This window comes from Delphinus delphis, chromosome 19, assembly GCF_949987515.2.
Source record: "Delphinus delphis chromosome 19, mDelDel1.2, whole genome shotgun sequence".
Lineage (NCBI taxonomy): Eukaryota > Metazoa > Chordata > Mammalia > Artiodactyla > Delphinidae > Delphinus > Delphinus delphis.
Genome location: NC_082701.1, coordinates 12,848,705 through 12,970,768, shown reverse-complemented (window position 1 = coordinate 12,970,768; position 122,064 = coordinate 12,848,705). Strand labels below are relative to the sequence as shown.

General features: G+C 52.3%; 6 protein-coding genes and 1 non-coding gene across 14 annotated transcripts; 3 read left to right on the top strand and 4 right to left on the bottom strand.

Moving 5' to 3' along the window:
* The first annotated feature begins 19,398 nt into the window (after positions 1 to 19,398).
* On the top strand, positions 19,399 to 19,470 carry TRNAM-CAU (transfer RNA methionine (anticodon CAU)). Its single transcript has one exon. It is a non-coding gene; the product is annotated as a tRNA-Met (tRNA).
* Positions 19,471 to 22,250: 2,780 nt separating this feature from the next.
* On the bottom strand, positions 22,251 to 43,129 carry NARF (nuclear prelamin A recognition factor). 2 transcript variants are annotated; one of them, XM_069540044.1, is made up of 11 exons: positions 42,998 to 43,129; positions 41,974 to 42,054; positions 38,854 to 38,997; positions 36,236 to 36,368; positions 33,127 to 33,261; positions 29,117 to 29,235; positions 28,398 to 28,527; positions 27,316 to 27,379; positions 26,268 to 26,405; positions 25,830 to 25,987; positions 22,251 to 23,906 (listed from the first exon to the last, which is right to left on the bottom strand). In XM_069540044.1, exons 1-11 carry the CDS (start codon positions 43,022 to 43,024, stop codon positions 23,665 to 23,667), a joined length of 1,371 nt encoding a protein of 456 aa, XP_069396145.1. In that variant the 5' UTR covers positions 43,025 to 43,129; the 3' UTR covers positions 22,251 to 23,664. The 2 variants fall into 2 exon arrangements, with proteins under 2 accessions (XP_069396145.1, XP_059854685.1); XM_059998702.1 differs by lacking the exon at positions 38,854 to 38,997.
* Positions 43,130 to 47,601: 4,472 nt separating this feature from the next.
* CYBC1 (cytochrome b-245 chaperone 1) lies at positions 47,602 to 53,582 on the top strand. 4 transcript variants are annotated; one of them, XM_059997344.1, is made up of 8 exons: positions 47,608 to 47,669; positions 48,040 to 48,258; positions 48,710 to 48,837; positions 49,673 to 49,714; positions 50,313 to 50,386; positions 50,963 to 51,059; positions 51,675 to 51,819; positions 52,222 to 53,582. In XM_059997344.1, exons 3-8 carry the CDS (start codon positions 48,753 to 48,755, stop codon positions 52,340 to 52,342), a joined length of 564 nt encoding a protein of 187 aa, XP_059853327.1. In that variant the 5' UTR covers positions 47,608 to 47,669; positions 48,040 to 48,258; positions 48,710 to 48,752; the 3' UTR covers positions 52,343 to 53,582. The 4 variants fall into 4 exon arrangements, with proteins under 4 accessions (XP_059853328.1, XP_069396186.1, XP_059853327.1 ...); XM_059997346.1 differs by having other exon boundaries at positions 47,643 to 47,669; positions 48,019 to 48,258; XM_059997345.1 differs by lacking the exon at positions 48,040 to 48,258 and having other exon boundaries at positions 47,602 to 47,669.
* A 55-nt stretch (positions 53,583 to 53,637) lies between these two features.
* On the bottom strand, positions 53,638 to 71,901 carry HEXD (hexosaminidase D). 3 transcript variants are annotated; one of them, XR_009516991.1, is made up of 16 exons: positions 71,518 to 71,901; positions 71,153 to 71,269; positions 70,804 to 70,853; positions 68,893 to 69,033; positions 66,025 to 66,134; positions 64,246 to 64,333; positions 59,627 to 59,791; positions 58,315 to 58,498; positions 57,405 to 57,476; positions 57,079 to 57,274; positions 56,219 to 56,301; positions 55,203 to 55,281; positions 55,026 to 55,127; positions 54,753 to 54,842; positions 54,234 to 54,377; positions 54,011 to 54,142 (listed from the first exon to the last, which is right to left on the bottom strand). XR_009516991.1 is itself a non-coding variant. In XM_059997339.1 (15 exons), the coding sequence occupies exons 3-15, from the start codon at positions 70,816 to 70,818 to the stop codon at positions 53,956 to 53,958; spliced, it is 1,512 nt and encodes a 503-aa protein (XP_059853322.1). In that variant the 5' UTR covers positions 70,819 to 70,853; positions 71,153 to 71,269; positions 71,518 to 71,901; the 3' UTR covers positions 53,638 to 53,955. The 3 variants fall into 3 exon arrangements, 2 of the variants coding, with proteins under 2 accessions (XP_059853322.1, XP_059853323.1); XM_059997339.1 differs by lacking the exon at positions 54,234 to 54,377 and having other exon boundaries at positions 53,638 to 54,142; XM_059997340.1 differs by lacking the exon at positions 54,234 to 54,377 and having other exon boundaries at positions 53,949 to 54,074.
* On the top strand, positions 71,757 to 91,245 carry OGFOD3 (2-oxoglutarate and iron dependent oxygenase domain containing 3). 2 transcript variants are annotated; one of them, XM_059997343.1, is made up of 9 exons: positions 71,757 to 71,889; positions 73,788 to 74,005; positions 76,788 to 76,863; positions 77,994 to 78,036; positions 80,188 to 80,252; positions 80,808 to 80,864; positions 81,802 to 81,955; positions 85,251 to 85,374; positions 88,781 to 91,245. In XM_059997343.1, exons 1-9 carry the CDS (start codon positions 71,816 to 71,818, stop codon positions 88,915 to 88,917), a joined length of 948 nt encoding a protein of 315 aa, XP_059853326.1. In that variant the 5' UTR covers positions 71,757 to 71,815; the 3' UTR covers positions 88,918 to 91,245. The 2 variants fall into 2 exon arrangements, with proteins under 2 accessions (XP_059853326.1, XP_059853324.1); XM_059997341.1 differs by lacking the exon at positions 88,781 to 91,245 and having other exon boundaries at positions 85,251 to 85,562.
* Positions 91,246 to 100,902: 9,657 nt separating this feature from the next.
* On the bottom strand, positions 100,903 to 102,045 carry UTS2R (urotensin 2 receptor). The gene has a single exon (XM_059998400.1). The coding sequence runs from the start codon at positions 101,995 to 101,997 to the stop codon at positions 100,903 to 100,905; it is 1,095 nt and encodes a 364-aa protein (XP_059854383.1). The 5' UTR covers positions 101,998 to 102,045.
* Positions 102,046 to 108,890: 6,845 nt separating this feature from the next.
* Positions 108,891 to 109,472, bottom strand: TEX19 (testis expressed 19). The gene has a single exon (XM_059997932.1). The coding sequence runs from the start codon at positions 109,470 to 109,472 to the stop codon at positions 108,891 to 108,893; it is 582 nt and encodes a 193-aa protein (XP_059853915.1).
* Between the last annotated feature and the right edge of the window lie 12,592 nt (positions 109,473 to 122,064).

Sequence of the window (122,064 nt, the reverse complement as noted above, 5' to 3'; positions counted from 1 at the left end):
TGGCGGCCTGGAAAACGCGGTACGGAGCAGGGCGGCCTTGGAGCCGCCGAGCCGACGCACGGAGCCGCGCAGAGAGGGGAACCAGGACGGGGCGGGGGCGGGGGCCGGGCCGGGGTCAAGGTCGGCGGGGGCAGGGGGCGGGGGCCCGCACACTCCGCACCGGCCCGGTGGTTTGCCGCTGCCGTCACGCGCGCATCCTCAAGCGTGGCCGGAGCCTGCCTCGTGTTACCAGCCGAAATCCACGCGTTTCCACGGTTGCAATGGCTGTGAGACCCCACCGCGAGTGTCTGCGGGCTGGCGAGGAGGGAGAGAAGAGTGGGGAGAGTCCGTGAGGAGGGTCCACGAGGCAGGGGGAGGGTCCTCCGGGAGGAGAGTGGGGAGGGCCCGCTGGGAGGGTCCAGGGGAGCGTGGGGAGGGGACGAGGGGAGGGGCGCAGGAGCGCGGGTCAGCGTCCCGACGCCGTGGGCCTGGAGTGAGCGGGAAGCTTCGAAGGCCGCAGGCAGGTCGGGCTCCGGTGGTGGCAGAGCCCGGCACTTGGTCTCTGTGTAAAAACCCATTCTAAAGAAATGGAAATTAACGTGCCCCTCTGAATGCGACATCTTCCTGTCTCATGTGCTGTAGATGTGTTTGTGGTTATAGTACAAACCCCCAGGGGTTAACACTGCTTTGAAACATAGGCCTGGCAGAATCTCCTAGACAGAAGAAAAGTAGTTTCGTTAAATACTTATTATATGTGGGAGAGATTTTAGGTGGTGTTGAGACGAAAATTTAAGTATTGGGTTTGGCCAATGAGTTCGTTCAGGTTTTCCATACGGGAAAACCCGAACGGACTTTTTGGCCAACCCATAATAAGTGGGGAACCTTTCATTTTCAAACAAAACACAGTCGATCAAAAGAAAGAGCATCCCATCAAGTATAACTGATGTTTTCAAACCAGTTGTCAAAGTGACCAGTGTGTTGTCCCGAGGTCCTGGTGCTCTGGTGGGGGACAACCACCACTCTGCCTTGCATTCGGAAGCTTCCGTGTGATAAAGTAACTGACTGTGTTCGGAGTATGTGTTGTGTGCTGTTGAACTTATGTAAGGCCGCTCACTAGAAACGTTCACTTGCTTTTCACATTTTTTCGTCAACACACAGTGTCCACCGCATGCAGGGAACCCAGGCCTATAGGTATGAAGAGGGTGAGTCTGTCCCATTGAACTGATGTGTCTCAACAATGTCCCTCCTATGTAGACACAAGGCCCCTTGATGAAAAGATGGACAATGCCAGGCAAGTGGAAATGGTAACAACCACACGGTTCTGAGAAGGAAACAGGTCACCGACACTGGGATAGTCAGAAAAGGCTCCAGAGCAGAGGGGGCTTGTACCAGCCCTTCCATCCATTCCGAGTGCTCAGTAAGCACCCGTTGTATACCAGTCACAGGCCAGGGTTGGACAGAGAGCAGTGAGCAGACCCGGCAGCCACGTCCCATCAGCACGTGTGAAAGAAGGGGCCAAAAGGAAGCAGCATGCACGATCCATTGAGACAGAGGAAGAGCACCAGGAGATGCTCTCGGGGTTCAGCAGCATCGCTGCTCTTTACATGGAGCAGCTGAAAGCGGAGATGTGGAGGAGACACACCCCACCCAAAGGGCTTACAAACCTTTGTTCTCTCATCCTGGGGTGTGTCCATGCTGGACACAGGTGCAGGAAGAGAGCGAGACCACGGGGCACCTGCCCGGTGGGGCACCTGCCTGGTGGTGCTTGCGGAGGACCCACAGCGCACGTGTGAACACATATGGGCACAGCCAAGGAGCAGCACATAGAGCAGAGTGAGAGGTCTGAGAGGTGGGCAGGAGGACCAGAGGAGGAGGATACCTCTGACCTGAGGCCTGAAGGACATGAGCCAGGGCCACAGTGACCTCTGGGCAAAGAGCAAGGGCAATGGCCCAGAGGCAGGAGTACTATATGCTCCGTGTGTCAGGGACCGGGGTGGGGGGCCCTGCATGAGGGGAGAGACAGCCAGGGAGCAATTCAGAGGCTGCTGCTCCATGGGGGCCCTTAGCACCTGAGATGGGAAACCACTGGGCATTTCAAGCAGTGAGCAACATGATCCAATTTAACTTTTACAAAGATCAACCTTTCTGCTGTGTGGGATAAAATTGAAAACAGGGAGGCCCATTTGTGTCTCACAATGATTCAGGCGACAGAAAAGGGTAGTTGGACTCATGATCCTCAAAGCTTTTTGCGTAAGCACCCAACAAACTATTAGTTTTGTGAAAATTTGTAAGCTTACACATTTAAGATAATAGCAAAAATTTCCACCATGTTTAAATAGTTGCAATAGATACAATTTCCCAAATATTAGAAATACTGCCTTTTAAAATAAAATCATGGGGCTTCCCTGGTGGCGCAGTGGTTAAGACTTCGCCTTCCAATGCAGGGTGTGCGGGTTTGATCTCTGGTCAGGGAGCTAAGATCCCACATGCCTCGCAGCCAAAAAACCAAAACATAAAACAGAAGCAATACTGTAACAAATTCAATAAAGACTTTAAAAAGGGTCCACATCAAAAATAAAAATTCAAGTTTTGATTAAGACTAAAGAGTTGAATTATATTGGAGATTTGTCTCCATAATGTCTAAGGCTTTTTTTCCCTGACAATTAGTCCATATATCCAGTGATGAGAATTACTAGAATGAGGCAGGGTACAGAATCGGTATTATCCCTATTTTTTTCATAAATGTATACACATAAGTAAACAGAACTGGGGGAAGTTTTATTAAAGCAACCTAACTGTTCTTTGAACCTCTTCTGTCTGCAGGTCCTACATGAGAGCTGAACAGAGATTGCAGAGGTCCTGCAGGACTGGGAGATGTGGAAGCAAAGAGAAGAGATCTTGGTGCAGCCCAAGCAAACAGCTGGGACACCAGAAAGGCCACACGCTAGAAAACTGAATACAGCTGAAGAGAGGAAGTTTAAACTCAAAGTCACATCACTAGAAATCATCTGAATCAAAACACAGGGAAAGGGACTTCCCTGGTGGCACAGTGGTTAAGAATCTGCCTGCCAATGCAGGGGACACAGGTTTGTGCCCTGGTCTGGGAAGATCCCACATGCCACAGAGCAACTAAGCCCATGTGCCACAACTATTGAGCCTACATGCCACAACTACTGAAGCCCGCGTGCCTAGAGCCCGTGCTCCGCAACAAGAGAAGCCACCACAATGAGAAGCACATGCACCGCAATGAAGAGTAGCCCCTGCTCGCCACAACTGGAGAAAGCCCACGCACAGCAACAAAGACCCAACGCAGCCAAAAATAAATAAAGTTATTTAAAAAATGAAAATAAGGAAAAAAGATAACAGAAAAGAGTATTAGAGACCCATGACAAGATCAGAAAGGTCTAATGTACATGAAATTGGACTCTTAAAAGGAAGGAAAAAGAAATGGAACAGAAGAAAATTCTTTTTTATAAATTTATTTTTGGCTGCGTTGGGTCTTCGTTGTTGCACGCAGGCTTTCTCTAGTTGCAGCAAGTGGGGGCTACTCTTCGTTGCAGTGCACAGGCTCCTCCTGCAGTGGCTTCTCTTGTTGCAAAGCATGGGCTTTCGGCATGCAGGCTCAGTAGTTGTGGCTCGTGGGCTTAGTTGCTCCATGGCATGTGGGATCTTACTGGACCAGGGCTCGAACCCATGTTCCCTGCATTGGCAGGCGGATTCTTAACCACTGTGCCACCAGGGAAGCCCCCAGAAGAAATTTTTAAAGAGAGAATGTGTACAGATTTTACAAATTGGTGAGAATATACCAACCCACAGATCCAAAAAGGTTAGCAAAAATAATATATAAAATATATATTAGGGCTTCCCTGGTGGCACAGTGGTTGAGAGTCCGCCTGCCACCTGCTGCCTGCTGATGCAGGGGACACGGGGTCGTGCCCCGGTCCAGGAGGATCCCACATGCCGTGGAGCGGCTGGGCCCCATGAGCCACGGCCGCTGAGCCTAAGTGTCTGGAGCCTGTGATCCGCAACGGGAGAGGCCACAACAGTGAGAGGCCGCGTACCGCAAAAAAAAAATATATATATATAATATATATATTAACATACATAATATATATGCCAAAAATACAATAGAGGAGATGAAACAAAATTTTTAAAGTACATGAATAATTTAGTAGAAGGCAAAAGAAGGAATAAAGGGCAGATGGAACAAATACACAACAGCAAGGTGGTGGCTTTAAACCCAACCATGTCAATCATTACATTAAATGTAAACGTACAGAAAACTACAATTAGAAGTCAGAGACTTTAGAATTCCCTGGCCGCCCAGTGGTTAGGACTCGGTGCTTTCACTGCTGTGGCCCCAGGTTCAGTCCCTGGTTGGGGAACTAAGATCCGGCAAGTCGAGCAATGCAGCCAAAAAAGAAAAAAGTCTGAGACTTTAGACTGAAGGGAAAAAAAAAAACCCACCTAATGTAAATGAGTTTACAAAATCCTGAGCAGATATAATAATATAACTGCCTAATGTTCAAAGCAAAAACTGACAGAACCAAAAGGAAAAATAACCCACTAATAATAGAGTTTGAGATTTTAACACGTTGCTATGTAATTAATGGAACAAGCAGGCATAAAAGTCAGTCAGGATATAGATTTAAATACTTATTAACTAATTCAGCCAGTTACACTCCATAAAAATGATTATGTACCCTGACCATCAAAACTCTGCAGTGGTCCAGCCACATTGTGTGCCAGCAGAGTAAGAAGGAAGAAGGCACTGGGGAGAAGTCTCAGATTTCCACCTGGGTCTTTCCACTAACTGATGAGTGGTGTGGTCTGGGCCCCACCGTCTTGTCCACATTCTCAGTTTCCTCACCTGCAAGGTGAGCCACAGCACGGGCTGCTCTCAGAAGCCTCTTCCAGCTCTAACCCTCCATTCTGAGGAAGCTCTAGGGGCTACCCCAGGATGCTACCCCACTTGAAAACCCTCTTTTTAGAATAAAACGAGATTCATACAAGGCCTGACACCTCCAGTGTTTATGTTGGGGCTGTCCTGACGGAACCTGCTATCAAAATTGTCTGTGATTCAGTTAACAAACTCTTGTGCAGCGTTCTCTGCATGCCAGGTACTGCTCTAAGGAGTCTAGATACAGGCTCAGGCCATCCTCATGATACACGTCTAGTTGATAGATGCTCTGACTGCCCACATATTACTCCTCGGAGGCACAGAGAGGTTGACTAACTTGCCCATGTCAGCACACCAATCTGTTCTTTATCACTTCATTGGAGAAGCAAAAACAAGGCTTCCTGTGTGCCACTCACAATAAAGAGGGTGCGTATTGATGATATAATAATCATGAATTTTGATACTCTTAAGAAACAAAAATTCAGATTAAACTCCAGCACTGCAACTGGTGTCATTTAACAAAATAATATGAACAACTTGTGATGAGAAGTCCTGTGATCTTGAGAATGTAACACCAGTTATCATAACTTTTCCTAGTAAAAAACCTTCAGAAGGGGCTTCCCTGGTGGCGCAGTGGTTGAGAGTCTGCCTGCCGATGCAGGGGACACGGGTTTGTGCCCCGGTCCGGGAAGATCCCACATGCCGCGGAGCGCCTGGGCCCGTGAGCCATGGCCGCTGAGCCTGTGCGTCCAGAGCCTGTGCTCCGTAATGGGAGAGGCCACAACAGTGAGAGGCCACAACAGTGAGAGGCCCGCGTACCGCAAACAAACAAACAAAAAAACCTTCAGAAGTTCATGGTTAGACACCAGATGGAAGCCAGACCCAACAGTCTGTGTTTCCTCCCTGTCCGGCTCCTGCCCATTTCTTCCCACTGCACCCAGGTGGCATAGAGGACCTGTGCCCACCAGCCCTTCAGCTCCACCTGTGCCCAACTCTACCCCGACCACCACCTGCCCGTTGATTCCTGCATTCCACCTTTGTTCATCAGCTGCCTGCACTCAGCACTCCTCCCGCCTATCCAATTCCCTCTCCCTGCACGAAGTATTCCAGTGCTGCAGCAACTCTGCTAGGCTCTCCAGGGCCCCGGACTTCCTAATTTGTGTGTTCTGTGACACTCAGTAACATACTGCCTACCTTGCATTGTTACTTACTTTCCATACTGTTACTTTTCACTAGTGTGTGGTGTATGTCTTGTCTCCCTGACACTATTACTGCAAACTTTGAGCTGCCACTCCCAGTGACAGGCATTCAGCGCACAGCTGCCTCAGGAAATCATGCAGCTCTAACCATCTGACTGGGCTGCCAGGTGCTGCTTTCAGCTCTGTCCTTGGCTGTGGGTACCCTAACCATTTTGACAAGATGGAAGCAGCACTTCGAATTGCATGGAAAAAAATGTACTCTACAGAGAGGAGACAAATATTCTTATTTTGGCCAAGCTTTCAGAGGAAATATAATGTATGTTCATTAAAACATGGCCCTGCTGGTAGTCAGTACTGGAAATTCAAAAGGTATTACCTTGGATAAAAGATTAATTTCACATTTCTGGTTCTCTTTACAGAAAACACAAATACCACGGAATAAGTCATAGTATCATAAACTTTTTGCTACCCAGGATTCTGAGACGAATGAAATGTTCCATTTGATCACACATCCTCGGCTCTGAGGCAGGAAAATGGCTGTTCCTATGTTCCTACCTCAACATCACAGAGCTGGCAGGTAGTAGGTATTTCATATATTTGTCAAACCATGGAGCTGAATTGAGGCCCACTTGATAAAGAAATCCAAATTTATCATATGATGATATCACTTATATGCGAAATCTAAAATATGACACAAATGAACTTATCTACGAAACAAACAGAGTCACAGACGTAGAGAACAGACTTGTTGCCAATGGGGAGGGAGGAGTGGGGAAGGAAGGGTTGGAAGTTTGAGGTCAGCAGATGCAAACTATTATATATATAATGGATAAACAACAAGGTCCTACTGTATAGCACGGGGAACTACATTCAATGTCCTGTGATAAACCATAATGGAAAAGAACAGGAAAAAGAATGTATATATGTATAACTGAATCACTTTGCTGTACATCAGAAATTAACACAACATTGTAAACTATACTTCAATAAAATAAATTTTAAAAAATTTATAATATGACTGTGAAGTTTCAAATAGTTGTGATACAGTCACAACAACCTGACATCAAAACCTTACTCACGTGACTTTTCTTGACAATTCAGGAGGCATTTCACGATCTCACGGTGCCCATGATCATAATTACAAATACCGTTTTTTCACTGGCATGATATATGTGGAAAAGTACCTGCCAACGTGGAGTTCATCCTGATTGGTTTAGTTAACTATATTGGTATAGATCATTAAACAAAAGTAGTGTATTCTTGAATACTGATTTGCTAAGTTGGTTATATGGCCCAATTGATCTATAGAGTCAATATCATCCCAATCAAATCCCCAGCTAGCTTGCTTGTAGGAATTTACAAGCTGATTCTAATATTCATATGGAAGTGCAAAGGATCAAAATGATCTTGAAAAAGAAGAACTAAGTTTGAAGGATTTACAGCTATATTAATATAAATTAAAATAAAGCTGTAATAACCAAGTGAATATAAGATGCCTTCTCTAATTCAGCCTTTAACAAAAAGCTAATAAAATACAGTATAGCTATAGTAATCAAATCAACATAAAACTATACTAATTAAAATTGTGTGGTACTGGTGTAAGAGTAGACAAATCAGTGGAACACAATAAAAAGTCCAGAAATAAACCTCCACATACAGAATCAATTGATTTTCAACAGAGGTGCCGAAGTTACTCAGTAGGGAAAGGGCAGTGTGACATAATAAATATACACCTGGCCTGTGCCCCTGGCTCCTGACACAGAGCTCCTAAATCCCTTGGAATTTCCTGGGTGATAGGAGCATCTTTTGTTCTAATGAGGCAACTCTGGGTGGGCTCCTGGATGGGGGCTGGTCACCAGAAAGACCGAGCCAGGGTTAGAAGCAGAAGTTTTAGCCCCACCCCCATCCTCTGGGAGAGGGGCTGGAGATTGAGTTAATAATTAATCATGACTATATGATGAAACTTCCATAAAAGTTTCTAAACTATGGGGTTCAGAGAGCTCCCAGGTTAGTGAACACATGCATGTGCCAGGAGGGTAGTACCTCAACCCCACACAGGCAGAAGCTCCATTTAAGACCCTTCTGGAACTCTCATACATCGTTTACAGTAAGAACATACAATGATGCAGCCACTTTGAAAAATGGTCTGACAGTTCCTCAAAAGGTTAAACATAGAGCTACCACATGACCCTGCAATTCTACTTCTAGACATATACCCAAGAGAAATGAAAAAGTATGCCCATACAGAAAACTGTACATGAATGTTCATAACAGAATTATTCAAAATGGCCAAAAAGTCAAAACAACTAAAATGTCCATCAACTAAAAAATGGACAAATAAAGTGTGGTATATGGGGACTTCCCTGGCGGTGCAGTGAATAAGAATCCGCCTGCCAATGCAGGTGACACAGGTTCGAGCCCTGGTCTGGGAAGATCCCACATGCTGCGGAGCACCTAAGCCGGTGTGCCACAGCTACTGAGCCTGCCCTCCAGAGCCCGAGAACCACAACCACTGAGCCTGAGCACCACAACTACTGAAGCCCGCGTGCATAGAGCACGTGCTCTGCAACAAGAGAAGCCACCGCAATGAGAAGCCTGCACACCGCAACGAAGAGTAGCCCCTGCTCACCACAACTAGAGAAAGCCCCCCCAAAATTTTTTTTTTAATTAAAAAAAATTTTTAATGTGGTGTATCTACGCAACAGGGAGGAGATATGGGGATATATGTATATGTATAGCTGATTCACTTTGTTATAAAGCAGAACTAACACACCACTGTAGAGCAATTATACTCCAATAAAGATGTTAAAAAGAAAAAAAAATGTGGTGTATCTATACAATGCAGAATTACTTGAAACCAAAAATTTAAACAGTAATACATGCTACAACATGGATAAAGTTTGAAAACATTATGCTAAGTAAAAGACACCAGTCACAAAAGACCTCATATTATATGGTTTAGGAAGTCTACTCAATAAACAATGCTGGAATAACTGGATATCTGAATAATCATAACAACCACAAATGAAAACTCTGACCCGTATCTTACACCATACAGAAAAATTAATTTGAGATGGATCATAGAGCTGTATGTAAAAGCTGAAACTATCAAGCTTCCAAAAAGAAAACATAGGAAACTATCCTTGTCTTTTGGGTCCCAGCACCCCAAACATGAAAACCATAAAAGGAAAAGAATTGTTTAAATTAGAGTTATGAAAAAATAAATAGGCAGGAGGCTTGAACAGCTACTTCACAAGAGAAGATATGTGAATGATCAATATACACATGGAGAGATGTTTGGCATCACTAGTCATCAGGGAAACGCATATTAAAACCACAAGGTACCGGAAGAATGGCTAAATTTAGAAAGACCGACCTTTCTAAGTGCAGACAGTGATGTGAAGCAACAAGAACTCTCGTATGCTGTCGGTGGGAATATAAAGTTGGCACCACCACTCTGCAAGAAAGCCTGGCAGCTTTTTACATAAAGTCTTACAAACACACACACACACACACACACACACACACACACACACACCCCTACCACGTATGTGTAGATGCAACCACTGCACTCCTAGGTACTTACCCAAGAGAAAAGAAAGCAGATGCCTGCAAAATTGCTTGTCCAAGAATGTTCATAGCAGCTTTATTCGTAATAACCAAAAGCTGAAACAACCGAGTGTCTTCAGCAGGCAAGTGAGAAACAGATGGACGGGAGGGGTGCAGCGGGGCAGGGGCGCCTCCCCGGATTCCGGGGAGCTGGTGCGGGCTCTCCCGGGCACGCCCTTCGGTGCCTCCTCATATAAGCATTTTGTGGAAAGTGTTTTGAGTTTTCACAAAAAGGTCATTCGAATAGAGCAAAGCTGGAAGTGTGGTGTCTTCAGACTTGGAGGTTCCAGGTGTAGGAATTTACAAGTTACCAGCACAGCTGTGCTAGGTTGATTCCTGCAGGGTTCAAAACAGAAATCTACACAGCACTGTAATGTACATCAGTGGCAGCCAGCTGCATATTTACTAGGACATCCACACATTAAAGAAGTGAAGAGGTGCCAAGACTTCCCTGCTGACGCAGTGGTTAAGAATCTGCCTGACAATGCAGGGGACACCCAGGAAGATCCCACATGCCTTGGGGCAACTAAGTCTGTGCTCCACAACTACTGAAGCCGTGTGCCTAGAGCCCGTGCTCCACAACCACACAAGAGAAGCCACCACAATAAGAAGACCGCGCACTGCACTGAAGAGTAGCCCCTGCTCTACGCAACTAGAGAAGAGTAGCCCCTACTCCATGCAACTAGAGAAAGCCCGTGCAGCAACGAAGACCCAACGCAGCCACAAATAAATAAATAAATAATAAATTAATTTCAAAAAAATGAAATGAGGGCTTCCCTGTTGCGCAGTGGTTAAGAATCCGCCTGCCAATGTGGGGGACACGGGTTCGAGTCCTGCTCCGGGAAGATCCCACATGTCGTGAAGCAGCTAAGCCAGTGCGCCACAACTACTGAGCCCGTGCTCTAGAGCCTGTGAGCCACAACTACTGAGCCCATGAGCTGCGACTACTGAAGGCCACGCGACTAGAGCTGGGGATCTGCAACAAGAGAAGCCACTGCAATGAGGAGCCTGTGCGCCACAACGAAGAGTAGCCCCCACTCACCGCAACTAGAGAAAGCCTGCATATAGCAACGAAGACCCAATGCGGGCAAAAATAAATAAATTAAATTAATTAAAATAAATAAATAAATTTTAAAATTAAAGAAAGAAATGAAGGGGTGCCCAAATAAATAAACAACATATATATATATATATATATATATATATATATATATTTTAAAAGGAATTCCCTCGTGGTCCGGTGGGTAAGACTCCACGCTCCCAACAGGGGGCCCAGGTTCGATCCCTGGTCCGGGAACAAGACCCCACATGCTGCAACTAAGACCTGGTGCAGCATGCATGAATGAATGAATGAATAAATAAATAAATATTTTTTAAAAAAAGGAAATGAAGGAGGTATCTGCCCAGGTGTGGTAATGGGGATGTGGTGTGTGCCCCATGGTCAGGGCTGATCTATCACCTGTTCACCAGGAAAGGCCCAGAACAACACTCTCCCAGCTGCTCATATGAGCTACTCCCACTTCTTAGGATTCTGCCCTTTTCCATAATAAGAAACAATAAAAAGCATGTCTCACTTTTGTCATTGCAATTTAAAATTACATTTTAATTAAGGTTGGAAAACATAATTAGGTCATTTAAAAGTTAAAAATTGGTAAAATGTTTTAAACCCTGTCTAATTTTTGGAAAAAGTGAGTTTTATAGGTGAATAATACACACATTCCTAGTTGAATTTCATTCTAAAAAAATGAGAGCTTCAGGGACTTCCCTGGTGATCCAGTGGTTAAGAATCTGCCTTCCAATGCAGGGGACGTGGGTTCGATCCTTGGTCAGAGAACTAAGATCCCACATGCTGCAGGACAACTAAGTCTTCACGCTGCAACAAAGATCCCACGTGCCACAACTAAGACCCAACCCAGCCAAATAAAATAAATTTTTTTTAAAAAATGAGAGCTTCAGAGATAAATCTTATAATACCAATTTTAAAAAGAAAATACTGAGAATACCCTTAAATTTGCTGATATTAACTGGACCTGAAAGTGTGTTTCTAATCCTCCTCCACCAAAACCTCTTCTCCAAAGACCTCCCTTTGGAGCTTTGGAAAGAGGGGGAGGCGTGTTCTCACTCTCTGTACACCTGGGGGCAGGAAGGGGGTCCTTGGGTGTGTCCCTACATAGTTCTTCACACGTCACAGAAGCCATTACATATGTGGCTATGTGTACAGTAAGTCCCCTAAATACGAACCTTCAAGTTGCAAACTTTCAAAGATTCCGAAGTGCATTCCACCAATGTGAGTGAAATTGCAGCTTGCTCTCCATCTCCAATTGCTGACGATCCTTCAGCTCTACCGTCTCCCACCTCCTCTCCCTCCTCCAGTCAGTAACTCTTCTTGCCTGTTCACTCGATGCCAGATGCTGTGTGCCAGCTGTTCTATTTACTGTAAGATTAAAAATGTTTTATTTTTTGTGTTTTGTTTTTATGTATTACTTGTGTGAAAAGTATTATAAACCTATTACAGTACAGTACTATATAGCCAATTGTGTTAGTTGGGTGCCTAGGCTAACCTGTTGGACTTATGAACAAACTGGACTTACGAACGTGCTCTTGGAATGGAACTCATTCGTACGTAAGGAATTTACTGTACTTACCTCCTGAGTTAAGGCAATGCTCCCAGAAAGGCAGCCCTCAGAATGTGCCCTGGGGCAGGGGGGCCCTGCTCCAGCTGTCTTGTGTGCCTCTGTGCTGTAGGCCACATTTTTTAAAAAGATTTATTATTTATTTATTTATTTTTGGCTGCGTCGGGTCTTAGTTGTGGCACTCAGGATCTTCGTTTAGGCATGCAGGCTCTTGGTTGTGGTGTGCGGGCTTTTCTCTAGTTGTGGTGTCCAGGTTTTTCTCTAGTTTAGTTGTGGCGCACAGGCTCCAGGGCACGTGGACTTTGTAGCTTGTGGCACACGGGTTCTAGTTGAGGAACGACAGCTCAGTAGTTGTGGCACGTGGGCTTAGTTGCCCTGCGGCATGTGGGATCTTAGTTCTCTGACCAAGGATCGAACCCACGTCCCCTGCATTGGAAGGCAGATTCTTTACCACTGGACCACAGACCACATTTACCTAAGTTTGAGAAGAACACCAGGAATGGCCTGGGAGCGGGGGATGAAGGTGTGAGGCGTGTGCCCCTTGTAGTGACGGTGTCCCATGGTCAGCCACATGCAGACCCATCTTCGGTTGCCCTTGGCATCGCCATCCAGCCAAGTCTCCTCCAGGTGACCTTTCTGGATCTCTGTGCTGAGGTTAGTGTCCCCCAAAGCCCACATGGAAAACATGCAAAACACAGACAGTAGGACAGACAAGGATTCAATAGCTAAAGGGTATTTCTGAATAGAGGAACTTCTATCGCCTCAACTCAGGGCCCCCAGCCCCAGCCCCACCCAACCCAGGCTGTGGCTTCTCAGAATTTGTCTGGGCATCTCTGGTCCTCCCATCTCCTGAGCTCTAAACCTCCAGCCTAACTTTGACTCATGGGCTACTCATCGCCCATTCATGCATTCACTCTTTCATTCCTTCATTCAGTAGCTTGTCCACTCATCAAACATTTCCTATTTCCAGCTTCATGCTGGGCCCAGTGCTGGATGCCCAGGCCCACGGGGAGCAAAGGGGAGCCGGGCCCTACCTTCATCGGGACAGGGAGGGGAGGCAGCCTTGATTCATCACTCCTCACCTGGACCAGCAGCCCACATTCCCTCACACATGGCCAGCCTCCTTCCCCGGGTCCCCCTCCCCTCACATGCTCACCCAGCCACCCAAATGCAAGACCCGGCTCCCATGGCACCTCCATCAGCCGCCCCGGCCACCTCCCATACAGTGAGAACTGCTCCTCCCTCGAAGCCGCTTGGTACCCACCTGGTTCCCAGCTTGCAGTCTGGGACAGTCATTGTGTACATGTTATCCCAACAGGACTCTGAGTCTGGAATTGGATTAGGCTTGGCACTGGTCTGATGCAGAGTAAGTTTGGGAAAGTGACATAATGAGTGAATGATTATTCCAATCAGTTACTGTCCATTGGCCCATGCAGAAAACTTCTCTGAGCTTATGTGAAGCACAGAGGACCAAGATGAAAACCTTGCCTCATCCTGCTGGCCCTGGGTTAGGGATGAGAAATAGAGAGGAAGCAGGCAGTCAGAACATGAGCATGGAAGCTGAGGCAACTATTTTGTAGAGAATTCTGATGGTAAACATCAAAGCTAAACATGTCAATTCAACATCGGTGCAGAGCTACATCTGTAGGAGACACTGTGCTTCATTTAGGAAATAAAAAGATGAGAAGACAGGGATCTTGCCTCTAACAAATCAAGTACCACAATTTTTAAAAGTGGGCAAAGAAGATTTCTCATGTTGGAGAGTGAGTTACAGAGAAGCAAGGAAAGGCTGGAGGAAACCACGTGGTTCTGGACTAGAGCTGGAAACGTCAGTATGAACTCATTTCAACCTTCATATGACACAGCAAAAGGGCCTGAAGAAATGTGTTTTCCTATGATAGAACTCCTTCACACAGTCACCTGTAAATCATTGTATGTGGTGTACAGTTATTTTATTTCATAGTCATGGAGCTCAGTACACGTAGGGGCAATAAAAAATGCATCTGAGTTGCACTTGTACTTGCCTTAAATTCAGATTAACTTTGTATACTTTTAAAGAATTACCGATCATATCAAAATTCAAACAGAGGGAAGTAGTTTACTGGAAGGGAGGGGAAAAAAAAAACAAAAGAAAAAGTCTGGTAGAAACTTCAAAATATCAAAACACATGTAACACAATGGAAACTAAAAACGGTAATGGTCAAAATCATGAAGGGAAAGAATCATGATAGCTAAGAAAATATGGGTAATGAAAATGACAACACAGAGATGAAAGGTTTTGTGAGAGTCAGAACACTCCTAAACAGGAAGCAAAAAACAAACAAACAAAAAAAAACCAGAAGGAATAAAAAGCAGAAGGAAGATGATGGTAACAGAAAGGGAAACCACAACCAGTCCACTCAGCAGGACACACCAGGTGGCCCCACCCACTGATTTTTTACTTCATTGATTACTTCACTAAACCTGTTAGAATGAACACTAATTCCCCCAACCCTGTTTAATGAAAAATTCATTCGTTCAAAATTATGATTCCATTTACAAAGAATCAAGGTACAACGGACAAAAAAGATGTTTCTTAAAACATTTGAAAGTTACTTTTTAACAGGAAAACTGCTACAGGATGTTGACTAGCCTATTCCAAGACTAACATTGCCTGTATTTGTTTTGCTTGTGTAGTTTTCAACAAGACAGACATCACTTACATCAGACATTCACATCAGTGGATGTCTTTAGAACTGTCAAAAATCATGAAGACTGCACAAAGCACAAGAACATGTTTACTTGGGCCACACACAAATCACATAAAAACAGAGTAGGCTCCTTCTGTAAGGAGGTCGGAAACACACAGAACGTATGGGATCCAATTAGTGAAGATGAGGAAAGCAAACATGGAAAGTGTTTTCCATTTCTTCCTGGTCTGACATGAAATACATGACACAAAGCTCCTAACAAGTCACTGTGAGGCCACCACGGATTAGAGGTGGGTCCCTGCCTCCAGACATACAGGATAGGTTTGGCCAAGTCTGATGGCAACCCTAAAAGAGTATGTAACATCATCAAAAGAACGCAACTCTGGACAATCTTTTCTAAACTATTAATAATAAAAAGCAAAATTTGATTAACCCTGCTAAAGAAAAGACTGAATTATCTATTTACCATATATAAACAGTATTACCAAATCATTCCCATATGAAGGAGTAATTAAGGTCTGCATTCAAAAATTTAGAAAAAATTGAGACTTCCCTCGTGGTCCATTGGTTAAGACTCCACGCTTCCAATGCAGGGGGCCCAGGTTCCAACCCTGGTCAAGGAACTAGATCCCACATGCTGCAAATAAAAGAAAAAAAATTAGAAAAAAATATATGAGGTGTGTTAGGCAGTTAACTAGTGAAATGTTTTATTTAAAATTTTTTTAATTAATTAATTTTATTTTGGCTGTGTTGGGGCTTCATCACTACGCGTGGGCTTTCTCTAGTTGCGGTGGGCAGAGCCTACTCTTTGTTGCGGTGCACGGGCTTCTCATTGCAGTGGCTTCTCTTGTTGTAGAGCACGGTCTCTAGGTGTTCAGGCTTCAGTAGTTGTGGTCCGCAGGCTCAGTAGTTGTGACTCACAGGCTCTAGAGCTCAGGCTCAGTAGTTGTGGTGCACAGGCTTAGTTGCTCCGCAGCATGTGGGATCTTCCCCAAGCAGGGCTCGAGCACGTGTCCCCTGCCTTGGCGGGTAGATTCTTAACCACTGCGCCACCAAGGTAGTCCTAGTGAAACGTTTTAAGTGTTTAAAGTTTGTGATATTAATCAGCTGTGTATAATTTGCAGTTTGTTGTGGTTACTTATTCCTATCAACATTCACCTTCGTATCTAATTCCGTATTCTTAAAAAGGGAGCTCCAAACTGCACAAGCTGGAGACCCCACCCATCCTGTGCCCTGCGTGGAGCAGGGCACCTGGGGCCCGACCGGGAGCGCGCAGCGTCTGCACGGCAGGGGCATCAATCAGCGCGGCCCCACGAAGGGGGCAGGCCCGGAGTTCGCCCTGTCCCCAGCGCGGCCACCAGGGTCCCCGACCCACGCCACTACATGCGAAACGTACGCAACCGCTAGGGGTAGGCAGCAGCGCCGCCGCCTGACACGGATTTACGCAGGGCACGTGACTGCCCTCCCACGTGACCGCCCCCACGTGACCGCCGACGCCGTGCAGAGGGAGGAACCCAGTTCCCCCGAGACCTGGCGAGGTCCGGGCTGGGTCTGCGGCAGTGTGGCCGCCTCCTTCGGCGACGAGTGGAGCGGGTGCCACGCTTGGCGGTGGGCCTGGGGCCCCGAGTTCGACGGGGCTTCAGGCGGAAAGCGCGGCGGCCTCCTCCCGAGCAATTAGGCACAATTGTCCGCGGGAACGGAGCGCTCCTTCGCTTTGGTCCTGCGCTTTCCCTTCTCAGCTGTGCTGAGGAAACAAATAGGCGCTGACGCGCCTTTCTAGGGCACTGCCTCTGGTGGTGAGGTACTGAAAAGAGAAATCCTTTCCCACGAGCAGAGACCTGTCATTGTAAAGCCCCGTGGTTTGCTGGGAGCGGTGTTGTGAAGGGCGCGATGACAGTGGGGTTCCCGAATGGAAAGCAAATAAGTCCAGGTCCGGAATTCGGGTCTGTTCCGACGTGACCTCACCCTCGGGTGGCTGGCTGCCCGCTCTGCCCCGCAGTCAATACTGGGATTTAGGGTTGGCCACTAAAACTTGTACGTGGGAGGCAGGCAGGGCAGGCTTAGTGGGAGAGTCTCCTTCCCTGTCCCCACGGCCAGTTCGGCCCGACGGTTAAGCAAGCATCACTAGGATGGCTGAAGAAAGAGTCTGACAGTTACCTGCAGATTACCTAGGCCACCTGGTTCAGCCTTTCCCACAGTAGAGACCTTTGGAAGAGCTTTTGTGTGGAATATGAATCTCTCAAATTCTGGACCCGTTCAGAAAAGTCCATCCCCACACCTCACTGGCAAAGCTCTTTGACCCCAACCCTCCAATGTGGTTTTGTTCAGGCCCTGCCTGAGGCATTGATGAGATGTGCTGCCCAGAGAGCTTCCCCCTGTCTTCTCCCAGTGGCCACCATTTTGCCTCACAGTGTACCTATGTGGCTAGATTTATCAGACTCAGACAACATCCTAGACCCGGGTGGTGGCGATTCAGGCTCACGGTACAGCCTTGTGGGTGCATTCCAGGGAGTCTTATCCCCCAAGGCAACTGCCGGTCTGTTTTGATATTCTGAGCCAGGGGCTGCCCCTTGTGCCCCTTGTGCTGGAAGTGTCACTACAGTTGCAGAAGTCCCTGCCTGGTAGCTTTGCCCAGGCCTTTGCTAAAGTTCCTCCCTCATCTTCACTCTCCCTTCAAAGCCCTTGGCAATGTGGTTGTACGTCTGGATTCTCGTTGTGTTCTGCAGTTCTGGGTGTCTTCTGCTTCCCCTCTAGATCCACCACTACCTTCCTCTTCCCTAAGACCAACAGGAAGCTGGAGGGCCAGAGAGCTGAGTGGCTGCAGCCAATGAGAGGCACTGGTAAGGAGATTAGAGGTTGGGGGAGGGGGGAGAAGGCCTGGGTATTCCTCAGTTCTTCCCTGCCTAGCTGAAGGTCCACAGCCTGCTAGGGAAGAAGGCCACAGCTCCTGTTCTTACTGGGTCCAGGAACTCCAGCTTCCAGGCTTTGGGATTCTGACGGCTCAGCACTGTGGCCAGTGTTGGACTGTATACCGTGTCTGTGGCTTCATTTAACCCTGCTTGTAGAAATAGTTCCATGCACCCCAATGTTCATTGCAGCAGTGTTTACCATAGCCAAGAAATGGAAGCAACCTAAATGTCCATCAACAGATGAGTGGGTAAAGAAGATGTGGTACATATATACAATGGAATATTGCTCAGCCATTAAAAAGAATGAAATAATCTCATTTGCAGCAACATGGATGGACCCTAGAGATTGTCATACTGAGTGAAGTAAGTCAGACAGATAAAGACAAATATCGCAGAAGCTAAGAAAAATGATACAAATGAACTTATTTATAAAACAGAAACAGACTTAGAGAATGAACTGATGGTTACCAGTGGGGGAAGGGTGGTGGGGAGGGATAGTTAGGGAGTTGGGGACTGACATGTACACACTGCTATGTTTAAAACAGATAACCAACAAGGACCTACTGTATAGCACAGGGAACTCTGCTCAATATTATGTAACAAAATTATAGGTACACGTATATGTATAACTGAATCACTTTGGTGTATACCTGAAACTATCACAACATTGTTAATCAACTATACTCCAATATAAAATAAAAAGTTAAAAAAAAAAGAGAAATGGTTCCATGTCCTTTGAGTGTCCTGGTGTTCATAGTCTGGCCATAGAACTCCAGCAGTTTCAGTCTCTTTGTTTCTTTTTCCTGATGATTCTGTTGGCTTGAGAGAGGAGACACCCTACTATCTGCAACGGCAAGTTCCATGGACACTTTTTACATGAAAAGGTTCAGCAGAAATTCAGCGAATTTTTTCCCCCAAAGGATTTATTTCCAGAATGTTCTTGGGGGAATAGTTTCTACCTCTTTGAAATGCAAAGTTATTTTTGATTTTTTTCTTCAAATTATAAAGCTGAACAGCAAGATTTCATAACACTGTAATTTTAAGCCGTTTTGTATGGAAAAAACAGCTTCCTTGGCCATGGGGAAGAAGTAGGTCAAGAGAAGAAGCCGAATTAAAAGGATAGTTTATTGATAATTGGGACAAATTAGGAGTCTTTTTCAAATGATGGGGAGAAACGTTGCTTTTGTTCTTTTCCGAAATCCAACCAGCATCGCTGCAATACAGAACCTGCCACCATTGTCCAAAGACACTCTGGGCTGAAGCTTGTGTTTCTTGACTTTTTTAAAACAGCAGAAAAGGACGTGAATTCAGAGATTTCTCTGGGTAAGAAGTTGAGGGAGGGAGAGCAAAAATCCACATTATTCTTAAAAGGGCACTTGCAGGAGACTCCCTCCCCCACCCTTTACTTTTGTCTTCTGGGCTGTACCCCAGGGAGGCTGTAGGGCTTGTTACAGGCAGGCTCAGAGGGAAGGACAGTACAGCAGAGTGGCGCAGCGGGAGCGTGCTGGGCCCATAACCCAGAGGTCGATGGATCGAAACCATCCTCTGCTATGAGCTTACACTTTTGCCTGCTATATCTGGCTTTTGGGTCCCCAGCTGTGGGGCAAGGTCCGCCTGTGGACCCTGGTGTCTAGGGGTGGCAGCTAGTTCTATGATGTAACGGTTAGCACTCTGGACTCTGAGTCCAGGGATCTGAGTTGAAATCTCAGTGGGACCTGTGGACCCTTTTTGTCCCTTCCCAGGGGCACTTAGACCAAGGGTGGCCAGCAAAGGGACACAGTGGCATATGGTTCTAAGGCGTAACGGTTAGCTCTCTGGACTTTGAATCCAGAGATTCAAGTTCAAATCTCGGTAGAACCTGCTTTGCCTGGGACCATTTTGTCTCCCTCTCTTGTGTCCCGAGCAGTGGGACACAGGGACATAGTCTGGCACAGGATAGGTGGTAACTCTGAGACCCTGGCAGTCCACCTGATCACCAATGTTCCCCTCCCTCCCACCCCAGAGGGAGCCACGTTAGGGATTTCCTGATCTCCTTGTTCTTTTTAATGTCCTTCCTCCCGTCCTGCCCCCCCAGTTTGGCTTTAAAAAAAGGAGACTAGGGGAATTCCCTGGCGGTCCAGTGGTTGGGACTCCAAGCTTTCACTGGCGAGAGCCCTGGTTTGATTCCTTGGTCAGGGAACTAGGATCCCACAAGCCGCAGAGCACAGACAAAAAAAATTAAAATAAAAAATAAAATTTAAAAAGGAGACCAAAGGGGCTCATACGCTAGTTCTGAGATGTCCCATCATGCACATTTAACCTCTAGAATCCCATGTCAGGACAGACAATTACTTAATCTTCTCCACCGATGAGCTTCAGTGCGGACTGTTTACTCTTCATGCAAATGCAGAAAAGGGTCCATTCAGGTACTGCCCATTGGGCCCCTGGGCGGCTACTGTCATAGGAAAGGCTCTTGAGAGTGACACTGCCCACAAGTGCACCTGCTCTTCTCATTGATACCAATACTTCATAGGTCGTGTGCCCAAGTATATGCTTGTGTGTATGTGTATATATGTATATGTGCATGTCTGTGTACACATGTATATGTGCGTGCACGTACATATGCCTGTGTATATATGTATGCGCACACATATACGTACGCACGTCAGCGTATATGTGCACACATGCACGTGTATGCGCACACACACATGCCCGTATGTGTGCACGCACGTGTCCGTGTATGTGTGTGCATGGGTTATGTGCACACGTATGTATATGTGCGCATATAGTTATGCACACACGTGCACGTACACATATACATGTGTGCACACGTGCATGTATGTGTATGTGCAATTTGATTTCAATTTAAAAATCAGACTTCTATTCTGGTACCTGCTCTCCTTGTCTTTAAAACGTACGGCTTGAAAATAATTACCTTTCACTCAAAGAACATTGTGCCTAAAAGTTTTCATGAAGCTTGTAAGAAAAGTCTATATAAATTTAATTTTTTTTTTTTTTTTTGCTGTACGTGGGCCTCTCACTGTTGTGGCCTCTCCCGTTGCAGAGCACAGCCTCCGGACAGGCAGGCTCAGCGGCCATGGCTCACGGGCCCAGCCGCTCTGTGGCATGTGGGATCTTCCTGGACCGGGGCACGAACCCGTGTCCCCTGCATCGGCAGGCGGACTCTCAACCACCGCGCCACCAGGGAAGCCCTATAAATTTAATTTAAAAGGAAGTCTTTACAAGGAGACGGTAAGAAAGACAGTTTTTCCTTCAAGAAATCTAGGCTTTTGGCAGCTTCAATGTAGCCTTAGAAATGCTAGTGCTTTATGTCTCATACAATTCACTACTTGCATGACTCACTGAGTGTAACTACCCTTCACTCTTAGAACGCTGTGCTTGAGTTCTTTCATCAAGCTTTTGGAAACATCCATGTAAAACTAACGTGGAACACTTTACAGGGACACGGAAAAGAAGACACTTTTTCTCAGTTAAAAAGCCAGGCTTGGGCTTCCCTTTAAGTCAGTGGCAGAACTTAAGAGCCTTTAACAGGCAGTGCCCTTGCCTCACACCCTAGGCCAGCATCAAACTGATGTGTGGGCGGTGCATGAACTCCAGTCCTTACTCCAGCAAAGCTGAGGAGGAAGCACCAGTATGTACACTGGCTGGAACTGGACCAAGCGGACAGGCCTGGAGGAAATGGAATTGAGAAATCTGGGCTCGGATATGGTCCAGAGCAAGGGCACTAGAGAACAGCTATTCACCAGGATGACCGACATACACACACCTACAGGACACGATCACGGTCCACTGGAGGTATCAGTGGCAACAGGACTCAGACAACAGCACTCCTGTAGGGCAGCTGCTGGGTGTGACACGAATCTGGACCTATTCTGTTCCCCTCCTCATGCCAGGATAGCACTGCTCACTAGCAGACACCCCCTGCCCGATCATGGTGCCACCCCTCACTGTGACTACTCATATCACTTGAGTTATAACGAAGTAAAACCAATCCTCATTCCACTTTCCTCTCATGTGGCTGTAACCAAAGGTCAGCTGTGGGTAGGACCTGACGCCACATGTGCGAACGCCCCGTCCCCCAGCCTGGGGGGGCGTGTTTTTGTTGTAGCTGGAAGAGGTGGCTTTCGAAGCAAGAAGAGCAGCCCCACCGGACTCCTGGCATCCCTGGCCCACAGAGGGCTTCGGGCAAAGACGCTCCCCTGCTCCAGGGTGGTGCTGGCTCCCAAAGCGCGAGGGAGTAGCCTGGGTGGGGCTGGTGAGGGAGGGCACACGCAGGCCCCTGGCTGGGGAGTCAGCATCTGGTTCATGCACTCTCCACACTCAGACACTCTTCAAGTGTTTATTCCATAATCAGTTACTGTAGAGGATAGAAACTCAATTGTATATAGGTTAAAAGGAAAAAATATACAATTTCACACATTATATCCAGTTGTCAACCCAGATAGGTATACAGGTACAATACAACATAGAGTAGATGAAGGAAATCTAACAGCTCAGGCTTACAGCACTGAGGGATCCAAGAAGAATGTCACCACCCATGATAACAAAATTTAAGTGCTTTGAACAACCAACTGGAGGCCTATCCACAGAAGTCTTTGTTTCACAGGATGAGCCCTGACATGGAGTTCCATGATTCCATAATTTCCAATTCTTTGCTAGCCCTTTCTGTTTGTGGGTAAACTGCTCTCTTCCACCTTTCTTTAAGGCGAGCTCACATGAGCACTACATGCCAGGTGGGGGAGTCCCGTCAGGAGCCACGGAGGCTTCACCGAGCCCTGTGGACGAGCCAGGCCCACGGTGTGTGGGAAGGACACCGGGGAGGAGAACGAGGAGAGGCTGGACCATCAGGAAGCTGCCTCACCCAAGTTCAGGGTCAGAAGGGCCGTCACCTGCCTGACCCCACCCAGGGAAGGATGGAGGAGGCTGACTGCCGACCACACAGCCTAGCCTGAGCAGGGCAGCTGCCTCTCCATCCTTCCATCTGTAACACCCATCACCCTTCGCAGGCCTCCCTCTGCCTCAAGGTGAGTTCACTTAAAGAATGTGAATGTGAAAGCGTGAATTTGGGACATAAGCTGCAGAGCCTGCAGGGCCACAGTTAGAGGGTCTGGTCCCAGGAGGCGGCTGTTACACAGCACTCTGGACACCACAGCAGTAAGGAATGTGGCCCACTGTTGCCAGAACTTTTCTCCAGAAAAGCTGAAAATCCAGATTCATATTTATGAGCCCCCTGATTCCTAAAGGATGCAGTTTATTCACATTCTGGCAAAAACATTTTTAAGAATAAAATAAGTGGATAAAAATAAGAGCCAACTGGGCAGACCATAGACCCCCGCACCCTGCCCACTTCCTGTCATTTCCCCATCAAATCTGTCTGAGGCATGTGTATGAGAATTTCTGGGGTCTTAGCTGTTCACAGGACACTTTCTGGATTTTCACTAAGCCCAGAAGACAGTACTCTGACTCCATTCTTGTTCTTTGGAATTTTTCAGTCTTAAAGGAAACTCAAATTGGGGCACCCTTCTCTCACGTTAAAATATTCCAACCACATACATATTATGAAGATAGCACCTCATCGAACTGAGGGAGGGGGCTGCTGACAAATGGGGGTAGCAAAGAATTCTGAAAAACCAAAGTAGTAAAAGAAAAGCTGAGCTGTTTTCTTCCAGTGTCTCTGATACCCACACATGGCAGCTCCTCCATCCTCAGGCAGCAGACAGGCCTGCCTCCCAGCCTCCTCGACCTTCACCACTTGATGTCTCGGCTGTTAGCAGGATGCCCTGGGCCCTGGTATGCGGTATGCAGGGCTTCCTGGACTCGGGGGGAGTCGGTGCCATCCAGCCACTCCTGGTACAGCTCCTGCACATGGGAACTGGTCTCCGGGAGCCGCACGGGGATGTCAGTGTAGATGCCTTTCATCTTCTGCAGCAGGGCCTTGTCCACGCAGCCATCCTCGGTCTGGGCTTGGCCTCTGCCGTTAAGGCACCCTGAAAAACAAAGGGAGCTTACTCTTTCCCTCCTTTCACCTTTTTTTTTGGCCGCACTACATGGCATGTGGGATCTTAGTTTCCTGGCCAGGGATCGAACCCTCGCCCCCAGCAGTGGAAGCATGGAGTCTTAACTGTTGGACCACCAGGGAAGTCCCCCACCTTTCATCTTAAAGGGACGATGGTTCTGGAAGAGAGGAATGACAGCAGTGTGCAGTGTCTCGTGGCCAGAGCCTGGAGCTGGACCTTGGGCCCCAAGACCCCGGTCACAGGCTCATAGTCCCTCCTATTTACATTACCCGTGAAATGTTTTTATCTAAAGCCGAAATAACTTGCCAACCTTTTAGAAGTGAGTGGCTATGTACGCAAATCTGGATTTCCAGTTTCTCTTGAAATTTATCAAAACCAGGAGAACATAGAAATTACTAATGAACAGCTAAATCACTGGTGTCTACATAATGTGTGCATCCACATCTGGGCTGCACAGGGGAGGGGGACGGTGGATGGAGACCCATGAGCCCAACACCCTAACACCTCGGCCTGAATAAGGAACATGCCTCCTATGTATTGGCGCTACTTATTTTCAAACGTGTTAGATGATGTCATGACTTGTAAGATAAAAATTCATTTAAGCGAACTTGCAGCAGGACTTCCCTGGTGGTCCAGTGGTTAAGACTCTGCGCTCCCAATGCAGGGGGCCTGGGTTTGATCCCTGGTCAGGGAATTAGATCCCACATGCCACAACTAAAGAGTTTGCATGCCGCAACTAAAGATCCCACGTGCCTGCAACTAAAGATCCAGCATGCCGCAACTAAAAGATCCACACGCAGCAACAAAGATCCCGCGTGCCGCAACTAAGACCCGGCACAGCCAAATAAATAAATAAAAACATGAAAATAAAAATAAAAGAATCTGCAGCAAATTTCCAAACCTCCCTCCGCTTATCCCTTGGCTGTACCCAACAGCTGCCCTCTGGACCTCACATCTCACTTGCCCAGGGGCTGCTTCTCTCTCCTCAGATCCCAGCTCCTGCTCCCCCAGCTGATGCTCTAACTACAGGGCACAAGTGAGTCCTGCTGAGCCTCTACCCTGATCGGCATGCAGGTATGGGGTGCCTCTCCTGGAGGGCCTGCATGGACCCCTCAAGCCCACAGCTCCCCCGCTGCCTCCTCGTCCTCATCTCCTGTCCACTCCTCCACTCAGACCATGGGATCTGCCCTCCGTGTCCTGGTCCCTGGAGCGAGGTCCCCAAGGCTGCCCATCCCCCACGGCCAGCGCTCGCCTCTCTGCCCTCAGCCACCCGCACTGGGGCCTCCTCTCCCTGAGCCCGTCTCGCACCTGGATCCGCGTCTCCCCCCCACCCAGGTATTTCCACCTGCGTATCTTGTGGGCACCCCCCACCCCAGAATGGTACAGACATCCCTGACCCCCTCTCTGAGTTGGCTCTATCACCACCAAGGGGCCTGATGGGCCATGGGGGCCGCACGCTTCCCTCCTGCCCGACTCCACCAGCAGGTCCTCTTGCGGGACCCCTACCCCCTCTCATCGGCCTCCATCCATCACACGGGTCTCTCCCATCACTCACTGACAAACCTGGCTGGAGGAGGTAGGGGCCATTCAAGCTACCAGGCAGTCTCAGTGTTCTCGACACCAGCTGCCACACGAGCCGGCTCTCAGCTGGTGTCACCCAAGCAACTCTTCTCTGGGACCATGTCCCCAAGAGGTTTTCCAAGGTGACATCTCCCAGCCTGCATTTTCCAATATGTGGGTGTGGGAGGGAGGGACCATCACGCCACAACCACCAGGGCAGCATCCACACTCCCACAAAGCCCTTGGAGCTGAGTGAGGCTGGGGGTGGCCAACAGGGCCCGTTTCCTACAGGGCTCGGAGGTGCCCAGCTCAGCCTGGGCCCCTGAGTCTTACCCCCGGCACAGGCGAGGACCTCCACAAAGTGGTACGGGAACTTGCCCTTCTTCAGCTTTAGGACCACGTTCTGGATGTTTCGAAAGCCATAAGCAGCAGCAAAGCGCAAGAGAACCTCCCCGCTCTTCTCGAGGGTGACCTCCTGGAAGTCTTTGTTCCTATAAAATCAACAGCACAGACTTTCATCTGTAGGGTCCTTCCTCTGTGGTTTGAGGATTATTTCCAGTCTAAGTTTGGAGTGTCAGCAAAATTTAAAAGTCTGTGAATAACACATAAAAGGCCTTTCGATCTTGACTGGTGTAAATTCTATAAATAGGACCTCCCTCCCGGACCTGCAGCTGGCTTTGCAGGGCGGGGGTCCTATTTATAGAATTTACACCTGACAGGCAGCACTGACCACACAAGAAGACAGACAGAGGCCACCCCAGCCCCACACACCTCAGGGTGCGGTAGGTGACCTCCCCCACGTCCTCGTTGAACAGCTCCTTGGCCGCATGTCTGAAGATGTGCGCCAGGTATCCGTCGGAGCTGGCTCCGTCATGGCGTCTAACCTCCTCTTCCTTCATGTCTCCAAACCTCACCAGGCAGGAAAAGTGACAGCAAGAATTAAATCCAACTCCCTAAGATTTATGATCCAAGGTTGCGAAAACCTTTATAAGTATTTAGACTTTGGGCAAAAACCTCATCTGTGTTGGGTTTCACTGGCTGACATGAAGCCTGCAGGTGCAGGCGCACCCACCGCTGCCCGAATGACTCCTTTCCTCTGGCTGCACGTGTGTGAAGGGTACGACCCTTAGAACCTCACAACTCGGGGCATGAGAACTAGGCATCTGAGGGCCACTTGAGAGGGCACACCATCTGTGCCCGGCCAGGACGAGGCCTCTGGGTCAGCCTGGGCCCAAGCACAGGCTCTGGCCACAGGCACACCAGTCGCTTACATCCTATGCTTACAGTCCGCCTTCCACACCAGGGCCACACGTGGGCCTGACGTCACTGCCGGAAGGATCTGCTGCGCAGCCCGTGTGTGCCCTGTGGCCCTCGTGTGCTCTTGCAGTCTGTGTACACTCTGGGGAACAGGATGCAGCAGGACTACGGTCAGTGGTTGGGGTCACCACTGATGGCAGAAACCCAGTCTGCTGCTCTTGGGCAAAGGGACCTGAGGGAGCCACTCTGTGTCTGGAGGTGGCCCCCATCCCCCAGTAGGTCCAGGTGTAACGTCAGGAACATGTGAAGTTCAGGAGTGGGGGGTGCTGGTGTCCACTCCATGGTGCTGCGCATGCTCTATGCAGAGCCAAGGGTCGTACGTAGTGGGGCAACAAAGGGAGTGGCCCCCGAGGCCAGGGGCCTCACCACACCCATGCCTCAGTGTGGCATGTGGCCTCACTGTAAAGGAGGGAGGCCTTGGGACATGCGCCTGGCAGAGGTCACAAGGTCACACAGGAGGCCCCCAAGGTGCAAGGGTGCGTCTCCCTGCAAAGCCACTTACAGAGTGTCCAGAGCAGCGTCTCTCACCGAGAGGTCACTTTGTTCCATCATCTGAGTGATTTCACCTACAGACAAAGAAGCGACATAAGATGCCGTGACAGGACACGGCCCACATTTCCTCAGGAGCTGCTCCCGGTGTCACCTCCTTCCCCCGGAGGACATTCTAGGTTACAATGACCTTGGTCATCACGCCTGTCACAGGCAACAGATGCAAAGTAACACTGATGAAATGCCAGGGAAGAGTCTAATTCCTCCTTCTGCCCCTGAAACGGGGGCTTCTACAAACGTCTCCCAGTGTTTTTGTTTCCTGAGTGGAAAGCTTTCATGTGGATAGGATGACAGTTATCTGCAACAAGACCGATCGAAAATCAGGACCACTTTTGTATCTCCCTTTGCACAAGGGATCCTGAAGAAACCCTTAACGCTAAGGGTGTATCCTGAATCAACTGCTGTGGTGTCAGGTGTGTGTGAGAAGACTGAACATCTGTGAAAAAGAGTAAAAATCTACTGTATTCAAAGAAAAGATGCCCGAGTGTGCTTCTTAGGAAAACCCATCACCTAAGGTGAGCAGAGGGCTGTGGCTGAGGCTCTCCCACCCCACTCACCCCCATCACCGCCATAGGAGCCTGTGCGGTGGGGACCTTTCCACGGGCTTCCATGTGGGGAGTTTCTGGTCAGGGGACCCACTGTCCTCGGAGGTTGCCAGAGAGCCAGCCACTCTGCCTCCATGCCGTAGGGACCTGTTTTCAAGGCCATTTAAAGTACACCCAGCTGGGCTTCAGCAAAAACTTAATCTACCTCTCAACTGATGGCAGCATTCCGAATGGGTCTTGAGGATTCCAGGGAATCACTCCCATCCCAACACTGAGAAGGTGCTGCAGGCTCTCTGCACAAGTCCAGGGGCAGGGCCTCCACGAGGAGTCCCCCAGCAATGTCCCCGGTCACACATGTGCTTTCTGCTTTGCTCTGAAGGAGGAAGCTTCAGTGTCCCCAGTGTGGTTGTGTGTCAGGCCCTCACCGCGGACACGCACTGGCCGCGGGGCTGGCCTCCCCCTGCTGCCTTTCCCGAGGCCCCACCCTCACCTGAGGTTAGCACGCAGTCAGTGCCCCGGGAACCCCTCGAAGCCGTGAGAACATCTTCCTGAAGGGCCTCCAGCTTCTTATCATAGCAAGGGGCCACGATGACATGGAAAATCTTGTCTGGGGACAGGTTCTGTGCAGGAAAAGCAAATCCATGTTGGGGGCCATGCAGAAGGGAGGGGGCAGCTTAATGCGCTGGACCCAGAACATGCCACAAGGGAGCAGGCCTGGTGCTTTCTCGGGGTCCAAGACCCGGCTCCCACAGACCAAGTTCCTGAGCCGCAGCACCCCCAAGCCCACCCACGGCGCCACCTCGCTCAAGACCTGCTGCCTGGACACTCACAGGGAGAAGCCAGAAGCTGGCCTGTTTCCCCTGAACTATGCACGTGGTGACCAAACATCGTGACAACAAGCCGCTGCTGGACTGTAAATGAACGCCCAGCCGTTTTCCCTGCAGACTTTCCAGATGCTTCCCAAGAGACCAGGCTGCCCCTCTCCGTGCCCCTGGCTGAGCAGGAATTGGTGGCAATGCCAGAAGCTGGAAGCTGAGTGACCAGGTGTCTGGATGCCCCCTCAATCAGCAGGGCCTGGGGCTGAGACCACCTTGCACGCCCGGTGGAACCTCCCCTGCCCTCCCTCGCTTGCCCTGAGTTCCCATCAGCACCTGTCCTCACATGGAAGCTCGCTGCCTGACCTGCATGCTGCCCTTCAGGCCGGCTTACCTGCCGTCTGGCAAAGTAGTCCTTCACCAGGGATCCCATAATCTGCTGGGGAGACTTGGCAGTGCAGAGGTGGGGGGTGACAGGGTGACCTAGCACCCGCTCAGCATATCGGACCCAGCCTGAGGAGGAAAGGGCCCTGTGTCAGCTCCTCGTGGCTGCCTCACCCGGAGTAGAGCAGGACACGTCTTCTTTCAGGAGTGCGTGACAGGCTCCCTCTGACCAGGCCGCCTCTCCTCAGCGGCTCGGCCACGGGAATCCCAGGTGCGTCTGCCACAAGACTGGAGGGTGCCGGGAATGCACGCCTCCCTCAGCCCCAGACCAGACAGAACAGAGCAAGAGGAAGGTAAGAGCTGGGGTTGCAGGTCTCCCCAAATTGAGAACAAGCTTGAAGGAGCAGCTATGAGGTGGCGTCCTGGGCGGCTTGGTTCCAGCTCCACCTTGCCAGCTGCAAAGTTGTTCTCATAGCCAGGATGGGTGGCCACAGTTCAGACAGGAGCCAATGGCCACCAGGCCTACCCAGCTTCACTCATCTATTGGAAATTAACAGCCCAGTAATTGCCCACTGTTAGGACAATGCAATATGAGAAACCCACACCCCCAAGCAATGCACAATAAGCAGCACAACCTGCAGCGTGCCCACGGCATGCCCAGCACGGCCCTTAGCATCTCCCCTGAGTCGCTGACTCCCACAATGCCTTGTGAGTGCACCACCGCTGCCATAGATTCCGGGGCGGACTGCAGGTCAGAAAGGTCAGCGGACCAAACAGCCAGCAGCTCAACCTGCAGGAGCAACAGCCTGCTCCCTTCTCCCGCTGGGCACGACCTGGTGAGGAGAGCGTCTGGTGACACTGCTGATCCTACAGCAGTGTCTGGTGTGCATACCACAGCACCATGAAAGGGGTGTCGGGGGGGGAGCGGGGGCGAGGAAGCCTGGAGACAAGCTGCCCACCAGAACCCTGGGGCAGCCGCCTCCCCATGCCCACTCCCGGAAGGAGGAACAGCAAGCACCAGCCAATCCCATCTGAACAAACTCAAACCACAGCCATCACCTGCTTGCAGGCCTGAGCATACTCAGGCAATGTCCATGGTCACCAGCATAAGCCCCTAAGAGAAATGCTGCTGGAGGATGGCTCCCCTCGTTCCCAGCCTCTGCACATGTACACAGAATGGTTCACATTAAAAAAGAGAAACTAGGGAATTCCCTGGTGGTCCAGTGGTTAGTACTTAGCGCTTTCACTGCCGGGGCCCCAGGTTCAATCCCTAGTTGGGGAACTAGGATCCCACAAGCTGCATGGCGTGGCCAATAAATAAATAAGTAAAAAGAAAAAAGAAAAACTATCAAAGGTCGTTGAGCATTTGCGGGCTCAAGGCCACTCCCACCACAGGTCTGGCTTTGTAAGGCCCCTGTGCACCCTGGTCTCAGCGCCAGTGCCCACACATGCAGACTCGGCTCTCAGGCAGACCCCAGCTCCATGCTGCGGGTGAATGTGCTATGTGCTGTGAAGGCCTCACACAAGATCAGGCAGAACACCAGGCGGTAGGAGCCAGGGCCCCGGAGAACCTCCTGGCCAGGGCGGGGAAGAGGACCAAACAGGCATGAGGAGGAGGAACCGGGTCACAGGGTCCACAGCACCTGGCACAGACACCAGACAGGCTAGCACTTTCTCACGGGCACCCCTGATCAGAACTTGCCACCAGCACCGGCGTGGGGCTTGGTAAGCCCCGCTGGCCCCCCAACTTGGTGGCAGCATGGGTGTGGGTAGGGCACCCAAATCCCACCCAGTCAGACTACCCACCTCTTCACAGTGACCCTCTCTAAAGGTAGAAAGGGAACCTGCTCAGAGAAGTGCCTGGCACAAGGTTCCCGCTCTCCAGACACTCTGCTGGGTTGGAGAGATTATTTCCCACACTTCAGCTCAATGAGTGCTCTTGGCAGGATATCACACAGCCCAAGGCCCGTGAGCATGTCCAGAGCTGAGCAGCTCAATACCCCCTCTCCCACCCACCCCCGCTGGGCAAAGGTGCGTCGGCAAGGTGGTGCTCCATTGGCTTGTGGGCAGCAAGGGCCTGCCCAGATGTCCCTATCCCGGCCTGGACGTGCTGCCCTCCAGTCTGAGGAAGCATGACTGGGACATAGGGAACCTGTGTGCAGAAGCCTGGCAAGTCAGTCCAGGACCACCTATAGCCTGATTCTGCGCACCAGGTCAAATCGTCCGACTTGGTGTTGTTTTAATTTCCCTAAGTTGTCACAGGGAAGCAAAACATCAGCACCAAATTCTAGAAAAGGGTTAGGTCCGAACCAGATCTCACCTCATCTCCCCAAATTTGAGAGGTGGCATAAACATGAACAACAGATACAGTTTTAACTGGCTTAGCTACGAAGAGCTCCCGAAGGAAAATGCATCATTATCTAGGAAGAAAACTCGGAGAAGCTCCAAACCCACGAGTAAACAGCCCTGAGCAGCTCAGGGAGACCACCAAATGCAGCAAACACCAAGCTGGAGGAGGGGGAGTGGCTGGTTTGCAGCAACAGCAGACAGCCCAGGTCTCCACCAGTGCTGCGCTCACTCCAAGGACAGAGGGCCCATTGCTTTCTGCAGGAATCAACCACCTGCTTACTACCCAGGTCAGCAGGGCTAGTTCCTGCCAGGAGTGGAGGCTTCTGTCCCAGGCTCCATTCCAACAGGGCCTCCCACATAAGGAATCCATCGCTATCTGAAGGTTTGGTGTCAGGACAGCACAGGAATTCCTGTGATCCTGCCAACAGGAACGTGGAATGGGAAGTCTGGAACCACCGCCCTGGGGGCACAGGCCGAGCTCGGGTCATTTTATACTGCCTCTTCCTTGGATGGGTGGGAATGAGCCACAGTGAATGGCTGTGTGGCATTGAGTGAGGGCCCCACAAGGAGCCGGTGCTGGGATCCCAGGGGCAGGGGCATCTCTGCAGTGCCCTTGGAGAGCCAGGTGGTTCCCCGAGACCTCAGCTGTGCATATCTACTCCTAAGCAGCTGCAAAAACACCTACAAGGACGTAAATGCAGAAGTGGACACCACGGTCCAGCAAAGTGTGCATTTAGAGTCAGTTTATACATAGACTCTGGATACAGAAACTGCCTGACACGCCTGGAGAGCTGGGAGCATCCACGTGGGGGGTCATCTTTCCAGGAGGACAACCTACACACGGGAAATAAGCCCCACCTGATGCTGATGACCTCTCACCGGCCCATGGGCCGCTGAACAACATCGCTCAGTTAATGAATCAACCCATGGGCCTCTTGGACAGATGGCAAATTTGCTTTCCATGGTTTTACGACTGGGTGGAAAGTATTTCCAAATTCTAAGCAACCATAATGTCAACGTTCAACTTTATTAAATCATAATCCTAATGATTGATGGGCGACATGTAAAATGCTAGAAAAATTTGGAACCATGGTGGGGGAGGAGAGGTAAACTGAAAATAGAAACGTGAACAAAAACCTAAGATTATGTAGACCATAACTGGGCTCTCACAGACCTGATTTATTTAGAAATAATTTTTTCACTAAATGTCACTTACCAGTACAGCACTTCCTCCCTTCCCTTACGCATCATCTTTAAACATTTTCTTATTCCAAAACTTTCTATTTTTCCAGAATTAAAAAACCTGTGATAAAATTTCTCTACCTCAGGCACCAAGCTCTATATAATAAAACTAATTAAAGACTGGTTTAAAAATTGCTCCAGGATGGAATCTAGTATTAATGTAAAGAAATATTTTTTATTATGTAACTTCTATTTAAGTTGGCAAAAGATCCATGGGTGTTCATATTATCTATAATTGTTTGGACATTTGAAATATGTCATACTTTTAATAAATATGTTGGTCGACGTAAAACTACTCAAGGCTGAAACTACTCCCCAAGACCCACTGACCCCTGACCTCATCCACTGCCTAGGCCTGCCCCCAAATGTAGACTGATGTGAAAAGGTGCTTCAGGCACCCAGAGGCCCAGCCGCAGGCCCTGTGCTCACCAGGACAGGCAGAGGTCAGCATGGGTAACGTGGGCTCTTCCTCATTGTGCTGGCGGAATCGACGCACAAATTCTTTTTGACTCTCCAGGATGCTGAAATCTGCAGCGATTGTTGTATCGAAGACATAATGCACCCCTGCAGGGAAGAGAGGCGCATTCGGCTCCACATCACAGAATGTGGGATCTATTCTCAGGGTCTGGAGTGTCAGGGACAAACTGAAAGGGCAGACTCCACAAGCATCGATAGCTGCCGAAGTAGGAGACTGTGCCCTTTACTCTTTCAAACAACAGCACGTATCATTTTTCACAATAAAACATATATATTCTCTCTCCTGCTTCCTCTTTTCCCCTCTACATGTACACAAACACCTTACCGTACTCCATATGTAAATTAATGGAATATTACAAGGTACCAGCAGTATTCTCTTTCAATTCACTGGCTAAATTAAATTCCAGTCTGTAATGCTCTTTGATATCTTTAAAATAAACAAAATGAGTAAACTGGCTGAGCATACCTTTATTAGTTGATTTTTAACTAGCTATTCTTTTCTTAATAAATATTTTTCTTTTTTTAAAACTGAAGTATAGTTGATATACAGAATTATATAAGTTACAGGTGTATGATATAGTGGTTCACATATTTTAAAGGTTATGCTCCACTTATAGTTATTATAAAATATTTGCTATAGGGAATTCCCTGGCGGTCCAGTGGTTAGGACTCAGCACTCTCACTGCCATGGCCCAGGTTCAAACCCTGGTCAGGGAACTAAGATCCTGCAAGCCGCGTGGTGTGGCCAAAAACCAAATTTTTTTTGCTATATTCCCTGTGTTGTACAATATATCCTTGCGGCTTATTTTATACCTAATAATTTGTACCTCTTTATCCCCCACCCTTATAGTGTCCCTCCCCCTCTTCCCTCTCCTCACTGGTAACCACTAGTTTGTTCTCTATCTGTGAGCCTGCTTCTGTTTTGTTATATTCACTAGCTTATTATATTTTTTTAGATTCCACGTATAAGAAATATCACACAGTATTTGTCTTTCTCTGTCTGACTTAATTCACTTAGCATAATACCCTCCAAGTCCATCCATGTTACTGCAAATAAGTTCTTAATATTGGAAAATAAACCTAAGACAAAAGAATGTGCTCTCAATTACAATAAAATAAAGCAAGCAAATAATTTTAATATCTGCAGCTGGTCTAAACCTTAAAAGCAGCCAGTTATTCTTAAAAAGAAATATTATGGGGCTTCCCTGGTGGCGCAGTGGTTGAGAGTCCGCCTGGCGATGCAGGGGACGCGGGTTCGTGCCCCAGTCCGGGAGGATCCCACATGCCGCGGAGCGGCTGGGCCCGTGAGCCATGGCCGCTGAGCCTGTATGTCTGGAGCCTGTGCTCCGCAATGGAAGAGGCCACGGCAGTGAGAGGCCCGCGTACTACCACCACCACCACCACCACCACCACCACAACAACAAAAAAGACATATTATGGGCATTTCCCTGGTGGAGCAGTGGTTAAGAATCTGCCTGCCAATGCAGGGGACACAGGTTCGATCCCTGGTCAAGAAGATCCCACATGCCGAGAAGCAATGAAGCCCGTGCGCCACAACTACTGAGCCTGCGCTCTAGAGCCCACGAGCCACAACTAATGAAGCCGTGTGCCTAGAGCCCGTGCTCTGCAACAAGAGAAGCCACTGCAATGAGAAGCCCGTGCACTGCAACGAAGAGTAGCCCCACTTGCCGCAACCAGAGAAGGACCACGCGCAGCAACAAAGACCCAATGCAGCCAAAAATAAAAATAAATTTATAAAAAATAATAAAGAAATATTATAAATATTGTGTCACCTTAAAGAGTTACCTTAAAAATATCAGTTTCACTGTGGATATATTTTCTTTATTAATATTAACACATAATGCCCAATTATTTATTTTTTAAAAATCCCCCCCCAAAAATAGGGCCTTTCACTATGAGAAGACAGAGCATCTAATAACTTCGATCTCTGGTAAAACTAAGCTAACCTTAGGCTTTTTTTTTTTTTTTTTTTTGTGGTACGCGGGCCTCTCACTGTTGTGGCCTCTCCCGTTGTGGAGCCCAGGCTCTGGATTCGCAGGCTCAGCGGCCATGGCTCACGGGCCCAGCCGCTCCGCGGCACGTGGGATCTTCCCGGACCGGGGCACGAACCCGCGTCCCCTGCACTGGCAGGCGGACTCTCAACCACTGCACCACCAGGGAAGCCCTAACCTTAGGCTTTTTAAGATTAAAAGCATAAAGGATGACTTAAGGAGTCCACGCTGGTAGCTGCAGCCTTAGTTTTGATTGTGGCAGGCAGCGCACCGAGAAACAGCTCCACGTGGAAAGCAACACGGAGCAGTGAGGCAGGCAGACCAGTGCGAGGACATTTAGTCTACATGTCATCTTATTTTATTAGTAATCCCAATGCGTTTACATCTTTAAAAATCCATTGAGGAACAGTAAAAACTCTTATTTGGCAAATGGCTCAAGTTCTCCTCTTCTGAGCCCACCTGTAGGACACTCTGGGTTGGAGGGGAAGTTCTAGTCTGACATGACAGACAAGACAGAAGCACTCTTATCACTGTTTGAGGCAGTATTACTCTAGTATTCATTCACATTTGAGTCCTCACGTACTGACCTTTCATTCTTCACACAAAGGACATAGCCCATTCCCTTCCTGCTCTGATCTTCAGAGCTTCCTGGGAAACCAGATGCCAATCATCGTAGATGTGATTCTCTATCGAATAAACGCCCTCTGTAACCACTATGAGCCAGGCGACTCGACATTGCTGGGCAAGCGTGGGTCCCAGGTGTCCCCAGCTACGTGCCCTAAGATGGTCATTTGCTGTTCCTGGAGGGGCCAGCCCGGCCGTAACACAACACCCATCTGCATGGCAAGAGGGTAAGTGACACCAGCCTACCATGCATGGGTCAGAGAGACGGTCCTCTTATGTTCCACAAAACTCTCATGGAAGTTCTTACCTATCCTGTGCCCTTGAAAATTGAACTCTAGAGATTAAAAGGGCAGTTAAAAACTCAAGTTATAAATTCAAATTAAATCAAATTTATTTGCTATAAATAATATCAAAAGGCACCTCACCAAGACTTTTGAGGAAGCCACAGAGTCTTCTGGATGCATCAGTCACACTGAGGCTGAATTTAGCAGCAAAATAAGGCAGAGACTGAGGACATACTGACACTGCCAGCACCTTGTGCTTTGAGGTATCACATTTCTAGGAGAAATAGAGAAGAACATTGTACATGTGGTGATTACACAAGGAGTGAAAGTAAGACACCTTCGTGAAAAGTCTAGAACAAACAGAATGTAACAGATGCCCTATGGAAAAACTAATAAAATATACAAGACACTGGCAAGCACAAAGAAAAAGGAGAAAAAAACAAGAATGAAAAGAATGAGACATTCCAAGAGATTTTATCAATTTTAAGAACAATATTAAATCAGAAATATATACATCGATATTATACATAAATGCAAACATCTGGAGAAAATGGATAAATTTAAAGGAAAAATAAAAGTTATGTACAATATTGGACTGTAAGTAACTGAAATGACCCATAACAATGAAAATACATGAAAATGGGGCCCTGAGGTCTGCCCCCAAGAGACCTCAAGCCCAGGTCACTTAGTGGCAAATTTTAGCAAATTTTTAAGTAGTAGATGATCCTCATTTTCTGTGAAGTCTTTAATAAATACCAAACAAACAAGCGTGAAACCAGGCTATCACACCCTGAATCCAAAACCAGATGCTGGCAGTTCAAGAAATCCCTAGAAAAATATGAACAATTTGAGTTTAGAAGAATGCTGACTCATCACGGACACGCAGGATGTAACCCAGGGGAGCAGCATGAGCAAGCATGTCGGGCATTAGAAAGTCAGCAGTGGGATCCCTTGACCTGGGATTAGAGGAGAGAAGATGCAGGATTATCATGACAGAGACTGTTAAGGTCAGACACTGCCTGCAAATGAGGAAAAGCAGAAACCTGGACAGAGGTGTTCAGTGGTCACCTTCCACCACAGTCTACCTGTGGACTGGTCACAGGACAGTCTGGTCCTGTCCCCATGCCCCTGCCTCGAAGCTCAGGCGAGACAATGCTGAGGCTGCCTGTCTCCTCTGGATGGGATTTCACTTTCACGTGACGCCTGGGAAACCCACACCCAACAAATCCATCAGGGCACCAAGCTGGCACACACCGACCTCCAGCTCCCTCACCAACTCCTATGATGCCCGAGCCAGCCAGGCATGGTTTCTGTGGTTTGTGACCAGCAGCATCCTAATATAAATTTGGAAGCAGGAACAAGGGGGTGCAAGTTTCAAATGCTACTGGAGGAGGAAGAGCAGAGGGCGGTCTGTCCCCAGCTTCAGGAGCCAGACTCGGCACTTCCTGCCCCTCTGTCTGACACCCTGCCCAGGGAATTGCGAGGACGCACTCCTCACTTCATTCTCACTCAAATATCACCTCCTCTGAGGGAGCCGATTTATGACCAAGAGGGGATCAGCCTGAGCCCAGAGCCGAGGGCAGCAGGGAAATAGAAACTGCTTTTTCCTGATGACAGCCCTGACTGACTGCCTCAGCCAAACCCAAAACCTCTCCCACTTCTAAGCTTTCAGTTTCATGAAATAACTAAGCATTTCCTTTTTATGCTAGTCTGACTTGGGTATCCATTTTCTATAGCCAAAATGCTGATTGGTATGAGTATCTACATCTCTTTAATAGTAAAAGATTCTGCAAACATCTATTTAATAGTAAAACTTTACCAGCATTTCCACTAAAGTCTGAAACAAGACATTAGTACTATTTTTTTAATTTAATTTTATTATTATTATTTTTTTAATTGGCCACGCCACACGTGGCATGTGGGATCTTAGTTCCCCAACCAGGGATCGAACCTGCGATCCCTGCATTGGGAGAGTGGAGCCTCAACCACTGGACTGCCAGGGAAGTCCTGACATTAGTACTATTTTTATCACTACTGCTATTTCAGGTTGATTTAAAGGTCCTAGACAATACCATAAGAAGAAGAAATAAGATACACAAAGACTGGAAAAGAAAAAATTTGTTACCTGCAGTCAGTACACCTAGAAAAAAACCTGGGCCTCACGTGGGCCAAAGTGCCCAGCACGGTGTGTAGAGCCGGTACACACACTTCCTGGGAAGCAGCTGTGAGAGCACAGAAACACCCCAGGCCAGAGTGAGGGCGAAGAGAGATGTGCTTTACAGCCTCATCTGCCTCCGCCTTTCCTGTCTTTCCCCTTCACCTGTCTTCCTGTCACTACTGGAATACAAGTGACACTGAGTAGTTCCGTCTGTACAGGGAGTCTGCAGGGATGAACTGAAAGACCACAGCCCTGCCCCAGGACGCAGAGCCTGTGAGGACAGAAGCCCTGCCTCTGAGAATGCCCCAGAGGCAGAGCGGCAGCAGCTGAGCCACCACACCATCCCATGACTAAGCACTCAGAGGCCTCCCCCAAGCCAGGGGAGCCTGGTCGGTGGTGCCGGCCATAGTTGCTGCCCACATCAATGAGGGAGTGTGACTGTGGGTGCGGTTTTGTTCTGACAGGGCTATGGAGAGGGTCAACTACAGCAAGGGACACAGGGCCAGGGCCAAGATGCACTCCCCAAGCCCGAGCAGAGGCTTCATGCCTCACCTTGACCTCCACCCACCTCTGGCGCCAGAAAGCGCCTGGGATGCCGTACCTTGTTAAGGTTCAGAACTCGGAAGAAGTCCTTGGCGTTCTGCTGGGAAACCTGGACTCCTTCCTCTGCAGAAACACAGCTGTCACAGGCCAGGCAGTCACTCAGAAATATCTTGGCATCAGCCAATTTATGGAATTCTCCTTTCTACGAAAGAAAGATGATGCTCTGGCCTGATTCTTCAACAAACACTCTTTAATACTTGCTTCTTTAGAAAAAGTAACAGCGCAAGCATAATACAGAAAACTGGTGCAGGCCAGGCCTGGAGCTTCAGGTGCTGCAGCCACCATGGTACCAGGGTCCCACGGATGGCAATATGCGGGGAGCGGGCCAGCACCGTCAAATGTGGCAGGAGGAGAGCTACGCTTCTGGGCTTCTCCTGCCCCCACGCCTCTCCCTGCTGCCACTGGGGGCTCCTGGCTTGGCCTGCTCTGCACTCCCCGTTGAGCTCGCCCAGTCCCACGGCTCCCCACAGAAGCCTCCTGTGGAAGCCCGCAGACTGGCCTCCCTGAGAGGCTTAGCACTAACGTATTTCACTGCTGACCCGTGGGCAACAGGGCCCTCACGTCACAGAGCTGTGACGCTCAAACTCACATATCAGTGACTCTGCTCCCTTAGACACCAAGACAATAACCCTTGGCTGCTTCGTCTTCTCCTGGCTGCTCCTGCGCCCACTTGCTCCCTGCAGCTCCCTCCCTAGGCAGAGGTCCACCAGAACACAAGCCACACCTCCGATGGAGGCCCTCATCACCGTCACTCCTGCCAGCTCTCACCTCTAGCCACTCTGGCCCTTCCTGCTCTGGGTCTCCCTGAGGGAAATGCTCCCTGAGAGCCTGGCTCACCCCTCAGACCCTCGCAGACACCTGCCAGAACAGCACCCCCTGGCATCTACGTGTTGCCTCTTTTCCCTGAAATGCAAGCTCTGAGGGAGCAATCTTGTCTCATACCCTTCTGTTCTCTGACATCTCCTGTATACAGAAGGCACTCAATAAATATTTGGTGGATGAACATATGAATATTCTGAAGCCTACCAGAGCCATTTCAACAGCCCCTGATGGTTGTACATTGGTTCTTCTTTCAAACATTTGGTGAGAGAGGGCTCGCGGTGGGGGTGGTGTGGTCCTCCCGTCCACAGCAGCTCTGAACAGGAGTGCACACTGTCACCTCCGTCCTCCCCATGTGCCCCGGTGTCACTGTGCAGCGCTCACTCCGGGACCTTGTTATGTTGCAGATGCTCATTCAGGAGGTATGGACAGGACCCAAGGGTTTGCACTTCTAACAAGCCCCGAGGTGGGGCCAGAGCTGCTGCTCCAAGGGTCTGGAGCACATGGCTTGGCACACAGCTGGTGCCTAATAGGTACTGTTGAGCGGCACTGAGACTTCTGTCTCCACTGCCCCTGCAGAGGTGCCCAGGACCACACTCTGAGCCGCCGCAGGCAGCAGGGCTCCCTCCCGGCCTATGAGCCACACGCCACCCTGTCATCCTCATCCTCTGCAGGCTTTCAAGGGCCAGGCCTGGTTCCTTCCCACCTGTTGCGGTCCTTCCTCTTTCTCCTGCTGCCTCTTAAACACAGGCATTCTCTGCAGAAGCCTATCCATCGGCCCTTCTCTCCAATCAGCCTCACTTCTCAGAGCAGCATCAGGCCCCTACTCAACCTCTCCAATCGCAGCCTCCAGGGAGCTCTCTCCCTCCCAAGCTCCAGACTGATATCCTGCAAAGCTCAGGGTCCGTGCAGCTCAAACTGCACTCAGCTCCCTGTGCCGCACCCCCTTTCCTGCTTCTGCCACTCTGGCTGGCCCACCCAGGCCTCACCACCCTCAGCCTCCCAAGTAGTTTCCTTCTATTCTTCCCCTACTCTAGTCAGCTTAAGCCACCTGCCTTAAGACATGCATCCAATCTATCTCCCTGCCCTTAACACCTTCCCTGTGCCTGATGAGCTTTCACCCCATCCCTACATCCCCCACCCTCAGTTCTCACCACCCCTCAGGGCCCACTCCAGTAGCCACTTTCCTGACTGGCTCTTCCCATCAGGGGGTCCGCCCACTGTGCTGGCAGGGCGCCCACTTAAGCCATGTACACACATTATCTCCCGGCTACCACAGCCCTGGGAGAGAAGTAACCCAACTCCCCATGTCACTGATAAGGAAACTGGGGCTCCCAGGGTTAGATGTCTGTCCAAGGTGATGTAGCCAGAGGGTGGGTGTGGGAGGCCCCAGGCCAGGTGCTCTGGGGCTGGAGGGCCCCAGGTGCTCCCTGCCTCTCTTCTGCCTCAGTGCCCTGGGTGCTTGTCTCATCCCCTGCTGCTCACTAAGGCCTACAGTCACCAGAGCACACAGCAGCACTGGTACATGACAGAACCAGATCAAAGCCTGTCTGACTCAATGTTGTATTAGGACTCCTAAACTAAAGAGGAAACCTGCTGCTTGCTTCTTCCATGTTGCCAATTTTCCATTTCTAAAACCGGTACCAGTACTTTTTAAGGGAAGAAATAACCTTAACCTCCCTGTACCGCATCCTCCTCTCTGTAAAATGGGGACAACAGTAGGGCTTACTTGAAATGCTCATTCTGAGCACGAAATGAGATCACATGTATAAAGCACTTTCTCTAGCGCCCAGCTCAGGGTATGCACCTAGTAATTGTAAACTGTCACTACTGGCTAAGGAAAACCTAAAAACTCAAGAACTGAGAGAAGAAACCATTAGAAAAATAAACTTACAGAATCAGGAAATCTGAATTATTTTATAAATTACCTACCTAAAATCCCATCTAACAGAATAGAACTTTTCACTAAAAAAAAAAAAAAAAAAAAAAGAAGGTTTAAACATTACAGCTCTATTTCTAATAAACAGCCAAGGACAACATTTTTCTTTGTCCCTAACATGGTATGTCTTGGCTTGGTGTATTCTGCGAAGAGACACTGTTTCGTGCTCTTACCTTGAAGATCGTGTGCCTCCAACTGACTGACTTGCACGTTTGGCCCCTGGCAGGGGCTTTTTAGCCCCTGCATTTCTTGCTTCTTTCTTACAGCAATGATGTACCTGGTGATGTGAGCCCCCAAAGAGGAGAAAAACAGCAGCAGCTGTTTACTACAGGCTGATACAAAACTGAAAAATCTACTTGCCTCTCCATTCTCGTGGGCTGGACTTGGTACATCGACTGATGCATTCTCTTGGTCATCGGTTTTTGTTTTTTTACTACATTCCTTGAAAAGGCAAAGGAACATATGAAAGAACAACTTTTAATCTGACTCTGTGAATTTAAAAAAACATACATACTTGCTGATGAATTCATCACATGTCTCAAAATCTTTTCTACAGAAATAAAAGCACTTATAATTGTGGACATACAAACACACCCATACACACCTTTATACCTGCATTGTTTGCAGCAAATGAAAACTAGAAGCAATGTGGCCTCTCATGACAGATAAATTAATGCCAGACTACCTGGACATGTGTATACTTGGAATACAACAAAGGTTGTGTGTAATGCTATGAAAAGGTATCTCCTATATAACGTTGACTGAAAGAAAGAGCAAGTGATGGAATAATATTTATGATACGATCCAATTTTGAAAAAACAAACAGAAACCCCCCTGTGCATCACAGCCTAGAAGTAAGTGGGTAACGCTATCACAGTTACCGTGGTTACCCAGGTAGCAGAAGGCCCAGCCCGTGTTTCCTTCCTGCACTTCTGTGTCGTTTTCGTTACTGTAAGCACTCAAGTTTTTAGGTAGCATAAAGCCCCCTAAAAACACTGTTGATCACCGTATCGCTAATTCACACCAAGGATGGTGTCTGCTGTGAGTGCCCTGACTGGTGGCAAAGGTTGGTCGGTTTTTCTGGTGGTTTTTGCCTTCGAAGGTACTTTGAAAGGATAGACATGCGCCCCGACGTCACGCCGCCTCCGGGAGACGGGAGCGGGAACCGGACGCGCGGGTGGCCCACCCTCAGCGGCCTCCACCCCCGAGAACGGGAGCTGCGGGCCGGCGCCCGGAGGTTCTGTCAGCGACGACGCGGAGGCAGAGGCGCTCGGAGCTGCCAGGCTCCCGACGCCCCCGAGGCCCCAGGCTCTGCGAGCGTAGGCTCCTCCCGGCCCCGGCCCCTGACCCGGACCCCGCCCCGGCCCGAGCGCGCGGAGCCCACCTTCCGCGTGCAGTGCTCACACTTCATCTGGAGCGGGGCTGGCAGGTCCGGGTGCGCGGCCTGAGCGGAGCACCAGGAGACGCGGTCACCGCCACCCGCCGCCCGCTGCCCGCCACCCTTTGTTGTCTTCGCTCCGACGCGGCCCCACCCCTCGCCGCTCCGCTCGACCAATGAAAGCTCCGGGAGCGAGCGAGCCACAAGCCTGAACCAACAGGAACGCGCAGAGGGCGGTGCGGCTCCACGCTTCAGGGCTCTGCCTAGGCCAATGAGACCGCGGGAAAGGGGCGGGTCAGGCCCTGGAGCCAATAGGAGCACGCGGGGCGGAGCGGGCGGGACCCCCGCGGAGACCGCTGCCGGTTCCCCGGTGGGTTTCCGCGGCGTGCGGGTCTGACGGCGGCTCTCGGCGAGCTAGCTCACCGTCCCGAAGGGACGGCCCGAGATCGTTCCTAGAGTGCTCGGGCGCGTCAGCTTGGCGCCAGACGCGCGCTCCGCTCCGGGCCAGCCGAGACGGCGCCGCCCCGCCGCCATTTTCGCCCCGAGAGGCGTCACGTAGGCCCGGCGGGGCGGCAGTGCGCACGCGCGGCGAGTCGGAAGCACGTGTCGCCGTCGGGAGCGCGAGGCACCTGTGAAGCGGTGGTGCTGGACCTGCGTCTTTCCGCTGCCTCTAGCAAACCGGGGGTGGTGGTGGGGGATACAGGGCTAAGTGGAGATGCTGAACTCTGTCCACTGTGAACATTTTATGAAGTCTGTGCATGGTCATCGTACCATCGGAAATGAGAAATACACCTGGAAGAAAAGCATGAGGGTGTCTCTATCAAACACCAGCAGTTCACAGGAATCTCAGGAATGGACCCTTCTTCCTCCTAACCTTGGCGGGGGGGCGGTCACAGAGGTCAGCAAAACATTCAAGTATATTCCATGTCCCAGAACCGCACCAGGATCTTAAAATTTTCCCCATTAAAACCTTTTTTTTTTAATAGTTTTTGGCTCGTACCACTTTTTTTTTTTTTTTTTTTTTTACAAATGCCATCAGTTAAATTCAGGAGGTCCTAACTGGCTGCCAGATTAACCCATTGTATTACTCAAATCTATGTCAGCACCTCTCAGAAAACATCTTCAATTATCAGCTCGAAGAAAATAATAATTTTAGGTTGTTATTTGTATATATTTCGTTAATGTTTTAAAAACATAAACAGTATCATCATGTGTGAAAAAAGCAAGTTACAATTAGTTTCATCAAATGTGTAGTTAGTGTTCAGGTTTCTGTCCAGGTTTCCCCAATGGTCTCACATTTTTCTAGTTTCAATCAGGATCTAAATAAGGTTCAATGTTTTATTAGTCTATATTTCAATTGGTTTGTGTGTTTGTCTCTCTTAGGAATCTTTGTTTCTAGAAAAAAAAAATAAGGCTCACTTAGAAGTTAACAAATATAGTACAGGGAGTTCCCAGTCTTAAGGTTTTGGGAGGTTTTTTTGGTTTGTTTTTTAAATCTGTAGGTTCCATCCACATACCCCCCTCTCTCCTTGCGTATCATAAAGAAATCAGGTTGACTGCAGGGTTTTCAGCAATCGCTGACTGCATCCATGTGGAGTTCTTTAGCATACCCTTATTCTGAATTTTCAGCAAAGGGTAGTTAAAACATTCTAGTGGCTTGATCACAGGTAAAAATTTTTTGTCAAGACTACATAGTGTTGTAAAATCTCTTCAGGGGGTTCTATTGTCTGTCCTTCTTGTGATGTTAATTAGCAGCCATTGATGAGATTGCCTAGATTCATTAGGGTGATGTTTTAAAAATTATTTATTGGCTGTGTTGGGTCTTCATTGCTGCGTGCGGGCTTCCTCTACTTGCTGTGAGCAGGGGTCTACTCTTTGTTGCGTTGCGCGGGCTTCTCTCGTTGTGGAGCACGGGCTGTAGGGTGCGCGGGCTTCAGTAGTTTCACACGAGCTCTAGAGCACAGGCTCAGCAGTTGTGGCGCATGGGCTTAACTCCGCGGCATATGGGATCTTCCTGGACCAGGGCTCGAACCCGTGTCCCCTGCATTGGCAGGCGTATTCTTAACCACTGCACCATCAGGGAAGCCTCATCAGGGTGACGTTTTACTCCTATCATTTCTTCTTCACTTATTAGCAGGACTTCCATAATGAGAAATTCCTCTTATCCACTATTTTATTATTCTGTTGAATTCTTCTGACAAGACATTAATAGTCTCTTTGCATTTTAAAAAGATAAATTTATTTATTTTACTTATTTATTTTTGGCTGCGTTGGGTCTTCGTTGCTGTGCGTGGGCTTTCTCTAGTTGCGGCAAGCGGGGGCTACTCTTCATTGTGGTGCGTGGGCTTCTCCTTGCGGTGGCTACTCTTGCTGCACAGCACAGGCTGTAGAGCGCCGGCTCTGCAGTTGAGGCGCACGGGCTTAGCTGCTCTGCAGCATGTGGGATCCTCCAGGACCAGGGATTGAACCCGTGTCCCCTGCATTGGCAGGCAGATTCCTAAGCACTGTGCCACCAGGGAAGCCCAGTCTCTTTGCTTTTTAATACATTTCCTTGTACATTTCTTACTTCAGACCTGACATCAGTCTCACTGGAGGCACTCTGCTACAAAACCACTTAGGGCTTGCTGGGGAAGGTGGTGGATGCTGTGTGCAGTTGGCCAGTGTGTATTGTAAAAGCTGGGCACTGGAGAAGCCCTGTGTACTGCAGAAGCCTGTGGATCCAGCACAACAGAACCAGAACCAGGAAAGGAAACTCTTCCTCCAAGTGTCTCCAGCACCCTCTATTGACAAAGCTTAATATCATGCCAGAGAGCACAGAACAAAATAAGGGCTCAGATGCATTTTCATAGAACAGGCAATGAAGTCTGAATTTGGAAGAGATATAACGCATTGATAACTGGCAAAATATGCAGATTTTACTCAGTCCCCTATTTATGGATTTTGTATTTATTTCCAGACTTTTGCTCTTATCGATATTCAGCAAGATTTTAACCAAATCAGACATCATTTGTTCACTCATTTAACATTAGTAGAAAGCTAGTCTAGGCTTCATTTTTAAATGGCTTGTACTCTAGTAAAAAAGGTGAAATTATGCAAATCACTGTAATGCAAAGTAGAATTTTCTGGGTATCAACTCAGTGCTCCCTAAGTCCTAAGCAATTAAGATCACTTTCAGCTGCACCAAGCAAGAGGGACTTAAAGGAGGTGCCAACCAATTCAAATGGACCTTCAAGATGGTGTGGGATCTTACCAGAGAAGGCATTTCAAGAAGATGGAATGTGAGCTGAGGCATCAGGTGAGGAAACCTGCCGCATTCAGGCAGAACCTTCTTCTGTTCCAGCTTAGCGCATAAGTTCTCTGAGTGTGGTTCCCAGAGCAGCAGCACGTGTACATTTCAGGCCCCATCCTTCTGGGAACAGGTCCAACAGTCTGTGTTTCAACAAACCCGCCAGGTGATTCTGAACCACAGGCGGAGAGTATATGGAGACTGGTAAAATAGAAAAGTCATCTCCAAATATTTGACATTGTGCCTATATTGATAAAACATCTAGGGTTATACATATCCATGTATGTATATTTCTTTATAAGGTAATATGCACTGTGTATTAATCTTATGTAAATTATAAGACACATGACAATAGATATAAAAACATAAAATAAGTAGGAATACAAGCTCTAGTATGTTTTTCTAGCACTCCACAGATCGTCTTGACCATCCCAGTTTGGAGGTCACTGAAGCAGGCAGTGGCCGTGTTGTGGAGGCTCTCCTGTTCCAGGTAGGGTCCTTCTCCATCTGGTGGAAAATAGGCAAGTCAGGGTCCTGCTTGGGGCCTCATCTGGGGGCTGTGGGGACAGGTGCTGAGTGTTTTGGTGGAGAGTGGAGCAGGGAGGCCACCGAAGCGGCCATTCAAGGTTTTCCTGGAGAAAACTGTCTCTCCTACTACAATCCTCCTTCCCAGACACTGGGGCAAGTTTCTGAGCAACAGCAAAACTGCCATCACGAACATGTGAACGTTCAGTTTCCCCAGCTACACTGAGTTTTTTGGGGGTCAAGGATCTCTGGTTTTCCCCTACCCTCCTCCACTGTGCCTTGCAGCATTGTTCAGATTTAGTTTTTTAACTTGCTGATATTCTTACTGGGTTCGCAATTGAATCTGCAGATCACATTGGAAGAATTTACATTTTTACAATAATTTTCCAGTCCATGAACAAATATCTTAGTTCTACTTTAATATTTCTTATTAAAGTTTTTACAGAATCTACCATAATGTTCGTACGTATCTGTTGTGAGGTTGACTACGTACTTCACGTTTTCTCACCATCCTAAGTGGATGTTTCGTAGTACAACCCACCTCACCTTCCTCTGCGGACTTTCTAAGGGTTGTGACCCCAAACGCTTTGTGCTCAGCGCCCGGGCGCGCACACCACACCACGCGGCCGCCTCTGGGGCTACGTAGGCGACCTCCCGTTGTAGCCCCGCCCGTTCTCCCACCTCGAGGGCTGAATGGGGGCCTCAGAAGTCAACGCTCGCCCGCTCCACCGCCAGTCCGGAAGTCAGCTGTCCCATCAGCCCCTGCGGGTCCGGAAGTCAGCCGGCTTAGCCCCCAGCTCCGGAAGTCGGAGGCCGGCGGGTCCTGAAGCCTAGCGGTCCGGTCTTTCCCCGCGTCCGCGCCTGCAGGTTAGTGTCCGCGGTGGACAGGCCATGCCGCCCTCGCGGGTGGGAGGTGCGGGGTGGGCTGGGGGGAGGCTCTCGCAGCCGGGGTCCTGCTGGGAGCGCGGTCTCGGGACCCGGCCCGGCTCAATGCCCCGGAGGCCTGGCGGCGCGCGAGCCGGGCGGGGCGCCCGGTGTGGCCGCAGGGATCAGCGGGGCGTGTCCAGGGTGGCTTGTGCCGGTGACAGGCGTGATCTCGCCCCGCGGGCGGCTGAGTCGCGCGTGGAGACAGATGAGGCATGTCAGGGGAAGGAGCCGGTGATGTCCCAGGATCCTGGCTTCGTTTGTGTGAACTGAATTCACTATTTGTTGTCAGAAATTTGACTTGACTTCACAGGGAATATCTGAAAAGCTACCCAGAACGGGGTCCCCGGAGCCAGCATTTCGAGCGTATTGCAGCGTGCAGGGCAGAATTCTCCACGTGTGGAAGAGCAATCCCCTTTGCTGACTCGTTCATTAAACCAGTGCTCTGGACCCTCCGGACCCTCCGCTCCCTCCACTGGGTGCAGACTGTCCTTCTCGGCAGCTGTAGGAGACCGCAGAGCTGGCTTTTTCGGTCAGTGCCAGTACAGACTCAAACCATGATGAGACTTTCAGTTCCCTTTTTCAGAGGCCAGCACAGGGAAATGAGGGTGTTCTGGTAGGTTCCGGTAGGGTGCCGGAAGTTTGAAGCCTGCTGGGGGCTAACGGTTTCCAAGAGACAGGTTTCCAGGTAGGAAGGGAGCAGGTGATGATCAAGTGCTTGTTGATGCTTTGTGAGTCGGAGCAGGGGACAAAGCCCCAGTGCAACCATTACAACAGAGCAGAGAAGAAACTTCCTTACAGGTCTCTGGGGGATTAAGTGATTTGCCTGACCACAGAGACTGCAGTCAGCACGGGCTGACTGGTTCCTGAGCCTGTGTGGGCCTTGCTAGTGGGCAGCCTGGCTTCCTGTTCTGGAGAGGAGCTGGGTTCTTGTCTGTTGGCAGTGGCTCGAGGCCTCCAGCTGTCTGTCTGCCCTTCCCCAGCCCCCCAGTCTCCTGTTGAAAGCTGTGGCAGCACGTTCCAGGGATGTATATGCAGGTGGAGACACGCACCAGTTCCTGCCTCCATCTGAAGAGGGCTCCAGGCATCAGGTCCTGGTCCCTGCTGGTTGGTAAGGATGTTCATATTTGTCCTCAAGTTAAAAATCTAACTTTAAAAAAGGATGCAAATTACACTAACTTTTTCCGTGGTTCTGCTACCCCAAGATATGGCAACTATTGTGCCTTTCCATCTTTTATCCTCTACGTGTGCTTTTACAGATGATGTGTGTCTGTCTTGTCTTTTTTCACCATTTAACATCCTTTCGTTAATACTCTGCATGCTCTTCTGAGGTCCCCGTACTTCCCCTTTTGCTTGTTGTCATACACCCAGCCCCAGGTATCTGATTTATGTCAGGGCCCACGTGATGGAGACAGTGAGGAGTAAGGCGGCGGGGGCCCTGGCCTCCCTCCCTGTCAGTACCCATTGGAGGGCCCTGCGCTCCCTGGGCAACTGCACCATGCTGATTGGAACCTAGGTGTGTGGGGAGAAGCTGCTGTGCCTTCAGCGGCCTGGCTCTGGGCCTTCTTTCCCAGGACTCTGCCTGATTTGTCTCATGTGCCGAGTTGTGATTCTTTACCTTCAGTCTTGTCTTCATTCCACACAATGTGCTGTCAGTGGGTAAAACCCACATCAGGTTCCTCTTTCTGGTTCCCCCGTCAGCTCTGCAACCTCACATAGACATGTGTCCAGTGAATACTGTGACTGGTGTAGAACATTCTTCTCAACAGACTTCCCAGTTGTTTCCCCCACTTCTGAGCCTGGTGGTCTTCTTGCCCCCTGCTCCCTGCCCTCAGCCATCCCAGGCAATGGGAAGGGGCTGCTTACCTGGGTCTGTGGGTCCTGGGAGGAGTTGGGCTCTGGGCTGGTGGTGGCCCAATGGGAAGGTACCTGCTTTCTCCTCGCAGGAATCTTGTCGATTGGCCTGGCTGCTGCCTACTACAGTGGAGGTGAGATGCATCACCTGCCCCCCAGGAACTTCCTCAGCTGATTGGAAGAGGGAAAAAAGGAAAGCCCATCACTTGTAATCTGCCAGGGCATGGCTTTGGGGACTGCCTCTGCCTCTAAATTGTTTGCGGATGCGGCCCACTTCCACGTGCTGGTGTGTCCCCCGCAGCTTATGTTTTTCATTTACATCTTCAGCATTTTCATATATCATAAAATATTTTTCAGAAAGGCACTCCTGTGTCTGCCTCATGTTCTGTAGGGATGATCCGTGCTTTCAGCAGCTCCCTGTAAGCGTTCCCACCTTTCTGCTCTTACTCACCGTGCCGCGATTGCCATCACGAGTAGACATGCAGGGGAGAGTGAGGGCAGAACTGGGGGAGCACGTCCTATCCCAAGTGACAGGGCCTGCAGTGCTAGGTGGCCATGGTGAGGGTTGGGTGTCCTTGCAGGCATGGGCAGCAAGCCAGGCCCCCAGGTGCCACTCCTGCCCTCGGTCTGGGAAGCAGCTGTGCTGGGGAGGGGGCACCGTCTCTGGGCACGTTGGCCTTCACCCCTCTGCTGCCTTCCCTCGCCTGATTGTCTCCTGTGTTTGCTCCCCAGATAGTCTGGGCTGGAAGCTCTTCTATGTCACGGGCTGTCTATTCGTGGCCGTGCAGAACCTGGAGGACTGGGAGGTGAGGCCAGCACAGGAAGGGTGCCCAGGCTTTTGGGCTCCTGGGCTTCCCTGCAGTGCGAATCAAAGCAGGAAGAAAGGCTCCAGGGGCCTAATGCCCCCCCATCCTGAAACTTGAGCTTAGTGGTTTCCGGATAGCTGGACTTGGCCTCTGGACATTGCCTGTCTGTGACCATCCCTAGGTGAAGGAATCCTCTAAAGCTGTTGTTCTCCCAGAAGTTCTCCTAGAACAGAAGGGCAAGGCCACTTCCCTCACCTCCCTTTTGTCCCTCTTCACGTGTCCTTTGGGTCGCCTGGCCCCAGTATTGCTGACTGCCGATCTCCATTCCCTTGTTTGATGACCTCGTCCGCTGTGCTCGCTTCTCTTGAGTGCGGAGAGGCTCCTCCTTTTCACACCCCAGCCCCTGGAGAGATCAGGCTGCAGGGGTTTGGGGTTCTGACTGGGATGGGAAGGAAGAGGGGCCGCCTCCTTGAGTGTCTGCTCTGGTGAGGGTGGGGACGCAGTCGGCAAGTCTGTGTGTGTTGGGCTGGCTCACAGGCTAGCAGCCAGGTGACTGCCTTGTGGCTGGCGTTCTAGGAAGCAACCTTCAATAAGAGCACCGGGAAGGTCGTGCTGAAGACGTTCAGCTTGTATAGGAAGCTGCTGACTCTCTGCAGAGCAGGCCATGATCAAGGTGAGGTGTGGGGAGTGAACAGGACACGGGTTACTCTGGGATGGACAGAGGGCGGCGAGCGTCTGTGTGTGATGGCAGGGAGCAGGCTTGAGGCCTGGAAACGGGCTGGGTCCAAGCTGGCCGCTCAGTGACCAGGGTTGTGTTCTGCCTCGTGGACACTGTGTACCCCGGACGTGCCCTGGCCCAAAGGAAATTGCTGGGCAGCCCCCAGCTCAGTGACTGGCCACTAGAAACCAGGACGGCATTTTCCCGCGGTTGGGGAAAATGAAGCAGAAAGCTGGGCAGCACTGTGCTTAGCCGCCCCCTGACGTGTTAGACTGAGAGAAGGGGTGGGCTTTTCAAGACAACAGTGGGCCTGCTGGACATTCCTTCTCACCCAGACTGGACGTTAACCAGCAGCCACACAACCCTGCACTGTGGTCACTGACCTGTGACATCTAGGGTCAGGGTCTCGGCATGAGCCCAGCCTCAGACATGGAGTGACACGTGCTCTCTGCTTCATGACAAGCGTGATGTGATCCTCTGCATTGTGGCCCCGAAGCAACTGTGCCAGCACCCAGGTGGGAGGGGCAGGGTGAGTGGGGGACATGGCCACTGACAGGGCCCTGCCCACAGTGGTGGTCCTGCTCAGTGACATCCGGGACGTGAACGTGGAGGAGGAGAAGGTCCGGTACTTCGGGAAGGGCTATGTGGTGGTGCTTCGGTTTGCCACGGGCTTCTCCCACCCCCTCACGCAGAGTGCTGTCATGGGCCACCGCAGGTAAGCTGAGGATGGGTGACTTGATTGGCCAGGGCTGCCCCTTGCCCCCAGTCAGGTGGTCCTCCCCAGGAACTGCCCAGCACGGCAGGGCATAGAGAGAGGCCTCAGGAACGTGGGGGAGGAGGTGAGGCCAGGGGAGCAGGCCTGGCACCACCCACTAGGGGGAGGTCAGGGGTCCCCACAGGGACAGAGAGGGGATGGGGACGTCAGGGGTCCCCAGTGGGCACAGAGGACTGGGCTAGGGTCCGGTGGGGGTGGGGATCAGGACTGAAGGTGCTGGGTCCTAGTGGGTTACTGGAGGCAGATACCTGGGGTGAGACAGGTATGGTCTTGTGGCTGCTGCGGGGTGGCCAGTACCTGTCACAATAACACACCCTTCCTCCCTGTGCCCATCTGGACCAGTGACGTGGAAGCCATCGCCAAGCTCATCACTACTTTCCTGGAGCTGCACTGCCTTGAAAGTCCCATGGAGCTGTCTCAGAGCAGTGACAGTGAGGTCGATGGCCCTGGGGACCAGAGCTGACCTCCACGGAACCCCTGCCTTGGTTCTGGTGGGGCCCCAGCAGGACTGATGGGCCGCCTACAAGTCCTCCTCCTCAGCTCCCTGCTGTGTCCCTGGAAGCCCCGGGGCAGGACCCTCAGCCGTTCCTGCTGCTTGCTTCTGTCCTCTGAGCAAAACCACAGTGGGACCTTCTCTGCAGGCTCCGAGCGGTCCAGAGAGGGCACAGGCCTCAGATCTGTCTCTTCCTGGAATCAGACAGCCCACTGGGACAGCGGCCTGGTGTGGACAGGTCAGACATGCTAGCTGTGTGAGGCTCAAGGCCTGTGAAATGGGAAGGAAGAACACCCAGGGTCTCAGGGTATCAGGGCCAGGGCTGAGTTCTTTGGGTCGAGAGGTTCTCCAGGACCAGGTCCTGAGGGCTGCGGTGAGACTCCAGCAGGGCCAGCGGCTGGGCGAGGCTCTGAGGATGCTGCCGCCACACGTCATCCCCAGGAATCCCATCTCCTGCCCTGCTCCCCATGCCCATCCCTCCCCGCAGCCGGATGTCCTCAGTGGTCAGAAGCGAGGTGCTTGCCTGCGGAGCTGCCGGGGCTCAGGGTGGACGCTAAGGGGCACGCCTGGTTGGTGTGCTGCAGCCACTCTTGAGGCTTCCACAGCCCCCAGACCGCTGTCCACTCAGGTGGCTCATCTCGAGTCCAACCAGGATTGCAGCCGGGCTCTCACAGAGAGGATAACCTCCCGCCCCTGCCCCCAGTATAGGCAGAAGTTCCCTCTTCTAGCATTGTGCAGCACTTAAAAACCTGGACCCATCCCTCAGAACCCAGATTCCCAGCTTCTCTTGAACTCTGGTGCTGGGCCTGTGTGTTTGGGGCCAGAATCGCTGGGCTCATGGCTGCCCCTCAGCAGCGCCTGAGCAGCTAGCTGCAGCCACCCTCGTGGAGTCTGGGTGCCAGCCACACTGACCCTCAACTGCACTATTAGTTTTCTCCTGCTTTCTCTGAACCTAGGCTCCTCCGAGGTACAGCATGTGCCCAGAGCACCTCTGAGTGAGGGACCCAGGAGGCTGTGCACCTGGGAACAGCTGCATGGACCAGGGGTTCTGAGGCTGCCTGGGTGAGAGACAGCAACTTCCAGGAAACTCCAGAGAAATGAGATCCTCTCCCTTACCAGTGGTGGCCGCCAGCCAGCCCTTAATTTGGGCACACAGTCATTTAAACATGCCAAAGTTAGGTTTCTAAATGGTTAAACCTGAAATACTCTTTTCTTAAAAGGTGTGAAACAGCTATGGTTGGTTTCTTGTGTGTTTACCGCTGGGCTGGAGGAGGGAGGGTGTTTGGCCAGCTCCCCTCTCCCAGGGCTGGGTGGGGCGAGGAGGGTGTCCAGACCATCGTGAGGGCCAGTAACTAAGCCTTTGAGATTTCTGGCTTCCACTCTCCTTTTTATTTTGAAAGAATTAAAGTTCTAATGCTGATCATTGTATAGGCCCAGAGTGTCTCTTCCTTCCATGTTTACTCTTGTTTCTGTGGGCGCTGTCTGCTGGCACGGCTGCCCAGGGCTCAGGAGGCGCACGTGGGGCCGGGTGCAGCTGGATGAGGGTGCAGGGAGGCCGACAGCCTGAGCTTGGCCCCCTCCCCTCAGGGGTCCTGACCCGAGTCGGGCCTGGGGCCGGCTGCCTCACCCAGATCCTGCAGCAGAGCCTGCAGCCGCCGCAGGCTGGGGCGCACGTTTTCCTCCAGCCACTCCTCCACTGCGTCTGGGTAGAAGACACGCTGCAGGGCAGCCTCCAGCTCCCCCACGAGAACGCTCCACCTGGCCAGGAGACTGAGGACCAGGAGGCAGTGAGCCTGCCTGGCGAGGGCCCTGGGGCATACCTCATGGCCTCCAGAACCCCACGGGTCAGTACATCCCGTACCTCAGTTTACTCATCCATAGAACAGGGCCGTTAGCACCAGCCTCATAGGGTTGTTGGGAATAAGTGAATGACTGTCACAGTTTGGCCTCTGAAACTAGAAGGCACTTCACAACTGGCTGGCAGGGTTTTTCTTGGTGCATGAACCTGTTGACAGTTGACTGCATCTTATACTCAGCGGGGACAGTCTGTGTTGGCCTCTCTCAGAGCCAGGAGAGCACTGGGGAAGGCTGGCTGGGACCCTGTCCCCATGGTGACACATGCAGCCGCAGGGCCAGGATCAGCCCTAGGCAGTCTGGTTCTATGGTGAGCCCTGGACCCTGCTCAGGGCATCTGGTGACCCTCACCCTCTCAGGCAGGAACGCCCCAGCTTCTCTAAAGCCTAAAGGCACAGCTGATGCAGTTGCGTCACCTAGGAATCCACGGCTGCAATACCTAGAAAGCTTGTCCAGAAAGCTGCCAGCATGCAGCAGAGGGTGGGCAGCCTCGGGGATGGGCACAGCTGGGAGGGGCATGGGCTACCTGTGCGCCTGGGGCTGGATGTGCTGGATCATGACGGGGTGGATGAACTTCCGCCTGCGATGGTAGGGGCTGAACCAGCCGGTCACATACCTGGGGGCAAGTCCACACACACAGGTAGGTACACTGTGGCTCGTAAGGCTCAGTGGTTGTAAAATAAGACCTTTGAAAATCTGGTGGAAATTTTAAAAAGGTGTTTTCTGCCCAGAAAGTCTTCTTGCAGGATTGGCTGGCCCTCACCCTGCCGGGTGGGGGGTCACTCCCCCGCCCACTCACCTGTCCCTCTCCAGCAGCGCATCCACGGAGCTGCACAGATGGAGGCTGACTTGTGTGATGAGGTTCAAGATGTCGCTGCCAGGGAAGGAGCCGGCCCTCTCACTGCACAGGGAGCCACTGTGCTGAGGATGCATCCAAATATGAGGGGACGGGCAGGGCTGGGGGTGAGGGTGTTACCTCCTAAAATCCGTTGCTTCCAAGCTCGAAGTCCCAAGAAAGTTCTCCACTCTTGCTTTAACGTTTTCGGCAAAGCCTCCTAAAACCAACCACAGACGGAGGTTGGAGGGGCCTCTGGAGGAGGAGGTGGCCTGGACTCCGTGCTGGCTGGACCTCCTGGCCCTCGGGCATGGGTGGTGGGCAAAGCAACTGAGAAGGACCGCCGGCCAGGCCCAGCTGGGCACATACTGACCTCAGGGATGGGTTAGCCCAAGGCTACTGCAGCCTGGTGGGGAGGTGAGAACACACTGGAGGCTCTGTGCTGCCTGCCTCCTGGGGAAGGGGTGCCAAGGCCAATGTGCTCCTATTAGCACAGGCATCTGCTCTGTTGTCTGTACCTTTCCCCAAAGAGTTCAGAACTGACACTTCAAAAAAGGATAAGCCAGAGTCCCAGTGTCTGTCCTTCTGGAAACCTCCCTGTAGCTCAGCACAATACCAAGTGTGTTTATTTTTCAGTCCTCACTTTCCTCAACCACCTCGATGTTTTTCTGTGCCAACACCACATACGTTGCTACTTAAATTCCCACCTGGTCCCGTATAACATGCGGTTTATGTAACCAGGGCCTCGTCACCAACCTTGCCTGCTGGTCTCCTCTGTCTCTAAGCATCTATGCCCACACCTGGCTGCTCCCTCGGGAACCAGAGGTGAGGGAGCTGCCTCTCTGGGGCCACACCCACCAGCACTGGGCATTCAGGATATTTATGCAGCAAAGGCGGGCTCTCTCCTGCACCCTATCCATGATGAATTTCCTTGTGGGTTCACTGTGCCTGCAGGGCATGTCCCCCTAACTTCCTGGTCTGTGTCTTGGGTTTAGGCTCGAAGACCCGGGCTGCAGTGGGGTGGGTGGGTGGCTGAGCCGGGGCCATGGGTGCGTTCCCCTCCCCCACACTGGTTGGAAGACCACAGTCCAGCCCCAAGGAGGTGGCAGTTGGGGGCCCCGGGCACTAGGCTTCCTGGGAGAAGCAGGGGACCATACCATGTAGAAGCACCTGCAGACAGACAGCCAGGGACGGGATTCCCACGGGCAGCAGCTCGCACAGCACAGAGAAGTGGTCATACCTAAGTCCGCGGGAGAGGGGTGCTCAGCACAGCAGATGCTCAAACACGAGTCACCACGAGACAGGACAGGGATCTAGAAGCTTCTGCAGAGCGGTTGCTGCTTCCAGAAGGTTCCATGGCTTTGCAGGAACCCCACCCAGAGTGACCTGCCTGGGCTTAGTTCTCTGTGGTTGCCACCCTGAAATCCCTAAGTTAACCTTTGACTCAGCTTTATGAGTGAGGGCTGAGGTCCAGTGGGTCAGCCCTGCCTCCTGATCCCTCCTGTGGGTTCAGGGCCTCCTGCTCTTGGTGTCAGGGCCACCTGGCCTCCCCCTCAGGATGGGACCTGAGGGCAGGACTTGCCTGGGACCAGGGGTTTAACTGTAGCTCTACTTTTCAAATGGTATGAAATCCTAAACAAGCCAAAGTCTGACCTCATGCTTCTCCCAACATGACCTCGGGTGGGGCGCAGGATGGGGTGAACAGGCAGAGACGGGTGGTTCGGACAGGGCATGGGCCAGGAGGGCCAGTGCCCTAGGGCCCTGAACACCCCAAGCAGCGTCCCCTCTGCAGAGTGTGGTGCGAGGGGCTTGACCCCAAGTGGCTTGTTTTGTGCAGCTGGTCCTTCCACACCCTCCTCAGAGGGCCGGCTGCTTCCCCTTGACCAAATGGCGGGAAGGACTGAGGCCCAGACTGGATGGGCCAAGGAGGGCAGTGTGTCCTAGGTGACGGGAGCCGCTTGGACCCTCCCGGGAAAGGCCGGCCCCGAGAACGTCCCTGGGGCCTGCATGGCCTCACCTCTGCCAGCCAGTCAGGACGATGCCCTGCAGCGTGTCTGCTGGCACACTGCCCGCTACCTGCAGCCACTGCATGTGGTTTCTGAGGTGGTGCTCGATGGGGGTCAGGGCCTGGCTTGCCCCCGTGGCTCCCTTGAAGGCACTGGCGGCCCAGAGCCAGGAGAAGCCGCTCTTCCGGTACTTCTCCATGAGGAGCGCTGGGTGAGCAAGTGAGAGGTGTGAGTGGCAGATCCTGAGGAGGTGCAGCCGGGAAGCCCGAAACACACACTTGTCCAGGTGGAAAACTGGGAGGAGCCCAGGACCACCGGGCTCTGCTCTGGTACTGACCCTTGCTGTGGACGTCCAGGTCGGCCCCGTAGTCCCAGAGCACAGGCTCCACCAGCTGCGGCACCCTCGATGCTGGGGGTGGAGAGAGGCTGTGAGGGTGCGTCCTTCTAACTCTCCCTTATTGCGTTAAAATGGATTTAAGTACAGACTCAATACTATGCTATGATTTGGGCTGTAAATGCCGCAGCCACAAGGCCAGCTGGCTTTGGAAGTGACTGGACACTGCTGGAGCTGCCAGGGGTGAGTCCCAGGCCAGCGGTCCCAGAGCTCCCTCAAGGGGGACACACTGTCTGCACGCGGGGCCGGCCCAGGTGCAACAGGGACATACCGCTAAGTGGACTTAATTATAATTAATTAAAACCCAAGTGGCCACATGTGGTAGAGGCTGCAGCAAGGACACCTGGGTGGGCCTTGCGGAAGCATGGGCCACGACCTCCCTGTCTCACCCCAGAGCCTCAGGCAGGCTGGGCCCCGGAGGGCTGGGGGGCCACTGCTTCCCTCCACCAGCCAGTGTGAACCTCAGTAGAGGCCCCTGCAGGGCTGGCTGTGCAGGTGTGTGGGGCTGAGGCCCCTAGAAGCACTGGAAGCTCTCAAGTGCCACCAGGGGCCCTTGCCCCCCTGCACCCCCAGCTTTTTATGGCCAGCGCCCCTCGGGGCCTCGTGCTGCTCTCTGGGTCAGATCTCTCACAACAGTACTCCTGGAAAGACTCCAGGAGGCCTTTCAGGGGAATGGCATTTTCATGTGAGAAACGGTCCTAACAGGACGGTCTAGAGTTAGCTTTGGTACGGATCTACTACACGGTCTCTCCTTGACAGTCGGGGGCTCAGAGTAGCTCGGCTTCCTCCCCTCATGGCACCAGGAAGCCCCCTGCGGAGCGTGGCCGGCCCCCCAGGGCCATGCCTGGCCGACCTGAGAGCTGGTCCTCGGGGATGTCCCGCAGCATGTCGTCCCACACCAGGGGCGTCGTGGTCGGGTGCCGAGCCTGCACATGGCTGGCCACCGCCTCCATGTAGGACAGACACAGCTCTGCTCTGGTGTTGGGCTCCTGCTGCAGCCACTGTCTTGAGTCCTCACCCTCTCCGAGGTAGTAGACCTGGGATGAGACACAGGTGGGTTTGCCCCAGGACCACCCATCCTCACCCGCGGGTTCACGCTGGGCGACTCCTGGGGCAGCTGCCCACGGGGAGGAGACAGTGAAGGGTGCCCTTTCCTTCTGCACCGAGACCCGAACCTCGACTCAAGACTCCCTTGAGGCTGGGCAAGGGAGTCTTGAGTCTGGAGCCCCACAGCAGCCAGAAGGTGGAAATAACCAGATGTCCAATAACACAAGATGGATAAACAGAGCATGGCCCGTCCACATGCTGGAACATCACTCAGCCACGCTGGAGAAGGTGCCCAGTGAGAAAAGCCCACGCACGGGGCAGGACTCCATTTATGGGGTGCTGGGGGGGCAACGCAGAAATGGAAAGGAGACTGATGGATGCAGGGGTGGAGGACGGGGGGCAGGGAGATGAAAGGTCCTGCAGTAGCCGGGGGGAGGGCTGCACAACACTGAGAATGGCTTAAAAGCTACTGGATCATTCACTTTAAAGTGGTTACAGTGGTAAATTTTATGTTATGTGTATTTTACTACAAAAAAGATTTTTTTTTGAATAAAAGGATCAAGCTCTGGGGTAAAATGTCTACAAACCACCGTCCCAGCTCAGATGCCTAAGCTCAGACGAGCAGAGGCCTTTGGGTCACTGTGCTCGGTGGCTTGGTATCTTCCTGGCCACTGTGTTTCTCAAGGACAAGGAGGGCACCCCCGGGAACCACCTTTCCAGCCAGTGCTCCACGGCCCTAAAGTGGTAATTTCCTTTCTCCCACAGTCCAAAACTGTACTTCTTCAATTGGAGGAAAGTAACCGGCTCAAACTCATGGCCACACTGACCCCGAGGACATGAATGTGCCGTAACCAGGGGCTGCTCTGCTGCTGTCCCGTGGGTGCCTGCACCCCATGGCACCCTGCTTGGCTTGGCAGGTTTGCCGGCACGAGATCACCCATCAGCTGGGACCAAGGCCCTCACTGGGGACATCTCCTCGGCCAGCACTTCTTTATCCTCGGAACTACTTTTCTATTTAAGAGAAGAACCCACGAGGTGGGAGAAGGTGACCGTGAGGTGAAGAAAAGGGGCTGCTGCAGAGCTGGGGGAGCCGCCTGCTGGCAAGGCAAGGCACCCACCTCGTCACAGCCGATGTGGAGCCACCGGGCGCCCGGGTGCAGCGCCATCACCTGGTCAATCATGGCTCCAACCAGTGCCAGGGACTCCGCCTTGTGGGGATTCAGGGTGTTGGGGAAAAGTGCCACTTCCCGGAGGTGAGCGAGAGCCTCGTGCTTCAGCACAAACTGTGGGGAGACAACAGGAAAGCTGGTGACCCTGGGGAGGAGCTTGTCCCCGAGCTCCCCGAAGTCCGGCTCCTGCCTCTGCGTCCTGATGGCCTCATGTCTATTAGAGTCCCTGGAGGGGCTGGCGGGGCTGCACTGCGGACCAGAGCCAGGGTGCCAAGTGGGCGGGTCTCTGAGTAACCTGGCTGCTTGGTCAACAGTCCTTCTCCCTTCCAACTCTAACTGGGCTGAATGAGAAAATGGAAAAGGTAGCTTCCCTTCACAACAGAATTACACACGGGTGGACTTCTTGCTCAAGTGAAGAGGCTGGCAAATCCTCTCCCCAAAACAAGTACAAAGAGGAATGATTTGTCCAAAACGACCTTTTGGGGCTCCAGAAACCAACCAAAGGTGAACAACAAATTGGGAAATGCGTGTTCATGAAAGGTTGCCATAACTGGGTAAAAACAGATTCTGCAGCTTCTGCCTAGGTGCTCCCACCCCCCACAATGGCTGGCTGTGGGTAAACCTGGCCTTTGGGGACCTGTCAGTAAAAGTGGCAAACTGTTCTGAATTCTGCGGTCCCCACAGGGCTACAGAGGTGACACATGTTCTCCGTACGCACAGGCTGGCTGGGGCCACACCCACCTGCGGGCCCGAGCAGGCTGGGTGGAAAGCAGAAGCCGCGGCAGACTGAGAACTGCCTGAACCCTGAGTGTGGCCTCCCAACCCCTGTGCCACAAGGTGGGGCCTATGGGCTCGGGCACAACCACCACCCAAGCCCTGCGGAATCATCAGCTGTGAAGACCGAAGAGTGACCCCTAGGGCAAAAACCGAAAACAAGAATACAAAAACAGAGGCATCCGTGGCCACACACAGCCGGGGAGACATTAAATCCAGGCAACTTACAACTACCCATGGGGGGAAAAGTCAGACTTGCTATAACATATGATCTGAAATGTCCAGTTTTCAACCAAAAATTGAGACATGCAAATAACTGGAAAGTGGGACCCAGACTCAAAGAAAAAACAATTCTATGGAAACTGATGCTGAGTGGGCCTAGATGTTGGATTTATCAGACAATTATTTCAAAGAAACTATTATGAATATGTTCCAAGAATTAAAGGAGGGGCTTCCCTGGTAGTGCTGTGGTTAAGAATCCGCCTGCCAATGCAGGGGACACGGGTTCGATCCCTGGTCCGGGAAGATCCCACATGCCACAGAGCAACTAAGCCCATGCACCACAACTACCGAGCCTGTGCTCTAGAGCCCATGCTCTGCAACGAGAAGGCACTGCAATGAGAAGCCCCCACACCGCAATGAAGAGCAGCCCCCGCTCACCACAACTAGAGAAAGCCTGCGTGCAGCAACAAAGACCCAACACGCCAAAATAAATGAATTAATTTTTTAAAAATTTAAAAAAAAAAGAATTAAAGGAAACTATTTACAATAAGGGAAATTAAAAATCCATTCGGGGGAATTCCCTGGTTGTTCAGGGTTAGGACTCTGCGCTTTCACTGCTGAGGGCCCAGGTTCCATGTGCTAGAAAGCACATTTTCTTAATGTTGTACTTCACCTTGCACAATAATACTTTGATGAATATACGGTCAAGGAACTAAGATCTTGCAAGCCACGCAGTGTGGGAAAAAAAAAAAAAACATTCAATGGGCCCAGCAGCAGGTCTGAAATGTCAGAAGAGAGAGTCAGTGATTGGAACAAAAGATCAACAGAAATTCAAGCTGAGTAACTGAGGAAAGGTGCAAGAAAATGAACAGAGCCTCAGAGACCATAGGGCAACATCGAGCTACCAACGCATGAGCAAAGGAGTCCCAAAAGAAGAGAAGGGGACAGAAAAAAACATGAAGAAATGGCCCCAAACTTCACAAAAGTGAAGAAGCTCATCAAACTCCAAGGAAGATAAAGGCAAAGAAACCCAAACCTGGACACATCATAACCTAAAAGGCACATTTAGGGGAATAACACAATTAATGGCTGACATACCACGTTCTGGTTTGGAAAACTCAACACAGTAAAGAGGTAATTTTCTGCCAAAACTGATTTACAGATTTAACACAATCCCAGTCAAAATCCCAGCAAGGTTTCCAGTAGATACATAGAGAAACTGAATCTAAAATACATATGAAGAGGCAGAGGAACTAGAATAGCTAGAATAATTCTGAAAAAGAATAAAGTTGGAGGAATCTCACTACCTGATTTTAAGACTTACAATAAAGCTATAACAATCAAGATAATGTGGTATAGACAAAGGGATAACACATGGATCACTGGAACCGAATAGGGTCTAGAAATAGATTCTCATAAATGTGGTCAATTGATTTTTGACAAAGGTGCAAAGGCAATACCAAATTTCAAAGAAAGCAGTCTTTTTGACAAATGGTGTTGGCACCATTGGTCAAGGAGTGCCATACTACATGCAAGAAAAATGAACCTCCACCTCACACCTCACACAAAAACAAACCCCAAATCGATCATAAGTCTAAACGGAAAATGTTCAAGTGTAAGACTTCAGAGGAAAACAGGAAAAATCTTCATCACCTGGTGACTGGCAGAGTTCTTAGAAATGACATCAAAAGCATGATGCATCAAAGAGAAAAACTGATAAACTGGACTTCACCAAAGTTAAAGACTTTTGCTCTTTGAAATACATTGTTAAGAGAATGAAAGGACAAACTGCAGATTGGGAGAAAATGTTTGTAAATCACGTATCTAGCAAAAGACTTTGTCCAGAATACACAAAGAATTTTAAAAACTCAACAGTTCAGAAAGGGAAATGAGCAAAATCCTTGAACTGTGCTTCACTGCTGAAGAGGGTATTCTGATGCAAGTGACCAGACGTAGAGTCTTCGCCAACCCTGCTGACACTTGACTTCGGACCGCTGTCCTCCAGACAGTGAGAACAAATGTCTGTAGTTTAAGCGGCCTGGTTTGTGGTCCTTTGCTATGGTAGCCCCAGGAGACGAATCCACCGTAAGAGCAGAGCAAGGCCACTTAAGGAGAAGGAGGGCGTGGTACGATGGAGCTGTACTTGAGGCGCTCAGACCAGCTGTGGTGGGGAGCAGGGCGCAGGGTGGGGATGGGCGGAGTGATGCTGGGAGACCCACTGGAGGACTTTACAGCCGGTCCAGCAGTAGCTTAGACGAGGATGGTGACAGTGGGACGGAGGGAATGCTAACTCAGGAGGCAGAGGAGCAAAGGGTAGGACCTGACAGTAGACGGGAAATGCAGCTGGAGTGGGGGGTTGGGGATGGTACAGCCCCTCCCTGAGGCTGGAAGAGGCCTCACAACAGAGACGCCAAGCAGACAACTGTAGACTAGAACCCAGGGTCTGCACGAGAGACGGGGGTCCTGGGAGTCACTGAGGACAGGAAAGGGAAGCAGGAGGGGAAATGGCTTTATCCAGAGAAGGAGTGTGAAGTGAGTAGAGGGCCCTCGAGAGGTGCCATGGGGACAGTCAAGTCCAGTGCAGCTACAGGACAGCACACGGAGAAGATGTCGGGCACAGCCAGAGCCGGGGACCAGGAGGCCATAGGGTTTAGGAGGAGGGGGTTGTGGGTAACGAGTGTGTCAGGACCAGAGCCCAGAAAGCACAGCAGGGAGAGTCCACCAGGAGAGCTGGAGGGCAGATGGTGGGAGAGAATCCCTGAACAGGAAGAAAAGGGCAATCACTGGAAGTGAAAGTGAAGATGTGGAGGAAGGACTGCTGATAGATCTAAACGGAGCCTGAGGGCCATTAAATCAGTATTATGTTTAATTTGCTTCCCCTTATCTGAGGCAGACGTGAAAAGTATTTTTGAAGATCACATAGGAGCTTGGGAGAATACTTTCAACATTAAGTGAAAAAGGAAAACACAGAAAGCACGTTTTCTTTTTTTTTAATAAAGTATTTTTTTAAAAATATTTATTTATTATTTTGGCTGTACCAGCTCTTAGTGGCGGCACGTGGGATCCTTAGCTGCGGCATGCAGGATCTTTAGTTATGGCATGCAGGATCTGTTTTTAGTTGTGGCATGCGGACTTCTTAGGCGCAGCATGCATGTGGGATCTAGTTCCCCGACCAGGGATCAAACCCCGGGCCCCCCGCATTGGCAGCACAATCGAACCAGGCCTCCCTGCATCGGGAGTGCGGAGTCCTACCCACTGGACCACGAGGGAAGTTCTAGAAAGCACATTTTCTTAATGTTGTATTTCACCTTGCACAATAATACTTTGATGAATATACGTTAAAGAGGAAAACAACCCAGTCTGCAGGGCTCTGTGGGAATCAGGCCCCCCATCCAGCTCTTCCCCTCCCCTCCTTGGACAGAGGGTGCTCCCACCTAGAGCTCCGAGCTCCTCAGCCGTTCACAGAGCTTCTCTGTACAGTGCTGAGCTGCTCCCTGCCTGTGTCTGGCCCCATCCGCGCACCCCTGAACCCCACACCTGGGTACCAGGTAACTTTCCTTCCTCCCACTTACCTCCATGTGCCCAAATGTCTGCACCAAGGGAATGACCTCCAGCTCATTCAGTGTGGCCAGATGCAGGATCTCTTTGATTTCGGAGGGGCTAGAGAGACCAAGACCACCCAGAGAGGTTCACACAGCCTTCCATTCAGGCTCCCCCCAACCCCCCTCGTCAGGTTCCTGGGGGAGTCTACCACGGAAACTAGCAGGGTTGCTAACTCTGAAAAGCCCAACGGATATGCTTAAGTTTTCAGAGAAGACTCCCACGCTAGAGTTTAGGAAAACGATGCTGTTATGTCAAGTAACAGTTTACTTCTTGTGAGAATAGTACCAGCTATTCTGACCCAAACTCGACAAGAGGCTAAAGCCATTTTACAAGAAACTAGGCCACACAAGCAATCATATTTTAGAGCAAAGGTGGAAAGACGGGCCTGAGAACAAACACACCACCTGTTTCTGTACAGCCTGTGACCTAAGAATGGTTTCTATGTTTTAAAATTGTTGAGAAAACTCAAGAATATTTTGTGACATGTGAAAATCGTATGGAATTCATCCTTCAGTGTCCACAAATAGGGTTTTATTGGAACACAGCCACGCCCACTCATTATTATCACCTGTGGCTGCTTTTGCCCCACTAATAGTTGGAACAAAGATCAGATGGGCTGCACAACCTAAAATATCTACTGTCTGGCCCTTTGTACAAAAGGCTGGTGATCCCTTTAATAGAGGAAAGAAAAACGAAGAGTTTCAAGATTCAGGTGGGAGTGTCCCTTCAGGCCAGCATTTCGTTGCTGAGGCCACTGAGGATGCCAACCTGGAAAGGCCCACTGCGTGCTCCACCATGAGTTGTCATTTGTGAATTTATCTCAACTTCTGTATGTGTTTGAACCATCTCTAAAGTTAACCAGTTCTATAGATGAATTGATTATATAAAGTTCTGTCTTTAAATATACCTTTTTCAAGCTTCACCGGAACCCTGGCACCTTTTTCACTTTCAAAAACAAAGGAACAAAACGTGTTCATTGTAGGAATAAACACGAATACCTCCGCCATGCTCTGGTTCATGCCTTTCCTGTTTCCTGCCCACACGTACGTGCTGGGAGTTCTACCACATGGAGCCAAGCTGCCCTCCAGAGCGGCTGGGCTGCTTCACAGCCCACCAGTAGGAGGCTTGCTCCTGCTCACCCCCGTGGACACAGAGCATTAGCATTTTTTTAAAAGCGTCACCAATTTGGTAGCCAAAATGGCATTTCACTGTTATTTTATTACTATCATATACTTATTGGCTATTTTTCTTTCTTTTGGGGGGATCAGAATGTTCTTTGCCCATTTTCTTTTGGGCTATTTATTACCGATTTACATGGATACCCATAATTTTAAAGCCAAGTGGGGTGCACCCATGACCACACTATCCGACTTCATTGATTCTGATTCTCTCCCCTTTAATCCTCACTTCCCTGGTGAAGATCCCGCCTTAAAGAGCAGCCCTCCCTCCCCTGCATGGACACCTGTCAAAGTGTCCTCCACGCACTTCACACCCAGACAAGACTGAAACAGATCACAGCGCTTCCTTGTGGGGGATCATAGCTGATGCTTATTTTCTTTTAAATGTTTCTAAATTCTCTTCGGTGAACATGCTTTATTTTTATGACTAAAGACATGTATTTAACAAGACAGAAGAGGACTGTCCTGCTGTCGTTCAATTCTCGCCTGCCCTCCACTCCCTTCCAGGTTGCCACCCCACACACCCCATTTTCTCTGCAGAGGCATCGCCTTGCTTGGCGGCTCGGGTACCTGTATGCGTGCTTGGCCCTCAGCAGCCTCAGGTGGCCCTCGTAGGGAAACATGTCTTCATACTCGATGAGGAGGCCGTTGGCACCCAGGGCACGGAACAGGGGGAAAATCTGGGGGAGAGGGGGATGTGATGAAGAAATGACTATTTGAACAGAAAGTGACACATGTGTAGCGCATGGACTCATTCTTCCAGCTGATGGACATGGATTGTAGTTGATCTTTGTATTTTTCCCACGTACCCCGCGTGACGCCAAATCAAATTCTAATGTAGTGATGTGTTCATTTAATACAAGGGGGCGGAATTGGGGGGTGCTGGGGTAAGGGGAGCCTACAGGGCTCTGGAGGGTTACTGGAGCACCTGGAAGGAGTCTAGAGGAGGGAGATGAAGGAGGAAAGAGGCTGTCCCGCTGTGCTCATGGGGTCCCTCCCCTGGTTCTCCCCCACTTCTTTCTCTACCTTTATCTCAAAGAACATGGATCCCTATTCTCCAGTACTTTTAGGATTGTGTCTACTGTACACAGGACTGAGATTTTCTTCTAGCCTGGCATCACGGCCAGGGGTGGGTGTTAAGGGAGGGGGCTCCTGCAGAAACTCAGAATAGTAACCCACCTCCAGACAAGGGCCACTGTGAGTTTTATGTGATTTGTAGCATTCTTGTTGATGTTGCTGTCAGAAGTTTTCTTTCCCCAAGAATATGGGGATGTTCTGAAGCATGCTGGATGGAAAGAGGAAATCAGCTTGGGACTAAGAATTAGCTGGGATAATTGTAAAACGGGTAATCAATAATTGACTGCAAATTACAAGAGGCAGATTGTGGAAAGGAGTAAACTAACCCAGGTCAGTCACTTACACAAATGGAACATAATGGTTATGGCATTTTCGTGTTTTCCTCAGCGTTTTTGCTCCTGGTTTCCCTTGTAGCCTTTTGGCCATCTGACCACTGGGTGGCCTCTTTGGCACTTCTATTGGGGGTGGTAGGGATCCTTGGTGCTGTTGGTGGCTAAGGGGCTGCTAAGCTCAGCCTAAGGGTGCCACCCAGCCAACTTGTGGAAACAGGAGGAATAAGAAATTGTTGTCTAAACCTCTGACTCTGTCAGCAGCAGCAGGTAACGAAACGGGGGCTCCAGCTACACATAAGCTGGACCTTCTTTGCCTGTCTTCCACATCTATCCATTTGTCACCATGCTTTTATCTCTTTACACTTGGCTTTTTCTTCTCTGCCATTTATTTCCCGATACTGTTTCCCATGGCGTCTATTCACTTTTGTTCTTTTCCTAGTTTGGTCTCCGTTTCTGACTTTTTTTTTTCTTTTTCTTTCTAATTCATTCCCGAGTCTGGAGGCAATCTTTTCACAACCTCATTCTGTCTGGCTGTCACATTTCTGGGCTTTTCTATTTCTGACTTACACTGTTCTTCCATAACTGTATCACTTTCCTAGTATCTCTGCTCTCTTTCTGAAATACTGCGGAACTATGTCATCTGCTTTGTGGTCACACGTTCCTGGTGCACCTTCGCTGTTACTCAGATCATCGTCCTTTTTTTTCTTAGTGTCTTTGTGTGGCACAACTACACTCCTTTTCTGTTGCTCATTTTTAACTGAGATGTGTTTTCTTGTGTTTTTGAGAGCAGGTTCTTCTGTTTGGGATGGAGCTGGGCCAGCCCAGGGCTCCCTCTGCTGCTGTTACATGAAGGATTAGCGGTTAGACTCTGTGCAGCTGCTGCCACAGCACGTGGTCTCCACTCCCTCTGGATCCCGTCCCCCCAGTATTTGAAACTTCTCTCCACTTCACCCTCAATGTTCCTGCCCAGCTCAATGTGGATTTTTCCCCCAACACTGTGTCCTTAGTGTGGGCTCTGTCCTTCTGGAAGAAGGTTCTGGAAGGTATTCAGGAGTGCTTTGAGGCCTTGGGCACTCACCCTCAACCTGGAGCCAGGGACAACTCGCCCAGTTTCTGACAGATCTTTACTAGCTGGGCTCTTTTCTGGGTCCTCTGGTCTTGACATCGTCTGAATTCTCTTTTCTCTTTCCTCTACCACCCCCTGCCTGGCTGCTAACCCCACGTGGGTGTTGTGCTATAGGTGGTTTGGCCCCACCCCTTGCATTTTGGAATTCACGGGGATACCCTGATGCCTACTTTTGATTTAGAGTACATACGTTTTCTGTGGCTGCCATAAGAAGTCACCACAAACTGGGTGGCTTGAAACAGTCAGAATTTATTCTCTCACAGTTCTGGAGGCAGAAGTCCCAAATCTAGGGTGTCAGCAGGGCCATGCTCCCCCTCTGAGGCTGTAAGGGGAATCCTTCCTGCCTCTTCCAGCTTCTGGGAGTTTCCAGCACCCTTGGTCCTCCTGGGCTTGTGGACGCATCGATTCTAATCTCTGCCTCTGTCCTCATGTGGTACCTTCCCTGTGTCCTCACATCATCTTCCCTCTGTGTATGTCTCTGTGTTTAAATTCTCCTCTCCTTATAAAGCCACCACTTATTGGATTAGGGCTCACCCTATCTCCATATGACTTCATCTTATGTCAACGACATCTGCAAAGACCGTGTCTTTAAATCGAGTCACATTGCAAGGTCTGACGGGTTAGGATTTAAACATATCTTTTTGGGAAACACGATTCAGCTCACAATGAAGAGGTTGTGTGTGTCTTTTGTCCTTTCTGTTTTTCCTTTTGCTATCCTGGTTGCTGTCTGCTTTGTGAGGGGATTTGGGGGAAATTCAAAATCTATGCTGTTGCCACCACCGTGCCCCAACACAGAACCCACAGTTGTGTTCCAAGCACACGTCTACAGAACATCGATTGTTCACAACTTCATAACCAAACCCAAGGCAAAGTGATTCTCTAGTGGAGAAAGGGAGCTCTCACCTCCGAGAGGTAGCAGACCCTCGGTGGGGCTCCTTTCAGGTCCAGATGAACTAGTCGCATCTTAAATGGTGAGCAACCCGACATCGTACTATTTTTTGTGAAATCATGTGACAAAAAAACCTCTTGTCTGGACACTTCTTCCTAGTGGAGAAATTCAGGGTTATAGACTCCAGAGGCTCAACTGGCCTGGTCCTTCCAATGTCTGTTTCAATTCTGACACGAACTGGGAGGGAACTCATTTCACCGACATGAAATCGAATCAAGATGTCTGTCTTGGGACTCTCCTGGCAGTCCAGTGGTTAAGACTCCATGCTTCAGACTTCCCTGGTGGCGCAGTGGTTAAGAATCCACCTGCCAATGCAGGGGACGCGGGTTCGAGCCCTGGTCCGGGAAGATTCCACATGCCACGGAGCAACTAAGCCCGTGCGTCCCAACTATTGAGCCTGCGCTCTAGAGCCCACGAGCCACAACTACTGAGCCTGTGTGCCACAACTACTGAAGCCCGTGCACCTAGAGCCTGTGCTCCACAACAAGAGAAGCCACCACAATGAGAACCCCACGCACTGCAACAAAGAGTAGCCCCTGCTCGCCACAACTAGAAGGAAAGCCCGTGCACGGCAACGAAGACCCAACGCAGCCAAAATAACTAACTAACTAAATAAATAAATAAATAAAAAGACCCCATGCTTCCACTACAAGGGGCATGGGTTTGATCCCTGGCCGGGGAACTAAGATTCCACATGCCACGCAGCGCAGCCAAATCAAAAAAAAAAGGATGTCTGTCTCCATGTTCAAACATAGGGACCCTTGCCATTTAGTTATGATTTGTCCCTAAAATAGAACAGCACTGTTTCCTTATAAGATGGCTATAATCTGTAATAACACAAATGACTGCAAAATAATTTCTTGTTTTAAAGACCCTCTTATCCTATGTATACTATGCCAGTGAAAACAGGCAAATATCTCAAACACTTTTCAGGCACCACAATATGATGTTTTTGTAGAAAATTTATCCTCAATTTTATTCTACTTTGAATAGCGTTAAAAACAATTATGTTTCTAGAGTTCGAGTCAGCTTGGTTGTACAGAGGAAGAAGCTCTAAAAATTTATTCTAGGTCAGAGAAAACTATCTATGATTTAAAACAGGCCATTGATAATTTAAAAAACAAGTAAGCCACAGTTTATCAGTGTTGGCTAGTTTATGTTAAACTAGAGAAAGTATCTGGATGATACTGAAGCAGCTGGGAAACAGTGAAATCTTATTTCTTCTATCATAAAACACAAAGGATTAGATTGAAAAATGAAAGAAAATCTTTGTACATTGGTCATATATTCAGCTCAGTAATTCAAACTACTCATTCTGTGCAAGGATTCATAAATCCCTGACCTTAAGGAATCCATAATATAGCAGAGGAAATAACATAATGCACACAGAAACCAATCAGTTTGATTTTTTTAAGAATAAACTATATTCAAGACAGTCTCAATGACAAAGTTCTTAAAGCAATTACATAAATTACCACTGATAAGTGGATGAGTTTAAGACAAAGCATTCTGAAAAACTGCAATGTTTTAAAGTTGAATTGTTTTACATTTAACCCCCCCCCCAAAAAAACCCAAATCTATTTTCCTGGGAATAGAATTAAAAGAAAAAAAAATTTTTTTTTTAAATATTTTCCTGGCTGCGCCGTGCGGCATGTGGGACCTTAGTTCCCCGACCAAGGATCGAACCTGCGCCCCATGCATTGGAAGTGCAGAGTCTTAACCACTGGACCACCAGGGAAGTCCCAAAAGAAAAAATTTTGAGCTGAGAAGTCTGCATTGGTCCTGTGTGTGCCTCCTCGTGTTCTGAGAGAAATTCTCCAATTATTCTTGTAGTCCTAGGGCAGGAATGAACACAAACATCTTACCTGCATCAGACACATTCAGAGTTGTTTACCAATGTAAGTTGCTGCAAAATCTAAAGGAAAAGGAGAGGAAGAATTCAGTAATCCATCTTGTGAGTCTGTAGTTCTTTGCTTTGATTCCCTCCTGCATGAAGTCTATAGAAATGTGATTATTTCAAAGACTTGGGTCAACTGTCATTGTTACCAGACAACCTGGCAGGTCTGCAATTGTCCCAGTTCCTCGGGCTTCCAGGTAAGTTACCAGGAAATGGCATCCGATTTCCCCAGTTTCGGGACTGTTGGGCAGATCTCTTTTCTTGTTCAATGAGTCTAAGTAGGTTTTCTTTTCCCCCTGTATCAGTAAATTACTCACCTTCTTCAGACTTAATCCTCATGAATGCACCTCACTGCTAATTCCACTCTTTCAGAATCAGGTATCTCCACAGGGTTGGTTAAGATCTTACTTCTTGCCCACTGGACGTAAGGTTGTCTAGGGAAATTGAATGTTGTAAACAAAGCAGCAGGGCCTAACGGATACATGTGTACTGAGCACCAACTGGACCCAGTGCCCTCCAGTGTAGCATGGGCCGGGGGAGAGGGGCATGAAAACCCCACAGAAGAGGGTGCGGAGTCCCTGGGAGGAGGGCTTGGAGACCCCGGGCGGGGAAAGGGCTTGGAGAGCCCCGGGAGGAGGACACCCCCGGGAGGTGGGCTTGGAGACGCCGGGAGAGCACGCACGGTTGGGCGAGGACACACTTCAGACGAAGACTTGGAGACTCGTCGGGTTCCGCGGAGGGCAGGGGAGGAGGAGGGGGCAGGCAACAGCGGGTGCGCCGCGGACGCCCTCAGGTCCCCGTTCCGTCCCGCTCGGCGCTCGGCCTCCGATTGCTCAGGCCTGGCCACCAGACCGGAGGTCGACGGTGGAACGCGTCGCTCCGCGTCCCCGGCCGCGCTGGTCTCGCGCTAACTCTCGCGGCGCTCGTCCCGGGCTCGCGGCGGATCCCGCGTTCGACCCGGCTCCGCGGCGGCCTGGACAATGGCACCTCAGAGGAGGGGCGCTCCCAAGGCGCCCGAGGGCAACCGGGCAGCTGACCGCCGGCGCCCGAGCAGGTACTGGGCAGCTCCGGGAGCGCGCGGACGGCGGCGTGGGCGGGGCCTGGTCGAGGGGGAGGGGCCTGGTCTGGAGGGGCGGGGGCGTGGTGTGGCGGGGCTGGGGGCGTGGCCCGGCCAGGAAAGGCTGGACCTAGCGTGGGCGGGGCCTTTCCCGGGACGGGCCTGCAGTGTGGGTGTGGCCTGGCCTCGAGGGGCGTGGTGTATGCTTGGGCGAATCGGGCTCTAGAGGGGTGTGGTCTGTCTGGAGAGCGTGGCCTGAAGAATCCCGCGAGGCCCGCGCCAGGAGGGTCGGGGCTGGGTGGGGGGCGGCCCAGGACGGGGCAGACCGTCGGGAGTCTTTCTTGACCTCTCTCACCCATGTGTACCAGGGGGGCCTGATGAATGAAAAAGTGATCTCATCACGTAGCCTTCGAGGGGATTCTGCCTGAAGCTTTAAGAGCCAGGGGTGTATTTTAATCATTCCAGGATAAATTACCTTGTCGTTGTGCTTGCCCCATGGGCCATGGACCTTGCTCCAAATCCCCTTCTGTTTTGGCAAGATTCTAGGGGTGCAGCTTGAGCGAGCTTACCCTGAACAGGGGTGCTTATTTTGAGGAGACCTCCAGGGGAGTGTTGCATCCGAATCTGGCCCAGGTGGCTGTTTTTTCCCCTCTTGTCTCTGTCCCTTCCTCTCTGTCCCTTTCTGTCTCAGCAGCCGGGCTGTTCCAGGCGAAGGTGTCACCTACAGCTTTGCACCTTCAGTTGGGGTTCCAGCCCCTGCTGCTGAGATGGGCGGGCAGTCTCCCTGCCCCATTCGGAATTGGGGAAGAGAAATGATGGGGCCACCGGAGTGAGGTGTCCACCCTGGTCTAATTAGAGGAGACCAGGTGGGCTGGAGGCTAGACAGCAGTTCTAGGAGTGGGGGTGGGGGTCTTTGTGTTCTGGGCACCTATGCTCCCTGTTTAAAATGATCATGTATTCACCCAACCTAGTCTGAGTGAGCTGTGCCCACCTTGGGATTTATTTAATCGGAATTTGTGTGTTATATATATAGCAATTTGCAGTGTGGAGAGACATAGAAAAATAGAAGGCAGGCTATCTGCTTTTAATCATATACTTGAAGACATGAGGTGCACCTCCTGAAAGGATGCCTGGATCTCTTTTCTCATTTCTGCCAGTGCTTCAAGCCCTTCACATTTTTCTTAGATAACAGAGTGCACGGCTACTCAGTTACACACACGTGAAAACACACGTGCATGTACACAGACACACATATGCATGGTTATATACCACCCAAACACACATAGACACACATGTGCACACACACACAGACATGCCTACAACTTCAGCACAGGCAGTGTGAATCCCACAGTTAACCCGGGTGGTACAGAAAGTGTCTTATTGGTGAATCATTTCTGTTGTACTTGTATTCTCTTTGTGGCTGGCTGGTGGTTTTAGTGAAGTGGGCTTGACTCATGCTTAACTTACTTCACATTGTGTGTGTGTGTGCACGCACGCATGCACAGGCATGTGCACTGGGACCATATGCATGGGGTTGTGGCAGTCATTTTTGGATGCAGGCAACGTGATCGGTGCCACAGACTCTGCCAGGACCTCGCAGACAGGTTCTCCATGGGCCTGGCCAGGCTGGGAGGAACACCAACAGGCAGTTCATCTTGTTGCCCTTGGGAGCAAGTGAGCCCTGTCTGGTCATATGGGGTGAGGGGCACGTTCCCCACCACATCCTCCCATGCTGGCGAGTGCCTCTGGATTGATTGAGAGTATCTCTGACAGCAGCCAGCATGGGAACAGTTTAAGGCTGTAACTAAGGGTGGGTGTGGTCTCTGGTCATTGTGGTCTGCATTTTCAGCACATGCAGGTGCATTTGGGTGACCACAGCTGTTTTCTGTTCTCAGCACCAGGAGTGTCCGGGCGCCTCGGGATGTGTGGAAGAAGTGGCTGAGAGTTGCCGTCCTGGGGGCCTGCACCACGTTCGTTGCACTCCTGCTCTGGGGCAGTCTGGGGGGTGATGACAGCATCACTGAGGTCCTAGCTCATCGAAGTGAGGTCCTGCCAGGCAGGTTCATTGAGGTGCCCTGCTCCGAGGACTATGACAGTCACCGAAGGTTTGAAGGTACATGATGCCGAGGTGATCCGGGAAAGAGCAGCATGTTAACATGGAATTCAGTGTGTTCAAAATGCGTCTTTTTTTGCTACAATGAATTGATGGGAATCAGGTTGAAAGTAGTGTGGGGGTGGCGTTGGGCAGGTGACCTTCCTCACCCCCCGCTGCTGCCCCCCCGTCCCCCGCCCCCGGTTGGTTAGCCCACACATGGACCCAGAAGTGTGGGTGTTTCAGGCCCTGCCTGTGCAGGGGCAGGCCCACTGGTCACTGCCCAGGCCTCATTGCCCAGGCCGTGGCCAGTGTTTCACTGAGGTCCCCCACACTGTGGGTGCCATCTGATGGAAGAGGCGGTTTGCCTGGAAGGATGTAACAGAACTGGGATGATAGTAATGAGCAAGTGGAACCCAGAAAAGGCATTTTCTGTCTTAGGGTGTTGTAACTGCAGAAGATGTTGCAACAGGGAACGTAGATACCAGAGGCCCTTCCCCCATGTCGTGTGCCCCATCCCAGCGCCTGACTCCTCTGCTCGAGGGCAGCAGTTTTAAAAACCTAACCAGAGTGACTGGGTTTTAAAGACAAAATTCAGTTTATTTTTCTCTTCAGAGCAATGCTTTGGACTTGAACCAAGAAAATATTGCTAAATCCTTCCACCAAGGGGCGCCATTGTGATGCACACAAGCTGGGTTTAGACGAAGGGAGGCAAAGACGCGCCCAGGGAATGGGGGCTGCCTTTCCCTTCAGGGGGTCAGGAAAGTGGATAGGTTCTGTTGTGGGCATGCTCTCTCTGTCTTGGTCAGCTTTTTCACTCTAAAGTCACAGCTTTTGAGAACGTATTTTTCCTACCCATTTAATAATTTATCAACGTTAAAAACTGTTGGAATGAGGTGGAGGGGGAGTTAGTGGAGACGGGTATGGGTTTTCAGTTGGGAAGATGAGAATGTTCTGGAGATGATGATGGGGATGGTTGTACAACAACGTGATCATAGTTAACGCCTCTGAACTGTACACTTTAAAATGGTTAAAATGGTAAATTTGGGGTTATATATGTTTTACCAAAAAAAAAAAAATGGTGGAGTGTGCATTAAAGCCTCTGGACTCCCCATCCCTCGCCCCTCTCTCCTCCTGTAGCTGACAGGGGCTCCGCCTGCCCTGGGCCTGTGTGTCTGGGTGGTGTGTGTGCGTGTTTGCAGCGTGTGCACTCGTGTATGTGCACTGACATTGTCAGCCACTCACAACTCACTTTCTCACCAAATTATGCTTTTGATGCTCATTCATGTTGAGCCTATTGTGTCGCTGCTGGATTGTCTTCTTGAACTTCTGTCTCGCCGTCCCCAGTTACTGGGAACCGCGAGGCAGGGTCCCCACTGAGACTCTGGGTCTGGTGGCCGCTTCGCCGCCAGAGGTGTTTGAGGCGATGTCACTTGGTGCTTTTGTTGCCCCTGCATCTTCCTGGTGAAACTGTTCCTGTTATCAATCTTTTCCCCTCTCACAATTCTTTTGTGTTAAAATGTATTTGTTGATATGATGTCGCTCCCCAAGCTGTCTTTTGGTTATCGTTGTTTTTGCTTTTACCTTCAACTTTTATAAAAAGCATTTTTATGTCTTAATAAAAACACCTATATTAGTATATTGTATTTAGCTCTGTGGAACTGAGGCACCCCTCCCCTAATGACCCCCACGTAGAAGTTTATTTTTCCCACATGATGAGACCCAGAAAAAGGCACCCCAGGCCAGCCTGGCTCCCTGTAAGCGCCCCAGGCCGAGCGCCCCAGCTCTGCCACTCAGCATGTGGCTCACATGGTCCCAGGACAATCGCTCCACCTCCAGGCATGTTCCAGGCAGGAAGAGAGAAAGGAGGATGAAAGCTAAAGGTCAGCCAGCCCAGTGTGTCCTGAGAGTGTCCCAAGGCCAGGGGGTGGCCATGAGAGTGTCTCATCGGCCAGGACATATCCTAGGGCCCACCCAGTGCAAGGCAGCCAGCCTGCCCTTGGCGCCAGGATACCAGGGGCTTGCTAAGCTTGTCCATCTCTGGTGCTCTGCCTCATCCTGGCCCCATCTACCTGACCCTGGCCCTTTCCACCCTGACCCTGGCCTTGTCCACCCCAACCCAGTGGCAACCCTGGCCACTTTAACCCTGGTCCTGTCCACCCTGACCCTGGCCGTGTCCACCCTGGCCCTGTGCTCCCGACCCTGGCCACTTTCACCCCGACCCTGGCCCCATCCAAGCTCCCCCATCCTCCTCCCTCTAAGCAGCTCAGTCCTGGGTGCAGAGGCAGGAGGAAGCAGGGTAGAGTGTGTGGTGACCACCTTGGGGCAGCTTTGCCAGGCTCTGCAGAAGGACAGTGACTACAGTTGCAAGCACAGCTTTGGTCATCCAGGAGGCACTAGCCAACGGGTCTGGATCTGTGGTCAGTGATGGTTCTAGAATACCGTGGATGCCGCCTCTGGGCTGTTTTCTCAAGGGTGGGTAGAGTGTCAGCTGCTTCAGGAGTGACCCACCTGGTGTGGCGCTGCCAGGACCTACCCCCTTCCGGTGAGATGTGTGCGCTGCAGGGGCTCTGCTTGTACTGGAAAGTCACCGTTGCTTCTCTGAAATTCACATCTGACCGAGTGGCCTATATTTTATTTGCCAAACCTGCCCCCCTAATCCCATGGAAGGCAAGGCCCCATCCCACAAAATTCCGTTGTCCCTGGGGAGGGCCGCCCACAGGTGAGTCCTTGACAGCAGCGGGCAGCTCTTTAGTCGGGGTTCAGCGGGGTTGGCGTCTCATCCCAGCTCAACTCTCTCCAGGCTGCTCCCCGAGGAAGTGTGGCCGGGGCGTCAGCGATGCCGTCATCACCAGGGACGAAGCCCAGAGGATTCGCAGGTACACGTGTCTCTGAGTTTCTGTCCTGAACGAGCAGGAGAGTGGGGCTGTGGGTGAAGCACAGGGAATTACTACTAAAAGGATGATTTAAAGAAATTCATTAGAATTCCCTAACAATTCCCCTTTGCACTTCCAAGGCAAAGAGGGGCTTTTCTGATTTCCAGGAGGAAAGGCTGTTGTCATCAGTGATGTGGTTGCTGACGGAACCTTCCAGAGGCCTGGGCCCTCTCCAGAGGCAGCAGTTCTGGCCCAGTGGGGAGGTTGGGGGGATGCTGTCCCGTCAGCCATTGAGGGGCCCAGCAGGTGCCTGTGTAAAGACAGTGTGTTCACCCAGCAGCCCCAGGCGGTCACTAGACTATTTTCGTCTCCTCTCCAAAACTGGTTGGGATAGCCCTCCTGCCTCCTAGCCGTGACTCATGACAGGGCAGGAAGTCTTACTCAGAAGTAGTTGGCACTGGATTCTTCCTTATTGTCTTTTAAAAACAAGATCTTGAAGCTCTGATTTTCCAACAAGGAGTTCAGACCCAAGCATGTGCCCAGTGGAGCAGCGTCTGGTCCGCATGCCGAGCTGTGTCTTGAGGGGAGATGTTCCTCCTGTTTCTAGATAACATTGTAGAGGCTGGTTGGGTGGGGAGGGTCCCTGGTGTGAGGGATGGATCCAGCCCCCAGTCAGTTTCCCGGGCGGCCATGAAGCATCTGTCAAAGGCACCAGAAGCCCCTGCATCTTTGGTGACGTGGGTGGTCCTGTGAGCTCCAGCACAGGCCACCATGTGGCCACTGCCTCCTGAGCTGGTGATTACAAAGGCTGCCCCCGCAGCCTGTGATGACAGGAGAGGGACCTTCCAGTCCAGAGGAACCCATTCAACTCAGCACCAGGTCTCTGAGCTAAAGATGGAAACTAAGCCCACTTGTCCCCAAGCTATGTCATACGTGGTTAAGGAGATGGTGACAAAATATTAACATTTACTCACTTAGCTTGAAAGTCAAGTCCTTTGGTCCAAATGTGATTTTTGTCATAAACATTAAGCAGTCTGTTAACGTTGTGCTAGTTGTGCTGGTTGATATGTGTCTAGATGTATCATAGATGATGCTGTTAACTGAATTCTGATTTAAGACGGTCTTCCCCACAGCATAGCTGAGAAGGGGCTGTCCCTGGGAGGATCGGACGGAGGGGTGAGTTGTGTGCCGTTCCTGCTTCGGTTTTCTTTTTACCCCTTTAACTTTGCTCTCCCTCTGAGGGGAAGGCGAGGGCACCGGGTGTTCAGGCCCTGCTCCTGGAAATGAAGTACCCCCTCCCTTCACAGGAGGGCTGCCTCGGATCACATCTTTGTGTCAGGCATCCTGGTTGGGGGCAGTGGGGGGAGGTCGTAGGCAGTGAGTGAACAGAGCAGGTGACGAGCAGGGGCCGACTGAGGAGGGTGACGGCTCTGGGAATGGGAGAGCCAGCACACGCAGGAGGAGCTGGTGGGAAACAGTGAGGACCATGCAAGGTGGAGGAGGCTCCCACAGGTGCTGCATGGGGACTGTCATCCACCAGGCGAGACTGCAGGGGGTCTAACAGTGGCCCCTGAAAGATGCATCCACCCAGAACTGTAAATGGGACCTTACCTGGGAAAAGGGTCTTTGCAGATGTCATTAAGTTACGGGTCTCAAGATGAGATCTTCCTGGATTACCAGGATGGACCCTAAATCCAATGACAAGAGTCCTTGGAAGAGGAAGGCAGAGGGAGATTTGAGATTGAAGAGGAGGCCGTGTGAAGATGGAGGCAGAGGTGGAGTGATGTGGCACAAACCAAGGGACCCCTGGGACCACCAGAAGTCCAAAGATTCAAGGAAGGATCCTCCCCTGGCGCCTTTGGAAGGAGCGGGGCCCTGTCGACACCTTGATCTCGGCCTTCTGGCCTCCAGAGCTTGAGAGGATGAATTCCTGCTGTTTTAAGCCTACTGTTTACGGCAACCATGGGGAGCTCGGACAGGCCAATGCAGCTCTGCATCTCATCCGCTTCCTGGGCGGGCTTAGGAGTGCACCCCTGCGAGCACCTTACGTTGGCCGGAGTTCTCGTGTGGTCCCAAATGGGGATCTCCTCGCCTGGCGTGTGGGCCCGTAGGAAGATCCACTCTCCTCTGCATAGTTTGGTGATTATCTTCATGAGTCTTTTATTCTGCAGGCTCTTTCCTCTTGAGATCTGAAAATTAAGCTTCTCCTTTTATTTTGGTTCAGTTCAGGGGAATATTTATTAAAAACCTATTCGTGCGTGGACTCATCTTTTGCCCGGCGCTCAGCATTTACTCGGGAAGTTGTCTTGCAATGAATCATCCAGGTTTGATACCTTTAAGTGCAGTTAACGTTTTTAAAGCCCAAATTGTGTTCAGACGAACCCCTGGGCTGATCGCTGCATCCATGAGAAAAGACACCCAGACAGGGTAGAGGTGGTCCGTGCTGGCGCCCACTCCCCTCTCAAGACGTGGGAAGGCCCCCCGGAGGCAGGGTGGGCAGGGGTGGAAAACACTGGCTGTTCATTAAAGGGTTATGACCCAGCGATTCCACTCCTGGGCATTTACCCAGGAGAACAAGAGCATCTCCCACGATGAAATGCTGTCCCAGTGTCACAGCCACTTCATTTACAACAGCCCTAAGCTGGAAACAGCCCATGTGTCCATCTCCAGGTGAATGGACCAACAAGTGACTCCTCCCCAAATGATGGGTGCCCCTTGGCCATGAGACAGTGGGCAGCGGGTACTGCACCGACGTGAGGGAGTCACAGGGAGGCAACACTGAGTGAAAGGAGCCAGGCCAAGAGCGAAGTGCAGCTTCATGACTCCAGGGCCTCAGGTTCTAGAAAGTAACCAGCTGCTGTGGCAGAAGGCACCTGGGGAGGGGCAGGAGGGAGGGGTTGCAAAGGGTGCAAGGAAATTTGAGGTGATGGATGTGTTTCCTATCCTGGTAGTGATGGTGGTTTCACTGGTGCATGCCAGCATCAAAACTTACCAAACTGAACACTTTAACCAGGAGCAGGTCGTTGTGTGTTGGTTATACCACAGCAAAGCCGGGGGAAGGGCTTGTTCTTAGACCCATGGAGGAACTGTATCTGTGGACTGTTTTCAGAATTTTAGACCAGAGAGTCTCCATTCTTAGGGCAGGAGAGAAATATCCGCCATCACACACCTTTGTCCAAACGTCTTGACACCCAGCCCGTGTGCATCGTCGCCCTGACCCGGGTGTGCAAAGATGGGTCTCAGGAACACGTGTTTAACGTTGGTGGCTTTTAGAGCTCAGTCGCCTGCCAGGCAGCCCTCACGCCGCCCTGCCAACGTCTTTTCCAGGCGTCTATCCTGGACCTGCACTCGGGGGCCTTGTCTGTCGGGAAGCACTTTGTGAACCTGTACAGGTGAGAACCCCGGGGTCGGGGGTGGGGTGGGGTCTCTGCTCGTTTCTTAGCTGGAGACACCTGAGTGAGGCTTGCGTGTATGGATCAGAGCGGCTTCAAGTCTTGGGTAAATTGCGACGTTTGCCATCGGGCCGAGGCCAGATGAGGACTGGAAGGTGCAGCTCTTCCGAAGGGCGGGATCCTTGCCAGCTAGCTTCAGGGAACAGCTTAGTTAGGAATGGACCAAGGGGTGGGGCTGGAGGGAGAGGTGGGAGAGGTGAGCGGCAGGCCAGGCTCCTGAGAGCTGCCTCCTGAGTAGCTTTGATCCTCCCCGAGGGCCAGGAGAAGCAAGAGATTCCCCCAACCTTGATAAATGTCACCCCACCTGCCAGGTCCCTCCCTCCCACCCTCCTCCCTTTTATCACACAGTTATCACTGTAGAAGGAGCAGCTCCAAGATAATAAGGACCAGCTGGTTTTCAGGGACTTGCTGGTTAACTGGAGGAAAGGCTGAATTTAAAGGAAATAAGGAAACATTAATAAAACATCACATTTGTCAATACTCATTTTTTCACAGATACTTTGGGGATAAAATACAAACTATCTTCTCAGAAGAGGACTTCCAGTTGTACCGGTGAGGGAAGGAATGCCCAGGTCAGGAAGGGGGACGGTGGTGGCAGGGCTGGGAGTGCTGGGGTCAGTCCTGCAGAGAACTGGCCCTCAGGTTCCTGGGTGTGCACGTGATACCCTGACCCACGTGTGCGGACCTGTGTGTGCATCTGTTCACCTTTCACCTTTGCCAGCCCTTGTCTTTCTGTAGTGTTACCGAACCCAGGTCCAGCTGCTCGCTGCTCGAAAGCCAATTCTTGAGAGACAAGTGTTGGTGGGGAAGGAAAGGTTGCTTTATTTCAGGGGCCAGCAACCGGGGGAGAGGGTGGACTCCTGTCTGAGAACCAACTCCTGATTGCTGCTCAGGGACAGGGGCTTTTAAAGGGGAGTTTCAGGGTTGTATAGGCAGAGAGAGGGAGCAGAACAGCATAGTCAGTTCTGACAGTCAGCTTGAAACCAGTAATGTGGTCTGACCAGCGTCATCTTGGTTAAGTACAGTTAATCTTTAGTTCCAGGGTTTGTTCCCATTTCTCTGAGGCCAGTTCTCGGAACTGTGTGAAGTGGAGTAGCTTATGTCGTGGCTTCAATTCGGTCATCATGTAGTCATCCTCCTTCAGCCTGGTGGGGGCTTCAGTATCTGCAAAACAGCTCACAGGATATGGCTCAGAATATTATCTATAGCCCTTGAGGGGGAACTAAAGGTCCTTGACTTTGCTTAATGACTAAACTATTATTATTTGGTCTCGTTTGACTATTTTCCTTTGTTTCTGCATTTTCTCACTTCTCTGATTAAACTTATTCTTTGGCTAAAGTGTTTCCACAGACAAAAGGCAGGCTGAGAACATGGGGGTTGGGGGCAAGGACCAGAGGGTCCTGCTCCGTTTCAGTGTCACATGGTGCGGGCCCTATGGGCCCGGGGAGAATCCTTTCCTGTGTGGCTGACACCTGTGTCGTCTCGGCAGGGACCTGCGGCAGAAGGTCCAGCTGGCAATCGCCCAGGCATTTGGCATCAGCGCGTCCTTGTTGCACCTGACGAAGCCCACCTTCTTCTCCCGCATCAACAGCACGGCGGCCCGCACGGCTCATGACGAGTACTGGCACGCGCACGTGGACAAGGTGAGCGAACCTGGGGCTTGTCCACCACGGCCCCAGCTGGGTGCTGTCTGTTCACGTGGTCAGGGTTTTAGAAGTTTCCTCTCTCACTGATGAGGTCAAGGAGATAAGATTTGTTTCTCGCGTGATGAGGTGACAGAAGACTGTGACAAGCACATTACAGAACAGTGAGGGCCTGATGGGGACCATCCTTTGCTACTTGTTCCCACACGCAGAGCTGTCTCCACCTGAGCTGTGAGCTTCGTCGGATGTAACCTGACCCGGCCTTGACTGACCTGGCCTTTCTGTCGTGTGGTCTCTCCTCGGGCCCTGCCCGCACCCTGCCCAGGAGGCCCCCTTCTTCCCACTTTTCACCTTAACTTGGGAAGATTTCTCGACCACTCCAGATTCTGCAGATTCCCCTTTCTTGATCTCTTGCTGTTCCCTAGACACAGTGGCGCCTAATCAATCTGCGGTCCTGGTCAGCCACAGCTGAAGCCCTCTCCCGCCTGCATCGCAGCCACTGCCCCGCCCCACTCAGCCAGCACACGCAGCGTGGCGCCAGGGGACGGTTGGCCACGGAAACGTCTGAGGGCTGTTGGCGGTCACCCCAGCCGCGGGTGTGCTCAGGTGACCCAGATAATCTCTGTGTCGCTTGACCCTGGAACACAGGAAGCGAAGTGAAAAGTAAGCAGAGGGTTTGGGCAGAAGCTCGCAGGTTGGGCTTCTGCCTGAAGTTCAGTCAGATACGCATGTGTTTATTTCATCTCGACTGTCTGAGCTCAGTGGAGGAGGGGAGCACGTAAGTGTGGTTAGTGAGATTGAGGAACCCAGTATTTAATTAAATTAACTTAAATTGAAGTAGCTTTATGTGGCCAGTGGCTTGTCTGAGCCAGTGCAGCTTGGAGGGCTCGATGGAACTCGGGTTGGAAGTGTGGGCTTCACCCTAAGGGGGAGTACAGTGTCTGCTCGTTCTCTTCCCATGGGCTTAAGGTTGATCAGTGGGTTCGGTCTGATCCATCCACGATCAAGCCTCCTGTCCACCCTCACTTCATGGCTCTAGCAGCCATTGACCCATTGATAACCATTGCCCAGGTGCATTATTTCATTAGGGGACCAGGACCGAGACCTTCAGTATAAGATCATCGTAGATATTGCAGAGGGAAAAACAGGGTTTTATGGGGTTGAGGGCAAAGACGACGTGTGTGGAGGACAGACAGGTTCGCACAGCAAGGAGCCTCATGCGTGGGACGGAGTCCGGAGAATTTCCCTGCAACGAAGGAAGAGCAGCCCTCCATGTACCGGGAAGTGTGGGTTCAGGAAAGACAACACTGAATGTAGCCTGGTTTGGTGATCCAGCTTCAAAGGAAGAAGGATAAGGAAGAAATTCTTCAGGCAGAGAAAACGAGTCAACAGTGACAAGTGGGGTAGCCTCAGACATCTCAGAGCCAGGAGACCTTGGGACAGGGTCTACAGGACCAGGGTGGCTATAACAGCCAAGGGGTCACTCACGCATGGACACAGCAAAAAGACGTACTCGCACAAGGGGACCCCATGCATCTGCTCCTTCCCTTGAAGCTCTCCAGCCTCTAGCTCAGGACAGCTCAGGCCCCACTGGCCTCTGCCATCCCATCACCTGCCATTACCTGCCTCCTTCCCAGGTCACTGTGTTCATGTGGGTTTGGGGTGGTTCCTTTGCAGAATCTGAGCTGGGTGGGTAGGAGAGGGTCAGGCTCCTGGACACCCCCCGCCCCCGGGTCTCTTTTATGTTTTATGCAGGTAGTGGACATGAGGTTCACTGCTGAAGCGATTCAGAAGCACTGCCCTGGGCTGTTCTCAGGTTTAGGTCACTTTGATGTTTGTTTGGTGCCCTGATGCTGGATAAGGGGCCCCTAAGTGGGGTCTTGGTGGGGGAGGTGGAGGGAGCTCAGGTCTGTGTAGAAAGTCCAGTCCCACAGATGGCATGGTACTGAGTTCATGAGAAGGTGACAGGGACTCAGTCACCTTGGCAGGCTTGCTGCCTCTCCCTCCTGGTCAGCCCACCCTCTCTCAGGAGATGACCACTGTCACGGTGATGGTGGTCTAGCTGGTTGCAGGGGGAGCGGGGCTTTTGGACTTTTTGAGCCTTGATCAAATGTGTTATGGATATGGACCTGGGGCTTCTGTGTACCGCTCCCATGGTGCCTACAGGCATCAGTAAAATCATTTAAGAATCTATTCCTAAACACAGGAGCCTTGGGCTGTGCGATAGGGCACTGGTAGGATGACTTTGGGCTGCTGTCCTCGGACTCTTTCATTCTTCCTTATCTCTTACCCCAGTCTTACTAATTGAATGATTCCTCAGGCTGGGAGCTGTTATCATGTGATTAAAATTCCTTGTACATGCAAGTCACTATCTTTGCGTGGAAAAAAAAAAAATAGCCTATCTCACTGATTCCCTCTAATAAGTAGGTGCTAATTTGTATGAGTTCTTATGTCCTTGGAAACAACACCTGCCTCACATATTACAGACAGCAAACTCCTCTATCTCACACTGAAATCAAGCTCTTCATGTGGCACCCCTTACCTATAGTAAGTCCTGAAGATCCACAGATGGGACAACTATCCGGCCACCTCCCGTCCCGGACTTCAAGGGGTCCTTGGGAAACAAATGATAGTGCCTCCTGTTTACATTATATCCAGGCCCAGAGGGCCCACGCTCCTATGAGCCCAGAGCACAGATTTCACCCCCCATCCCCTGCTTTCCACCGCCCATGCCATCTTCCAAAAGAATGTCCACGCAAAGAGGACCAGACAGGAAAGGACAGACAGTGTAGCGTGGGCACTGGGTGGTGGTGGTGGGGAGTTAGTGTTTAATGGGAACAGAGTTTCAGTTTGGGAGGTTGAAGAGTTCTGGCGATGGTCGGCGGGGGTGGGTGCACAGCAGTGTGAATGTGCTTAGTGCCCCTGAGCTGTGCACTCAACGATGGGTAAAGTGGTCAATTGTATGGTTTGTGTATTCTACCACAATTTAAAAGAAAGCTTGGGGTGCCCACATCTGGAGAAGGAGCGGAAGCACCACCTTTGCTCCCTGTGCTGACGCGGGAGGGTCCTATTGGCGGGTGGGTGGGTGGCGTGGCGGCCCTGGGGCTCACGCGTGTGGGCTTCTTGGCGTGGGCTGCGCCTCTGACTGTGCGGGAACCAGGCAGGACCGCACGCCTGTGCTCAGCAGAGGGTTTTCTGTAGTTGGGAGGCAGAGCGAGGCCTGGGTCTGTCCCTCCCTGAGGAGCGTGTCCTCCCACAAGCAGACGGTGACACGCCCTCACGCTCTGCCCCGCAGGTGACCTATGGCTCCTTCGACTACACATCGCTGCTGTACCTCTCCGACTACCTGGATGACTTCGGTGGTGGGCGGTTTGTGTTCATGGAGGAGGGGGCCAACAAGACGGTGGAGCCGAGAGCAGGTAGGACTCATGGGCGGGCGTTTCCCGGGATGCAGCGTTTACGGTGTGTCCAGTGTGTCCATGGAGCACATTCGTCAGAGGAGGAAGTGGGTGTGGCCACGGTCACTGAGTCACTGCAGAGTGAGTTCCCAGAGCCAGCCCCCACTCCATCCCCTGTAGTGACTCAGAAGCTTAAGACAGACGGATGAGGCAGTGATCCTCACCTAATGTTGGTAAACCACACCCGACCTGGTGGTCCCAGAGCTCCCGCTGCCCCCAGCCCAGCTCGGACACTCAGTGCTGCTCAGTGAGCATGTGTGGAGCGAGGAAGCGTCCCCTCTCCTCCCCAGGTTTTGGGGTGGGGAGGGGCGGGGATCCCCCAGGGGCTTCCTGAGGGGCAGCCCAGGCCCCGGCCCAGCCCCAGATGAGACTCAGAGACAGAGCCAGGCCATTTGGCTCCGGCCTGGGCACCTCGACTGTGCAGCACCACTCACCTGCTGCCGTGGCTCACCCGACCCCACTGCGTCACCCTGCTTACTGGGTGTGTAGCTATGTCCGCTTCCGCCTGGCAGCAGGCAGCTCAAACCAATGAGGCTGTCCACCTGTGTTGGTTTAGAATGTTCCCGTCAGCCATGAGGCGGTCCTGCAAGCCACTGAGTCCAAATGCTCCTTGCAGTAGCGCTGAATCCACGCAGAAGTGGCTTGGACATCAGAAGGTGTAGAAAGGAAGTTAAACAGCTCAGGACTGGCTCTCTTCCCTCAGGGGGTGAGTGCTGGAGGGGGGCAGACCCAGGCGCAGGTCAGTGGGCAGGAGGGGCTCAGAACGCCCTGCAGCTCCAAGGCTTTAATGGACCAAGAGCCAGAGAAGCTGCTGGTGCTAAGGCTGGGGGTCACATGTCACGTACTTCTGGGAGGTGTCCAGGAATGCTTGTGGACTAAGAGGAGAAATGCAGGTGGGTTCCAAAAACGGAGATGACTGTATTTTTGGTTACTAAGTTGCCGAGCTAAATCCTGCTTTAAAGAAGTGGGTGATAATCTAATAGCTGTTTACTGAAGAAAATAAAAAGCCAGAAAGCACTGTTCATGAATGCCGAAAGTTTCACGTTTCTGGGGTTGGGTGGGCCGTCGCCTCCATGTGAGTTTACGCCTTGTAGGGTGAGTTACCAGCGCTGGCCTGCTGGTCACTGCGCGGGTGGTGATTTCATGCCAACAGTTTCCTCCTGGTTCTGATGACTGGCAGCCTGCCCTCGGGTTCTTCCTGGTGTTTGTGTCGTGCCCGTCATTGTGTTGATCACTCTGGACTTGGGAGCTGTCAGAATAGGTGTGGGGCTTAACTACTGGTGCATTAAAAAGGAAAGAAGGTCTTAGGCAAGATTGTGAGCCCTTGTGGGCCTTTCCTCAACAAGCTATCACGTTGACGTTGGGTTGGGTCAGCAGATTGCCGTTCCGGGTCAACAGGACGAGAGTCACTAACTCTGTCCCATCCGCACAGACGTCACCGGGAGCCTGGCGTTTGGTGGGGAGCGTGATGCAACTGCTCTGACAGGCTGTGCCAAAGAGGTTATCATTTTCCCTAGAAGAGTTCATTCTCTCTTATGGAAATTAACAGGAAAATATGCTGAATGTTTTCAGTTTTCCCACTTACTTTCCAGAGCCCTCCGTCCCCTCCTGTGCATCCAGGTTTCCAACAGGTACATTCCCCTTCCGCCTCAGCATTTCTTGGAGTGCAGGTCTGCTGGTGATGGTTTTTCTGAAAATGTCCTTATTTCACCCTTTTTTCTAAAAGATATTTTCACTGGATGTGAAATTCTGGATTGGTGGGTTTTTTTCCTTTTTCTTTAAAAGCATCATCCCTTTCCTCTGGCTCCCCTGTTGCTGTCACCGCTGTCACTGCCCCATAGTAGCTGCCTCTTTGCTCTGCCACCTCCAGGATGTTCTCTAATCTCTGGTTTCATCAGTTTGACTATGATGTGCCTCAGTGTGGAGTTGTTTGTATTTATCCCACTTGGAGTATTTATCCTGCTAAGCTTATTGGATTAAAAGTCAAAGTTTCGTCACATTAGGGAAAGTGTTGGTCATTATTTCTTCAGATCGCCTTTTCCTGCCCCAGTATGAACCCCTCCTCTCTCCGAGGCTCCAACATGAACGGTGGACGGTTTCCTATTGTCCCACAGGCCACGAGGAGCTTCACTTTTCCTCAGTCCTTTTCTTCTCTGTTCTTTGGTGCCTCTGTTTGCAAAGTGTGCAGAAATGCTGGGGTGTGTGGGGGGGGCGCCCAGAGACCCCCACTCTTGCTGTAAGTCGGCGACATTTGATAACTGTGTCTGCAGTGGGGTGGCGACAGAGGCGTGCACAGATGGCGTGGATGGGCAGACGGGCCTGGCTACGTGTCTGAGGTCTCAGGTGTGACTAAAAGTGGAAAGACTGAGGACAAAACGTCCTTTAGCAACGTGAGCCTCAGAAAGTGGCGTGACTCCAGATTGCTCTGGGAAAGAGTGTTTCCTTCAGGTCAGGGGCGGCCTGGCTGGTGCAGAGGAGGGTCTGAGTTCTTGGTGTCCCCGGGCCCCCATGCAGAGGTTTCCGTGTGTCACACGATTTCTTTTGCTCCCTTGTTTCCGGGCAGAGCATGGTTCTCTGTTTACAACCAGAAAGCAGCAGACTCTGGGGTAGACTTTTCTCCTCTCTCAAAGATTTAGCAGTTGAGTTCCTGGCAGTGACCTTTTGAAGAGAAATGAAGTTGTCATGGGACATTTGGGGCAGGGCCGTGTGGCGGTGACGCGGCGCCTACAGGATCCCGGGGCTCCTCCCACACGATTCTGTAACGGTCAACTCGTTTGTCCTAAAAAATCTATGGTGGGTGTATGAGACCAGTTAAATATGGAAGCCCATAAACACGGGGTTCTCTGAACACAGGTGGGTGGAGGACCCCTGCTCCAGGACGCTCGGAAGCCGCCTCCCGAGTCCTGTCTTTAGCTGCCCTGGAGGGAGCTACAGGCGCTGGGTGTCTGTCTCGACACGCCTTCCCTGATCCGTTGCCAAAACATTGTCATCACCTCGCAGGGTTTGGTTTTGTTTCATGTGTGATTAGAAATAAGATCATAAAAAAAAAAAAAAAGAAAGAAGATCATAAGGTGGGCCCGAGGAGGTCACATGGCTTGTAGAGGCCCCTGGGGGTGGCAGCAGGGCCTCACCCCAAGTCCAGGTTGCCCCACAAAGAGCCCGCGGAGGCTGGGCTGGGTGCTTGGGGTGCCCTTCGTCCTGTGCGAGGGCTCTCCTGCTGGTTTGTCTCCAACCCCCGCCTTCCTGCATCAGCTGTTTCTCCAGCCTGCCCGGTTGGTCGTGTTGCTGCATTGGCCTAAACACAGGTCCTCTGAGGCCCGGCCACACATATGGCCTTGAAGTCATGCTCTGCTCTCCTCTCTCCCAGGTCGGGTGTCCTTCTTCACCTCGGGGTCTGAGAACCTGCACCGGGTGGAGAAGGTTCACTGGGGCACCCGCTACGCCATCACCATCGCCTTCACCTGCGACCCTGACCATGGCATCGCGGACCCAACATTCACATAGCCCCGGGAGGCCTGTCCAGCAGCCCTGCAGGGAAGCAGCCATGCTGGCCACACACCCCTTCCCTCTCGCTCAGCCCATTTCCACTGAACAAGGTGCCTTACGAATCATCCTGAATTTTGATTTGCTAACATTTGATCATTTTTCAACTGTGAGTAAATGGAGGGAACCAATTTCCCCTCACAGGCATCAGCGTTGGCTTTGCTATGCTGATGTGGGGCCCGGGAGCTGGCAGGGCCAACATGCCCTCCTTTTCTCAGGAAGGGATCCCGTGCCCGGGGTGGAATCCCCGTTTGTCAGCAGACAGAGTGTCATTACCCGGCCACTGGAGACTGACTTAAGTGTGGATGAAGCTGAGTGGGGCCAGCAGCCTCCACTCGGGGAACCAGAATCAGCATTATGGCACCTTGGAGAAGGTTCTGGGGGCAGGCGGCTCTGGGAGCAGCAGCTGGAGGGCTGATACTGCTGGATTCTGAGTGGAGGCGAACATCTGATGTTCTGGCGACTCTGGGCAGAGCCCCCAACACTGCTGGCCACTGAGAGTCACCCTGGCACCATGTTCATGCCAGGCTGGGCTCTGCCCCATCACCAGACAGGGTCCCTGACACAAGGTCCGAGGGTGTTCCCAGCGTGGCCATCCGCAGCTCGCCTGGGGCCTTCTGCCAAGCTGAGGGTCCGTCTGCTCAGGTTCAGGTCTTAGCAACCCTCTTCTCGTCCTGGAGCTGTCCATGTGTTTTACATAAAGGTAACAGGGGAGCCAGGAATAGTAAATAAACTGGTCATGGGGGAAGCCTGGGTAGCGCGGCCCCAAGATAAGGGCAGCATGTCCATCAGTTGGCTTCTGCCAGGGTCGGGCAAGGTCCCAGGGCCACCCCACAAAGCAACTGGCCTGGGGTTTGGGCATCTTCTGGGAGAACAGCTGATCACCCGCTGTGAGTGCAAAGGGATCCCCAGAAATGGCTCTGGGAGCAGGACTCTCTCGGCCACCCTGACCCAGGAGCCTCAACACTTTCCCCTTCGCCCACCCAGCATGGACCTGTGGACACGGCCACTGCAGCCCCACATGCTCCCCACACTCTGCAGTCACAGGGCTGCTTGGGCTCATACAGAAAGGGGCAGCATTCCTGGACCCTGGGATGAGCCATTTGCGTGGCACCTGAGGAGGCTCCATGAGGGTCTGGAAGCCAGGACCCCTGGGTCTGCCCCTTGGTTTGCCGGGTGTCCCTTCTGCACCGTGGTGATGATATGCGTGTCTCAGGGCTGTAGGGGGCGAGCTTCCACGTGCAGACAGTGGCTTGGGATCTGCTCCCTTTTGGGTCATGGTTGCAGTTTCCAGAAAGGCAGGGCCACCACCCACATGATGGCCTGGATCGTGGTTCCTGTTTTTAAAGGACTTTGGGCAGATCTGGGAAGGATGAAGCCCACGCTCTGGGTGGCGGGCAGGGCTGACCTTAGGGTTGGCGATGCTTTGGGGACACTGTCTCTAGGCTGGACCAGCCGGCCTCAGTCCTGTGCAGGAAAAGCTCCCCCCTCCCATCCAGGTTGTCCTCTGGCTTCTCCTGTCTTGGCTTTTCAAAGGTTTGTTGCTCTGGTCTCAGGTTGGGATGCGAATTCCGACAGGAGAGCCCCGTGCAGGCCTCACTTGGTTCTGTAACCTTCACGTTATCTGAATGACGCCTTACCCTCGGCGTGAGGATGGGCAGACATTCTTGGGTATTCCACAGCCCACTTGGCCACTCAGTACATTTAAGGAGGGGGCGGTCTGATGGTTTAGTTGTGGTTAAAGTGCTTTGGAAATAAGTAAGTTATTGGTTTTAATTGACATTCTTTGCTACTTTTCCTGTTCATAATCATCACAGAGGTACTTGGACAAAGAAATAAAGATATTTGGGCAAAAGCAAGAATGTCCTTCTTTTTAGAAATTCCCTGGCGGTCCAGTGGTTAGGATTCTGCACTTTCACTGCTGAGGGCATGGGTTCAATCCCTGGTCGGGGAACTAAGATCCCACAAGTCACTCTGCGTGGCAAAAAAAAAAAAAAAAAAGAATGTCCTTCTTTTAAAATAAGAGAAGATGCGTAGCCCATGCCGGTGACCTCCAGACGCGCTCACCTGGGGCCGCATGGGCATCTCCGTCCTACGGGACGGTCCTGACTGAGAGCAGATGTGGTGTGTTCCAGGGAGAAGAGGACGTTCCTGGCACATCCTCTGCTGAGTGATTTATTTCCTAATAAAAGTGTTTAGTCTGAATCAAAGAACACGAGCATTGGTCTCACTGCTGGAAAGAAGGGGTTGCCGCTCTGTCTCTCCTGGTGAGCTGGCCGCCAGGGCCAGGTCTGAGCACGGCTGAGCCTCCGTGAGAGCGGAAGCTGAAACATCAGGTCAGGAGCTGACCCAGTGGGACGGGGTCCGAGCCAGCTGCGAGTTACCTCACCTGCCCCGCGCAGGAGGAAATGGCAGAAGATCACAACGTGCCAGGGAGGGCGTCCAGGGAGGGCATGCAGGGCAGGTGTGGCCCCACCATTTGTGTGGGAGTTGGGCTCGGCCAGTGCAGGGAGGGTGGGGTCCCTGTGCCCACCTTGAGGCTGGGCACCTCCGCTGTGCAGGGCCTCTGCTTTCTCACCGGGTGGGCAGGTGTGGCTGACCTCTCGTCTTGCCTTGGGGTTCCGGGAGGCTCGGAAGGTGCTCGGCAGCGACAGACAGCGGGACCGGGCGTGAGCGTGGGCAGGCGGGAAGGATGTGGCTGTGGCATCCCCGTGATTAGGGCGGGGCTGGTGGGCAGGGGCCGCAGAGCAGGGCGCCGTGGCTTCGGGTGGTTGTCGCAGGGGCCACAGAGATGCCGCTGGCGGGACGGCATGGAGGTTGCTGTTTATAGAAATCTCCGCAGCTGCCCAGCCTGTCTCAGGGCTGGCCCCAGAGCAGAACACCAGCCTGTTTGTTCCCCTCCGAGTTACAACTGGAGCCACCTCGAATGGGATCCATGCTGCTTCTCAGTCCTGATCTTCTAATCCTGGAGCCACTTCGCGTCCGTGTTCTCTCCTCCAACATGGTCTTCACAAGAGAACTGGGGACCGAGCTGCCCCGGTCCCCACCAGCCCTCAGCCCCCAGGCAGCACTGACTCCCGGGCATCTCTTGGGCTTGTGCTGTGGGGCCTCGGGCGCAGGTATTTCTCATGCAGTCCAGGGAAGTGGTCCCAGCCACCAGCCCCCTAATTGGCGGCATCTCTGCCCCGGCCGCCGGGTACTGGCTCATTTGCCTTCTGAAGTCACAGCGTCTCAGAGCCTCTCACACCTTCTAGAGGTTTTCACAGGGAGGAAGAGTTTGGGGACACTTCTGCTTATCCCTGAGACTGGGGGCCAAGGCCCCAAGACCCCAGCAATGTGAGTCCTGAATGATGCAGCGTATTACAGAAACCAAGCCCGTCACACCAAACTCAGGGGCCTGGCAGTGCTTAGCCTGGAAGGCAGGGGCCGGGGTGTGTCGGGGGGAGGCAGGTGGGGGCAGGTGGGAGCAGCAAGAGTTTATCCCCCAGCGTGTGTACAATCTGAGAAGTGTTGACAAAGTACAAAGCAGTAAGACAGACGAAATGACAAAGCAGATTGAGGCCAAGAACGGGAGAACACCAGTGACCCAGATGTCAATCAAACTTCAGGCCTGAGGCTCCCGGTGGCCCCAGGGAAGAGGGAAACATCCTAAGTCCACATCTAACCCATCTCGGGGTCTCCTTGGATGCACTGACACATTAATACCAGTTTCTTATCTTGATCTTGAGTTTAAGGCCCCCATTCCGCCCCAGGAATGGGCCCTGCAGGCTCCTGTCTACTAACTCGGCCCCTAGTAGCCCCTCTGTACCCCTGTTCACCCTCGGGGGCCTGAACCTCCCCTGCTGGCCAGCACACCATGCCCTGCAGAGTGGCAGGGGAGGCTCTGGACGAGCACTGATGGCTGTGCTCTGTCCCCTGCAGATCTGAGGTCCCACCTTTGTTGCAGCAAAAAATAAAAAAAATAAAAAAATAGAAATGAGTAAACGGCCTTGGGCACGTACCAGCCAAACAGGCCTGAAAGAGTTAAGCAATCTCAGTTATTCTTTAGCTGTTACTACTAACACTTGTAGCTAGACTTGTCCTTCACAAAGCTAATTCCTTTCTGATTCCATAGGAATTATACTCTGCACCTGGCATCCTTCTCCCCCTACACTTCCTTGTAGGATTCTGCATCTCAAAAGGAAGGTCACAGCGACAACTTCGGGGACACCAGACTGGGTCTCTGAGCTGCCTGACGCCAGCTTTTGGCTGAAAATTTGCAGAAGAAAAAAAAAAATACAAGACCTTCATTGCTTTGAGACTTATCACCTACCCATAGACCATGAGCCCTGGAATATAAAACTCTCTCCCTTCCCAGGAAAAGGGGGGCACAGTTCTCAAGGCGCTGGCCTGCTGTGTTCCCCCTTTGCCAGGCAAAGAATAAGAAAAGCTATCTTTCCCGTTCCTCCAAAACTCTGTCTCCGTATTTCTTTTCAGCATCGGTGCCCAGAGAGCCAGGATTCTTGGCATCACCTCTATGTTCCTTCCATCTCAGCACCCTTGAGGCCAAGCAGATCCCAATGGAGCTGGGGGTGCAGGTGAGCCCCCATTCCCGAGAAGGCCAGTGGGGGCTCTGGAAGGGCTGGGCCTTGCCTGCCCCGATGCAGGGCACCTCTCCCACCCTGCAGCATGTGGGTCATGGCTACCACCCCCCATCCCAGTGAACACACAAGGTGGGGGCTTGGAATCTTGCTGCAGCACACACCTGGCCAGGTGCCCAGCTTGAGCCCCCTGTCCCCACCAGTCGTCCCTGGGTTTCCCAGGCCTGGGGGCATTCACCTGTCTCCTCCCATGCCCCTTGCTAAAGAACAGACAGCTGGGGAGGGCCTCTTAGGAAAGGCCCCATTCCTGGAAAATTCCAGTGAGAGGAGGAGGGAGGGGAGAGAAGGGGGGAGGTGGGTGGGCACCGTCCAGGTTCTCTGCACACCCAGGGTGGGTCCTGGACCAAGACGTCCTCCCCAGGAAAAAGTGGGCCACGTGCTTACACCTGCTGCCCCCTCCCAGAGTCCCCAGCCCCCCACAAGCTCTCCCTGCCCACCCCATGTAGCCAAATCTCCCCCTCCCCCTGCCCTTACCTGTAGGGGCTGCAAGGGGCTTAGCAGGGCTTGTGGGGTGAGGTGGACGTGGCAGTGAGGTGGGGGCCACGCAGTGGGTGCTCTCCTGTGCCCGTGTCTCTATGAGGCCAATGCAGGGCGGGGGTGGAGTTGCTGTTCCCTGGGGACCCCTGCCCTCCACGCCCCGCTGGCCCCTTGGAGCCCTCGCTGAGGCCTCACATCCAGGGTGTGTGGGTCTTGCCTCCTGGGGCATGGCGTCAGGCACACACCCCTCAGAGGGGGAATCCAGACCCCTCAGCCAGGTCAGGACCTGCCCCCGAGACCCCAGCTAGCACCCCAACCTCGCTGCCAGCTCAGGCAGCCTTCCTGCACCCATCACAGGTGGGCACGTGGGCTCACGTTGATCCTGCACACCTCCCCCATCCCTGTAATCACTCGTGCACCAGGACCACCTCCCGGCCACATCTCTGGTGGAGGAGGCTCCTGGCTTCCAGCTGCCTGCTGCCCAGCCTGGCGCATTGTGGGGCACACAGGGTCCATCCCAGCTCTGCCCAGCCACCATGGGCTGTGGGGAGGGGGCAGGACGAGGAGAGGGGTGGGGGGCACTGGGAGGCTGAGGGCAGAAATGGAGGCCCCCCCCGCCCCATCAGAACCCAGTCCCAGCCCTGACTCGCCCCGGCCCTGGGGAGTAATCTTGGTGCAGGGCAGCCAACTCTGAACCCGGGCAGCCTCGGTATTTCACACTGACACATAGTTTTGGGGTGAGACCAGGCTCTGGGCTTTCAATCACACTGCGGGATACCTCGAGCCACAAAGGGCAAAGGCAGGTGGATGCTCCCAGCTCCTGCGGGTCCCGGGTCCCATGTGGCCTGGTTCCTCAGCTGTGAAACAGGAATAAGAGAATTTTGTATAAAAGATGACCCAGTGGTGAGCTCGCCAAGGGGGCCACCTGAGGGCCAGGGAATTTGCACATGGAAGAAGGGCAGAGAGGGGCTGGAACACTGGACCGGAGTCCCCAGGCCGCCTACCGCCCTAGCTGCCTCCTGGCTCTGACCCTGCTCACCACTCAGGCCTGCAGGCCTTGGTCTCCACAGCTCCAGGAGGGGAAAGGTGGCAGGACAGAGCCATCCAGCCTGGGGGCCCGCTCTGGGCAGCTCAGGGGATGGGGCTCTCCTCTGGGCCCTCACGGGGTCCCAGGAGAACTGGCCCCCACCCCCTGTGTGGGGCTGGGCCCTCGGCCGGCCTGGAAAAGGCAGGAGTCTGGAGCGCCTGGCTGCTGGCCATTGGCAGCCTCTCGGGCTTCCTGCTCAGAGCGTCATCTGTCTGGAATTCCAATGGAAAAAACCCTGCTCTTGCAAGTGGGCCCTGTGGCTCTCAGATTCCCGGTTTGGTGGTTTGCAGATGTATGGGACCCAGGCTGGATTCTGGTCATCCCCACCCCCTGCCTGGGATGGGGGGCTCCCACCTTCTGCTGACTGAGCCCCCTCCTTTCTCTTGCATGCTGGGTGTGTGAGTGAAGGTGCCGATGAGCTGAGGGCTTTCTCCAGAGCAAGAAGGCTGGCCCTCCAGGTGACCTGGATCAGGAAGACCAGTCAGCTGGGCGTGTTCAGGTGTGGAACCAGGTAAGAGTTCAGGTCTCTGCACCCCTGAACTAGGCCACCCTACCAGGCAGGGCCACTGTCACTGTGTCACCCATGGCCCCCGGCACTGCCCCCCAGAGCTCCATTTGGTGAGGACAGTCTACAAGAGCAGAGAGCTCCCTAGGCAGGTAAAAGTGATGTGTCTACTGGTTGTAGGTGCAACTCAATTCCCAAAGAATGACTTCCTGGAAAAACTAGGAGTAGAGGAAACTTTGGACTGTGTGTGTATCTTTGTTGATGAGTAATTTACACAAAGTGCAGCAGCCCTGGGCATGCAGCCTGGTGACACGCACTCTGTGCGCTGGTGCATCTCCTTGTGGAACTGGGCTCTCCCTGCCTCCACCCCTGGGGACCCACAGAAGGTGGCAGGGAGGGGCTCAAGGCACAGGTCTCTGGACTGGGCCAGGCCACTCTCCTGGGCCTGTAAAAACCCACAGGTCAGCAGCCAAATCCCGGCCAAGCCTGAGCCTCTTGGAAACTGAGTGGCCTGCGAAGCAGGAATGCGCTGCACCTGGTAAGTCCATCATCCATCATCCGATCCTCCGCCACTAGGCTCCTGGATCCCTGCGCCTTCTGTGAGCTTGGCTGTGAACTCGGCTGTGAACTCACCCGCCTCTGGCTCCTTCCCCACCTTCCACCAACCCCCCCACCACCTCCAGGAAGACGGTAGACAGAATAAGAGGGGTCAGCGGGTCCCTGGTGGAGGGACAGTTTGTCCATTCATTCACTCATTCCCCACTGGGTGCTGGCCGCCACTGTCCTGGTCACAGGCCCCACAGCCTGCATGACCCCTGTCCCCACTCCTTGTTTTTGCTATAGGAACCAAAGGGAGTAGGCTGGAGAAACTCAGGGAAGAGGGTGCAGGGGGTGGGGTTGGGGCCGGGGACATGCTCCCTCCCGATGCAGCTGGGCACCCAGTCCCCATGGCTCTGTGCCCAAGGTCTTCCAGAGGAGCTCCATGCACCACCCCCAGCAAAGGCCTCCCTGCCCAGCCCACACTCCATTAACCCAGCTTCAAGGGAGACCCCCCACCCCGGAACCAAGTCCAAATTCACAAAAACCTTCCATCTGAGCACAGTATCTCACAAAGGGATCCCAGTGGCCGTCTATGAAAAGAAATTCGTTCCCCCAGTGCAGTGTGGGGGTGGCCCTGGGGGAGTGGTCAGGACTGAAGTGAGGGCAACAGTGCCTCAAAAGAAAGCCGTAAGGAGCACCGTGGGCTGAGCCTGGCCTTGGCATTTTGCCTCTTCACCTGCAAGTCTGGGCGTTGGGTGGATGGCATTGAAATGTCGAGACCTCGTCCATCACCCTGAGTGACCCTCAGCCCGAGTGCTCATCCGTCAGACAGCCAACAGCCCTCCCGTCCCCACTACTGGCCACCACTGCCTTGGAGGCCAGGGCTGGACTCAGACAGAAGGCGCACTCAGCTCCTGGCATCCAGGGCCATAGCAGGAGTGCCGGCTGCTCTTCCTGGTCCTCCCGTCATTTCCCACCCCTCCCCCTCCTTTCTCCCCCCCATCCCTCCCCTTTTCTCCTTCCTCCTCCCTTCTCCACTCCCCCGACTGGCTCCTCAGGCCAGGAAGGCGGTAGCCCCAGGTGAGGCCTCCAGGTTTCAGGAGCTCGGTCTGGAGCTGATGCTTGCAGAGTGGACAGGGACACTGTCACGATTTTCTCGAGTGGTGGCCTGTGTCCCCCTCCCTCCCTGTTATGTGTAAAGTAGCTCTGTGCACAGCTCTGGTGGTCCCCTGCTCAGGATGAGAAGATGCTATCATCCAGGGCGTCCAGTGCAGGCTGTTGGGGGACTGGGGGCCCTGACAATGGGAGAAGGACGCCCAGGCAGAGGCCCACGCCCACACTGGCACCTGTAGGGGCCTGAGATTCTGGGGCAGGCAGGGAAGGGACGGGATGCAGGCAGCGGAGCAGCCCACACTGGTGCCGACAGCACCTGTGCCCACCCCGGGGGGGCCCTGCAGGACCAGGCCCCTCACCACAGGCCCAAGAGCATCTCAGGCTCCAACTGTGGTTGGGGAGTGTCGGAGTTAAGGTCAAAGGGCCCCAGCGCCCGGGGGTGGAAAAGAGTCAGCATGCGGAGCAGCCCCAGCCTCCCAGCAGGATGTGAGAGCAGCCAGACCTGTGGACACGCCTGGTCAGTGCCTTCCTGGAGACAGGGTACGGGAGACCTGGTCGGTGCCTTCCCCAGGTCACAGGGGGTGGTGGTGACCTGGTCAGTGCCTTTCTGGGGACAGGGGAAGCTGGCCGAAAGGGTTCCGATGACCTATAGAAGCAAGACGATCCAGAGTGAACATGGCTGTGAGGATGTCCCTTTCTCTCGAGGGGCCCTGCCGGCTGCCCCTCCCTCAGTACATGTTGCCAGGTGGGGAAGCCCCAGGTGGCTGGGACAGAACTGGAGGTGAGGAAGCCTGCACTCACTCCCGTTGGAGGCCAAGGTGATGAGGATGGGAAGGGGGGTGCCCCTGCCCCCCACAGCCTGCAGGCAGCACTGCCCTCCCCGCCCCTGCCCATCTGAGCAAGGCCTATGGCCCTGGCCCCACAGGCGCGTGACTCTGAGAGACGGTCACCATCGGAGCTGCCCGTTCTTAATCCGAGTTTACCCAGAACAGCTGCTCTTTCGCCATAAAACAGTGCCTGCCCCGAGGGAGGGCAGCGTGGGCAGGACGGAGAGGCCAGGAGGACATGAGGACAGGAGCCCTCACGCAGGGCAGCTGGAAGGAGCGGCAGATGCACAGCCCTCCGGGAACAGTCCAGAGGTTCCAGAGCAGCAACGCCTCCACACAGACGTGCACACGGGCGTCCACGGCGGCCCTGTTCATTTGGAGAAAATGTGGCAGCAGCTCACATGCCCAAAACCGACACGTGTTCATCCAACGGGGCATATTCAGCTCTGCCCAAGCTGTGCAGCCGGGCGTCTGTTCCCGGAATGTGGTGGGTGAGGCTCCTCCACGCGGTGGGAGGCCTTCCAGCAAAACTGGAGGTTTCCGGGAAAAAAAGAATTCTACCCCAAGGCTGCAGCATCTTCTCCTGCCTGAGTTTCCAGCCCACCATCCCATCGATGGACCTCAGACGTGCCAGCCCCTTAATCGCTGAACCAGTTCCTTCATAGAAGCTTCCATTATTTATGTCTGTCCTCACTGGTCAGTTTCTCTGGAGCTCCCAGCCTGACAGACGTCTTGAGACTGGATTGTGAGGATGGTTGCACAACTCTGTCTTTTCACTGAAAATCATTACTTGCACTTTAAGCGGGTGAGTGTGATGGTGTGACACTGTCCCCAGTAAAGCTGTAGCATTTGAACAGGAGCCCTCACCTGCTAGAGCCGGTTCTAGACATGGCCCGGTTGGCCCCTCACCCCAGGACCCTCTGCTGTCCAGCTTGCCAAGGGCTGGGCACCATTCCTGATGGGCTGGTAACTGCGGGTCTTGAGCCAGACTAGGCCTCCATAAATCACCTGTCCCTGACTGGTTGGTCCCGGGGGCCCGGGATGAGGGGAGAGGGAGAGGCTGTGGGTGGTGGACCCAGGGAGGTCGGCCAAGCCACAGTAGGCCAGCAGGAGTCTCCTTGTGGCTGTGCGTGTGGGTACACAGGCGTGAGAGCCTGCCTAACATTTTGAAACCCTCTGAAACACTCAGGGTGTCATCATGAGGCTCCCCAGAGGCTGGGCACTTCCAAGCGGAAGATGGGAGGACAGCCCCGGCCGCTGTCCCAGGCCTGGCGGTGGAGGCTCGCCCAGCCCGCCTGGGAGCATTAACCAGGGTACTCAGGTCTTAAGTTTGGAGCCAAAAATGTAACTTTTTCAGCATCACTCCGAGAAACAGCACACAGAGCACCTTCACACATACAGAGGAATGGGGGCCGCAGGGCCATTTCTGGGGGTCTCAGTTTTCTAAGTTTGGGGGCTTCTCAACACATCCTGGAATCAGGATTTGGGAAGCAGAGACCCAGGGTCTTGGTCAAGGTACGAACTTTGGGCTGTTTACTTCCAAAAACATTTGGGGTCCCAAGTTGCACTGGTGGCCTCGGACCCCATACTTAGGGGCCAGTGGGGAGGGGGGTGTAGATCTCCACCTGCCCACACATTAGGATCCTGTCAGGGTCTTGAAAGGGGTCCAGGAGGGCCTGGCCGGTGGTGAGTCTGATGTGTAGCCAAGGCGAGGCCCAGCTGTGGGATGTGAGCTGGGGCCACAGTGTGGAGTGTACAGGCCGCTGGATGGTTGGGTAGGGGTGGGGAGAGGTCCAACATCTCTCCCTGTGGGCGGGCTCTCTGCAGGCGGGGTCCAGTGGCCTTGACGTCCACAGGAGGCCCAGCTCGGATGCTGCACACAAGAGGCATGAGATAAACCCCTACGTGTGTTGTATGATCCACCCCCCACCTGACCCCCACCCCCCCCAGGTCTGGGGAGGGAGAGGCAGGTGAGCTGCTGAAGGGAGAGGAATTCTGGCTCATGGTTTCAGTTTAGGTGCCGAGTTCCTGCCCTGGAGTGATGCCCCAGCTGCCCCTCCTCCCTGAGCAGCTTGAGGCTGGTGGCTCCCTGCCCCGCCCCAGGGTCTCAGGCCCCACATCCAGGGCCCGGCTCAGGCCTGATGGCGCCCGCCCACCGTGTCAGGAAGGCTGAATGGCTGGACGTGTCTCCTCCCCAGCCAGGTGGACAGGCTCATCCAAGTGCCGGGGGGACGTTCTAGGGGTCCTGCCTCCGTTGACATCCCACCCACACTGCTGTGGCAGGACAAGGCTCGAAGAGCTCAGAGTTTATTGTTCCAGGTGCTGAAGCTGTGAGGGATGGAGCCACATGGGAGCCGGGAGGGATGGGGAGAGGGCCATGCACCAGCCAGGAGGAGGGTCCCATGCAGGCAGCCTGTGTGCCTACATGCTGTCGCCTGCTAGTGTGTGCCCTGCCACGCGTCATGTAGGCGCTCACGTCTGCTGGGGGCAGTGAAGACTCCACTCACCACCGTCTTCAGAAGCTGGTCCTGGGCCTGAGCCTCCTACAGACCCTCACAGATGGATGGGGCAGGGGGGCATTACGGGAAGGTGGCTGGGCTGATGGAGCTGAAGTGAGTGATGGGGGAGGGAGAGCAGGGAACTTTCTGGAAGAGGACTGAGGAAGGGAGGCAGGCAGTGGGGGAGTCCAGGAGTGACCTGGGCTCTGGGGGCCACTCCCCACCCCCACTCCAGCACCCACGTGGAGGCTGGGGACGCTCAGGTGCAGAGCCCCCTAGGGGCGGCCTGGGACAGCGCGATGGTCTCGCTGGCCTGCTGGCTGCTGGAGGACAGTGAGTGGCCTGAGCTGCGCTGGCAGCCGGTGCGGGCCTGCGGGAAGCTGTGGGTACCCCCGGGCCGGTGGGCGCCCCTGCCTTGGAGCGAGCGCTGGCGGTAGTCGCGGTAGTTCTTAGTGAGCAGCGTGTAGAGGAACGGGTTTACGCAGCTGTTGCTGTAGGTGAGGCAGGTGGTCAGGTAGTTGACGATGCGGGCGGAGCGGGGCGTGAGCGGCGGGGTCCCGCGGTACTGGGTGAGGAGCTGCCACAGCCAGAAGGGCAGGAAGCAGGCCCAGAAGAGCAGCACGATTCCCAGGATGAGGTAGAGCACCCTGGGGTTGGGTAGCCGCCGCGTCTGCGTGAAGGAAGCCCGCTGCGACTGCCAGTAGGCCCGGGCCAGGCGGACGTAGAGCAGCCCGATGACCACGCCGGGCCCCACGATGCTGGTCCCGAAGAGCAGTGTCAGGTAGGTGCGGTGGGCGCGCTGGCCCCAGGCCGGCAGGCAGAGGCTCTTGTGGCCCCTGCGGACCAGCCGGATGGCCAGCATCATGGGCAGTGCCAGCAACAGCGCCAGCAGCCACGTGCCCAGCGCCAGGACCTTGCGGTAGCCCTTGGAACGCTGCACCATGTCCAGTGGCCTCACCACGGCAGTGTAGCGCTCACTGCTCATGAGGGTCAGGGTGAAGATGCTGGCGTGCATGGTCAGGAAGTCCAGGCTGAAGAGGACACGGCAGCCCACGTCGCCGAAGTGCCACGCCTTGGTGACGTAGGTGGCCACGATGAAGGGGATGCTGAGCAGGTAGAGCAAGTCCGCCAGCGCCAGGTTGATGACGTAGACGTACATGGAGGCCGAGGTGTGCAGGAAGCGGCACATGACAGCCAGGGTGTACAAGTTGCCCACCATGCCAACCACGCCCATTGCCGAGAGCACCACCCCAATGGTGCCCGTGGCCACCAGGTCCTCCAGGGAGCTGGGCTCCGCTGGGCTGGCCCACGAGCTGTTGAGAGAGGCATTGGGGGCGCCAGGTGGCTCGGGCATGGTGCTGCCTGTCGTAGCCAGCACAGGGAACCTGCTCAACGGCTCTGGACTCAGCACCGTCTCTGCTGCCTCACACTGGGCTTGGGGCTGGGGCCTGCCGCTCCTTTAGGCAGAGAAGGGGCATCTGTGGATGACAAGCTCGTCCTGCGGGAAAGGATGCCCATTAAAGATGCAGGTCAGGCACCCCCTCCCACTCCCAGGAGGCCGTGAGAGGACACAGTTCCCACTGGGCTAGGGAGGCCTGCAGAGGGATGGGGTTCGCCAACTGCAACACCCCCTTGGGGACTCTTCATTCAAAACTCTAACACTCTGCCTCGCTTCCCCAGCTATGTAGGGGGACCACCTAGACCAGCTGCTCCCCGTGCGTGCCCCAGCAGCACCCCCACCCTGGGCCTCAATGCAAGTCCAAAGGCCTCTGGGCTGGCTGGACTTTTCTGAAAACCAGAGCGCAGCAGGCAGACTGCAGGGGTGGGGTCAGCAGTGGATGGAACCAGGAGTCCTCCCTAGGCCTCCTCACTTCCTCATCTGTGAAGGGCAGGGTGACCGTGCTGGCCCCTGCGTCCTTTCTCCCAATTTATTTCTCCTGTATGTTTAAAAAAAAAATTTTGTTCGGATTGCAAAAGTAGTATCTGCTGACTTTAAAGTTCAAATAGGAAAATATGTTTGGTAAAGAGGGGAAAGCCCTTGTAATCTCTCTTTATCTACGTGGGGAAAATGAGCCTTAATGCCTACCTCCCACCACATGTGAAAATAATTCAAGATGGACTGTGCACCTGTATGTAACAGAGTAAATCAGTTAATTAATCAAGTTCTGGAAGAAAGGAGAATATCTGCATGACCTTGGGTAGGCAAAGATTTCTCAAAAAAAAAAGAGCAAGAAATACTTGCAATAAAAGACCTATCAAGTGGATTTCATTAAAATTAAGAACTTCACTGAGAGAGTAAAAAATGTAAACCATGGACTAGGAAAAGATTATCAGAAGACATATCAGGGCTTCCCTGGTGGTACAGTGGTTGAGAGTCCGCCTGCCGATGCAGGGGACACAGGTTCGTGCCCCGGTCCGGGAAGATCCCACATGCCGCGGAGCGGCTGGGCCCGTGAGCCATGGCCGCTGAGCCTGCCTGTCCGGAGCCTGTGCTCCGCAACAGGAAAGGCCACAACAGTGAGATGCCCACGTACCGCAAAAAAAAAAAAAGAAGACATATATCAGACAAAGAACTAGTAATCAAAATATATGAAAGAACTACAAATCAATAAAGACTAATGACTCATTTGGAAAAAAAAAAAAAGACAAGATTTGAATAGGAAATTCTCAAAAGAGGATGTCCAAATGGCCAAGAAGCACATGAAAGGATGCTCAACATCATTAGTCATCCAGGAGATTAGGGTAAAAACCTCTGCACCCCCACCAGGATGGCTGGAATCAAAAAGGCAGATCCCAAGTGCTGGGAGGATGTGGAGGAACCAGACTCCTGAACTGCTGGAGGGGCCATAGAATGGTGCAGCCCCTGTGGAAAACAATCTGGCACCATCAAAAAAAAAAAAGTAAAGTTGGACACATGCATGTCCTCTCATCCAGCAGTTCCACTCTTAGGTTTGTGTCCAAGAGAAATGAGTGCAAATGTCCACAAAAAGCAAAAGTGAGAATGTTCACAGCAGGCAGGAGCTGGAAACCATCCAACTGTCCATGAATAGTAGTGTGGATAAAGAAACTGTGACCCCTCCATAGAAATGCTCTGAGATGATGAAGAAGATGGAATTACCCTACAGTCAACAACTTGATGAAACTCAAATATGCTATGTTGAGAAAAACAAAACAAAACAAAAAAACAGACACAAAGAGTACACTGTGATTCCATTTACCTGAAGTTCTGGAGCAGGCAAAATCTCTATGATAGCTGTTGCCGGGGTGTCAACTGGTAGGGGGCGCTGGAGAGCACTCTGAGGGATGGACTTGTGCTGTGTCCTCAAGTGGTGGTGGTTACACAGGTGTAGACACGCGTAAAAAGTAACGGAGTTGCACGCCTATGACCCTTGCTGTGTGAAAATTGCCGTCATAAGAAAAAAAGACCTAAAACTGGAAATACTTGAACTGAGAGGAGAGGCCCCTCTGTCGCCCCATCTCCCCACATCCAGGGACACTGGCTCCAGGTTTTTCCCCTCTACAGGTCCAGCGTTCACACTAACACAGATAAACTCGGGGCGTCCACCCGACGTGGTCTGAGCCCTCCGTGCAGAAGGGAACCTGGGTGCAGAGATGCCGCCCCAGACCCCCTCTCCGCGGGACCCGGTCCAGCCTCGAGTCTGGCGGGGGCAGCTGGGGGCCTTCCTACTGGCCGGAGGCTCCCTCCCCGGCCGCCGCCCCCCGGGGGTCAGGGTTCCGGAGCCCTCCCCCAGGGGCTGCAGCGAACCGAGCCGAGGGCGCCCCGGGAGGGACGCGAAGCCCTCGCCGAGACCGCGGCGCGCACCTCATCGCTCGCCACCCGAAGCGCTGCACACCCTCCCTGAGGCGCGAGGAGGGCTCAGTGGCCTTGCGATCCTACCTGGCACAGTGCGGGCCGGCGGGGAGGGCGCCCCGCGCACCAGGTCCCGGCCCCCGCCCCGCACCCTCTCAGCGCCCAAGCCCACCTCAGTCACTGGGCCATCAGGTCTGTGCGCCGAGCCCCGGGGTCGCGCTCGGGACGTCCTCCTGGCCGTCACGCGTCTCCGGGAACCTTCCCGAGGGTTCCGTCCCGGACGGGAGCGCGGAGGGGCGTGCGGGCTCCCAGCGGCGCGTGGTGGAAGGGAGCCCGCCCGCCTGTCCCGCCGGGAGAGCCTCTCTCCGCGCCCAGACCCCTGTCGCCGCCGCCACCTGCCCGGCCGCCAGCTGGGAATGCGCCGCGGCCCTGCGCCCGGCCTGGGCATTAATAACCCGGGGGGGCCGCGGGAAGGGGGGGCGGGGATGCGCTGGGGCGCCTGGGGAGGCGCGGGGGGGGGAGGGCAGCCGGCGCGGGGGCGGGGGGGCGCGCAGGGAAGGGGGCAGGTCACTCCTCGGCCGTGGGGTGAAACCGAGTCCAGGCAGGTTGCAGCCCTTGTGCGGGGCGTCTCTGCTTCCCTTCGCCCTCTGCACCCCACCCCTCAGTTTCCCAGGCGCTGAGCGGTTGTCAGTGAAGCCCTGGACCCTCCCGTGCACCTGGTGGGGACACAGTGGGGTGGGGGGGGTGGTTCTGAGACACCGAGGCGGGGCCACGACCCAGTGGCATTAATGACATTCATAATGTGCACTCGTCACTACTTCCAAAACCTTTTATCAACCCAAACAGAAATTGTCCCCATGAAACAACTCTGCATCCCACCCCCCCAGGCCCTAACAACCACTATTCTCCTTCTGTCTCCATTTTTTACTTGACTACTGTAGGAACCCACCTCCTGCGAGTGGGATCATACAGTTTTTGTTGTTTAGTGTCTGGCTTCTTTCACTTACTATGATGTCTAAGAGGTTCCTCCATGTTGTAGCAAGTGTCAGAGCTTCCTTCCTTTTCAAGGCTGAATACTATTCCGTCGTTTACACACCACATTTATTTATCCCTTCATCTGTGATGGACTCTTGGGTTGTTTTCCCCTTTTGGTGATGGTGACTAGTGCTGCTATTTTGACTCACAATTTCCTGTTCCTTTTATGGATCATATTTCTTCCTTAATCTTTTTTTTTATTTTTTCGGTACGCGGGCCTCTCACTGTTGTGGCCTCTCCCGTTGTGGAGCACAGGCTCCAGATGCGCAGGCTCAGCTGCCATGGCTCACGGGCCCAGCCGCTCCGCGGCATGTGGGATCTTCCCAGACTGGGTCACGAACCTGTGTCCCCTGCATTGGCAGGTGGACTCTCAACCACTGCGCCACCAGGGAAGTCCTGGCAGGTGGATTCTTAACCACTGTGCCACCAGGGAAGCCACTGCAGCTGTTTTAATGGAAAGAGTGAATTAATTCTTATTGGAACGGCATTGCCAGGGGGTGGGGGCTGGGAGGACACTGGGGGCTGTTCTTCACAGGCCCTCTGGAAAGAGAACGGACAGTTATCCCTACTCTGGGCCAATGTGCTACAACTTTTACATTTGATTTTTTTAAATTGAGGTGAAATTCACACAACATAAAATCAACTATTCAGTGGCATGTAGTGCATTCATAAAATTGTGCAAGTTATTGCCTCTGTCTAGTTCCAGAACATTTTCATTACCTCAGAAGGAGACCCTACATCCATTAAGCAATTATTTCCCCCTCCCCCTTTCCCTCAGTCTCTGTCAACCACTCATCTGCTACTGTCTCTATGGATTTGCCTATTCCGGACATTTCATATAAATGAAATCATACAATATATGGTCTTTTGTGACAGGCTTCATTTACTTATCACACTGTTTTTAAGATTTATCCACCTTGCAGCATCAGAACTTCACTCCTTTTTATGGTTGAATAATACCCCTTTGTATGGCTAGATCATAGTTTGTTTACCCGTTCGTCAGTTGATGGACTTTTGGGTTGTTTCCACCTTTTGGCTATTGTGAATAATGCTGCTATGAGCATGTGTGTGTCTGTTTTTAAATTATTTGGGTATATAGCTAGGAATAGAATCACTGGGTCGTATGGTAATTATATGTTTAATTTTTTAAGGATACATTGGATCTTATTTCGTCTTCACCATAACCTTGTGAGTTGATGTTCCCCCCCCCCATTTTCAGAGAAGAGCTGAGGAACCAGCTGTAGCCTCTTGGCAAAGAACTGGGGCTCTTGCTTGGATCCTGCTGCAGGGCTGCCTTCTCCTTACCTCCGCATCCCATAATACTGCAAAGCAGATGGGTCATTAAAAAAGAGTCTGCCCAAAACAAGGGTTTGTTGGAGTGATGAATAAACGGACTGTTTAACCTGGAGGGACAGAGAGAGGAGGGAACGAAGGCAAGACCCTGCTGAGTTTATTTGGAAGCAGAGCCAGGTGCACGTTGAAATACAGATGCCAAGTCGATAAATGCCCACAGAATTATGAGATCGTGTTGAAATGAAGTGTTTCGAATGGCTGCTGCATTAATGCCTTCTCTCTATCTAATTAGCATCGGAAGTCTTCATGATTTAAGACCTGGAGACTTACTTCTGAAAGATACGAGAGAAAAAGACTGCCCCCAAAGTTCGATGAAAGGATCTCATTGCTACTGTTAATACCTAACACAGCAGCACCCCCTCACCCCCACACCCCCAGAGTGGACCCTTAGATCTGCATCTTTCACTGAAAGGGATACAGCCCATCCTTGAATCATTGGAGGCTATGCCAGCTGAGACCCGCAACGGAGGATTGTAGAAACCTCCAGATTGGTCGTTTATAAGAAAGAGAAGCTGCCAATTAAGAGCTTTTTCCTGGCCCACAGCACCCTGGTGACAAGACCTCCAGAGCTTCCTTCTCCAGTGAGTCTGCAGAGAACGGGTAGGCTGGCGCACACTGCCCCCTACCCCTGGTGTCATGAACGTTATTAGCAATCTTTGCACATGGTTCTGCCTCGAGTTGTTTTTGTTTTAATATCAAGGGCACAGATTTAGATTCATTGAAATCTGTATTTGGTGACACACTCTCATTGTAGTTCAAAGCATTCCCTTTCTTATTTTAGGCATGTGTGTATGTGTTGTTCTTTATAACCTGATAAATACCTGTGAACATCATGAGCCGAAAAACTGACCAGAACCCTCATCTGGCCTGTGCTGCTCCCCACTCTGTTCCCTGCTGCCAGGGGATTTAAACATGTAACAGTGACTCCACCGAGACACTGAGGCCAATCCGCAGGGACTAGTTGAGGACAGTCAGCACAGGGGCTTGATACAGAACTTTTATTGCATTGTTTAATTAAACAAACAAACGGCAACTAAACTGTCAAACGCATTAAACGGCCAACGTTTGAAACCAGGTCTTCTCCTGCTACAGACTAGAGTGTTCAGTGCTGCTGACAGGGTCCTGTGGAGCCCCAGAGGCCGTCTGGTGATCCTGTCACCCCAGACGCCTGAGTGTGCCTGGAAGTATCTCACCCATACCGTCTCTCCACGAGTCCAGGGCAGGGCTGGGGCATGGCACTGCACCCTGCTCTCCACGCCACACTCTATAGCAGTTGTTCACACCAGCACATCCTTGTCAGTGTCATGTCCCTAACTCCATGACAGCTGACAGGTAAAAACTTCCCTCCCCAACATTGGCATTTGTGTTGCTTCCCCCCTTAGGCTGCGGTGGGTCCCATTTCTCAGTCTCTGGGCCACTCACCATTCTTCTTCCCCAGGCCCAAGTCTCCAACCTTTGCTAATTGCTAACTGCTAATAACAACCCTGGCTGTTGTGGAGGGGTCAGTCCCTCCCAGCTTCCGGTGTCCTGGGGAAGCCAGGACAATGGTGACCACTTGGGCCTCAGTTCCTCAGTTCAGGGGCCCTGGGCTGAGGGTCTGGAAACATGGCAGCTCCCCCAGGGCTGAGGCTCCCATGACAGCCAGGCTCTCCCCAGGCCCTCTGGGCCCACTGGTGCTGGGATCCCATCCTTGGGTGGAGGACTGTGGCCTAGAGGCCGAGTGCCCCTCCTCTGCCTCCCTCTTGGTCCAGGGTGAATAGGAGAGGATGGTGAGTCCCCTTTGAAGCAGGGCTGAGTCTGCAGGGACCAGCTCTTCACTCTGCCCTGGAGGAGAGGATTCCAGAATGCTTAGCCTCCACCGGTGCAGGTCCTGCTTCTGGGGTGCATCTTGGAGTCCCACCACTCTCACCTCATCAGGCTCCAGCAGCAGTTTCCAACACTGGGCTGGGGTCCTCAGGGCCCATCCTGGCTTCATCTTCCGGAGGTAGATGGCGTCATAGCAGCCCACCATAAAGATGACCTGCAGGTCCAGTAACGAGGCCTTGGCCTCAACAGGGCCCGTAGCCCGGGTGGTGCCCAGCTCCAACGCCATGGGCTCCCGCCGGGGGCAGGTCCACGCTGAAAAACGCCTGCCAGGGAGAAGGGCTTGGCCAGTGTGAGCAGGTAGGGAGTCCCCCGAATCTCCAGGGAAGGCTTTGGGTCCAGTCAGCATCCTCAGCACCCAGGCCCAGGGGTGTGGCATCCTGAGGCTCCAGCTCGGTGGGCATAAAGTGCTCGTCCAGGTCCAGGTCCTCCTCGTCTGACTCCACGAGGCCTAACGCCAGGGTGCCCCAGCCCCAGTCCACAGACCCACCCTGTGCAGGGTGCCCTTGGGCCAGCCCCCAGCTTGGGCCCATCCCCAGGGATGACCCCTGCTCAGACCCTGCCTCAATGTGCTCCATCAGCTCAGGGCCCCAATCTTCATCTTCCCAGTCTTCCACCTCCAGCACCTGTCCAAGGTCCAGAAAGGCAGCCTTGAAGCAAGCGAAGCAGACCCTCAGCTGGCTGCCGTGTTGAAGCTCATACATCCAGGACGTGTACAGGTAGGACAGGCCCTCCGCCTCACACCGCAGGCTGACCGGGGGGCACATGGCCACGCCGCCTACAGGACCTGCTGGGATCTTAGGGGGTCTGGCCCACAGGTGGGGGGCACAGTGAAGTGCTGGGGGGCAGGGAGGAGGGGCGTGAGAACGAGGAGGAGAACGGGGAGGATCAGGAGGACGACAAAGGTGTTTCCTGTGTGGGGATTGGGGGGCGGGGGAGGAACTGGGTCCTAATCCAACAGGGACCTGCAGAGGTTGGGAGGGACAAACTTCTGGAATTATCTTCAGCTGATGCAAGTGTTCTGTCCTCTGGGAACTGCAAAGGAAAGCAGTGAGGTTAGGGCCCCCCAGCAGGCAGGTGGGAGCAGGTCACGCAGGGACGAGCTGGGTACAAGGACCTTTGGGGTCAGACCTGGCCCTTTCGCTCTGCCTCTGCTCAGTTTAGCTGATCTGGGGCCAGTGGGCCACACAGCCTCTCCCCCATCCGACTCCCTACTCTCCCACCTCAGGGATCCCCAAACCCAGTCCGCCTTGCCTGATGGAACTGAAGGAAACTGAGGCAACCTGTCACAACCTGAGGGAACCTGACTGAACCTGAGGGAAACTGTCGGAACCTGATGCAAGCTGTCAGAACCTGAGGGAACCTGTCAGAACCTGAACAAATCTGACAGAACCTGACCAAATCTGACTGAATTTGACAGAACCTGACTGAATCTGAGAGAAGCTGTTGGAACCTGACTGAACCTGGGAACCTGAAGAAACCTGTCAGAACATGACAGAACCTGAGAGAAACTGCCAGAAACTGAGGGAACCTGTCAGAACCTGAGAGAATCTGTCAGAACCTGACTGAACCTGTGAGAATCTGACAGAACCTGAGTGTACCTGCAAGAACTTGACGGAACCTCACTGAACCTGTCAGAAACTGATGGAACCTGAGGGAACGTGTCAGAACCTTACGGAACCTGTCAGAACCTTACGGAACCTGAGAGAGCTGTCAAAACCTGACAGAACCTGAGGGATCCTCACAGAACCTGAGAGAATCTGTGAGAACCAGTCAGAGCCTGACCAAATCTAACAGAATCTGACAGAACCTGACAGAACCTGAAGGAGCCTGACAGAACCACCCCTACCTGAGCTAGCCCGTCTGGCCTGAGGCCACGCTGGACCACGTGAACTCTTCAGCCGCCAAGCCCCACACTCCAGCAGCCCACAGGCCCCAGACCCTCGCCTCAGTCTGAGGGGCTCTCTGCTGGCCTGGCGCCTCACTCCTGTGGGCACCTGGGGGGAAAGGAAGGGACACAGCCCACCTGGGTATATAAAGAGCCATTTCCCATGGTGCTCTGGGCTCATCTGCATATCTCCCATGAGCCTCAGCCCACCAGGAAATGAAACTGCTGAGTCATTCCTCTCCTCCCCTCCCCCCTCAACCCCGCCCTGCCCCGCCCCGCCCCGGAGAGCTTGTGCAGCCCCCATGGAGGGCAGGGCAGTTTCCCCAACACTGTCCACAGGGTGATTGTGCCCGTGATATTTGCTCCTCTGAGGGCTGAGAAGACTGTTTCCATCCGTGTTTCAATCTGCCGGTTTCTGAAAATCTGTGGCCAAGCGTCTCTCTTATGGTCATTGTTCTATCCCTGGGTGCTCTGGGTGAACTGCTTGGTCAAGGGTCCTAGCCTTCTGTGATTATAATAGATTCCTTCTTTGTACCTTTTGGTTAAAGTTTCTTTATGAATTTCAGAAACTGATCGATTGCCAATTATTTACATTTTAAGCACATTTCTGTCTCTTTGGCTCGTCTCACTTTTATTTTGTTTTGTTTTTGTTTTGTTTTTTTGCAGTACGCCGGCCTCTCACTGTTGTGGCCTCTCCCGTTGCGGAGCACAGGCTCAGCGGCCATGGCTCACGGGCCCAGCCACTCCGTGGCATGCGGGATCTTCCCGGACCCGGGCACAAACCCGCGTCCCCTGCATCAGCAGGCAGACTCTCAACCACTGCGCCACCAGGGAAGCCCTCTTCTCACTTTTAAAATAAAGCCTCTTTAAATGAGCCTTTAAGCCTCTTTCACTTTTTTGAAAATACATTTTAACCACATTTTACACTTCTGTGTTTCACCTTTTCACTCTGTTTAAAGTCTTGTAGGTATGGTTAAATGTATCAATCTCTTTTTTGAGAAAATATTTTTTTGGTCTTTGTAAAGAACATCTTCAGTTCTCCAAGACCACAATGTTAGTTTCTTATATCTTCATATAATTCTTTCACATTTTTTTGTTTCTTTTGCTTCTTAATTTTTAATTTAAATGTAAGTTGCTTTTGTAAAAAAAAAAAAAATGTAATACAAGAGAATAGGTACAGGTATCCCTCGCTTTTCAAAAGTTCTTTTTACGCCACTTCTTTTTTATGAAAGACCTACATTAATACCTGTTTTCGCTAGCCAAAAGAAATCCCAAGAGGATTTTTGCTTTTACAAAAAAGGTGATTGTTTCATTGCTTTATGCCATTTCGGCTTATGAAAGATTTCATAGGTAGGCTCTACTTGTATAGTGGGGCTCACCTGTAGATGGCTTTTTAAATAATTTGCTAAATTAATCACATCATTCAGTCCTTCCTTGCAAATTTCCAACCAGTGCATCCAACTGCATCTGCCACATCTCCCCAAGGACATCTGATGAGTATTCCCAAGTGAACAAGTTTGCATCTAGGCTCCTGGTCAGCATCTGGGTCTGCAGGAGAAGACCACCTGACTCTGGAATTAGATGACAGTAAAGTTCCTTGGATCAGGGGTTCCCCAGTTTTGCTGCATGTTAAAATTGTCTTAGGAGTTCGAAAAATCCCATGGCACAGCATGTGGCAGACACCCTGAGATGACCCCCAGGCAGTCATGCCCTCCTCATGATTGGAGGGGAAAATGTGAGTTGCTTCTAACCAACAAGAGTGACAAGGTGATGGATGTCACCCTCTTGATTACATTATTTTATATATATGTACGTTATTGCATATATTATATATTACACATTATTTTCTATACACACATACACTATCAAATATTTATATCTTTATATACATGTACACACATACACATGTACATGTGCAGACGCACACTTCCTCTCCCATGGTCTTAAGGAAGGAAAGCTCTGTGCTGTGACTGGCTAGAGGCTGGAGCTCTGGGGCCCCTGGCCCTCGCCTGCCGGGCAGGGACTGTGAGGGACAGGTGGCTGCCTCGGGTGGTTTGGAAGAGCTGTGGACTTGGAGGTGGAGGGACATTCTGTGACCTGCAGGGACACGAGGTGCCCCCTCTCTGGCCCCTCCCAGGGCTGGGACACTAACAAATAGCAGTGACCCTCCTGGTGACTTCTCACTTGTCTGCTGAGCCCGGCAAGCCATTGCCTCCCCAGCATTAGTCTGTCCTCTCTACGTGCCTTTATCACCACCTCTGGGCCGAGCACCCAGAGCAGAGGACTGACTTTGACTCAGGTCTCTGTATTTGTATTCAGAGAGGAAACTCAGAACATAAAATGTGATCATTTGGAGAGATATTCCCCCATTCCCTTCTCAATGCCCAGGGTTGTCAGGCTTTGATTCCACCCAGGACATCTCTGGGGCAGAGCCTGTGCCCCCAACCCCTTACCTGACCCCAGCTGTCCCCTCCAGCAGATGAGCAGTGCTGAGGCTTGGGGGGCGATGCCCCCACAGCAAGGAGGCCAAGAGTGGGCATCTGAACCCTGGCCTGTCGAACCTTCTCCTGCCACCCGACACTGGGGCTCACCATCGAGGGGCCTGCCCTCAGCCGTGAGCTGTCATGGACTCCAGCATGCAAGGTGACAGTCTTGGCTCGTGGACCCTGAGCCTGGGTGGGAACGGGCTGCCCACCTTGGCTCTCCTGGCCGTGTGTGTGTGTGTGTGTGTGTGTGTGTGTGTGTGTGACCTAGGGGAGTGAAGGCACTTACACACCTGGCGGGGGCAGCCCCCATCCTCCCACTCCCTCCCCCTCCCGGCATTAGGGATCCCCTCCGGAGCCACTACAGATGAGCACGAGGATCCGAGGACAGGCTCGCTTCCTGCGGATCCGGTCCTTGATTTTTTTTTTTTCCAAAATTGTAAAAAGGTTAATCATGTGTTCATATATTAAACCCAGTGCTTTAATATTATAACTTCTTCAAAGAATAATCACTTCTTAGATGAAAATGATTAAACTTGCTCTTAATCCGTGTGAATTCAATAAAAATTTAAATATGTTTTGTTATAAAAATCTTATCATTCCTGATGACAGAGTCAGGGTTACTCAAGAGAAACAATATCCTCAATATTTCAATCAGGTTTTCTTCAGTGAATTCAGACATGATTAACTAAGATCTCTCTTTATGAGGACTAGTTTTTTAAATGTCATTTTTTAGATTATTTGTTTTTATTTTTACATCTGTAAAATTCTGGTCATTGGTTTTTCATTGATCCATCCACACATCTGTTCAACAGGCTCCAACTGCCCCTGCCCTGTGCTGAGCACTTGTCCTCGCAGGACGCACCATTGTCCAAAGACAGGCCCGAACAAACGGCCGGCACAGTGCCAGGACGACATGAGCGAGGTGCTGGGAGCAGTTTCCCACACTGGGGGACGGCAAGACTTCTGGAGCGGTTCCCGAGCTGGGAGGGACAGCGACTTGTTCTCCGTGTCATGGAGACATGGGCACAGGCTTCCCAACATCCATGCACCATTCAGAATGCTCGGGTGGGTCCATGGAAGGAACAATCTAGAACTTAGGACAGCCTGGGGAGCCTCAGACCCGTGGATTCTCCTCGCAGGTCTCTTCAGAAACCAAAGGCAGTGGCCAAGGATGAAGACAATAATGAACATCATGAGAGAGACGGAAAGGAATGATCCTGCACGACAGGAAGATTGCAGCCCCTTCCCGCGAGGGGTCAGCAAAGATGCTGATATTTACAGGAATAAGTTTAAAACTGCAAAACTGGAGGTCCATTTTGGAACGACGTGAGGAGTGGAAATTGGGAAACAATATCAGCGTCCACCGGTAGGGATGCACAGGATACGGCCACACCATGGAACACACACGGCCACACCATGGAACACACACAGCCACAGACAACAAGCTTCAAAGAAGATCTACTGTGAAGTGATCAGCATCTGTCCAGTGAAAAGAAAAGAGCAGGTTGTAAGTTGTATACATATTATTTTTTAAATGTGGGCCATTTTTAAGGTCTTTATTGAACTTGTGACAATATCGCTCCTGTTTTTATGTTTTGTTTTTTTGGCCGAGGGGCATGTGGGATCTTAGCTCCCCGACCAGGGATCGAACCCACACCCCCTGCATTGGAAGGCGAAGTCTTAACCACTGGACGGCCAGGGAAGTCCCTATGTGTGTACATAGTATTGCCTTGATTTTGTAGAAGAAAAAAATCTGCGGCCACGTGTGCAAATGTCAGGTGTGATACGTGCAGGTGGATTCCTGCCCGTGTGGACACGTAAGTGCCATGCGTCTGGGCACGTCTGTGCCCTGTGCACACATGTTGGGTATCACATGTCTGCAAGCGTATAAAGAATGGAAACACGAAATCAGCATGATTACCTCTGGGTGGTGGTATTGTGAGTTATTGAATTTTCTTCATAGATTTCCATATTCACCTAATTTTCTAGAATAAATATGTGCTATGACCACACCTCTGGAAGCCACTGAAAGCCCTTGGGAGTGCTTTGTGTGTGGTGGTGGGGTCTAGACCAACCCCTCCTGGCTGGAGTCCTGAGCACGGCTCTCTCCACTGCTCACCTCCCCCAGCCGCCCTCCAGCACCTGCCTGTTAGGCTGCCATGGACTGTGGACCCTCACACCTCCAGACTCCAGCCAGGGACTGGCGCTCGGTGAATGGATAGGATGGCGGGGTGAGTGCTGTCCCGTGAGACCATGGCAGGGCTGGACCTCCTTCCCAGGGTCTTCTGCTGCCCAGAGCCCTTGGGGGGATGACTCCGGAGCCCCTGGAACCACCCTCAGGTTCTTTCATGTCAACCCTTGTGAGTGTCTGTAGCTCCCCCGTGCCACAGCCTCCACGTGCACTCAGACCTTGAGCGGCTGTACACACATCCATCAGCCGTGCCGTTGCCACGGTTACTTCCAGGCAGGGGAGGCTCCAGCAGCTGCAGCAGCCGTGAGAAGAGCCAGATTCAGGGTGAACATCCCCCAGCAAGTGATCATCACATGTTGCCCGTGTCCCCACATGCAGTGACCAGCCGCCCAGCCTAGCTCTGGTCACACTCTGCTGGGAGGCACCCACCCCTGCTCTGGATGCCACCCTCGACATGGCTGCCTTGACCTCAGGGAGCGCATTGGACATGGGACATCTCAATGTCCCCTACTCCAGAGCCCCCCAGAACGACCCAGGCAGAAGCACGTTCATCCTGTGAGTTTGTGGTGGCTGCCACAACTCAGTGGCTTAAAGCCACACAATTTCTTCTCGTAGAGTCTGTAGGTCTGATGTCTTCAGTGGGTCCAGGGCTGCTTCTTTCTAGAGGCTCCAGGGGAGAAGCCCTCCATCCCCTGTCCCAGCTTCTAGAGGAGCCATACTTCTTGGCTCACGGCCCCTTCTTCCGTGTCCAGGTCAGCAGCGCAGCGTTATCTGTGACCCCTTCTTCCGTCCTCATGCCTTCTCTCTCTGACTCTGCCCCCCTCCTCCTCCCCTTGTAAGGATGCTGGTGATGCCATTGGTCCCACTGGCGTCCACGCCATCCCCACCCCCACCGCATGTCAAGGTCCCTAACTTAACCATACCTGCAAAGCCTCTGCTGTGTGTGGTGACGTACTCACAGGTCCCAGGATTAGTGGACATTTGGGGGGATGTTGTTCAGCCATCCTGTGCTCTCAGTTGTTCCTGTCCAGCTCTGGAACTCTGGAAACATCTTTCCTCTCAGGACACATGGGAAGTGCCCTGGCTCTCAGAAGCTGACTTCTTGTACGGGGCCGAACGAGAAGCTCACATGAGTCAGAAGTGGAGGCTCAAGGCCACCCTCTGCTCCGAGTTCTGGGACAACTTGTCACAAGCATCTTCCCAAGGGGCTGAGAAAAGCCAGGCTCTCGGAGCACACACCTCCTTTCCCTCTTGTTCTGGCCTTTTTCATGCCCCATACCTGACAGAACAAGCTTAAACAATGATAAAAAAAAATCTCCCTTCAGTGTCAGATATGAAGAGGGTTCTGCTGCCCAGATGTTCCCAAAATGAAATCTCTGCACAAACCATCCATGTTTCTAAAGGGCATTCCTACAACCCTTGAGAAGAAAATGAATTCATCCCGTTACAGATGGTTGGTGCCACAGAGACTCGAAATGCACATTTGCTGTGAGAAGTAGCAGCAGAAGAGAGAAGGAAGAATTAAACGGATTTCCCGCGTCTGCCCGGGATGTTGAGTCTCCCACGAGCATTCCCCTCCCGCACGTGCCCTCTTCCTAACTGGGATCATAGCATCAACTCCCGCAGTGGCCCCACTGTGTCCACGGCGGCCCTTCCCTGGAAACCCTGCAGCCCAAGTTCCTGCTATCAGACGTGGCCTGTTAGTATCGTTTGGCGATATCATTTACCTCATTCTGGTAAAACACAGAACTTTCAGCCCCAAATCTGAGTCTGGCAGGTCAACTTGGTATGGAGGGCTGGGCGTGTCTCCCCCTACATGGAGGTCCAGCTGCAGGGACATAGTGCAGCTGGATTCTGGAGCCCACTGGGACTCCTGCTGCTGGGACTGACAGCCCACCCGCCCACCCATGGGACAGATGCCTGCCGAGGGCCTGTCCTGGGTTACGGAATTCAGGGGGTAAAAAAAAACGTGCCATTTCTTGCTCTGCAGGCTCCATTTTAGTGAGGAGGAGCTAACAACAATGTCCTCAGCAGAGAAACACCTTAATTTCAGATGGTGGAAGTCCGGGGCGATGTCGTGGAGAGTGTGGCCACGCACAGGGCATGTCCCTGCAGTGTGACACGTGGCAAGCCCTGCGTAAGGAGGCGCAATCTGCAATATGTTATCCCCCCAGGAAGCCCCTGAAGCTTGTGCTGCCTGGAGACTGGAAAAGGCAAAAGGCCTGTTGGGGAAGGTATCCTTTGAGGTCAGACCTCTAATTGGTGGCAGCTGGAGGCAGAAAGGACGATGGGGCTGTGACTGGATGTGAGACAAAGACCAGTCAGGACAGAAGGAGAACGGAAGCAGCTGAACTCTTTGATTCTATAAAATTCTAATGGTAAGAGGGAAACAGATGAAAATGACTCTCACACGCTTAGGTGCAAATGATATGAAAATGGAAATCCAAGATTCTTGCTATTTCTTCAGATTTATCATGGCATTCAAAATTTAATGTCCCTATAGAAGTATGTGCCTCTAAGGGAAACTGGAGCGATTCGAACCCACCTCTCCCAATCATTGACAAATCAGCTCAAGATGATAAAATTCGGCAAGTATATAAAAGACCTGTACTACCCCACCGATCACCTTGACGGGAGGGACCACAGAGGATACAAGGATGTCTCAAGGACCCCGAGGCATTTATAACAATTGACGTGCGTGAGTGTGTGTGTGCGTGTGTGTGTGTGTGTGTGTGTCAACTGAGGCACAAAATGGCAAGGTGTCAAAGTGAGGGAGCCCAGAGAATGAGGACTGAAGTTAGAACGAAGTTACAAATTGGCAACAAAAAGATAAACATCACAGCATTTCTGGGATATGAAGAACGTGCTGCTGAATGTTGTTTTTTTTAGTCAGATAGGAAATCAGAACTGAACTCTACGAATTCCTAGAACTGAGGGAAAATGAAACTCCACCTCTAAGCGGAGGCTGAGATTCTAGTGTGAAACTTCTGAGAGAAGAGAAGGGAAGACAACGAGGGAGCCCAGTGCCCTCCAAAGACGGGTCCCAGGATTGTCTAAAAACGTGAAAGATGCACACCTTGGACGACAAGCATGTGTGTTTGTACAGACACAGAAAACTTCTAGAAAGTTATATGAGGAAGTGTACACAAGTGTTACCTCTGGGAAGTAAACAGGAGTCCCAGCGAGATACAGCACAGTTTGTTTTAGCTTATCTTCTTATGACATATGACTGGTTTACTTTCAATACAAACAAACTAGTTTCATTTCAAAAGTGTAAATGCTTTATCAGGACACCCATGTTCATCAAAGCTCCAGTGGATCTCATTTCGTAGGGACGAGACTAAGCCCTCAGCTGATGCTCAAGGCCCCTCAGTGTGTAGGACCCTTCTCCCCCCCCGCTCAAACAGCCCCTGCCCAACACCCCCCGTTGAGCTGAGAGACCAGGCAGGGCTGGATGGGAGGGGAAGGAAGGACTGACTTGGGAGGTGGCTTTAGGGATCAGACGCTCCTTCCAGCCCAGGTGGGCATGATGGGCAAGGGGATGGCATGTGGCACTTTGGTCCCCAGGCCAGGTTATTTGTGAGGCCTTTCTCTAGTGCCTCGTTGGCCCTCGGGATGGGGCTGGGGACCCCAATCTCGGTGCCCCTCTGTGGGGGGGCTGAATTTCACACTGACCTTGGTGCCACCTTCCCGTGAGGATGACTGGCTTTGAGGTTTATCTGCCCACTAGACAAAGATTACTCCTTTGGCACATCCAGGACTTTGTCCTGTTCTGCCTAGCTCAGATGTCAGGTTGTTGGTCAACCTTCAGGCCCAAGTCCAGCTGAAGAGGTGGTCCTTTTGCCCTCTGACATCCTTGAAGGCCGAGATGCTCCACCTGTGGGACAGCTGGAATGTTCTGTCCTGTCCAGTCTGGGCCCCTCCTCTGCCACACACAAAATTCAAGGGTCCCCCAGAACTCAGCTCTGCATCCTCCTCTCTTTTCAGGAAAGTGGGGCATCACCTACTCCGGCACCTCTCACTGCCTGCCTGACAAGGACTTTCCCACCCATGGGTCCACAGCCTGTGGGACCTCTCCCCTGGTGGCCTAGAAACATGTCTTTGCCCCTTACTCAACCCTGCCAGCAGGTCACCTTGGGTTCTAGTGGAAGGGGGCGGTCCACGTGCCACCCAACTGGCACTGGGGACTTCCAGGCTTCCTCACCCCACCTCCAAACCACCAATATCTGTGGGCTCTCCCTTCTGCATACACCTCCGAGCCTTCCCCACCCCCATGGAACCACTGCAAGCACCTCCAGACTCGCTGCCTCCACCCCACCCCTGCCTTCCGGGGGGCTTTTGGAAGCTCAGGTCTGATGAGGGATGTCCCACTCTGGATAGAGACAAACCCCTTCTCCTGCCCCCATCCCCTGACACAGCCCTGCACACGCCCCCTTATTTCTCATAGCCACTGACTCATGACTCCACTGCCCCAGGTGTAAGTTCACAGGACACAGACTGCCTACAGTTGCATCTGTACACCTGCCCCTCTGTCACAAGGAAGATGAAGCTTGGTGAGTTTAAGCAGGTTGGTCAGTGGGGAGTGACAACGAGTGGATGAAGGGTCAGCAGCTGCCTCCTGGTCTGCAGTAAAGCTGGGCCTTGCTGACGAGTCCCCGAAAGCTGGCAAAGCTGGACATGGACCAAGGACTCTGGATTCAAGTCCACAACACCTACTTCCCTCCAGCAATTTGAAAAATGGAGCCTAGAGTGAACAAAGAATGACTCAAACACGTCCGCCCTTCCCCACCCATGTAACACTCACATATTGCCCTTATTCCCCACTTTCAGAGTCTCAAAGAGAAACTTTTAGCTTAGTGATTTTCATAATAAGCACCAAAACCATCTGTACATGAGAAACGTACAAACCCCTGTAATGAACCCCTAGCTTCCAATGTTTCTCCAAGGTCAGCACCTATCGGCCTCCACCCTCTGGGAACGATTTCACACAGGTACGCCCCCTAGGTCACCTTCGTTTGCCCATGATGTGTCTCCACACCCACCCTGGGTATGACCCTCAGTGCGGAGGGAGCTGGGAGGAGGAGCTCCTCTGCTTAAGGGCTAATAAAGGGCAGTCTAACCTTTTAACTCGTTACCACTGCGCCTATTTATCGTGGTTCCTTATCCCTGTCTGCACCCCCAGTCCTACTTCCAAGTGGACCCAACTTGCATTTCTGACAAGTTGGAATCAGGCTCTGAGGAGTCTCAGTAGGCAGCACCCTGCCCCTCGGGTGCGAGCCTGTGTGTGTGGGTGGTGCACACAGGAGGGGACCGGCAGGTCCCCTGATCCACGAAGGGCAGTGAACCCACCCAGCTCCCCAAAGAAGCATCTGTTCTGAGGAAGCTTGAGGATGGAGAACTCCAGGGATCGGCTCTCCAGGAAAACAACCACCTGCTGTTATCTTTAGAATGATCATCTAGTGCAGTGTAGGAAATCACTACCAAGAAAATCGTCAACTTTTCCCGTGAACTCAGGGCAGTTCCTGATACTCGAGTGACTTCCCATTACTTGGGTTTCCTTCCGGAATATAGGACCTAGGTGCCCAACCTCAGGCGGATCCTGGATCCTCCTTCCCGCCACCTCCCAGCCTGGCTCCGCCCCGGGATCGCTCAGTTTTATCCGGCCCACGGCGCGCAGACGAGCTGCAGCTGCGAGCGTGGAGGAGCCGGGCGCACCAGGACCCTGGACTCAGGTGACGGGCTCGCGGGCCGGGAGGGGAGGCCCAGAGGGGCGGGGGCGGGGCTCCGGTGTCGGACAGCTTGGTGCACTCAGGCACGCGCTGGGATGAAGACGGCGGGGCGCGGAGCTCCCTACCTTCACTCACGCCTGCCGCCTCTTGCCACAGAGATGCTCCCAGAGCGCCGGGCCGGGGTCCGCGAGCCAGCGACCGGGGGCGCAGGTTGCACGCCGAGGGAGGGGACGGGGACTTCGCGTCGAGGTGGGGAACTGCGTCTCTGCAGGGCGTCCCCAGGCTCGGCTCTTGGAGGGGCAGAGAGGTGGCATCTCGGGCTCCCAGGCGTCCACCCATCCGGACAGAGACCCTCCTGCCCCCGACCACGTCTGTGGCGAAACACATTCACGTCCGGGCCCAGCACGGCGGCTCTCCCACTCGCGCGCACACGCTCACTTTCGTGCACACATTCACACTTGTGTGCACTCCCAGGGGCGCACACGCACACTCGTGGACTCTCACACTCACAGGCACTCAGCTCATTCACTCACAAACACTCGTAAAACAGAATGAAACCCCCCAGAGACTTCCCCTAAGGGTGGCGTGGGGTGCTCGACTGCCCCTTTCCACGCTTCCCTTTCCTTTCTGGTTTAACTGCAGCAGCAATCACTAAATGCAATTCACCACCCACGACTGATTAATGAGCTGCAGTTTGAAAACCACTTTCCATGCCTGTGGTGCCAGAGCCCCTGGGAGGCCTTCATCCCCAGGAACATAGTGATAGTGATAGTGAAGGTGGTGGGGAGGCGCCGAGGTCCCAGGAGGGTACGACCAGTAGGTGCTGGGGGAGGAGGGTTCTCAGAGGAAGTGCCTTGTGGTTTTATTTAATTATTATTTTATAAAGTCTTATGGGATATACAAATGTATGTATTTGTTTATTTAAAATATTTATTTGTTTATTATTTGTTTTGGGCTCACACCGTGTCTTTAGTTGCGGCATGCATGTGGGATCTAGGATCCTTAATTGCGGCATGCATGTGGGATCTAGTTCCCCAACCAGAGATAGAACCCAGGCCCCCTGCA

Bases quoted from the DNA above. Each gene is read 5' to 3' on its own strand.
- NARF (XM_069540044.1), bottom strand. From the start codon at position 43,024: ATGAAGTGTGAGCACTGCACGCGGAAG. The intron at 42,055-42,997 runs GTGGGCTCCGCG...TGCCTTTTCAAG, and splicing joins GTGAGCACTGCACGCGGAAG to GAATGTAGTAAAAAAACAAA. The intron at 28,528-29,116 runs GTAAGCCGGCCT...TTTCCTGCACAG, and splicing joins ACTACTTTGCCAGACGGCAG to AACCTGTCCCCAGACAAGAT.
- CYBC1 (XM_059997345.1), top strand. From the start codon at position 48,753: ATGTATATGCAGGTGGAGACACGCACCAGTTCCTGCCTCCATCTGAAG. The intron at 48,838-49,672 runs GTAAGGATGTTC...TTCTCCTCGCAG, and splicing joins GTCCTGGTCCCTGCTGGTTG to GAATCTTGTCGATTGGCCTG. The intron at 49,715-50,312 runs GTGAGATGCATC...TTTGCTCCCCAG, and splicing joins TGCTGCCTACTACAGTGGAG to ATAGTCTGGGCTGGAAGCTC.
- HEXD (XM_059997339.1), bottom strand. The intron at 64,334-66,024 runs GTACCCGAGCCG...TGGTCTCTCTAG, and splicing joins AGGGCCAAGCACGCATACAG to CCCCTCCGAAATCAAAGAGA. The intron at 54,843-55,025 runs GTGAGTGGGCGG...ACTTGCCCCCAG, and splicing joins GCGCTGCTGGAGAGGGACAG to GTATGTGACCGGCTGGTTCA.
- OGFOD3 (XM_059997341.1), top strand. From the start codon at position 71,816: ATGGCACCTCAGAGGAGGGGCGCTCCCAAGGCGCCCGAGGGCAACCGG. The intron at 76,864-77,993 runs GTACACGTGTCT...TCTTCCCCACAG, and splicing joins GAAGCCCAGAGGATTCGCAG to CATAGCTGAGAAGGGGCTGT. The intron at 80,253-80,807 runs GTGAGAACCCCG...ATTTTTTCACAG, and splicing joins CACTTTGTGAACCTGTACAG to ATACTTTGGGGATAAAATAC.
- UTS2R (XM_059998400.1), bottom strand. From the start codon at position 101,997: ATGCCCGAGCCACCTGGCGCCCCCAATGCCTCTCTCAACAGCTCGTGG.
- TEX19 (XM_059997932.1), bottom strand. From the start codon at position 109,472: ATGTGCCCCCCGGTCAGCCTGCGGTGTGAGGCGGAGGGCCTGTCCTAC.